Source organism: Anabrus simplex, chromosome 1 (assembly GCF_040414725.1).
Source record: "Anabrus simplex isolate iqAnaSimp1 chromosome 1, ASM4041472v1, whole genome shotgun sequence".
In the NCBI taxonomy this organism is placed as follows: domain Eukaryota; kingdom Metazoa; phylum Arthropoda; class Insecta; order Orthoptera; family Tettigoniidae; genus Anabrus; species Anabrus simplex.
Window position 1 is genome coordinate 1,429,809,411 of NC_090265.1, and position 144,179 is coordinate 1,429,953,589.

Genomic DNA, 144,179 nt, shown 5'->3' on the forward strand with positions numbered 1-144,179 from the left:
CAGCCTGGCAAAAAAACGCTCCTTCGGGACTGTAATAATAATTGAATGGCTTTGTCGTCATCATCTTTGCTCCAGTTTAGTCAGTGCGGCGTGTTCTTCGGGGGCAGGGGCTGCAGGTTGATGTTGGAAAGGCCCGGCAGAATTTCCTTAACATGTGATAGCTCCAGCAGATAGCTTGAGGGGAAAGTTTCAAACGTTTTTATTTTGTAAAATAATTACAGTCTGTTTAAATATGTACCGGGGGGTACACTTTCTCCGTCCAGTTAAACTGCGCGCCTTCTATAAGGCCATATGTGTAATTGAACTTGAGGTAACGTTCTGCAAGATACTTGCGTTTGCAACTGTTAGATATCTCTACCATCGGCCAAAGTGTTCCCTCTGGCGGGATTAAGGACAGTCAATTCTTAAGGGAAAGTCGAAATTTTAAAGTTGGATAACCTTAGTATTTGAAGATTGTTTTGTTCATGTATCAAAGTTATCAACACTCCTACTGATTCCTTCTTCTATAGTTACCAACCAATCAGGAATTTTAGGAATATTTTATCCAGCCAATTAAAATTGGGTGTGTGTACAGGCATCCAGCCTATCTATAAAGAGTTCCGAAAACTTCCCCTCGAAATGCTATAAAGGCTGGGCAACTTAGGGCTGTGTCGTCATCATCTTTGCTCTAGTTTAGTGAATGCGACGTGTTCTTCGGGGGCAGGGGCCGCAGGTCGACGTTCGAAAAGCCCAGAAACTCAAGGTAATGGCAGAATTTTATTAACATGTGATAGCTCCAGCAGATACCTTGAGGGGGAGGTTTTAAACTTCTTTTATTCATGTAAAGATCTAATTTCATGGTTTAAATGTAGATTTCTGGCAAGTATGTGGACTCTGTCCAAAAAATCCCAACCGGAAAACATGTAAACTAAGCGAACAAACAGTGATTACCTTATGTTGATTCCCATTCAACTTGGTGCGGGGTGAATAAAGTTTCTAATCATCTACAATTCTTCACATTCTTTTGGAATTTAAGGTTTCTGATTTAGTCACCCCGGCGTAGAATAGGCTTAGCCTCTGTATCTTTGGGCCATAAGTCCACTTAGGGGTTTGAAATATTCTAGAAGAAGTGCAAGTGTCTCGCCTCCTAACCTTCTGTTCATGGCCAATCATGTTAAACCTTTTCTTTTTACATTAAGGCCATTTACAATGGGCACTCATTGCCCTGTTAATTTTGTAATTGTTTATAGACCAGTTTGTAACAGACTGTCGAGGGATCAATAAGCCCACATCAGGGCAAATATGTGTAAATACCGCTGGTTGAGAACAACCTACAGATTGTCAGTGCGCTATTAAAAACTTATGCCTCTAAGGGGCTGGACTGTATTAATTTTCGAGCTCAGACTCCAGGCTATGTACGTTAGTGGAGTAAACATGGTCTTATACAGTAGCGTATCTGTTTCAGAGCTATAATGCTCATTCCTTGTACGTTATCGTGTTAAAATTCCATCAAGTTTTGGTACCTGATATTCGGACTTATAGTCCACTGTTTTTGTGGTAACTGAAGAGCTCATTTAGATTTTCTTGATTGTTACTTGTTCTAAATTTTCTATCTATCAAGTTAAAAGAAAAGGAAAGAAAGAAATAAAATCTCAAAATTTAGTGCATTTACCTTATGCTCTAGTCAATTCCTTGTGCGCCCATTCACCCCAACACTTTCTAACACCTCTGTGATCCACGCTATTCCCGTATCAAAATGTAACAAGCCAGTGATATGGTGGTGGTGATTATTGTTTTAAGATGTAGTACAACTAGGCAGCCATCGTCTATTAACACTAATCACAGGGAAAAATGCATGTGATCCGACACTTCGATAAATGAAGGTATCAGCGTGAAAATGAAAGACTCCCTAGGCCTCGCGAACCTAATCCCGTCAGGGTAGAAAATAACAAGACCATTGGAGGTCGGATAGAATAGATGAAAGTGAGGAGCAAGGCACAAATAAGTGGAAGCAATGCCAGGATTCAGTTAAGGGGCCCATGGTTGCCAACCAACACTCCCAAGTTAAGAGCACCTGGGGCCCCTTTTAGTCGCCTTTTACGACAGATAGGTGATACTGCGGGTGTTATTTTACCGCCCCAGTCCACAGGGGGTAAACCAGTGAGACAGACGCATATAAAATGTAGAAATAGCAACTTATTGTCCTGCATAACTTGATATTTTTGTTATGTACTTGAATGGGGGAGAGCCTCCGTGGCTCAGACGGCAGTGCGTCGGCCTCTCACCGCTGGATACCGTGGTTCAAATCCCGGTCACTCCATGTGAGATTTGTGCTGGACAATGCGGAGGCGGGACAGGTTTTTCTCCGGGTACTCCGATTTTCCCTGTCATCATTCATTCCAGCAACACTCTCCATTCTCATTTCATAGCATCTATCAGTCATTAATATATCACTTTGGGAGTGGCGACCCCATCGTACTAACAGCCTATAATATGCTTCATTCATGACATTCCTGACCCTGTCAATGACTGGAAAACAGGTTGTAGGTTTTCATTTTTTTCACTTAAATGGGGGCGCTTTCAATTTTAATAATAATAATAATAATAATAATAATAATAATAATAATAATAAATTGTACTCTTTGTGAGGTCTGTGGTTCTTGATAAATTCTGATCTTAAACTGAGCCTAATAAGCAAAGGCAGTCGAAGTGTCCCGTATTTTCATGCTTGTAACCTAGTCACCCTAGGGTACAGGCACAGTACTTGAAATGAGGAGATAGAGGCTGTTAGGAATAAACTCGATGAACGATAGGTTAAGTAGGAAAATAATGGCCTGGATCTTTCTAGGGTAAGAGAAATTGAGGGACATGATGCTTAGGCTCACTTTTTACTGAGTTAGTAATAGGATGTGTGGAACAAAATGGCGAGTACATTCTGTTATGTTTCAAGATATTGACCTGATATTTGCAAAATTATTGAGAATCTTGTAATAGTTTAAAACGAGATGTTTTCTTTTCATTTATCGCTCAATCACGCCTACGCTACTGGACCAAATGAGCTGAAATGTAATATGGTTATACCTCAAGTATTCAGTTCAAATACAAAATACAAATTTTTTAAATAGGAAACATCGATATTTACAGAATATGCGCTTGAAACTAAAATACTCGGCGAATTATCATCAAATACAGCCCGCCACGTGTACCTAAAATCGCATAAAACAGGATATACATTTTCTGTAACTAACGGTTCTGCAGAAAATTCGGCTTTTGTGTTAAAATACGTATTCCAGAGTATTAGCCCACTGGCTATAGGATAGGTCCTGCTAATTCAGATTGGACACCAGAGTGTGCGGAGGTAGTTGATTAAAAATTACATGGTAACGAATTGTACAAACATAACTCTGTGACAGTGCCCACTACCGTCTCGACAACCATGGCTACGTTCACCTAGTAATAAATATAGTGAATTTTGATAAGATGATTTGATGGTCCATTACACGCTATTTCATGACCTACACACAAAGTAATCGACTGAAAATATCTCATTTCCCGAAAGCACGACAGAAAGTTGTTTGAAGGGTTTGAAGTTTACCTGTCAATAAAAGGGTGCACCTACATTCTTTAACCTTTTCACTCCCAAGTTTCTTTCAGCCTTATGCATGCCCCATACCAGAGTTTTCTGGACGTTTCGACAGTGGTTGTAATAGGCCATAAATACTTTGTATTTACACAGCTACTGAAAAGTCATGGAACGACAATATTAGCAATAGTTTTCTCCTAACACTTTTCCCAAAACTTGAAAGAGCGTGGTAAATATCGACAGCTTGATTCACTGCAACTTATCTCCACTATATTCATAAAAAATCAGAGTCATCACCATTGCCTAAAATTTCTAAAATAATATTTCGTAATGCTTTCTTTACACTCCCGTGCACCCATCTCAGAAGACAGCTGTGAAAGAAAAACACAAGGCACATAATTATCGTCAAAAAAACGGTAAGGCGATTTATGAATCGTCCATCGTCTGAACAAAGCATGTCAGCAGCGTTGGACTGAACTCGGAAGTGAACAAGATCGCATTGCTTTAAATCCGAATGAACTCGTGTTTGGGGCAGCGGGAGAAATGTTGACATCCGAGTTAACTCGGGCATGGGATGGAAACAAGAATTGGTTTTAATAAAAGCATTATCTACAAATTTCCCTATGTGCTGATTTTCACTTACCAAACTCAACAGAACTTTAGAAAGTTTATGGAAAAGTGTTACTAATTGGACAAGTGTATGCTAAAGAGAGGACAAATATATTAAAATTTGCATTACGTCACATCGACATAGATAGGTCTAATTGCGACGGTGGAATAGAAAAGGGCTAGGAGTGAGAAGAAAGCATCCGTGAACTTAATTAGCGTACAGTCCCAAAATTTGCCATGTGTGAAAGTGGGAAACCATGGAAGAGCATCTTCAGGGCTGCCGACAGTGCGGCTCGAACCCACTATCTCCCGGATGCAAGCTCACAGCTGCGCGCCCCTAATCGCATGGCCAACTCACCCGGTAAAGATAAGTATTTTTAGATGAAACTTTCTAGGCCCGTAATTGTAGACATGATAATAAGCTTTTGGGCTTTTGCCGTGTTAGAAAACAGGGTGAAATGCTTTACGTTTTCCAGAGAACTTTTTTCCGCGTCTTCAGAAGAAAATCTCGTCTGTTCACAAGCAACACTTGCCTAATAATGAAGGATAAGATTGCTTTACCGCTGGTATGCCTTTGCTGGCAAGATGTAATGTCTCCTGGTATGGGCTAGAATATATTTGCTACTTTCATTGTCCTGTCTCAGTCTCATCCTTGGCTTTGACAATATGAAAGTGACTGAGGTATGAGCGCTGCTAGTAATACCATTCCATATGCAGCCAGTTCCTGTTATGAATGGTGTGAAAATATCGCTCAAAGGGTCAGTTGGTGCATGCATTTCAGTGGGCTTGGCATACTGATATATAATGGCAACTTCTGGCTCGATAAGGAAAGCAACGGGAAACTACCTCACTCCTCATTTCCCTAGTATACCTCTTCAGTGATGCCTAGGCTGTTTATGACAGCTGTTGGCGGAGCTGTGGAGAATCAAACCGGCCTTCGGGCTGAATACCCAACAAAAACATACCGTTGGTCTCTTGTAAGTGGTATCCTCGTTCGTCACTAGTTGGCTTACTGTGCACTATCCTTCCACCAACTTAGCTCCAATTGAAGAGCGGCTGTTCAAAAGGCGCTATTTCCACTTCCAAAAAATAAATCAGTATTTGTCCACATGTATTACAGTAGTTGAATATTATCGATTGCCATAAGCAATCCAGACCAGGAAGATGAAATTCCTTAAACATTGTATCAAACCCGATCATGAATAAGATCCACGTACCTTTCATTTTAAATTTCTTTTACATTTTTCACAACGTTCTTACGGTGGAAATAGCATCTTTTGAGTAGATACTCCTTAATTAAGATGATTGTTGTTCCGTCGTATGAGCGTGCGAAGTAAACAGCAAAAACATCAGACGAATCAGGGACAAAGGTGGTGGAAGAAATAAATAAAATAAAATGATAACAAAAATTAAAGTACAACGAAAGACTGCCAGGATAGAAGAATAGAATAGAGCTTAAGTCGGGAAGAAAAGTATTCAGCAGGAAAAACGGGAAAAACGAGTGTGTCAGGAGGGATGGGGGAGTTGCGCGCGGAAGGAAGGATATACACAACGAGATTGAAGGAACGGGAGTGAAACGCAGTAAGAATAACACCATAACAGGTGTATAAAGGTTATGATAGTATGACCCGTAGAACTTAGCCCACAGTGCACCATCTAGTATGAGGAGAACACGAGTTTGGAAAACACCGAAGCGAAATAACAATAGTGAAAGGGCAGGGAAGAGAACTACCTGCATAAATCCTTAATGGTTGGCAACCACTTATTTACTTGGTCAGTGTCCCTGTTGAAATTATTATGATTTTTACGTATTTCCTCAGCTTCGCGTATAATCCTAGACCTGTACTACTTAGTGTGGATGGGAGCTCGAACATCTTGGAGACACGACATCATGACCCGTTGATAGGGCGTGCTGGCTGGCTGAGACGGATATTTCAAAGGTGTTTTTTGATACGAGTACAAATAGACCGGGATGCTTGGCCAATGAATACCTTGTCACAAGTACAGGGAATTCCTTGCTTTTAATTAAGTTATGACAATTATTGTGACGGTGCCAAACAAGAACACAATGTAAGTTTGAGATATAACCAAATATTCTACGAAATGTAAGGTGGTGACTGTATTGTTGTTGATTTATTGTTTATAGAGGGTCAAACAAAAGGATTATCAGCTCATTTCAACTAACACCATAGAAGGAAGAGGGCTGATCTTTATAAAAATATAAAAATCTACGTAGTGAAAGAAATCATGTCCTGAACTTAACATGAGTATGTTGATGTGAATGATCTGAAATTATTCACTGGAATTTAAAAAACAAGTACCAGAATATAGGTATTAAACCAAGGTATTAAAATAATCGGAAACCAAAACTAATTTAAAATAAGTTCGTCAAAATCGTATTAAAAATTTTGTACTTGGTTTATTTTACCTTGAGTCGAAATGAAATTTGGTGACTAAACACTGACAGTCGATTAATTGCTGCCAGTACCCATATTCGGGGGATAGTGGGTTCGAACGAACCCCACTGACAGCAGCTGACGATGGTTTTCCGTGGTTTCCCATTTTCACACCGGGCAAATGCTCGGGCTATACCTTAATTAACGCCACAGCCGCTTCCTTCCCACTCATAGCTCCTTCTTGTCTCACCGTCCACCACAAGACCTGTCTGTGTCGGTGCGACGTAAAGCAACTTGAAACAACTAAGGAAGTTGTCTATTTTTATTTTTCATCTTATCCACACTGTTCAGTCTAAACCACTTTAGCTCTTAATATACACACTAACTAGCTGGAACCTAACCATGTACCACCATACACTCCTCGACGGTGCATTAACAAAATAATATCTACGTGTTGTTTCAAGTACTCGTCTTGATAGATTCGCCAGATCTGCTTAGCCAGACTTCATCATACTGTGCTCCATACAGCGATGTTTAATATCATGTCTCGACTTAATCTCCATCACTGAGGCCATCACCATAGAAACACGTCCCATAATGTTCCACCGAGAATGTTCTCGTATTTCTGGATGGTCTGGGAGTCATTGTCGCTTCAATTAAGGATGTGATATTTCACTGTACACTTGTCGAATATCATATTATCAGCTCTATTCAGTCATTTATACAATTTACTCATGTTGTTTTCCCTTTACGCGTCCCATTCCAACGTTCGATTACAACTGTATTCAATATAACCCGATGCTCTGTAATGACTTAGTACATGGGCAGTCTAATCACTAAGTTACTGAATATTTTGGTTATTTGCTACCACACTGTTGTACATAATAATCATGGCAACTTTCGACACTGGGTTGCTAAGATGCAAATCCTCCCGAATATGTGTTCAGTACACCTCTGCTATAGGTTAAATGCTTGACAGAATAAGCAGTGCCATTTTACAGCACATTCCCATGGATTAGGCAGGCTTCAGACCAGATCGCAGCTGTTGTGGTCAAGTTTTGACATTTACAGCATCCATAGAAAAGGGTTTCCAAAGAAAAATGAAAAAGTCTGTTGCTTTTGTTGATCTCACTGCTTCATTTGATACCCTGTGGATGGAAGGTATGGTCTATAAAATTCTCCGGGCCATACCATGCAGAAAGATAGCAAGACTTATTAACAATATGCCGAGTGATAGGAGGCTTCAGGTTATCATCGGGAACAATGTGAGAAAGGAGAGGAAGCTTAAAAATGCTTTGCCTCATGGTTCAGTCCGATCGCGACTCCTGGTCAGCTTACATATATATACCTAATCTTCCTGAAGTTACATCACGGAAATTCTGCTACGCTGACGATATAGCATTAGCTGTGCAGCACAGAGAACTAGAGAAAACTGAAGAGATGTTAATAGGAAATTTGTCCATTTTGGAAACTTAATTCAGGAACTGGAGATCATCAATAAAACGGAGGTGTCTTGTTTCCATTTAAACAATCACTTAGCAAATATAAATTGAACTTGAGTTTCTGCGGCAGGATACTTCACCACAAGTGGAACCCAAAATATCTCGGAGTAACTTTGGATCGAACACTATCCTACAAGCAACATCTGCTGAACACCGCACAGAAACTGAAAACACGCAACAATATCATTCATAAGTTTGTGGAACTACCTGGGGTTCTTCGGCAAGCATTTTACGGTCTTCAGCTTGAGGTTTGGTGTATTCAAGTGCTGAGTACTGTGCTCCAGTATGGATGAATAGTCAACACACAAGACATTGATACTCAATTGAAATCCACTATGCGCATAATAACTGGCACAATTTGATCTATGCCAACTCATTGGCTTCCACTTATATCTGGAATAATGCTAACTGATTTATGCAGATCCACCGCTCTCATCAAGGAATTCAAAAAATCTCACGGAACCCCGATCTACCTGTACATATCAACTAAAACAGATTACGTTCACGCCATCTAACTTTACGTAACGCCTTAGACATGGTTGTTAGAGGCTACAACGCGACTACAGAGTGAATAAGACGGTGGGAAGCAGCAACGGAGATGAATCTGCACAGTATGTTCTCGAATGGCAAACTTCCAAGTGGATTCCAGGTACCACGTAAAACATGGACTGCTCTGAACAGAATAAGAACAGGCGATGGCAGATGCACAGACATGTTGTTGAAATGTAACAAGTTGTCGACACCCGCGTGTGACTGCGGAGCTGCGCGACAAACCATACACCATATTGTAAGAGAGTGAGAAACGTGGGCATACACAGGCAGCAAATTTGATTTTCTGATGGCAGCTCCAGAAGCAATTCAGTGGATCACTGACCTTGGCATTCAAATGTAAGGAGTCTTTTCTTGTTCATTGTTTTCCTGTTACGTAAATATGCATATAATTTATTTCTGTATTCAACTTGATTGTATGGGCCATACGCTAAATAAATAAATAAAATAAATAAATAAATGCTCGACACAATTCATTCTCATTGAACCTGAGAACATAAACGCTGTTCTCTGTGATTTCTCTCACGAATTTAAATGCTTCATACACATAAGCGATGAATTCTTAAGCCACAGTCAGGTGACCATAAAAAAACCATGGAAATATTTTTATGAGGTGACTCATGGTCAGTGCGCTGAAGCCTCTCGGCCGGTATCCATGGTTTTATATAAGTCAGAATTAAGACACTCCTAACACGATGTACCGGACTACCAAGACGCCCATGGATAACAACGACACATGGTAAACATGCCGAGTAATATCCAAGACGAACAACCGTTAAGACAACTGATCATTAAAACAAGGGGAGAATGACTATGTAAATCATTTTATAACCTCTGACCAGCTGTCCTGTAGGCCTGCGTCAGATAACCAATGACTTGGCCGATTCACACTATGACGTAGCTTTCCACTTCAAATAACTTAAATACGATCCACATTCATACCGCGTCCTTTACTGGTCGTTCTGACCGTAAACAGGTGTGAAATGACCCTCGGGTCTATGTCAAATTTATTTTGTGGAAGATGTTTCATTTCGATATATTTTGTTTTCCATCTTAAAAATGGGAGATCCCGCACTCATTCTCGATCGAACACCGGTTACCTGTCATCAATACTGTTACAATATTTACACTGCTCTGCAAAACTTATGGGATAGATAGATAAAGCAACATAACTTATAAACTACTGGGTGGAAATTAATGAAAGTGCAGTAACATGTTTTCAGAGTCTCCCGAACGTGCATGGGAACCTGGCGTGAGATCAGCGCGACTATAGCAACAAATGGGTCTGGCAGTAAGCGCGGGCAGTATCCAGTATTCGGGAGATAGTAGGTTCGAAGCCCACTGTCGGCAGCCCTGAAAATGTTTTCCCGTGGTTTTCCATTTTCTCAGCAGGCAAATGCTGGGGCTGTACCTTAATTAAGGCCACGGCCGCTTCCTTCCCACTCCTGGGCCTTTCCTGTCCCATCGTCGCCCTAAGACCTATCTGTGTCGGTGCGACGTAAAGCAACTAGCAAAAAAAACAAAAAAATAAAAAATGAGGCAGTTGAAGGAACGAGACAGGGACAAGACAGTGTGAGTCAATCAGCGAGCTCTGACAGTGTACTGTAGTGGTGTTATTCATTACAGCATGGCCCGGAGACAACATTTGGATGACTGCACACGGAGGAGAATCATCGGGAAACTGGACGAAGTGTGATGAGTGTAGTCAAGGAGTTTGATGTTGCTCACAGCATTGTTTCACGTGCATGGAGAGCATTCCGAACTACAGGCACTGCTTCCCGAAGGAGAGGGAGTGGGGGTGTGTCGACCACGGTAAACTACAACAGGTGATGACCGCTACATTGTTCAACAGGCAAGAAGAGACTCACGTCAAACAGCGGGTGCAATTGCAACCACGTTTAACAGGACTGCAAGATACCCAATCTTACACTCCACAGTAGCACGGCGACTGCATGGGGGTGGTCTGCTTTCCCCATGACCATTACATTGTGCTCTGTTATCACCCGCGGTGGAACCGTTTGCGATGGTGCCATGGACCGACGAGGACTGGGATCGCGTGCTCTTCTCAGATAAGAGCAGATTAAGTCTGAGTAGGGATTCTAGACGTACCCTCATCTGACAAGAGGTGGGAGCACGTAATGCACCCGGGAACATTGTCGAAAATGATCATTCTGGTGGTCCAAGTGTTATGGTGTGGGGAGGCATAATGTTGCATCGGCGTACCGACCTCTCAATCTTTGAACGGGGTACACTCACCGGTCAACGTTATTGTGACAGTGCACTCTTCCCTCATGTGTATCTTTTCAGGGGTGCATTCGGCCCTGACTTCATTGACCGATCGAACAGAGCAGGTGGAGGGGCTCTCGGAACAGGAGGATATTCGGCGATTGCACAGGCCTGCCCGTTGCCCCGACTTAAATCCCATCGAGCACGTTTGGACACGTTGGTCAGGCGTATTACAGCACGTCCACATGCACCAACAATTGTCAACCGCGCTGGTGGAGGAATGGCATGCCGTACCACAAGCACTCCCTACCAGTCTTGTGGCCAGCATGGGAACACGTTGCAGAGCATGCGTCACTGTCCGTGGTAATCAAACATACTATTTAAGGATCATTTCCCTTTTTTCTTGACGTCCAGGAGACCATCAAGAGTCGCAGTGACTTTACGTGTAATTTTTGTCTTTGCAGAAAAGTGAGATTTCTGTTCGTCTCATGATATATTCCTTTCAGTTGCTAGGGGCTTTACGTTGCTCCGACACAGATAGGTCTTATGGCGACGATGGGATAGGAAAGGCCTAGGAGTTGGAAGGAAGCGGCCGTGGCCTTAATTAAGGTACAGCCCCAGCATTTGCCTGGTGTGAAAATGGGAAACCACGGAAAACCATCTTCAGGGCTGCCGATAGTGGGATTCGAACCTACTATCTCCCGGATGCAAGCTCACAGCCGCGCGCCTCAACGCGCACGGCCAACTCGCCTCGTCCTTTCAGTTGCCTACCGTACCATACTGTAGCAATTCTTCTTATGTATGGCTTAAGTTTCATCGAGCTACGTTACTTGGCAATGTCACAACATGCGAAATTTACTTTCATACTTAAGTTTTGCACAATATTGTATTTCGAAATATGATATAAATTCAACAATTAACACCGCGTTCTGATGCATAGGTGCAGTAAAGGCGACAGTTCCTGAGAAAGCGTAAAACTCTTGTCGTCGTTTAATTTTGACAACTCCCTGAGGTGTAACATATTCGAAATGTGCCACCAGGAATGCAATATACGTCGTATGTTCTATGTAGATTTATCCATCCTTCTAGATCAATCCTGACCGATACATCAGGCTTTTGGCTCTCTGCCCCTTGACCGATCGAGTAAAATCGCGTTTTAATTTTTGTTTATTAATTTATTTTCATTTTCGCAGTATTTTCGATTTCCAGAAAGATTTTTTCTGTTAGTGCCTTTACGTCGCATCCACACAGATATTATGGCGACGATCCAGTAAGATCATCAGAATCATAAAATTTACATCAGTTAACGCCCATTTAAGGCAGAAAACCAATCAGTTTAGTCGTTTGAAAAACCATTATGATCGGATCCATTCAATTAGCGACCAAAACATCCGTTTCTATGCCTGACAGTTTAGTGTCATGTCTTTCGAGCGTCGGGACCCAAGGTTCGATTCCAGGCCAGGTCGTGGGATTTTTTAGTGAAGGGTTAATATCTTTCTCTTGTGAATGGGTGTTCGTGCAGTCCACAACTCTCCTCCAACTAACACCCCGTACTACCGTCAGCGCCGCTGTCATTCGTCGGGAAGTTGGCTGGGCGCTCTGCTCTACTCCAAGGTTGTAATTCTTCGGAAAATAGAGTTACATTGTAATTGATGACTTCTCAAAACATACATCTCAATCATCAGAATCAACAACATGAAGCGTGGTATTTTCTTCATAGCGTTGTCGTCCAACAAATCGTCAAACCAATGTGTCGATAGCAAGGGGTAGGCGTGAAAATAATAGTTATTTTAAGGGGAAAATCAATGTTGCCAATTAAGATATTCTAAGGCTATATCTAGTCTTCTAAAGTTCCTGTTTAGCCCCATTTGATTCAAAATGTCCCTTGGGGCTTTTTTGTCCTCTTTGAAAAAATATGATGTAAAATAGAACTTCAATTTGTAATATATATATGGGCAATTTTCACAGACTTCACAATTGCTGCACCAATTACATTCGTCGTTATTGTTTAATCCACTCCTGTTTTATATGTGAGGGAAGTAGGCGTATGGGAAAAGTCAGATTTCAATAACAGTCTCATTCTTGTCTCGGACCAAAACAATACTAAGCTTATGTTATTAATTGCTGTAAAAACGAAGCAACATCAACAGTAGTTTGGTCTCTGTGTTTTCATTGGCGTGTCAGTTTAAAATTTTATAATATTACGTGAGGTAGTTTACTGAGTTTACAAGTTACTAGTATTAGCTGGGAAACCCCAGTACTCGCAAAAAGTTAGTAGTGAGTGGTTAAAAAGTGACTTCTATGGGAAATAGCTACTTCAGATGACGGTAACGACCCACAGGAGAAGTGATGCATTTAACCAGCAGAATCACGCTGCGTGACGGTGAGATGGCTGATGAGATACATTAGGATTCACAGGCCCTATATACATCACGGTAATTGGTTTATCAATTCAGTTGCTAAATTTGTCACTGAGCCAGATGGCCGTGAGGTTAGTGTCGTGTAGCCGTGCTTGCATTCAGGAGATTGTGGGTTCGAATCCCACAGTCGGCAACCTCGAACACGGGGTTCCGTGGTTTCCCATTTTCACAAGAGTCATAGTCTGGGGCAACTACCTTCCCAATCCTACCCCCTTTCCACCCTCGCGTCGTCAAAAACCATTGATTTGTTAATGTGACATTAAACCACTAGAAAGCTAAATTTGTTTTTATTTTAATTTCTCTATTTGTTCTGATTGCTATAGTTAGGATATATGAGAACTAACTGTTGTACCTGTATTTTACGGATTAGGTTAACTAAAATTGCTGCAGTACTGTAATCTAACAGAGATGAGTCGTAGCAGAAGAGACAGATCACACTTCAACAATAGGAAGTACTGTACAATAGAGATCTGAAGTGTATTTATCTGTTGAATTTATCAACAGTGGCAGTATAATGTTTTATGTCTTAGGACACTGCCGGCCATTACATTATTTTCTTGCGGGTCGGCGATAATAGGCCATCCGAGGCCTACCAATTCTTTCGTTCTCCCAACCTTTGTATGATATCTTTCTCCCATCATTCTTCTTCAGTAGTGAACCATATCTTCATCTTCATGTAAAAGTTGATGGATTTCACAAAAAGAAAATAAATACTTGAATATCTCCGTTGCCATAGCTCGTATGGTAAAGACGAGAAATAAAAGATAGGAAATTATATTTCCTACGAAGGTAGTTATGCAAAGATTTTCGATACAGCTAATAATAACGAAGGAATTTTAACATTTCCCTGTTTTGTCCCTTAATATTTTTATGCTACAGTATTGTTATCAATTTATTTATTTATTTATTTATTTATTTTCCACAAATTGTTGATAAAATTCAGTGATGGCAAATGGAGAAAGGGCATAGCCCCACATACACGAAGATGCCTCATCCCCACCGTACATTAATGAAACAACACATTGCCTAGTGCACAACTTGGCTATCTCTGAAATAAAATACTGAGTCTTGAGAAATTCTGCTAAGCCTTTTACCCCCGTGGTGAAACTGACTAACTAACTAACTAACTAACTAACTAACTAACTAACTAACTAACTAACTAACTAACTAACTAACTAACTAACTAACTAACTAACTAACTAACTAACTAACTAACTAACTAACTAACTAACTAACTAACTAACTAACTAACTAGCTAACTCACTCACTCACTCACTCACTCACTAACTAACTAACTAACTAACTAACTAACTAACTAACTAACTAACTAACTAAGGGAACAAAAATTGAAATGAACCTGCTTTCGACTTTTGTATTCCTAATCCAAGATAAAGAAAATATGAAGTATGCGGAAAAAATCTTTTTTTTTTTTAATGGAGATGGGATAATGTCAACTTTTGCATGTAATTTATAGTGTAAAATATTTTCTGTGACAATATAACGAGAACTCCAGATTGTATCGATACATTCATAAGCAATCTACTTGCGAGATAATTTATCTACAGAGAATCTGGAGCTCGATTTGTGTTTATTTTCAATACCGTATTTAGCGAACAACTGCTATAAATTAAATAATTAATAAAATTGTAAAACTATAAAAGAAATCACAAACATAGGTATTTACAACCTATACAAGATTCTTAGAACGTAAATATTAATTTTTATTTTTGCATTTGACTCTTTAGTAGGCCTACATAGTCTGTATAACGGCTATCGGCTTCATGAGAATAACACAGCTACGTAAATTTAATACCCGAGACAAATGAAGCGTGATATTAGAGTAAAGAAGCTATAAAGATGTTTGAGTGCGCTATTTTAATGAATTCATATAAAAACTAGTGTACGTAGATGCAATAATACAAAGTGCCAATACGAAATCGGTAATTTATTAGGCAGTACCATAGGGCTGATAAAACAGGCGTGAGGGAGTTTTAAAAAGTAACTACGATCGCTGGAAAATGGTAAATAAAAATGTAAACAGACTCTGGGATGGGCTTAAAGCAATTGTTGAAGAATGTTAAGACCCACTGTATTATAACAGAGAAGTAAAGCGACTAAGAAGGAGGTGCAGGTTGGAACGAAATAGAGTTAGAAATGGTTATGGCAGTAAGGACAAATTGAAGAATGTTACTAGGAAATTGAATCTAGCAAAGAAGTCAGCTAAGGATAACATGATGGCAAGCATAATTGGTGGTCATACAAATTTTAGTGAAAAATGGAACGGTATGTATAGGTACTTTAAGGCAGAAACAGGTTCAAAGAAGGACATTCCAGGAATCATTAATGAACAAGGGGAGTGTGTGTGCAAGGATCTTCAAAAGGCAGAAGTATTCAGTCAGCAGTATGAAAAGATTGTTGGTTACAAAGATAATGTCCAGATAGGGGATGTGAGTAATACTAAAGAAGTATTAAAATTTACCTATGATAATAATGACATCTACAGTAATATACAAAAGTTAAAAACTAGAAAAGCAGCTGGAATTGATAAAATTTCTGGGGATATACTAAAGGGATATAGTACCATATCTGAAATACTTATTTGATTATTGTTTGGTTGAAGGCGCTATGCCAAATGAATGGAGACTTGCTATAGTAGCCCCTGTGTATAAATGAAAGGGTGATAGACATAAAGCTGAAAATTACAGGCCAGTCAGTTTGACATGCATTGCATGTAAGCTTTGGGAAAGCATTCTTTCTGATTATATTAGACATGTTTGCGAAATTAATAACTGGTTTGACAGAAGGCAGTTTGGGTTTAGGAAAGGTTATTCCACTGAAGCTCAGATTCTAGGATTTCAACAAGATGTTGCAGATATCCTGAATTCAAGAGGCAAAGTGGACTGTATTGTGATTGACCTATCTAAGGCATTTGATAGGGTAGATTATGGAAGACTACTGGAAAAAGTGATTGCTATTGCACTAGAAAAAAGAGTGATTGAATGGGTGGCTATATTTCTAGAAAATAGAACTCAGAGAATTAGAGTAGGCAAAGCTTTATCTGACCCTGTAATAATTAAGAGGGAAATTCCTCAAGGCAGTATTATTGGACCATTACGTTTTCTTATTTATATCAATGATATGCGTAAAGAAGTGAAATCAGAGATAAGGCTGTTTGCAGGTGATGTTATTTTGTACAGAGTAATAAATAAGTTACAAGATTGTGAGCGGCTGCAGGGTGACCTCGATAGTGTTGTGAGATAGACGGTGGGCAATGGTATGATGATAAACGCGGTTGAAAGTCATGTTGTGTTTCACAAATAGGAAAAGTCCTCTCAGTTTTAATTACTGTGTTGATGGGGTAAGTTCCTTTTGGGGACCATTGTAAGTACCTAGGTGTTAATATAAGAAAAGACCTTCATTGGGGTACTCACATAAATATGATTGTTAATAAAGGGTACAGATCTCTGCACATGGTTATGAGGGTATTTAGGGGCTGTTGTAAGGATGTAAAGGAGAGGGCATATACGTCTCTTATAAGACCCCAACTAGAGTATGGTTCCAGTGTATGGGACCCTCACCAGTATTACTTGATTCAAGAACTGGACAAAATCCAAAGAAAAGCAGCTCGATTTGTTCTGGATGATTTCCGACAAAAGAGTGGAGTTACAAAAATGTAGCAAAGTTTGGGCTGGGTATACTTTGGAGAATGGAGACGAGCTGCTCGATTAAGTGGTATGTTCTGAGCTGTCAGTGGAGAGATGGCGTGGGAGGACATCAGTAGACGAATAAGTTTGAGTGGTGTCTTTAAAAATGGGAAAGATCACAATATGAAGAAAAAGTTGGAATTCAAGAGGACAAATTGGGGCAAATATTCGTTTATAGGAAGGGGAGTTAGGGATTGGAATAACCAAGGGAGATGTTCAATAAATTTCCGATTTCTTTGCGATCATTTAAGGTAAGGCTAGGAAAACAACAGATAGGGAATCTGCCACCTGGGCGACTGCCCTAAATGAAGATCAGTAGTGACTGATTGATTTTGTCGCCAAATACAGCTGTTGATTTGTTGAAACTTTTTTTCACTGGAGTCATAAGCTAAATAGTCATTGTAAATTTTGACCTCCTCCCTGCAATTTCTGGCTCCTGTTAGGAAATAACCAGCTCTTTTCTTTTATATGCAATTGAAAACACTAGGAGAAATAATGCCGGCCCCTCGTAACAATACACGATAAAGGAAGGAGAAGTGTTCTGAACTTTCAAACAATGATCTGGTATAGAAAGGGAAGGAATATGAAAGATCGGACATAAAAGTAACTCCATAAACTTTACGAAACGAATGCCATGGGGAACGAAAGAGAATAAGTGTTGACTATTTAAAATCGGGTATGAAAATGGTAAAATATAAAAAATTGTGAGCCAATAGACGACACTTAGGCGTTGCGTAATGGTACGTCCCATTTGAAAAGATCCTTTTCTTTACGACTTGCTTTACGAGGGAAGAAATCTAGCTATTTGCTTTACGTCGCACCGACACAGATAGGTCTTATGGTGACGATAGGATAGGAAAGGCCTAGGAGTGGGAAGAAATCTAGCAATTTGCTTTACGTCGCACCGACACAGATAGGTCTTATGGTGACGATAGGATAGGAAAGGTCTAGGAGTGGGAAGGAATCGGTCGTGGCCTTAATTAAGGTACCGCTCCAGCATTTGCCTGGTGTGAAAATGGGAAGCGACGGGAAACCATCTTGAGGGCTGCCGACTGTGGGGCTCGAACCCACTATCTTCCGGATGCAAGCTTACAGCTGTTCGAACAGATCAGCTGATTATCTCTTTGAAACGTATTCCTCCTAGATTAACCACTCCATCCTGCGGCAGAAAAAAGGAATATCAATCAGTTAATTAATATTTCCCATTCACGCGACCATCAGTTTCCCCTGATTTTGATATACAGTACGACCGCTATGGCCATGCAGCCAAGCTGTCATACTAATCTTTAACAGTCAACTATACCAACAGAAGTGAAATATCTGACGTGCAAGTTTTCCTGAAACTGAGACACTGTCGTGACATGAAGACACTAAATGTTCCATAATTGAAACAAGGTCTTGCTAGTGCGGATTCTAATCGCCAATCCTGCCAGGATGATGGACAGGCGGCTGGGAAACTTGCAGGTGTTTCCCGGGGAGGGAATATTAATACGGAGCGCTGGTACGGTCATGCAACAGCGTGGCAGTCAACTTTGCCACGCAGGGGTTAATATCTGATGGCCATCATTCTTTTGGTTTATTCAACGATGCACATTAAAGGTACTTTGTAGAACATATCCTGCTCTGTGCTCAGCGTGTATCAGACACGTGTTATGAATGTAACTTCTGGGCATTGAAATGAAATGCATTGTACAGTGTGAAACTCATGAAGTTCCTCATGGATATGACGGTAACACCATCAAGGGCGCAAATAACTTTCAATTCATGTACGTTCTAACAGAGCACATCTCTAGTACATGTAGAGGAATCGACTGGCATTCACCAGAGAGTTAAAGAGGTACCGGTATAGAGAGTATGACACTAACAAGGTAATCTTGTTAAATACAGGCCAGGTAGTCTGGCATTCACGTACGAGCTACCACAGAGAACACATTCGTATTGCAGGCAAAGCAAACATACTAGTACTGATGGAAATGTTAATATATTAAAAATACGGACAATATGCCATCAGCTGGGTATCCTTAACAAAGAAGAGGACTTTATTCCGGCAAGGTTTTTGATTTATTATTATGCAAATAGGAGACGCACTGTGTTTAAATCCAAAACGCGTTGGACAATCAAGAGAATTAAAATTAAAAGGGTCAATTGGTGCAAATTTTAAATATGATAAATACTAGACGTCCACCTCTGTGGTGTAGTGGTTAGTGTGATTAGCTGCCACCCCCGGAGGCCCGGGTTCGATTCCCAGCTCTGCCACGAATTTTGAAAAGTGGTAAGAGGGCTGGAACGGGGTCCACTCAGCATCCGGAGGTCAACTGATTAGAGGTGGGTTCGATTCTCACCTCAGCCATCTGGAAGTGGTTTTCCGTGGTTTCCTACTTCTCCTCCAGGCAAATGCCGGGATGGTACCTAACTTAAGGCCACGGCCGCTTCCTTCCTTATCTATCCCTTCCAACCTTCCCATCCCCAAGCAAGGCCCCTTTCCAGCATAGCAGGTGAGGCCGCCTAGGGGAGACACTGGTCCTCCTCCCCAGTTGTATTCCAGACCCAGAGTCTGAATCTTCAGGATACTGCCCTTGAGGCGGTAGAGATGGGATCCCTTGCTGATTCCGAGGGAAAAACGAACCCTGGAGGGTAACCAGATAAAGAAGAAGAAGAAGAAGAAGAAGAAGAAGAAGAAGAAGAAGAAGAAGAATAAGACTCTTCGTGTCACGATAGTGTCTCCGTTTCAGGTAAACCTGCACGTCAGATCTTTCTCTTCTGTTGGTATAGTTGACGGTCAAAGATTATTATGACAGCCTGGCTGCAAGATTATAGTGGTCATATATCAAGAGCAGAGGAAAGAGATGCATTAGGCTCTGTTCGGTTTCTTGGTTGAATGATCAGCGTAGTAGCCTCCGATTTTTAGGGCCCATTGTTCGATTCCCGGTTGGGTTCGGGATTTTAGTAGCGTCTGGTTATTCCTCTCGCACGGGATTGGAGTCCTTGGTCTTGTGTTGGTATTAATACACACCTCTTCATATACGCACAACACATCACAGTACTAACCACGGCACAAACATGCAACAGTGAATACATCCTTCAACATAAGTTTGGAGGCCGGAAAGGCTTCTGGCCGTAAAATTTAATTTAAAATATACGTTCCTGCTGCGCACCAAACTACAGATCTGTCTGGACACAGAACTGAAATTCCTGAGAGTTACAATTGGGAGTAAAATGATAGAAAGTTTGGAACTAGGACAAGGGAAGAATGACTAAATTAAGAGCTAGTGGCAGGTACCATAAGTAAAAGAGACTTGGACGGCTGGGAGATTTTATCAGGGCAGATGAACAATGAAGACCAGGAAAAGGTATTTGAAGCATGACCGAAAGGACAAAGAAGAACTGGATAACCCATGTTAAACTTGAACCTATATGTGTTTTAACTCGGCCAGCAAACAGGATAAACTCCAAATGAAGGGAACACAACCAGCGTTGCCAACTTATATTTTCAAGATCCGCTAAATACTACTTGAAATCCGCTAAAATTCCGCTAAGAAATCCGATATCAAAATAATAATAATAATAATAATAATAATAATAATAATAATAATAATAATAATAATAATAATAATAATAATAATCTGAGGAAAATTTTCGGCCCCCGAAAAACAGAAGGTGGAAGACTGAGGTCACGCAAAGTGACAGAAGAGCTTTCCAACATTGCAGCAGATATCCGCAAAAGACGTCTGAAATTTTATGGACACATTCGCAGACTGCCGGCAAGTAGACTAACATACAAGATTCTCACCTACATAGAACATCTAAAAAATATTCCATGGGTGCTGGAAGTGAAGAAGGATCTGGAAAAAGCCCAGATGAACTCAAATTACACCGCGGACAGAAACCTCTATAGAAAAAAATGTAATGGATGGAAAGTGCAACCAGAGAACGAAGTGAAAAAGAAGACTGGAGCAAAGTGGACAGAAGAACGAAAAAGCATCCACGGAGAAAGGATGAGAGCTGTTTGGCAACTCAGAAAACAGAATCGTTAGAGCTTTGCGTGATCCATTGGGTCCATACGCACATAATAATAATAATAATAATAATAATAATAATAATAATAATAATAATAATAATAATAATAATAATAATAATAATAATAGTAGTAGTGAATATATCTACTCACCTGATCTGTGAGTTCCACTGGGATTAACCTCCTGCCTGCGAGCCGGCGAGCTAAAATTTGTAGGCGTTTTACTGGCGGGTGCAAACTAGGTGAATCTCCTACCTCAAGGGCCACGCACTGAACAGGCCAGTTCATTAAACGGTCTTCCTTCATAGCATAAATATAAATGCTACTCTCTCACAGTTTTATTATCTGTCATTAGTCGTCAACTAAGAGATAGGTACCATTTCCCCACGCGTTACGAATGTATGATACCATGATCTCATAACATCAAATCCAAATAACTTGTTTTCCTCATGTGAGTGCTAGCTCTTGACAAGAAATACGGAATAGCTCAGAGACAGACTGGAGTACAATTTTTTTTAAAGTTAAATAGATAAAACGCTAAATTCCGCTATAATAAATCTACAATTCCGCCAAAAAATCCGCTGTCCGCTAAATGGTATATTTCTCCGCCGACAGTCTTCTAATTCCGCCAAATTTAGCGGAAAATCCTCTAAGTTGGCAACAATGAACATAACAGGCATTGGTCTGAACGTCATTATTATAAATGTGCTGAAGAAAGAGTTCGGTCAGCCGGTCACTATTTCACCGGAAATGCCAAAAATATATGTGATTTTCTCCCGTAATGCCGATGAGAGAAACGAGCCCTTACTGGACAACTTAGACTATAATCATAGGAAGTACAGAAGTGTGCAAAATAATGTTGTAAGCATTAATTGCACTAAAAGCACCTAATGCGTGTTACAAGAAGATTTATGTTGATTATGACAGATTGGCCAAGAAAGTACTACAATATTAACATGATGATATAGTAAAATAGCTCAGAGATTTAAATACTCTTACGAAAGAAACATGAAATACAGTTACAATTAAAGGTACAAATCATTGCCTAACTACCGAGCTCGATAACTGCAGCCGCTTAATTAAGTGCGGCCAGTATCCAGTATTCGGGAGATAGTGGGTTCGAACCCCACTGTCGGCAGCCCTGAAGATGGTTTTCTGTGGTTTCCTATTTTCACAACAGGCAAATACTAAGGCTGTACCTCGATTAAGGCCACGGCCGATTCCTTCCCACTCCTAGACCTCTCCTGTCCCATCGTCACCATAAGACATATCTGTGTCGGTGCGACGTAAAGCAACTTGCATTGCTTAATTGGTTAACGTGTCATAATTAAGCAGCTAAAACTAAAGTATTATTTTCTTATTTCGTTCAAAATAATTTTAGATTAACATATAGACTAGTTAGCCGGACCTTAGGTAAACGATTTGAGACATATTATTTCAGACATTTGATTGAAATGGCGTATGGCCTTTAGTGCCGGGAGTGTCCGAGGGCAAGTTCGGCTCGCCAGATGCAGGCCTTTTTATTTGACTCTCGTAGGCGACCTGCGCGTCGTGATGAGGTTGAAATGATGAAGACGACACATACACCCAGCCCCCGCGTCAGCGAAATTAACCAATTATGGTTAAAATTCCCGACCATGCCGGGAATCGAACCCGGGACCCCGGTGGCCAAAGGCCAGCACGCTAACCATCTAGCCATGGAGCCGGGCAGACATTTGATTGATTTGATTTGAGACTTAATATTTATATAGAACATGTGATAAAGAAAATGTAAGTGAAATTTGGACAAGGAATCGCCGTTCAAGGAGAGTAAATGAAAACTTTGAGATTTGCGGATGATACAGTTACTTTATCTGAATCGAGAGAGGAGCTTCAGAAACTGCTGATTAGCATGGTAACATTTTATTAGAAAAAAATAAAATATGAAAACATTTATCTAAAATAAAAGTGATATAATCGAGTCGAATAAAGTCATGTGTATTAGAAAATGTCAGATTAGGAAATTTCATTTAAAATAGATGGATTTTGATACTAACATATTAGAATAACCAATGACGGTAAAAGTAAGGCGGTCATGAAATGAGTAGGTCAATTAAGTAAAGCCGCTTTATAAAAATAGCTACTCTATGTAGACAGGTAACGTGGATCTGTGTATGAGAACTATTATTATTGCTATCAAAATGGAATAGTCGTATCAGCACACAAATACAGTATTCAATTCATAACTAGCTTTCGGACACTAAGGCCCATCATCAGTGACATGTAATAAATGTTGATCCACATAGATGTGTCGTCGATATAAAATAGAGGCCAGGTAAAGTAAACAGTATAAGGGCTGGCTGGACATGCCGTTAAGGTTGTTACGCTAGTACTGTTTTCAACATAATGGCTTTGATATTTTATAATGATTATGAGAACCATGTCTTTGAGAACTTTTGTATGAAAGAGAGACATCGGCAATAACTGGAAGAGAAGAAACAGAATAGAAGAATTTGAACTGTGATGTTACAGAAGTTGAAGTGAGATGAATACAACGTTTTACTAATGAAGAGATACTGAATCTCTTCTTCTGTAGACAACATATCACATTACCAACCACCAAAGAAACACGCAATAGTGAATACATCGCTCAATATAAATTTGGCAGCTGCCACTGTGGATCAGGGGTAGAGTGTCGGCCTCCGCATCCCAAACCCGGCAGTGGTAGTCGGATTTTAGAAGGGCAGAAAAAAGTCCATTGGACATTCCATGTCATACGATGGTGGCATATAAGTGATCTCTGGTGACACATGTGGTGTTGACCTGACAAAATTCATTAAAGCCCAGTCATAGACGCCTTAGAGAGTTTCGGTTTACTCGGTCTGCCATCTAGTAGGCCTAGAATAAAACGTAACGTCGAAATTGACGAGCAGACAGACAGATGGCGTCAAATCGAAATATCTGCACACGGTAGCTGAGGCCATACGGTTGTTATTTTTTTTTTTTGCTAGGGGCTTTACGTCGCACCGACACAGATAGGTCTTATAGCGACGATGGGATAGGAAAGGCCTAGGAATGGGAAGGAAGCGGCCGTGGCCTTAATTAAGGTACAGCCCCAGCATTTGCCTGGTGTGAAAATGGGAAACCACGGAAAACCATTTACAGGGCTGCCGATAGTGGGATTCGAACCTACTATCTCCCGGATGCAAGCTCACAGCCGCGCGCCTCTACACGCACGGCCAACTTGCCCGGTCCGGTTGTTATTATCACTATTATTATTATTATTATTATTAAATATTCATCATCATCATCATCTGTTTACCCTCCAGGTTCGGCTTTTTCCCTCGGACTGAGCGAGGGATCCCACCTCTACCGCCTCAAGGGCAGTGTCCTGGAGCTTCAGACTCTTGGTCGGGGATACAACTGGGGAGTATGACCAGTACCTCGCCCAGGCGGCCTCACCTGCTATAGTGAACAGGGGCCTAGTAGGGGGATGGGAAGATTGGAAGGGATAGGCAAGGATGAGGGAAGGAAGCGGCCGTGGCCTTAAGATAGGTACCATCCCGGCATTTGCCTGGAGGTGAAGTGGGAAACCACGGAAAACCACTTCGAGGATGGCTGAGGTGGGAATCGAACCCGCCTCTACTCAGTTCACCTCCCGAGGCTGAGTGGACCCCGTTCCAGCCCTCGTACCACTTTTCAAATTTCGTGGCAGAGCCGGGAATCGAACCCGAACCTCCGGGGGTGGCAGCTAATCACGCTAACCACTACACCACAGAGGCGGCATTATTAAATATTAATTATTATTATTAATATACGTTGCTGTTGTTCACCACACTACAGATCACACTGGACACAGAACAAATTCCTGAGATACAAATGGGAGAAAAGAGACAGAAAGTTTGTAATAATGTTATTTGCTTCACGTCCCACTAACTACTTTTATGGTTTTCCGAGACGCCGAGGTGCCGTAACTTAGTCCCATAGGATTTCCTTTACGTGTCAGTAAATCTACTGACACGAGGCTGACGTATTTGAGCACATTAAAATACCACCGGCCTGAGCAAGAATCGAACCTGCCAAGTTGGGGTTAGAAGGCCAGCGCCTCAACCGTCTGAGCCACTCAGCACGGCGACAGAAGGTATGGAACTAGGATAAGAGAAAATGACTAAATTAAGAGCCAGTGACAGATACCATAAAATAAAAGATAGTATCGGATGGTTTGAAGTTTTACGTGACTGATGACATCGTGATCATAGGTCCGGTATCTCCAGTTTAACGTCGAATACGAACCACAGGGATGCGAAATTTCATCTCAGAAATGCACATACAGGTACTATGACTGGGAATCGAACCACTTCCACCTAGTTGGAAGGAAAATGATCTGGTGAAACTTGATGAGAAGAAGAGCTAGATTGACGGGGAAAATTCCGGGACACCTACGACTTTTAAAGTTGGTTTCTAGGGACATGTAGGGCGTAAGAATGGCATGAATATTGCAAAGAGATTAGAGTAGATATGGGATGCAGTAGTTATCGTATGTAAGACAAGAGGTTAGCATAGGGTAGGATAGCATGGAGAATAGCATCAAACTAGTCTGTTGTCTAATGATCCAAACAACACAACCTAACAACACAAGTAATTTCGTTGAAATGGCGTATGGCTTTTAGTGCCGGGAGTGTCCGAGGACAAGTTCGGCTCGCCAGATCCAGATCTTCGGATTTGACGACGGTAGGCGACCTGCGCATCGTGATGAGGATGAAATAATAACGAAGACGATACATTCACTCAGTCCTCGTGCCAGCTACATTAACCAATTATGGTGAAAATTCCTGACCCTGCCGGGAATCGAACCCGGAACCCCTGTGACCAAAGGCCAGCACGCTAACCATTTAGCCATGGAGCCGGTCAGTAATTTCGTTAATCAGGCTTGATAACTTCCGATGACTTTGGTGAGATACTAGTGATAATGCTACTCGGCTATCACGACTTACGATGTCTCAAAAACTTTAAGGAAGAGCAGTAACAAGATTAATGTTAATAATTAACCTGTGTTGATATCTGTTCATATTGTTGATCACTTATGAAATATGCACATTCAAGTCTCCATGCAGAGTAGTTATTCATGCGAAGCACATCATGAAAGAATCATTATAATTCGACGTTGATAGTGATAATGATGAGGATGATGGCAATAATGAAGCCATTCTCATGTAGCTAGTGCGTATCTGTCTGGCCTTGTCTCATACCAATGTTTAAACTAGTGTAACATGAACCATTTAATTGTCATATTCACAGCAATCCGGAAGACATAATTGTAGGTCGCGACAGGTGCTGCATTTGATCGACTTAATTTGATAAATATTTGTACCATAAGAAGGTAATTATAAATATTTTTAAGAAATTTATCCGTATTTTACAAGACTAAAGATAAGAATTTCTGTAGTATTCAATACAAAAAGAACAAAAGGAGAGTGTCGCCTCTAGCACAAGCATGGCATTCTGAGCACTTACCTCTCTTAATAACATGCTTTAGTAATCGGGGGGTGTAATTATAAAGTTTTGATTCACCTGGCGATAATTCCAAAACATGAAGGGAGTCCAGACAAGTAAGAACTCTGAAAGGTTAGACATTGAAACATCTGTAGCATGCCGCCTGAAGTCTACGTCAGCTTGTTTTTATATTTTAGTTGTAAATTTCTTTAATCTTCTCCACTAACACCCAGGCCTCAGGCGTTCTTCGGGACTGGCCACGTTGAGCGGTTCTTAGTCAGCACGAGTCAACGGGCTGCCTGTCCAACTGCAGTCTACACCTAAGACCGGCGACATTCCACCTTTGGTATTAGTAGATGAGTTATTATTTACTGAACCCCTTAAGGCCTTTAGAAGGACACCTACCCTTTTTACCTATCAGCAAAACGGCATGAGACATACCTCTTTGGTAGTCTATAGGTTCTTCGTCACTTGCTTAGGTAATAGGCGGGTTTCAGTAATTTAAACTAATACCTACAAGGAGTTAACTCAGTTTAAAAGGGATGTCTGTTTATTGATCATTGGAGATGAAATCTGTAACTTGTGACATTTCACAACATCTAATCACCGAACTCAATCCTAAAGAAATAATAACAAAAATGATGAGAGACGCTGGCTTTGGAGACCTTAACTAAACTGCCCGAAGGGCATCCTTACTAGAAACCACCGTCTTAATTTAAGAATAAAGTAAAGAAAGTCTGGAGATTCCAAAGATCTTCTTCCATGTGGGACTGCATATACCACCATAATAATTCGTGATGATCCAGCCCCGTAACACGAGCTCTGGACTCTTGGTATAATTAAGGCTGTCCAATCGTTATGTGCCACACAGTGGTTCTGCGGTATGGACTCTTAATTGAATCGATGATCGATGTGATCTGCGACTATTTCATGGAGCGAAATCTAACGTTGTGATTAACGTTTAAGTCATTGTGGTTCCACTGAATTTAATAAATAAAGTAATCTCATGATTCTTCTTCTTTTTGCTTCCGAATTTGGCCAACTGCGGACCACGTGAAACTTAATGCTTTCTGGCCAGTCTTCTTCTTTTCTCTTCCCAGAACCTCTTCATTCGTTCACTCCTTATTTTTCTCTGCTCCTCAGACATTACAAATTTCTGCCTGTTCTTCCGCTGCTCTTCATGGAATTTGTAGTCACCTACTCGAGTTCTGAACTTCTTTCTATTGAGGAAGAATTTCTTCAGTTTCCTTCTTAACCTCCTCCATCCATTTCGTTGTCCTCCTCAATCCAATTATATATTTAAATATTCTTTTAGTCAGGCGGTTGTGATTCATTCTGACGAGATGTCCGTAAAAGTTAGTCTTCATTTTCGTATTGTGTCCGTGATCCTTTCGGAATACTTGTAGAGATCCTCATATTTCCTTTTCCTCCATGTCCCATCCGTCTTTTTCTGAGGATAATGGATTTTCCTCAGAATTTTTTTTCCTTCTCGATTTCTTTCAGTTCCCCTTTTTTTATTTAAAATAAGGCATTCTGAACCATACAGCCCCTCTTGTTTTACACCAACGTCGTACTGTTTAATTTTGGCTTTGTAGGATATTGTACATGTTCTATGTCAGTCTGTATGCCAGTTCCAATTTTCTACCTCTTTCCTTGTTTGCCTCCTTGTCTTGTCCATTGGGTTGGATCAGTTCTCCCAAATACTTAAACTTTTCTACTCTTCGAATCTTTCCGCACTTTACTACCATGATTTTCTCTCCTTGATGTCGGTACTCCATGTACTTCGTCTTTTCGTAGGAGACTTTGAGATCTGTTTTCTTTGCAATGTCATGAAGAAGCTCCAGCATCCTTTGGGCATCCTGTCTGTTTAGAGCAAAGAGAGCAAGATCATCAGCAAAAGCCAGACATTTAATTTCCAAGTTTTGTCCCTTGCGCCCGAGATGAATTTCCTGTATGCCTACTAATTGAAGAGAGTTTTCCCAGGTTTTTATGACTTTTTCCAATACAATGTTAAACAGGATGGGTGATAATCCATCTCCTTGTCTGACTCCTGTCTTTATTTGGAATGGATCAGAGATTTCTCCAGCGAATTTACTTTTTGAGATGGTGTCTGTCAGGGTTCGTTTTTTCATTTTCCTGTTGATTCCAAACTCTTCTAGGACATTAAATACTGTCTGTCTATCAACTGAGTCATGTGTTTTTTGGAAATTGACGGAGATTACCACTGTGTTATGGCCCCTCAATGCTCTAGACCTCAGAAAACCCTTGAGGTTGAATATCTGTTCTGTACACGACCTCCCTTTCCTTAAAACCAGCTTGGTATTCTCCAATGATGGAGTCTTAGTTCTTCGACTCTGTTCAGTAGCACTTTGGAGAATATTTTGTACGCGACTGAAAGTAAAGAGATGCCTGTGTAGTTATTAATATCCATTCGGCTACCTTTCTTGTGGAGTGGGTTGATAAGGGCACATTTCCAATCGTTAGGAAACCTTTCAGTTTTCCAAATCTCTTTTATGAGGTGATGTATTCTTTCTGCAGCCACTTCTTCTCCGATCATCCTCATTTCTGCCACAATGCCATCTTCACCTGGTGCTTTGTTGTTTTTAAGCTCTCTGATTATACATTTTATCTCATATAGACTTGCTGGTTTGGAATTTGGATTCTCATTGGACAGTTTCAGGGCAGGCTATCTTTCATGCGGCTCTTCACAGTTGAGCAGCGTTTGGAAGTACTCAGCCATGAGCTGGCATTTTCTTTATCACTTGCTTTTATGCTACCGGCTGTTCGCCTGAAGCACAGATTCGGTGGTTGGTATCACTTTAGATATTCTTTGAAGGTTTTGTAGAACTCCCTGGAATTGTTCTTTTTAAATTCCTCTTCTAGCTTCTCTATCCTATTCCTGTCATATTTTCTCCTCTCTGTTTTTATGAACCTAGTTGTTCTCTCCCTTGCTTCCTTGAAGTCTTCCAAGTTCTCGCTGTTGCCGTTCGAATGCGATCTCTCCCAGGCCTTTAGTCTGCTTCCTAATGCATAGTAACATTTTTCGTTCCTTCATCTATGCTTCGGTTTCCTCGAAGGATTCCTTAAACCTTCAACAGCTTTGTTCATGGAATCTCTGATTTCATCCCAGTTGGTCATCCTTAGTTTGGAGAGGTTCTGCTGGTATTCCAATATATTCTGCTCCAGAGTCTCTATATTGATCCTGGGCTTCCTCTGCTGTCTCGTTTTAGATCTATACGGCTGGAATCTTTCTTTTATCTCAGAGAGATAGTGGTCCGAATCAATGTTTCTTGACATTTTGGATTTCTTTCTGGTTTCTTGCTGTTATTGCGACATGGTCAATCCGAAATTCACCCAACATTGTATTAGGAGAGACCCAAGTTGTCTTCCTTTTTGGGAGAGCTTTGAAATGTGGACATGAGTTTCAGGTTGAATTGTCTGCAGTAGTCAATCTTTCGCCATTTATGTTCGTTCTTCTGTGTGCTGGGTAATCTCCCACGACTTTTCTCTGTTTCTTCTCTTTGCCTATCTGAAAGTTGAAGTCCCTGACCAAAAACTTTACATGATGTTGTGGAATTTTTGAAATTATATCTTCAAGAGTTCCCAAAATTCATCCACCTTTCCTGACGTTTGCTGTTATCTTCATTTATAGGGACATGTGCGTTGATGATTGTGTAAGCTTTATTGCCAGATCTAAAGGAGAGAAGTGAGAACCTCTCTGTTGGTGACGTGAAGTTTATGACGGACTCAGTAATGCTCACCTGGTGAACAGACGCTGCTGTTGGATAGTGTACTCATACTATTCCCTGAGTACTGGGCTGCCTCTTCCGCAATCTCCACCGTTCCGAAGTCCATCTTCTCCGCTGTAGATTCCGTTGAGGTCTTCGCTCGTAACCCTGAGCTGGGACCAATACCAGATATTACACACCGGGTGAGTGTGCTCTAGCCGGGCTGAGTGGCTCAGACGGTTGAGGCGCTGGCCTTCTGACCCCAACTTGGCAGGTTCGATCCTGGCTCAGTCCGGTGGTATTTGAAGGTGCTCAAATACGTCAGCCTCGTGTCGGTAGATTTACTGCCACGTAAAAGAACTCTTGCGGGACTAAATTCCGGCACCTTGGCGTCTCCAAAAACCGTAAAAGAGTAGTTAGTGGGACTTAAAACAAATAACATTATTATAGTGTGCTCTGGGACTCACATAGGCAGGGGCGCCAAGCCCTGGGCAGGGCTGCCTCCGAAGGGGGTCTCTACCTGCTAACTATCAATAAAACAACCCATGTCAAATCTCTTATAACGTCTACGCTTATCCCTTGTACTAATTTCGGCACCTCCTTCCAGCATGATTTCAGGCCGATGAGACTAAGTGTCGTAATGCACCTCTTGAGCTCCACGAGCGGGACCTCATACCACATGAACGTACACTATGCGTTGGAAACCAACATCACATCATCCATCGCGAACTCTGTGGACTGACAAGCTATTGTGACGTTAAAATAAAATAATCGTAAAACCTTGGACACTCAACAACACGAAGCAACATCACTATAGATTCTCAAATTTTGACACCCACGAAAATAGTTATTTATAACATAACACAACATCGTATCATTTCAGTCGCACCTATAATATATCTCAAGTTCTCTACCAAACGATTCTCTTCTTAAGTAGGTAATGAAATCTAACACCAAACATTTATTATAAGTGACAAAATCTCAGTTACAATCCCTTTCTGACAAATAAACTGGCTCGCTCGCCGAAAACTCAGATGGATTACTACCTAGAAAGGGGGCTCTCCTCGTTATTCTTATAAATGTATCAAATGAAATCTTGTCTGGTTGACAACTTCCGCGAAATACAATTCTTAAGCAACACAGAATATGCGAACAGATTTAATTTAAAACGTCACTTGAAATGTCGCTATCCACAATGGTCCTACGATTTCACGTGGGATCCTAACTATGGAACGACCCTATTCCCATATCATTAAATTACACAAAATAAATCCTCGGGTTCCCTATAATGAAACTCCCGGCACAAATCTCTTCAACACTACAGGATTTCAACAACCTGAGCCTCATTTCCTCCTAACTCTGCAAGACTTGAATCACTTGCTAACTCAAAATATCTACACGACAATAATATGAAATATCTCTCTTACGCGATCCACTATATTGTCACATAAAACAATCCGTGACAAATTAACCATCTCCCCACGCATATGTGAATTTGACAACACAATATTTCAAAACCGAAACTCAGAACTTCAATTACCAAATTTATACGGTTATTTTCCTCTCATCAATTCAACACATATTTTAAAAGACCTTTGGAATAACACTTCCCTTCCACAAGTCACACGCCAGTTTCGCATCGTACATCCCTTGACAAATTTTACAACTCCGAACACATGACGGTTTGCTTTCCGCAACAGCTGACATTCCATCATTACTACGCAATCGCTCTAAATGGTAAACCACGGATTACACTTACAGGAATTACATGTTTACGCTGAACAAAAATCTCTGATAAATTAATATCGTAACTTGGGCAAGCAACAAATAAACGTACGGAAATGAAACTCTGCTCTAGACATTACATTCGTTTTACAGCCATCAAATCTACAACTGTACAATATTTCACGCGCTAGTTTCGCGGCTCTACCGATTATCCAAGAAACATAAAATGGCCTTTGATCTTATTCCTCTAATATTTTCACGAAATAAAAAGATGACCAAAGTGCGCCACAGATACACAAATAATATGGTGACATAATGAAATAAATGTTTACCTTTTATCTGAAAATAACGGCATAAAAATATAAATGCCATTCACAGGTTTTCTTCCTTGCGAAACGAACACTTTCATCAATCACCGATCTGCACACGCAATAAAGTAAGACAATGAAATTATCCAATTAAACTGCAGTATTTCGACATTATAATGATTTTCTGTTGCCTGGACTTAAATCTAAATGGCGGTTCCACATTTTAGAATACCGTTGCTTTGCCTTCCAATCTATCTCCACTTGGAGATGACGTTGTATAGCCTTTGGCCAAAACTATCTTTCCTTTTGGAGACTTATTCTTCCCAACAAGTTTACAATGTTATTCTGAACGACATGCAGTCGCCTCAAAGTCTGTTGGCATATATAGCTGTAGAGAAGGTGCGCAGTTTAAATAGCCGGAGAAGGTGCACCCCTGTTACTACTACTACTACTACTACTACTACTACTACTACTACTACTACTACTACTAATACTAATAATAATTATAATAATAATAATCAGGTTATTCACTGAATGGCCCTTCAAAAATTATACACTCCGAGAGACACTGGGTGACATAATATTACCAAGCTTCTTTCAAAGCAGCTGCATAGCCGTGGTGGAAAAGGCGTTGCTGTGTTCACCCGGATCAATCAATCAATCAATCAATCAATCAATACTGATCTGCATTTAGGGCAGTCGCCCAGGTGGCAGATTCCCTATCTGTTGTTTTCCTAGCCTTTTCCTAAATGATTTCAAAGAAATTGGAAATTTATTGAACGTCTCCCTTGGTAAGTTATTCCATTCCCTAACTCCCCTTCCTATAAATGAATATTTGCCCCAGTTTGTCCTCTTGGATTCCAACTTTATCTTCATATTGTGATCTTTCCTACTTTTATAAACGCCACTCAAACTTATTCGTCTACTAGTGTCATTCCACGCCATCTCTCCGCTGACAGCTCGGAACATACCACTTAGTCGAGCAACTCTTCTTCTTTCTCTCAGTTCTTCCCAATCCAAACTTTGCAACATTTTTGTAACGCTACTCTTTTGTCTGAAATCACCCAGAACAAATCGAGCTGCTTTTCTTTGGATTTTTTCCAGTTCTTGAATCAGGTAATTAAGGTGAGAGTCCCATACACCGGAACCATACTCTAGTTGGGGTCTTACCAGAGACTTATATGCCCTCTCCTTTACATCCTTACTGCAACCCCTAAACACCCTCATAACCATGTGCAGAGATCTGTACCCTTTATTTACAATCCCATTTATGTGTTTATCGGATTGCGTGGGTTCGATTTCTCGTCAGAAAGCCGAAACATTTAGAAATGAGTTTTCTACTTGTGGTGAGACATACGGCCCTGAAGTTCATTTAGTCTGCACCAAAAACTGAATACCGTACCAGGTATTCGTTCCGAAGTATTTATTTCCCCGTGCAGTTCTGTATGTGGCTTTACTAGGAATTATTTAATAGGCACTTGTAGATAGCAAAACAAGTTTGTAGTGGAGTTCTTCCGTGAAGAATAGGTCACTTGTTAGCTCGTAACACAGTCTGGACAGAATATCTATAAATTTTGAGAGGCAAAGAGGTTTTCTCAGGTAGATTGTTTACGCATTTCTGAATTCTTTTCGATTACGTCTCATATTGGTACTCTAACGCAGTGAAAATATTACACTGCAATGATACCAATAAACGACTCAATGGATAAATTGTTAGCGTGCTGGCATTTGGTCTTTTCAGTGTTGATTCAATTTCAATCAATCAATCAATCAATCAATCAATCAATCAATCAATCAATCAATCAATCAATCAATCAATCAATCAATCAATCAATCAATCAATCAATCAATCAATCAATCAATCAATCAATCAATCAATCAATCAATCAATCAATCACTACTGTTCTGTATTTAGGGCAGTCGCCCAGGTGGCAGATTCCGAAGGGGCCCAAGCGGTTCCGGGTTTGATTCACGGTCGGGTCGTGGACTTTAGTCTTTCTTAGTTAATTCCGATGACTTGGGGAGTTGGGTGTATGGTAGGTGTGTGCGCCGTATTCAGCATCAGAATACGTCATGGGTAGGGCCCCATACTCGCGGACGTGCAGGTCTCCGATAAGGCATCATCTCGAAAGAACTGCATCCGACCTCCCCGAAGGCCAGAATTCAAGAAAAGAAATAAAAAATCCCATGCCCCCATAAGTAAAATTAATACTTCTGTTGCAACGAAGATCATTGTGATGACTAATAAGACAAAGTACCTTGCGGGCAGTAGCATTACTTTCTCAGGGTTACCAACTGTCTAATGATGACTAATTCAATATTTACACAGTGATGCAAGAATAATTATCAGGACCTGTTCATTGTATGTCCTGGATAATGTTCTCCAGTTGGAAGTAATTACTCGTAATTCCTTTTCTTTCTCTGGCCACAAGTATTACGACAAAGTAAGCAATAGTAATGACAGAAATAATAATGCCACTCCGATTATGAATGTGGGACTTACAAAAGAAGGTAAATTACTTAATAGCCCACACTTAAATATAAAATGCATTACCTTAATGGATCAAAAATGGCTTGGAATAATTGTAAAAGTTGTCGCAGTATGTATATAACTAAAACAATTTTAGTACGGAAACATTAAGAAGGTCGTTTTGAGAACATTCGTGTAACTTCTATGTACCAAATACAATTTGGCTTCCTATTCAGAGGGTTGACAATTTATCTTGGAGAATTAATGGAAGAATATAATGAAAGTTTCCCTGTTTCCTAGCACGTAGCTTATTTATTAAGAATCGACAGACATGTACAATATAACTTGTGCATGTTAATACAAGTTCTGCTCGTGTAATTTTCCTAATGGCCGGAATCATATAGAAATATTAGTATATTGTTACATGAACTCTGCTTAACGTAATTATGAAGCAATATTACTCTTGTTGTTTATGTTCGAGCTGCTCACCGTTTTAATTTACATAATATGGTTCGAAGTTATAACGTGGAAGTTAATATAGCATTCGTAAACGAGGTTCGAATAATAGCACTGGTATTAGGAATCTAGAATGGAATTGCAGTATTAAATGAAATGGAACCTTGGCGTAATTGTATATATCTATTGATTCGATAAAAAAATTATATAATAATGATTATTAGGCGTTAAAATAGCTTCCCCTATGGATCATGGAGTGTTGGCTTCCGCATCCGAAGCTCATGAGTTCATTGCTTGCCATTTTGTCCAATTTTAGCACTTCGTATCACACGATGTCCGGCTCTATGACTGAGTGAGGTCATTGGTCTTCAGTACCAGGTGCCTTGGTTCGATCAACGGTTGAGTTATTTTTATCCTAAACAATTAATTCCCTTGGCTCAGGGACTGGGTATTTGTGTCCTGTCACTTGCCATGTGGCAGAGTGCGTAGAACGTCTCGAAATTGACAAGTAGGTAGAGTGCAATCGGTATCCGAGGACACACGGTTATTATTATTATTATTATTATTATTATTATTATTATTATTATTATTATTATTATTATTATTATTATTATTATTGCAGCAATCCAGGAGTACGCATTATCGATACCAATCTTACCGTTAAGTTTGACACTCACGTCAATCAACCCAAGTTAATATAGAGAAGAATATCTATGAACCTACTGTTAAATATTTCAAAGAAAAGTGTCATCTTACAGATCTATAAGTCACTAGTTTGATGAATGAAGCGAGAGGCACCATCTCGAAACATTTCTTAGACTTCTGTAAGCAGTTCCACCTTCATCACTACCGTTGCAAATAGCTCACTAAGGCTCAATCTCCATTTCTCTGAACCACGTGTATGCACATTAAAAATGATAACTGTTTAACATTTTCTTCAATTAATCCATTTCAAAAATAAATTTCACACCTAACCAAAATTGGTGTGGTACTCTTAGTCTTTGTGGCAGCCTGCAAGTACTGCACGAAGAATTTAAAATACAAATATTATTGATACGTAATACCCAAATAAGGAATGTGTTTGAACTTATTTAGTACAATGTATCTTCTTTTCTTCCAAACACCTCTTCCTTCATTCATTCTTTCACTTAGTTCCTTTCTGAGTTCTTCTTTCCATCCTGTATACTTTCTTTATGTTTTTCTATACATTTTTGTTTGCTGACTAGGCTTTTAAACTTTATTCTCTCTTAAAGATTGATAATACTATTTTCTTGTAGATCTTCGTTTATTTATTGTGTATTTTCAGGGTTAGAAGTTTCTTTGTAAACCTATTTTTATCCATTTTACCTAAAAATAGGTGTATGCAGTACCTTAATTGCCTTTTTCCAATTATATCTGTGATATTTTCTGTGATTTCATAAATTTCCTATGGTTTCTTTTCCATCAAAATTCCATTCTCTCACTTTGATCACAGAATTTTTCTAATAATTCTCCTGCTCTTCGATGGATTTTATCAAATTTGTGATCTTCCACCAGTTATTAGAGTTTCAAATGCGTAAAATGCCTATGATTTGACAACTACGTTGTTGAGTCGTAATTACGCACTTCTCATATAGATATGTTGTTATATCTGTCACAGGTGGTTTTGTAATCTCTTTGCAATTTTGCTAACCAAAAACAATTCCCCGGTACGTCAACATCAAGAAAGACCTCGAAGAAATGGGCTTACGACCAGATGAAGTGCACAAACGAGACCTTTTCAGAACAAGCATCGTGACTTTCTGGACATTCCGGGATGAGAAACGGACAACTGGTGCAAAATGGTGGGATAAACATCGTGCTCGACAAAACGATCTAATAAAAACCTAGTGAATCAAGCGAAAATTTAATAAACACCGGAAAGTGCCTAGTTGGCCGATTAGCAAATAATAAATAAATAAATAAATAAATAAATAAATAAATAAATAAATAAATAAATAAATAAATAAATAAATAAATAAATAAATAAATAAATAAATAAATAAATAAATAATCCTATGAACTTGGGTACCATGTGCAGGAATTTTGATTTGACGCCATTTAGGCTGCGTGTATGTCAATTTCGACCAAATGGAAAAGAAACCAGAACTCTGTTAGAGGACCTATTGCTCAGTTTGAATTAATTTTGTCGGGTAAACGCCATGTGTGTCACCACTGATATTCTACATACCGTCATCGTACGGCTCGGAATACCGAATATACTTCTTTCCGCCCTTAGAAAGTCCCACTCGGTCTGTCGGGTTTGAACTCATCCAGAGGCCAATACACTGTGCCTCTGAACAATAGATGGAGCTAGCCATAATACTAATAATAATAATAATAATAATAATAATAATAATAATAATAATAATAATAATAATAATAATAATAATAATAATAATATGGGTTTACGTCCCACTAACTACTCTTACAGTTTTCGGAGACGTCGAAGTGCCGGAATTTGTCCTGCAGAAGATCTTTTACGTAAATCTGCCGACATAAATCTCGTGTATTTAAGTACCTTCAAATACCGCTGGCCTGAACCAGAACCGAACCCTCGAACTTGGATCAAAAGTCCAATGCTTGTACCATCTGAGCTACCCAGTACGGCGTATGTATGTATGTATGTATGTATGTATGTATGTATGTATGTATGTATGTATGTATGTAATGCACTACAATTGGTTTGAGAGATTGGAGAGGAGTAGGGAACTAGGTTAAAAATTTCGCTCTCGTCGATTCTGTAAATGGATTTCTGTGATTTACCCCCACTTCAAATCTATATAAATATGCCAGGATGGAACCCAAGACGAGCGCTTCCTTCGCCGTGCTAATTTCAAATATGAACATCAGTATGGAGAGGACTGGTTTTAAAATCAAGGTGTTCCAAGTCCATTACGACAATAATGGCACTAATCCTGTGCGTGGCCATACGCGTGTTGTTAATTCCACCAACACATCTGCATGCCAAACTACACAATAGAGTCCCCCATCCACAAGGGCTGCTCTGTTCGCGTGTGTTGCTATGATACTTTTCTTATGTTAATGAACAAAAATTAGTCCTCATTCCTCTCAATCAACTCTGCACTAGGAACACGCTCGCTCCTATTAGTGTTTCAATGTTATTAAAAGCAATCCTGTACCGCACCCTGCATGGTCGCAAGGTAGTAGCTATGAAACCTAACAAGCTAACGATGAAGGACATGACCAATCAAATGACAGCTATTTCCGGACTATTTTCTGTAAATTACTCCCGAAACACATAACCAGAATTCAGTTCATATTCGTTAAGGTCACCGAACTCTTCATAAAACTTACATTCATTTCTAAAATTGTAATGGTGTATAAGCATTTCCTACGCTTAATATGTAGTAAGTCCAACCGCTGGATGTTCACCTCGACATGTTCAGCAACAGCAGAAGCCTACCGGCATGATCACTGATCTAAAACACGTACCAGTACAGGACTGTCTGTTAGGTCAGGAACCCGGGGGTTGACCGTATCCTCAAATAGTACCACCAAAGGTAATGCAGTTGCGAAACGAAACCGGAGAAACTGATAGTGACGCTAGCAATATGAGGCTTGTAGTAAATTGACGTTGCTCTTTTCATTGTCCGAAAAAGTATTATTGCACCACGACCGACCTTTTGAGAAGCATATTTCCTAGCATCCGGACGCTCTAAACTGCTCTGAATGTCTTTACTCAGCCCAATTCACACACGAGCAGCTTCTATATTGTCGGCATAAAATGACACTAGAGGAGCTCTATTTTGCAATAGTATTTGCCAAGAGACAGATGCAGAAAGAAAAATAGGAAACTCAGCATCTATTGACAAAGTGTATACGAGTAGAGAGCCACAATATTAGATAATGTTGGCAATCGACTGCCGTTGTGATAAGAGACACTTATGCCAGCTTATCTTCTTCTACACACGTTCTACTCCATAAGTGAAGTAGTCCATTATTACTTACAAACATACATACATTGTCATTATAGACTGTTATGCCTTTCAGCGTTCAGTCTGCAAGCCTCTGAGAATTTACTAAACGTCGCCACAATCCTCGATTTGCAACTAGTGTTGTGGCCTCATTTAGTTCTATACCTCTTATCTTTAAATCGTTATAAACCGAGTCTAACCATCGTCGTCTTGGTCTCCCTCTACTTCTCTTAACCTCCATAACAGAGTCCATTATTCTGCTAGGTAACCTATCCTCCTCCATTCGCCTCACATGACCCCACCATCGAAGCCGGTTTATGCGTACAGCTTCATCCATCGAGTTCATTCCTAAATTAGCCTTTATCTCCTCATTCCGAGTTCCCTCCTGCCATTGTTCCCACCTGTTTGCACCAGCAATCATTCTTGCTACTTTCATGTCTGTTACTTTTAACTTATGAATAAGATATCCTCAGTCCACCCAGCTTTCGCTCCCGTAAAGCAAAGTTGGTCTGAAAACAGACCGATGTAAAGATAGTTTCGCCTGGGAGCTGACTTCCTTCTTACAGAATACTGCTGATCGCAACTGCGAGCTCACTGCATTAGCTTTACTACACCTTAATTCAATCTCACGTAATATATTACCTTCCTGGAAAAACACACAACCTAAATACTTGAAATTATCGACCTGTTCTAGCTTTGTATCACCAATCTGACATTCAATTCTGTTGAATTTCTTACCTACTGACATCAATTTAGTCTTCGAGAGGCTAATTTTCATACCATACTCATTGCACCTATTTTCAAGTTCCAAGATGTTAGACTGCAGGCTTTCGGCACAGTCTGCCATTAAGACCAAGTCGTTAGCATAGGCCAAACTGCTTACTGCATTTCCACCTAACTGAATCCCTCCCTGCCATTTTATACCTTTCAGCATATGATCCATGTAAACTACAAACAGCAAAGGTGAATGATTACAGCCTTGTCTAACTTCTGTAAGTACCCTGAACCAAGAACTCATTCTACCATCAATTCTCACTGAAGCCCAATTGTCAACATAAATGCCTTTGATTGATTTTAATAATCTACCTTTAATTCCATAGTCCCCCAGTATAGCGAACATCTTCTCCCTCGGTACCCTGTCATATGCTTTCACTAGATGTACGAAACATAAACACAACTGCCTATTCCTCTCGTAGCATTTTTCAATTACCTGGCGCATACTGAAAATTTGATCCTGACAGCCTCTCTGTGGTCTGAAACCACACTGGTTTTCATCCAACTTCCTCTCAACGACTGATCGCACACTCCCTTCCAAGATGCCAGTGAATACTTTGCCTGGTATACTAATCAATAAGATACCTCGATAGTTGTTACAATCCTTCCTGTTCTCTTGCTCATAGATAGGTGCAATTACTGCTTTTGTCCAATCTGAAGGTACCTTACCAACACTCCACGCTAATTTTACTACTCTATGAAGCCATTTCATCCCTGCCTTCCCACTATACTTCACCATTTCAGGTCTAATTTCATCTATTCCTGCTGCCTTATGACAATGGAGTTTATTTACTATCCTTTCCACTTCCTCAAGCATAATTTCACCAACATCATTTTCCTCCTCCCCATGAGCTTGGCTGTTTGCAACACCACCATGATGATTTCCTTTTACATTGAGAAGATGTTCAAAATATCTCCTCCACCTCTCCAGTGATTCCCTGGGTTCTATTATGAGTTCACCTGAATTACTCAAAACACTGTTCATTTCCTTTTTCCCTCCCTTCCTAAGATTCTTTATTACTGTCCAGAAAGGTTTCCCTGCTGCTTGACCTAGCCTTTCCAGGTTATTACCAAAATCTTCCCATGACTTCTTTTTGGATTCAACAACTATTTGTTTCGCTCTGTTTCTTTCATCTACGTACCAATCCCTGTCTGCCTTGGCCCTTGTTTGGAGCCATTTCTGATAAGCCTTCTTTTTACGTTTACAGGCTGCTCTCACTTCATCATTCCACCAAGATGTTCGCCTTTTCCCATCTTTACACACAGTTGTTCCTAGGCATTCCCTTGCTGTTTCTACTACAGCATCCCTGTATGCCACCCATTCACTTTCTATGTACTGAACCTGCTTACTGTCTACTGTTCGAAACTTCTCACTAATCATATCCATGTACTTCTGTCTAATTTCCTCGTCCTGGAAATTTTCTACCCTCATTTGTTTGCAGACAGATTTCACTTTCTCTACCCTAGGCCTAGAGATACTTAGTTCACTACAGATCAGATAGTGGTCTGTATCATCGAAAAATCCCCGAAAAACTCGTACATTTCTAAAAGATTTCCTGAATTCAAAGTCTGTTAAGATATAGTCTATTATGGATCTGGTACCCCTAGCCTCCTATGTGTAGCGGTGAATGGCCTTATGCTTGAAGAATGTGTTCGTAACAGCTAAACCCGTACTAGCACAGAAGTCCAGCAAACGCTTCCCATTCCCATTAGCTTCCATATCTTCCCCACATTTACCAATCACCCTTTCGTATCCTTCAGTTCTATTCCCAACTCTCGCATTGAAATCGCCCATTAGCACTATTCTATCCTTGCTGTTGACCCTGACCACGATGTCACTCAATGCTTCATAGAACTTGTCAACTTCATTCTCACCTGCACCCTCACATGGTGAATACACGGAGACAATTCTTGTCCTAATTCCTCCCACTGACAAATCTACCCACATCATTCGCTCATTTACGTGCCTAACCGAAACTATGTTGCGTGCAATGGTATTCCTGATAAAGAGCCCTACCCCAGACTCTGCCCTTCCCTTTCTAACACCCGTCAAGTACACTTTATAATCTCCTATCTCTTCCTCCTTATCTCCCCTTACCCGAATATCACTTTCTCCTAGCACATCCAGATGCATCCTCTTTATTTATAAACACAAAATATACAAAAATCACAAATACAGTCAGTGGATTTCCAGACGGGTTTCAATTTCATATTACGAACAGGTAATGAGGGAACTGACATCTGAAACGCTCAATTATTAATAGGAAAAACACCCGAAAGGGAATATACAATATACAATATGATTACATCAAATTTATCATTATTCTTTGCTAATTTGCGTGATGCTTTTGGTGCTTTTTAAACACAACGCAATATGGTATTTTCGCAGCTTTTTATGCAGAGTGAACATATGCAATTCTCGTTTGGTAGATGGAATTTCTTATTGCAACATAACTTGTGGTGGTAACCATGAATGGCTAGTCTTGTGACTGTGTGTTTTTGTTCTTCATTAGCGTTTGTCCATGATCTGTCTTGCAATGCATCGTTACTGTAAAATTACAAGTCGATGTCCATTCGTTCCCTTTGTCTAACATCTAGCAGTGCCTGGTAAGCGTCAGTAGATGGCAGGTTGAGCTTATATCTGATGTCCTCTATGAAGAAGGTCTCTCTTGCTAATTCATAGGCAATATGAAAGTGACACGAAAGGCTGTAAGATTAGAATCATTATGCTCTACAGTATGGTTGATAAAAGAGGCATGAGGGAGTTAAAAACGAAGTGAATATGATCTGTGGGATATGGTAAGTAAAAATGTAAATGGACTATGGGATGGGTTTAAAGAAATTGATGAGGAGTGCGGAAACGGGTATATACATTCAAAGGTGGAAAGGAATGGATAACACCACTATACTATAACATAGAAATAAATAATTTATAAAGGAGTAACATGTCATAAAGAAATTGTTAGGAATGTTTTGAGGAAGTAAGGTGAGACTGAAGGAACATACTAGGGAAGTTAATTTAGTGAAAGAGTCAGCAAAGTATGACACGATGGCAGCCATAATTGGCAGGCATGAGTTTAATGAAAAATAGAAGTGTATGTATAGTTACTTTAAAGCAGAAACAGGTTCGAGAAAGGGCATACCAGGATTCGTTAATTAGTACAAGAGGTAAAGAACAAGAGGATGTACATGTGATGATTTACATAAGGTAGAAGTATCTAATCAGCAGTATGTAAATATAACTAGGCGTAAGGATCATGTCCAGGTAGAGACTGATACTTGCGAAGTACTGAAATTTACCAGTGATAATAAACACATAGCATTTTCAGAAAGATACAAACGTTTAAAGCTAAAAATACAGCTGTAATTGATAATATTTCTGGGAATATACTAAAGCAATGGGTTGAGATAGGTACGGTAGTATCATGCTACGCTCGGTTACTGTTTGCATGAATGGAGAGAGCTCATAGTAGCTCCAATGTCCAAAGAAAAGGGAGATCAACGTAAATCGAATCATTACAGACCAGTCAGCTTGATATGTGTTTGCATGTAAGCTCCGAGAAAGCATTTCTAGACACGTTTGCGAAATTACTAACTGATTTGATAGAAGGCAGTTCATGTTTAGGAAAGGTTATTCCAGTAAGGCTCAACTTCCAGGATTCAAGAAAAATAAAACAGATCCTGATTCTGGAGTTCAAATGGACTGTGTCACTTATGGCTAATGACTTATCGAAGGCTTCTGAGAGGGCAGATTATGGGGACCTACTGACGAAACAGATGACTATTGGACTAGACAAGAGTGCTTGAAGGAGTGGTTACATTTCTAGAAAATGAAGCATGATCTGATCCTGTAGTGAATAAGTGGGATGTTCCACAATGATATGAGTAAAGAACTAGAATCACAGGTATGATATTATACTGTATAGAGTTGTACAGGAATGTGAGCGACTGCAAAAAAGTCCTCGAAAATGTTGTGAGTTGGACAGCATGGTAGCAGATAAGAATTACAACATAAAACTGGAAAGAGAAGTAGGCCGCATTGGATATGTGTATCCTGCCAGTTCATCTGCACGGCTCACAGACACCGTCCATAACCCAAACAGACATAGACTATCTGACAGAGAAAAGTTCTAGGGATCACCTTGAAGGACAGAATAAGAAGCATGGAAATGAGAAAAAGGACGTGTATTCAGGACGAAATGATTGTAGCAAATTGTGTAAAATAGAGGTGGGCCGGACACACAGTTTGAAGGGTCTTCTATGGATGAGCGCACAGACTCACCGCCTGGGACACACAGTTCGAGCAAAGGAACGTAAAAACACAGAAGGTGAGGTGGCCAGACGTGTTGAAAAAGTTATTGTAATTTCCCAGATTTCTCACTCGGGATTGTTCAGCACTTAAAAGAGGCCTTTACTCTATATGGGATATTCTAGGCTCATTCTAATTCTAACTTTCTGTAGGAACACTTTTAGAATATTCTAACGTGACAGCGGGCAGGACATAAACACAGTAGGTGGCGTTACATTTTTTGAGTAAGATTTATTTCCTGCTAATTCTTACATATTAAGCACAGATAAAAGCGCACCATTTTTCACTCTCTCTACTTTCAGTAACTTAGTCGCACTGGTTTTTCACTCTACCGCTTAGAAATTAACACAATCACGCCAGATACACAGTAAACATTGTACTCTTCCACTATTGTCTCTTATACTCTAAGGCAGTTCCACAGTTATACCCATTCTACACGATCACAGTCACTTAGTTCACAGCCTTCGCACAAAATTCTCACAATTCTATACGGCCCAACAGTCTTCGTTCACTGTCCCCTGTCGATCCCACGTTGAACTCTCCCACGCTGCACCAGAAACACAACGTTCACTTCAGAGCCGCTTGACACGACAGACTCAACTTCTCGACGACAGGCAGAACAGAACGATATGACAGAATGCTCGCTACACTGCATTGCTTTACTGATTCTCAACTCTGACTGAGGACTCAGAATTGTAAATTACAGCAGTACGCTCACACACAGCACTCCACCCACTGCTCCATAGCAGTACACTCGCACCCAGCACTCCATCTAATGCATCACAGCAAACCACTCACACACAGCACTCTCTTCTTAAAACTTTAGCACGCACCACTTCGCCCTACGTGGCTATCAACACAAGCAGCATCACCTCCAACATGCTATTAATTATAAGAGAAAGAGACAGCAGAGAGGTTTGGAAAGAAGTGGCACCAAGGATGTATCTTGCCTGTCCCCATTTCAAACATGCCGCCAGACATATTAGGTATCGGTTTACGTGGTACTGGAGGTTGGCAGTAAGGGCCAGTAGAAAAACCCATAGGTAGAAATAGAAAGAAGCCTACGAGTGAAACCTGGCATATTCTACATAGCACATACAAAGGGTATGGTCTGGAAAAGTCCGGGTAATATTAGTTAGGAACAGGTATCATGCACAAGTCAGTAATCCGTTCCTAGTGATTCCAATTATTATGGGGGTCAGCTCTTCAATGCACTTTTGTGGTTAGCGCGGGCCTTGTCGGTTACCACGCGAAGTCGTGAGTCGTCCTAGGATCTTCGACGCAACCTGGTTTCCATGGGGTCCCTGGCACCTGGTCTCTGATCTCGGAGAATTTGGTCACGTCCGACTAGGCAGGGACTTATCGGAGGGAGCCGGCACATGGCGACGTACCTCCTTCATCTCAGCCGGTGCCATGGCCCTATAGACTCTGCAACTGCGATGAGAGGCCGGGTGTCCCCACTCGAAGTTGGCGTACACCGACGCCTCTCTAGGTGCCGTGCAAGCTGTGTGGTGCTGGTGACTAGAGCAGCGATTGCAACGCACCGCGAGCCCACAGCTAGCCTGACACATGGCCCCACTTCATATAGCGGAGACACTGCAAGAGCTTTAGAGGGAGGGCGTTGAGATCTCACCTGATGGCCGGTTCCTGATGGAGTCCCCTCCTGGTTGGTCCCTCGTACGACTGCCTCCCTGAATGCAGTCTTGGTTTGCAGCAAGTTGACCCTCTCTAGATGGAGCAGCATCTTATTATTCCTAGGTATGGTCCTTTTTCGGCAGGCGAGGAGGCCTCGTCCTGATAGTGCCCCTCAACTCGGCCTAGGAGCTGTGAGGGTACGGGGAACCCCGGTACGGAACCGGCTTCCTTTCCTAGCTGGCGGCGGCGTCGGTAGATGGTGTTTTTCCTGTCCTGTAGGTTACACATAGATGTCTGGATTGTGAAGGAGGTGCTTGCCGGGCGAGAACCCTGGGTGGCAGCCACAGAATGCCAAAGGGCGTCCGCCACCATCTCCATGCTACCATCCTTAGCCATGGGCACCGTTTATGGACCCTTCCTGGGTGGCCCGTCCAAGTGGAAGTCGTTTTTGATTGGCGGCCTTCGGCGTCTGCGTCCCCTTCGGCAAGCAGGGCAGTACGACATTGGTTGCGCTGTCGCGACGCTCGGGAGAGTCACCTTCTCGTTCGGTTCTCGTAGCCGTGGGCTCCATGATAGCCGAGGGGCATTTGTTCGTCACCACCTACTTAAGCCTCTGCCTACTGGTGGTCTGCGTAGTGGGGGTTGTCATCGTCTTCTCTTCCCACAGCGTCTGATTTTGCCTCCTGTAGCCATATTCCTCTGGTCTGGCTCCCATGCCAGGCAGGTAGAGAACCTGAAAATAACGGGAAAGGTTCCTCTTTTAGCACGTGACCCACCGTTGGTCCATGAATGAACACCCGGAGCAGGACCTCTTCCACAAATGTCACCGGCTCCTCGGCACCGTACGCTACAAACTCACAGAGGTATTTCCAGATAACGCACGCCTCCACAACCCTATCGCGGCCCTCTCGATGGTATACCATCAGGACCGGTAAGGCCAGGCCAGCGTGCTCGGTCTTTTCGGCCATCATTCTGGTGAAGTGGTCCAGGACCGCTTCTTAGAATTCGGGTGTGAGCTCATCCATGGCTGTAGCTGCTTCTGTAAAACCCCACAAGAGATTTAGCACTTACAAGTGCTTATACAATGTTTTTGGTGAGTACCTAAGGGGACTCACTGTATACAGCATTGCGGACCTGTTTGTACTGAACAGTACTACCCTGGTGAAGAGAGGGATTAAGTGGAAGCACGTATGTCCACCCGCTATCACAGTCAGCTTGCTCCTCATCTCTCTGACTGTCTACAAGCCCCTAGTGGTTCCAGTACATTCCGGAAGCTGGATACGCCCTGAACACTCTGGTTGAATGATCACCGTATTAGTCTTGAGTTCCGAGGGCTCTGGGTTCAATTTCCAGCCGGGCTGAGGATTTTAACTATGATTAATTCCTCAGGCTCAGGAACTGGGTATGTAAGTACAATGCACCATACTGCTAACCACCACAAAAACACGCAATAGAGGATACAACCTTCCACATAGTACTGGCTTCAAGACAAGAGTCCGGCCATTAAAATGGGCGAAATTCATATCACTTGCGGACCCAAATAGAACGAGAAAAGTATCTGGAAATAGATGATTCAAGGAATTGCAGTGTTTGTGCTGTAAACACCACTTAGCTACAAAGAATGAACATGCAAATTTGATTTTTTTCAAAGTACAGTATTTACAGATATTTTTTTATTTTTTATTTTTTTGCTAATTGCTTTACGTCGCACTGACACAGATAGGTCTTATGGCGACGATGGGACAGGAAAGGGCTAGGAGTGGGAAGGAAGCGGCCGTGGCCTTAATTAAGGTGCAGTCCCAGCATTCGCCTGGTGTGAAAATGGGAAACCACGGAAAACCATCTTTAGGGCTGCCGATAGTGCGGTTCGAACCTACTATCTCCCAAATACCGGATACTGGCCGCACTTAAGCGACTGCAGCTATCGAGCTCGGTATTTACAGATAATTACCAGTAATTTAAACATAGCTCGCCTGGTGGCCAAGGTCGCTACAAGTCTATGTGGTCCGATACCGTGGTGAGCCGATTCAAATCCCGTTGGTCGAAAACATTTTTACTATCAGAATGGGTAGAAGAGATGGTGGTATACAATTTATAAACACTAGATTGCGTGCGAACATTCTTAATTCGATTTCAAGCCTCTATACAATGTTCATATGGAGTGAGGGCATATAACGCTGTTGATGGTGATTCGTCCGTCGGATGGGGACGTTTAGCGTTCAGCAGACCCCTTGGTGCTATTCGACAGTAGTAGGCAATGCTGTCCCCAGGTTTCACCCACTCCCTTCCTACTATCATACAGTATATTGCGTCACTTGATTTCATCTCATTAACTCATCCGATGAAGTTGACGTCAGGAAGGGCACCTGGTCATAAAATCTCGCTAGGAAGATTCACCTCACTTCATAACCGATCGCATATATAAATGGGACAAGAGTTGGACGTTCATATTAGGATTTTAAAAGTTTGAACATCATAATAATAAATTGTATATTGTACCCGTTTGTATACCTGACTAACTCTTGCCGGAGTAGACACGCAACTTCTCCCTAAGGTGGTGGAAATTCTAAACGGATTGTGGATACATTTCACGTAAGGTCGACGGTCGACGAATGTTCGTCTGAACTCTTCCTTATTGATAGCGATCAGATATTAAATGTAACGCTGAGAGTATACCTAGTCCTTGAAAGGCATTTGAGGAAACTACTAAAATGAAAACCAATAATATCTGGAGAGATCCTTGAATTAATTATTATTAATAAATGGAAGAAAATTAAACAAAAATTAATTAACTTAAGGGCAAAACAATGAGATATAGAACATTAAATTAATAAAGATTTTCTTCATTCAAGATTGCGTAAAGTCGAGTCAGTTCTTCCACTTAGATATTTTAAATGTATCTAACGACTTGACGTTACATTAAGTAATGCGTCGGAAAAGCATACGGTAATAAATCATGTTTTCCAAATTAACAACAAAGGTTAATTCATTGCAAATCATTAAATTTGCTTTTATACAGTAACATGGCAATTTACATAATTATACGTCTATTGATTTTTTTACAAGCTACTTTACGTCGCACAGACACAGACAGGTCTTATAGAGAGGATAGGATAAGATAGGAAATGGCTAGGAGTGGGAAGGAAGCGGCCCTGGCCTTACTTAAGGTACAGCCCCATCATTTGCCTGGTGTGAAAATAGGAACCTACGAAAATCCATCTTCAGGGCTGCCGACAGTGGGGTTCGAAACCACCATCTCCCGGATGCAAGTCCAGAGCTGCGCGTCCCTAACCGCACGGCCAACTCGCCCGGTAAGTCAATTGAGTTATATGATATTTTTACTTACCAACCACAGTGTCCGATTCCATGGCTGAATGGTCAGCATAGAGGTCTTCTATTCAGAGGTATCAGAGTTCGATCTCCGACAGTGTAAATCCTGTAAAAAAAACAAAAATACAAACGTATAAGCCTAATCGACAACTAGTAGGCGAGATCATAGGCACCAGTAGGCATATATTTTCTAATCCACGCCAACAAGAAAGCGAACCTAAGTTCTTGTTAGCTTGAGAGCATTTAAATCTCGCCAGTGTGGTATAAAGATTTAGAAGTAAGATAAAGCATGTTATTATTATTTTCAAAGTAGCTAAATTAATTTGTAACGCTTAAAGATTATGATTCTGCATCGCTATTGTAAAGCAGAGTACCGGTGAAATAAAGGGGGTAAGAAGTGTAAGGTAATATGTGTATGGGAGGTGTAAAGGATGTATATCATATCTTGTAACGTGTGGACAGGAGGAGGGTAGGGGAGCTGAAACAGCCTTAACACACCGTTCATTAAAAGGCTCGGGGAGAACACAAAGAGAGCGCGCTGCCCACGCCTCGTGGCTAACCTTGGCTGCGAACCCCCATCGCTCCTCCTGCTACCCAATTAAGAAATGACAAATGGGTGCGGCATATTATTATATCAGTCTGCGCAGGGCAGGGGCATCAGCCACCAAAACACACAGGAAGTTATATCATTTCAGCTACGGAAGAAGTGACTGCTCAAAGAAAAGGACTCAGCAATAATTCACGTTGATCTCGATGGCCATAATACGAATAAGATACTGCACCAATCAAATGGAACAAACCATTTCAGAAGAAAGGATTCTCTTTTTATACTCTGGCTGTAAGATCTGCGCACAGATCATGAAACAAACAGTAAAACAGAGTAATAGATGACTCAAGCATGTTTCAAGAAGATCCTTGCTTTGCCAAGCCGACTACTGCCCAATACAATCCACATATACTGGAGTACCACGGGATCAGCACGTCGACATACTTAGCTTCCGTTGCCACTGTCTCTTACAGTTCCAATGTTCGCCTCACACCCCTTTAGAAATCGTTATTCTTTTCTTAAATCCTTGACAGATCTGAGAATCGACCTGGATAGTTACTGTGCAAAACCTGAAGCACAACAGTGATCTCTTTACGATTTTTTTACAAATTCTAAGGCAGAGTAATACATTTAATCGTAAATGATTAGAAAAGCAAAGGAAGACTTACAGTTGCAATAAGTTCTTTTTTCATCTCATATCTGGTCTAGTGCTGCGTCCTCAAACTTAATAGATCTTGATCATGTCCAGTCTTCCCTCTATGTGAAAAGTTCAGATCTCATATACCTCAGAGTCATAATTCGAGCAACCAACGTTTATTAACACAATTAAAACTCCGACTTTTTGTTAGTGTAATAATAATGTCTCGGAAGGAAACTACTGATGATGATGCTTGTTGTTTAAAGGGGCCTAACATCGAAGGTCATCGGCCCGGAAGGAAACTAAGACGGGGGGATCGCCTCTTTCCACTCCTGCTCAATATTGTATTCTGAAGAAAGTCATCAAAGGATTCATAAAGAGTTGGCAACAAATAATATCCAAAGTGGAGTAAGAGTAGGCTGAAAAAACACTGGTATCACATTTGTTTGCCTGGTCTTTTCTGGTGATGTAGTATTCCTTGCAGAAAACCTCCTAACAGCAATGAAAAAAATAGAAGCACTACAAGACGTAGCTGCTAAAACTGGCCCTGGGATCTCATTTGAAAAGACAGTGTGCATGTACTCAGCTAAAACGCAACCTATCTGCAAGGCTGAAAGGGTGTACGGATGTATCTGGAGGACAGTGAAATTTCACTAGCTGGGTGAGATCCTTACTTCCAATGACAATGAAAATGATTCGCTAGCCTAAAGGACAAGGAGGATGAAAATGATCTTTAAACTGTGCCATGGTACTTACAGGTCCAGATCTATCTCCTTCCGGACAAAACTGAAGTACTACTGCACAGCAGTCTGGCCAGAATACCACTACGCTGCAGGGATACTGTCCAAATTTGACGTTCTCACTATTGAGAAAAAGGAAAGAAAGTTTCATAGGAAAATTCTGGGACCCAAGGAAGTGTCGGTGGATTTTACATTCCACCTGATACCCAATTGTAAACTGTATGATAGAATAGAGAAGATTACCGCCACAATCAGAAATAAGTCGCTGACATTTTACGAACACCTAAAGAGGATGAACCCGGACAGGTGGGCGTATAGAACACACATTCTTCAGGAAAAACGGAAAACTCCGAGCTGGCTTAAAGAACTGCACGAAGATCTAAAGCAAGTAGGCATAAACGCCAAATAAATTCAAGACAGAACCATCTTCAGGAAGAAAGTTGTGGACTGACGGAAGATGCAGAGAGACATCCTGCTAAACAGCGCGTCATCTCCGTGGGAGTGCGGCAGAAGAGAAGCCTGAGATTTTAGAACCTCTAGCTACAGTGTAAAGAAATAGGTGTAGCCTCTCAAAAATGTAGGTAGCTTGAGTAGCCGTAGCCTATAGGTGGCTGTATAGCTGTAATAATAATAATAATAAGAAGAAGAAGAAGAATGATTTTTGCATATCACTAACTACTTTTGCGGTTTTCGGAGACGTCGAGAACCCAGAATTTTGTCTCGCAGGAGTGCTTTTTCGTGCCAGAAAATCTACTGACATTAGACCGGCATATTTGAACACCTTTAAGTCGAGGACGAACCCGACAACTAGGGGTCACAAGACGCTCTAGCGTCTGAGCACTCAGCCCGTCTAGTGGATTTGAAACAATCCAGTCCCGAAGACTAATGTAGAGCTCAGCAATACTTTATGATGAGAATAAAGTACGAACGTATAGTTTGTAAACAAATCATAATGAAACCTTATTTACTAACGAGCATTCGTTAATATATCTAGATACCGATACCTAAAGACATAAGTGAAGGTGAACATGAGCAGTCGTTTTGAATGTCATAAAACAGCTCAACAATGAATAATATCACAAGAGAATGGAGTGTTTCATAAAAACACATTTCGAATATTACTTAGAAATCAAAACAAACAAGACCAGCGAACAGAGGAAGGTCTCGAAAATCTCTGCGCACTTGAACCGATTAATTTCTTAAGAAGTAAAAAAGGAATCCTGTTCTAAGCGTATCTTGAAATGCATAGGATACGTGAATAAATCTACCCCAAATTTCTACTTGGTTCCGATACATGGAAACCTTCGATACTCACAAACAGATTAGTTCTGTGACAATGACGTCTTCTAAACGTCCTTGTCCAGGACGGAAAATTTTCCCTTTCACCCCTAAAATTTATGGGTTCATTTCTTTGGACCAGTATTTCACAAAATAGTATGTCCCATGACCATGTGCCTGGATGATATCATGGGAGACTACAATACAGCATTTTCCTCACATACAAAGTCATCCGCAGCTCACGTATTGATAATTTGTTGCGAATACCTCCCAAAATTAGTAACAACTGAGGGGCAATACGTTCTCTTTCAAGAGTATTGGGGTGAAGCTGACATTCCAGCATTGCACGCGTGGAAAATTTTCTGCCTCCGGAAGCTGAATGTTAGGTATCATACAAATGAAATGATTGATGGAATCTCCCTGAGGAAGATGTTCTGCGATGAAAAACATTTTGATTCAGGCAGACTAACGTACAATTTGACTTTCTTCCATACCTTCACTACATAGGGTATGTGAGTCCGGCTCCATAGCTAAATGGTTAGCGTGCTGGCCTTTGACCACCGGGTCACGGGTTCGATCCCCGGCAGGGTCGGGAATTTTAACCATAATTGGTTAATTTCGCTGGCACGGGGGCTGGGTGTATGTGTCGTCTTCATCATTTCCTCCTCATCACGACGCGCAGGTCGCCTACGGGAGTCAAATATAAAGACCTGCATCTGCCGAGCCGAACTTGTCCTCGGACACTCCCGGCACTAAAAGCCATACGTCATTTCATTTCATAGGGTACGTGAAAAATAACAGTTTACGTTGTAGACCTCAATCAAAACAATTAAAATCCTAGTGAAACATGGAGAGATGGAAAATTATACATGAAAAAGAGATCCAGGTAACTACCTGATACAGTTATTGGAATTATGAGAAAAGGATGTGGTCGATGGTTTTTAGAAACAACACTAAATGACTCAGAATGGAAAGTACAGAATCATATTTATTCTTATTCTCATACAACACACCTGTTTAATTTTGAAACATTTACGGAATAACTGAACAATGTGTATAACGAAACACTCACTAGTACAATTTTGATGGACTGCCTGTTTTGAAATCACACTTCTGAGTAATAACTCTATTGTCTATTTCATTCATTTTTTCCATCATTTTCTTATTCCATAACAAAGACGTTTACTATGTTATAAATATGCAAACATATTTTTGACATAAATCTTTATATATAAAATAACGTGCCTGACTGACGGATTCATCATTGCCGAGCCAAAACTACTGGTCATATGGAAATGAAATTTTAGGGATACATTCATATTATAGTGTAGGTTTTCACTAAGGGAGAATTTTTGAGTGTAAAGGGGGTCAGTTGCTTTAATGAGCATACCTATATCCCCAAAACTTAAAAGTTTACAGACGTAAAAAGTTGTATTTAGAATCTCCTTTAAAAATAAAGAAACATGTAGGCCCTATCTCTTTGTTTTCGAAAATCCCATTAAGGAGGGTGAAAAAAATCAGAAAAATATGTTGAATATTTTTATGAGGATACTTATGTCTGAAAAACGGAATATTTTACAGACATGAAAATTGGTATTTGGAATCTCCTTTAAAAATAAAGTTACGCGTACATTTGCTTTTTTGGAAAATCCAGTTCCTGCGGGCTGAACAGGAGTGAAAATGGGGGTGAATTTTTAAAAGACCATATCTACAGTATATATTAGAAACGTAAATTGTTACAAATGTGAAAAATGGTATTTGGAATTTCCTGTATAAGGAAAGAAACATAGTTAATTTGTTTTCGGAAAATCCACTTAAGGGGAACTGAAAAAGGGGCGAATTTTTAAAATGAGGATACTTACAGAACATCTCATTAACATAACTGGTCACATAGCTGAACATTAGTCTTTAACCTTTCTAATTTTCGGAAAAATCACTTAAGAGGGGGTAAAAAAGACTGAAAAAATGGGTTGAATTCTTTTTATCAGAATAGTGATATCTCAAAAACTGAAGATGTTATGAGGTCAAAATTCGCATTTTGAATCTACTTGAAAATAAGGAAAATTTTTAAGAGGACAATGAATTTAACGGTTTGTCAGCGGGGGGGGGGGCGAGTTGAATTTCTTTTTATTAGAACATTCAATCTCAAGAACTGAAGATTTTACAGACAAGAACATTTGTATTTGGAATCTTCTTTCAAAGTAAAGAAACACGTATTCTTTTGATTTTCGGAAAATCCACATAAATTAGGGGAGAGGGGGTGTTAAAACGGACTGAAAATAGGGTTGAATTATTTATATTAGGATACAGATATCGCAGAAAGTTGGTATTTGGAGTCTTCTTTAAAAATACTTATTTTTTGTTTTCGGAAAATTCACTTGGGTGGGAGTGGGTGAAAGAATTGAAAAAGTAGTTGAATTCTTTTTGTGAGGATACTTAAATCTCAAACCTGAAGATGTTACAATCGTGATAATTGTGATCTGTAAGCTCATTTTCAAATAAAGAAACACTTATTTTTTTATTTTCGGAAAATTAACATTAGGGGGGAGGGTGAAAGAAAGTAAAAAAATTCATTTTTTATGGTTATACTTATATCTGAATAACTGAAGGATACAGGCGTAAAAATTGGTATTTGGAATCTCTTTAAAAAATAAACAAGCACGTATTTTTTGGGGGAAATCAACTTTACGGGGGGGGGGGGATGGAAAAGGAGTTGAATTATTTTTATGAGGATACTTATATCTCAAAAACTGAAGATGTTACAGACGTGAAATTTGGTATTTAAGATCTCGTTTTAAAACAAAGAAACACAATTTTTGTTTTTGAAAATCGGCCTAACAGGGTGGAAGTGAAAATTAGTAAATAAGGAGTTAAATTCCGTTTATGAGGATACTTATATCTTAAAAACTGAAGATGTTACAGATGTGAAATTTGGTATTTAATATCTCCTTTAAAATTAAAGAAACACACATTTTGTTGTTGTTGAAAAATCAACCTAACAGGGTGGGGTGAAAATTAGTAAAGAAGGAGTTAATTCCCTATATGAGGGTTATTTACATCTCAAGAACTAAAGATGTTACAGACGTTAAAGTTGGTATTTGGAATCTCTTTTAAAAATAAAAATAAAGTCTTCCTTTGTTTTCGAAAAATCCATTTAATGGGGTGAAATAATTGAAAAATTAATTAATTAATTAATTAATTAATGTGTATGAAGATACTTATCTATAAAAGCTAAAGATGTTAAGACGTGAAAATTGGTATTTGGAATCTCCTTTAAAAATAAACACGCATTTTCTGTTTTAAGAAATTCGACCTAACGGGTGGGGGTGAAAATAAATAAGGAGTTGGATTCTTTTATGAGGATGCTTACTGTAAATCTCAAAAGCTGAAGATGTTACAGAAGTGGAAATAAGTATTTGGAATCTTCTATAAAATTAAAGAAACATGTCATTTTTCCGACTTGTGATATGACTGTTTCTCGCACGTACAGTTCTATGTCTCATGGTCACAGACCCAAAAGGCAATACTGCAAACGTTGTTTACAAAGAATTTCTGGGGTAAATGAAACTCAATGTATCGGTGAGTTTTTACACTTTAGGGATTTTCAGATAATGTCTTACTACAGTACCGAGGAATGATTACTTTTATCAAATTACTAAATCCTCGCAAGCGAAGCCGCGGGTAACTGCTAGTAATTAAACACTTCAGAATCGTCAAAAGCTGTTTAAAAAATCAGAGTAACCTATAGTTGCAATAAGCGAGGGATAAGTGACATTTATAATTGCAATTTTTTTCACACAAAAGTATCTCATACTTGGCCAATTGATTTTGATGTATCCACAAAGACGCACACAAAATGCTGTCAGTTGTGTACAAAGTTTCATTCGCAAATTATTTACACAAATTCCACATACATGCACTAATAAACTGCCATATTGAAACAAAACACTTCTACGAAGAAGCAGAACTAGACTGGAGACTGCAGCATTTGCATGTCAACCAAATACGAACGTAACAAAGTCACACACTTGACTTCAAACACTTGGCTAACAGGACTTCCACACAAGTCTCATTAAAACAACACAACTCTACTCTGAAGACTGCCTCTTTATATACGTCGCCTGGTCAGGCTTCTAGAAGCATATGATACAATATGTCTTCTCGTAATTTCGAGAGCCTCCAATAGGCTATTTGCAATGTAAGGAATTTTCTACACAATTATAGTCGCACAATGCGTTGTTCTGGAATTATTACAGTGTGTTTCACAATATTGCAGTGGATTGTTCATCATATATACAGGTAATAATAAATTATATACTATTAATTACGTGTTTTTACATTAAATAAACACATTAATATATTTATACAGCAGATGTTTCATGGCACAACCTCACAAATAATACGATCATGATTATACCACATAAAGTTCGGACATAACTACGTAAACAATAATATAATAGATGTAAACAACTTCACAAGTCATAATAATAATCATCATAATAATAATTATGATAATAAATCGATAGTTCCATTATTTACCCATGGGTTAGAAAATATTGTTTCCAAGTTATATTGGTCCATTACACTTGCGTCAATCTGATAATCCTTGGCCTCATCCCGTACACTGAAAATTGGTGGCTGTCTGGGGTGAAATTTTCTGATTCTGGACATGTTCAAGCCACACCAGTTGCATTGGGACCTGGAATAGACTAAGGCTTATTCAGGATCTCATTCACTGTCCCGAGTTGGTAGAAGCTCCCTTCATTCTTCACCACAGTTGTTAACGGAACCATCCGGTCCCTTTTCGAAGTTAGGAATAGGATCTCGAACAGCAGTTTATACATAGGAGGGAGAATGTTTTTCCGGACTTTATCTTCATTTTCTTTGCCTGATGTTTAAGATTTTATTTTAAATCTTTCCTTACTTAAACAAATACCCCTATACTGATTTACTTGAACAATCTATTGAACAATATTTTGAACAATACTGTGAAAAGTACTGGGGTGGTCCGCTTTGAGGTGAGACGAGCTACTATGTCATTCAACAATGGCAGAGTTTTAATTTAAACACGAACGCTCGTGCAGTATATTATTATTTTATATATTTTGAATTTATCATTCTCTAAAATGCCTAGGAAATGTGGGAAACAATTTATATTTCATATTTTTCCTTTCGATTTTTGGTATTCTATCCAATTCCTGGTCATTAAACGGAAAATGGTTTTCAAACATTGCCGATAACATACTAACGTTATACACCAACCACCGTACAAGCGATACATGCATGTGGACTGATTGCATAAAGATGAGTGGTACTAGCATCGGGCATATATCCGTAATCACCATATATGAGTCGCTGAAGAAGTGGAAGAACTGAATTTTTAGAAGAACAAAGAAATACATGGTTTTGTATTGAGAATTCATTTTGAAAACCAAAGGCTGAGAAATTAACGAACTTGTTCAAGGCCACACATTATTTTACAATTATCATATGTTGTTCTTTTAATGTCCCTTAAATTGCTACACAATTATAACACACGCCGAAGTGTCGGAATGTCTCACAGGAGTTCTTCAACACCCCTGAAGCTAACGAAATTGCAGCTGTGTCATTTAAGCACCCTCAGATACTACAGAACTCATCTGAGACTGAAGCAACTACCTTTTAAACAGAAAGAAACTGCTGACTTCAAAACCGAGGACGTCAGCGATTATTATTATTATTATTATTATTATTATTATTATTATTATTATTATTATTATTATTATTATTATTATTATTATTATTATTTGATGATTCAGATGACGAAATACAATGATGGTACGAGTAGTACGAACGGATGGTCAAACAAAGACACGACCTGTTGGAACATAAAAGGTGTAACGCCTATTATTTTGGGAGACTGTGCTACTTCCGAACAGGAAACGAAAGGTAAGCGAGGGGCACTAATTATCACTTTACTGGTTGGTCGTAACTCTACCGTGATTGCACATTTAATAACAAGAAATTTGGCTTAGTGCACGCTAGTTATCCATTCATCAAAACACCCCACATTTAGGACAAAAGTCTAGAGTGTGTTGAATTAATTCCGTTACCCTATCGCTTCAGTGTGATTAACTCTGCTGTAGACCGGCTATTAATGCTTAAATCAGGCAGCTATATACGGTTATTAGGAATTTCAGTTGATAAGAGCAGAAAGAGTGATTTTATTAGTTGTAATGAATAATGATATATTGAGATCAGTGTCTTGTTTCAATAGATTAATACGTATGGAACTGCTTTCTTAACAAATTATACATGTAAAAACCGTAATTTTATAAACAGTGTGGGATGAGCGAGCCCGATTATAGTATTGTAATCGAGTGTTGCAATGATGTATGAAGATCCATATCTTTTTCAGCACCTCGATGGCCACATAAATCGATAAACCATTCTTTTTATTTTTTATTTTAAGGGTTTTTTGCTAGTTGTTTTACGTTGCACCGACACAGATAGGTATTACGGCGACGATGGGACAGGAAAGGACTAGGAGTGGGAAAGAAGCGGCCTTGGCATTAATTAAGGTACAGCCCCAGCATTTGCCTGGTGTGAAAATGGGAAACCACGGAAAACCATTTTCAGGGCTGCCGACAGTGGGGCTCGAACTTACTATCTCCCGAATACTGGATACTGGCCCCACTTAAGCGACTGCAGCTATCGAGCTCGGTATTTTTTTTTTTTTACGGTTTGACTGGCCTGATTTCGTTATGCAGAAACCAGTGCACAGTGCGCGGGTTACGGTTTGGTGCACCATTTGCTATCACGGAATATTTGGACCCTTACTTTGTCGAGCACGCTGCACGAAATTAAATAAATAAGTAAATAATTAAATTAAAAAATTGGTGGTAGGCTGACACTATTGTAACGGCCCCAGTATTTTGAGGACTTCGTAGGCTTGCTAGAAATAAAAGACAAATATGTGGATAGTAAATTGTATTCAATATAACGTGGCACCTTTGGAATGTAGGTAATAAGTCGGTGAAGTACAGGTCTGCGATATGAGACAGCTAACCTCCATCTGAGCTCAATCAATCACTACTGATCTGCATTTAGGGCCCAGGTGGCAGATTCCCTATCTGTTGTTTTCCTAGCCTTTTCTTAAATGATGGTAAAAAAATTGGAAATTTATTGAACATTTCCGTTGGTAAGTTATTCCAATCCCTAACTCCCCTTCCTATAAACGAATATTTGCCCCAATTTGTCCTCTTGAATTCCAACTTTATCTTCATATTGTGATCTTTCCTACTTTTAAAGACACCACTCAAACTTATTCGTCTACTGATGTCCTCCCACGCCATCTCTACACTGACACCTCGGAACATACCACTTTGTCGAGCAGCTCGTCTCCTTTCACCCAAGTCTTCCCAGCCCAAACCTTGCAACATCTTTGTAACGTTACTCTTTTGTCGGAAATCGTCAAGAACAAATCGAGCTGCTTTTTTTTGGATTTTTTCCAGTTCCTGAATCAAGTAATCCTGGTGAGGGTCCCATACACGGGAACCATACTCCAGTTGGGGTCTCACCAGAGACAAATATGCTCTCTCCTTCACATCCTTACTACAACCCCTAAATACCCTCATAACCATGTGCAGAGATCTGTACCCTTTATTTACAATCATATTTACGTGATTACCCCAATGAAGATCTTTCCTTATATTAATACCCAGGTATTTACAATGACCCCCAAAGGGAATTTTCAACCCATCAAGGCAGTAATTGAAACTGAGAGGACTGTGGCTATTTGTGAAACTCGCAACCTTAATTTGTAACCCCGTTTATCATCATACCATTTCCTACGGTCCATCTCACAACATTATCGAGGTCATTTTGCAGTTGCTCACAATCTTGTAACTTATTTATTACTCTGTACAAAATAACATCATCTGCGAAAAGCCTTATCTCTGATTCCACTTCTTTACACATGTCATTGATATATATAAGAAAACATAAAGGTCTCATAATACTTCTTTGAGGAATTCCCCTCTTAATTATTACAGGGACAGATAAAGCTTCACCTACTCTAATTCTCTGAGTTCTATTTTCTAGAAACAGAGCCATCCATTCAGTCACACTTTGTCAAGTCCAATTGCACTCATTTTTGCCAGTAGTTTCCCATGATATACCCTATCAAATGCCTTAGACAGATCAATCGCGATACAGTCCAGTTGACCTCCTGAATCCAGGACTCGCGGGTCAACACAGCGCCATGTTATAACAGAGTATGCGCGTGACGTCACATATTTACTATAAATGTTGCCTTAATTTGAAGGGCTGTTTCATGAAAACTACGTTTCAGTTCTTATTTATTTATTTATTTATTTATATATTTATTTTATTATTTATTTTATTTATTTATTTATTTATTTATTTATTTATTTATTTATTTATTTATTTATTTATTTATTTATTTATTTATTTATTTATTTATTTATTTATTTATTTATTTAGTTTGCGACAGGTAGCCTCCTCTTTTTGTCTGTCAGTTGAGAAATTAAACATAATCGTAAGTTACATACTCTCGGCGACATACGCGTTATACTCAAACATTAAAAGCGTCTAAAGTTTTTCCATGTATCCACTGTCGAGGAAAGTAAGTTTACGTTAAAGAGAAAATGCACCAGGTAGTTTTCAGAGACCTCATTACTCTTCCATTCGTGCGAGATTTGAACCCGTTTCGACGCGTCAGAAACTTTCCCTCCTACTACAAGATGGAACTACAGCTTCTACAACTACACGCTGGAGATCGCCTAATGTCTCGTGGAACTCCATTCGAGAACCCCTCCTGCTCCCTGGAGCTCATGGCGCCATCCGGCGCATGTTGGAGAATCAGTTTCTAAAAGAGATGACCCACCTAGAAATATTCCCAACTTATGCTAGAAAATAACGTCATTGTTTGTGTCCGTACAGCAACGTCAGTTCAAAAAATGTTCAATAATCTTCAGAAACGTTATGAACAATGTGTAGTACGTGATGGTACACATTTCGAACACGTACTGTACCATCACAATTAAGTAATGTTTTGGTGTTTATTGTTCTGCCGCATACGGTATACAAGAACCATCAGTGACGGGTACAATAGATAGCTTAGACATACACAGACACATTCCTTATACCTTTCAGCATTCAGTCTGCAAGCATCTGTAAATCAACCAAAGGCCTCTATAATCTCATATTTACAACTAGCTCTACTGCCACGTATAGCTCCGCACCCCTTATCATTAATAACTACGAAGGGCGTACTATATTGTTTTACACTTTATTTTTTGTACGTCCGGGTATGGTTCACATTTTACTTTTGAAGGTGGTGGCATGTAACTAGTGTCTTGTTCCACCATGTGGTAACAGCACACGCACAGGGTCCAAGGAATGCACTTGTCATAGCCATTTCGTAACAACACTGTCAACGTAGGAGCAGACAACATGGAAAGCAACCATCAGGGACGGCGCTATACCACTTGGTTCCTACGGAAAGAAGGCGTGACCACCGCAGAAATTCATCGGCACTTGGTGGCAGTCTGTGGAGAACATGCGCCGTCACGGAAAACAGTTTACAACTGGGCGGAAGGTTGGAAAACAGGCCGCACATTGGTGGAAAGGGAACCAGTTCTGGAAGAAATGTGACAGTGTCAACGCCAGCCAACATAACCCAGGTCGAACAGGCCATCCAAGGAAGCAAATGCATCACATTTACGGAAATAGAGGCAGCCACGGGAATTAGCCGAAACACCCTGCAGCGGATCGTGTACGGCCACTTACAGTTGGGGAAGATGTCATCCACGTGGGCGCCTAGACTCTTGTCTGCAGACGAAAATCAGAGGCGTGTGCAGAGAACTTTTGCAACGCCATGATCAAGATCCAGCCGACTTCATGGCTACGCTTGTGACTGGTGATGAGATGGCTCCGTTACCATGAGCCACGAACGAAATTACAATCGATGCAGTGGAAGCATAGGGGCAGTCCACCGCCAAAGAAATGTCGAACGGTGCCATCACCTATTTGGGAACATGAAGAAACCTCTGCGTGGTCGCCGTTTTGTGGATTTTGCATAGCTGCACACAGCTGTCAAGGAATGGGTACGCAGCACTCCGAAAGAATGGTTTCGCTAGTTGCTTTACGTCGCACCGACACAGATAGGTCTTATGACAACGGTGGGACGGGAAAGGGCTGGGAGTGGGAAGGAAGCGGCCGTGGCCTTAATTAAGGTACAGCCCCAGCATTTGCCTGGTGTGTAAATGGGGAAACCACGGAAAAGCATCTTCAGGGCTGCCGACAGTGGGGTTCGAACCCACTATCTCCCGGATGCAAGTTGGGGAGTCCGGTGCCTTGGGGTCTTTCTGAGACTTGTTCTCACACAAAACTGTCGCTCCGGTGACATCAATCATTACGATGGAATGCGAAAGCACATGAAGAAACCCACGTAAGTGGCAAATACAGCGCATCAATGCGTTCTCAAGGAGGATGCAAGCTCACTGCTGCGCGCTCCTAACCGCACGGCCACCTCGCATGGTCACATTGTTTATATTGCGTTCAATCCTCTTTAGTGTTAGAAACGCTAATCCTTGACGCCAGAGGTAAACTAACGTAAATTCAAAAAATGACGATTTTGAGGTTTTGATCGTATGTAGGCTACTTGTTTTGGTTGTGTCTTCTTATACACTATTGTATGAAGGAATGAAGATATGCTATGCATGGGCCTCCCTATCCGGGGGCAAGGTGGGGACTTCCCCCCCCCCTTCCCCTCTATCTCTCAGAGAAAGGAAAAATGTAATATAGTCAGGTTTTTTTTTCAAGAAAATGATTTTAAAATCGTTATTACGTAGAAGTGGTATGGGATACCGTGTGTGGTACTCTACCGTGGAATACAAGTCGGCATTCATCTTCCAAAATATTAAAAAAATACTACTTAACCTAGGTCTGGCCCCCTCCCTTTACAAACTATCCTATGGGCGCCCATGAAGCTATGTAATACTATCGTATGTGCAAGGAGAACCCAGCGATGAACAATTGTAAGTGATCATACATCAGTTCAACATTATACCGCCCGCCGACATCCTTATTGTATAGGCTCTTACGATAGATTACCATGGTCAGAGCTGTCGATTTTACGTGACTTAAATGTAGTAAAATATGTGCCCCAGCAGTTTCTTTCTGCTCTCCTGTAAGGTTAGTGAAATGTCACTTACGACATTTTAGTTCTGACGTCCATAATTAACACCTAACTTATCTTAATACTTTCCAACCAATCAACCACCTGCATACCTGTATTTCGGTTGCATTACTGCAACAAGAAACATTGATATTTGTTTTCTGTAAGGAAGAGGCATGTACTTTCAAAACTAAAATATTTAATTAATGATACTCATTTGAATACATCTTGATCATGAGTATCATGACACAGCAGACGCGTGGGGCAAGCAAGTATAGCACCAGAAGGTGGTACTCATTTCTTAATACTGTCAGAGTAACAGACAATATCGTTTCAAATAAAAGGCAATTGTGAGTTTTTTCTGACTGTTTGGACAACGAGTAACAGTAAAGGCTTCGCTCGCCCATGTGCTGCAATAAAATGATGGAACTGTGAGCCACATAAAGTACAAGCAAGCCAGCGAGACCCCGACACCACCTACGCATGTTCAATGGACATCCTACGCACAGCAGAGAAGTGATTCTATCTTCTGTTCTCCTTCTGAGGCTTCCATCCATTAATTTAAAACCATATGGCGCCTAGAGACCAAGGGCAACAAAAAGTGATGTACTTCTCTAGGTTCCCACAAATGATGTGTTTCTGAATACAGTCAATGCATTCATGTTACTAAATTGCCGTTATTCTTCATGGAAGGTAAAGATAAAGCTGATAAAATTATAGTTTGCTTATTTCTGCAACGTATTTATAATCACGTTTTTAGGAAGATGAATTAGGGACTGAAATAATATGCAAAGAGAGACGTTTGTTAAATTTCCAAATTCTTTGATATCATTTCAGAAACGACTACGTGAATAAACGGTAGGGACTTTGCCATGTGGACGACAGCCCTAAATGCAGATCAGTGGTGACTGATTGACTGACGGTCTCTTCATTCCTGAAAACAAATGAAAACATCTATTGAAATCACGCTTTCATTGTTTGGTGGTGTAATGTTGGTGTGGTGGTGGTGGTTGTTAAGGAGATTTGGCCGAGCAGAGAGGGAAAGAAGCGTGAGGGATAAATGACTCGTCAAGACAACAAACATTACTGAAGTTTATATTCTTTCTTTTCGTTTGAAGGAAAATATTGAGAGAAAACCAACAAAAATGAAATAGAATTTACAGTAGGTAAAAAATTGAGAAGCCCGAGAACTTAGAGTCGAAACTAGACCAATATGTGCTATAAATTTTATAAATCTTTGGTATTAATTGGTGATGCAACAGCCTTTACAAGAGAAGTTCCCCAGCAGAAGAAATATAGAACAGTACATGTTCATAATGGAAAGAACATGGTTACCCCAAGGAAAAATCAAACCCTCAACGGGTCTCGAACCCTGAACAAGAATTTACGTTTTACACCTTACAACGCCCTCATAGACCTCGAACTCACAGGACATTAATTCATTTACAAAAATGGCTTTCATAGGGGAGCCACAAACGAAAATCGGATTGAAAGATCCAGAAAATACAGGAGTCGAAGCCTAAGAAGGAAGAAATCAAAGGTTAATGGAAAGTCCGAGAACAACATAAAAATTGAGACTGAACCCACTCAAGCACTCCGAGTACACAACTTATGATAAAACCCAGTAGGCCCGATGACATAAAGGATAGGCCATGCTACATGGTGACTGAGGAAAGAACTTTAAGTCCGAAACTAGCGTGGAAAATTTTGAAATAGAAAACTTAGTCTCCATGAAACAATGTGAATAAGGGAAAGGAGTGTACACACTCGAGCGCTGATCGACCAACTGTTACATGCTTAGAGGAACGCTGAAATCCTTCCTTCGTCACACGTAGATAGTGTTCACGTAGTTAGATGAGAGTTCTGCTTTACCTTATGCCAGCATCTTTACGCCAGTCCCAGACTCTCGATTCGGCTCTCGAAGGAGGAGACCTCCTCGAAGCACTCTTAAAGTCCCGTTGAAGATTGTCACTTTAGGTATAAACCCACAGCTATATATAAGGATCTGGCTGACTGTTCTTGAACAATGATGTTATAAACTGCTTCATTGGTGGAACCGTACATCATTAGAAAGAAATCTGATTGGTTGATCAAAATTTCAGATAGTAGTGACAACTCAAAAGAATTCAAACACCACTGAAGGCTATCAGGTTATCAAACCTTAAAATATGAACATTCTTAGTCAAGTTAATTACACTTCAGTACAGTAGGTGACTCTAGTAGAGACATCTAGTTAAGATACATTGAAATTCGTTGATACGATAAAGTTCAAACTGTTTCTGTTAGATTTCACCATTCTCACTTGGTATAGCGGGGGTTCAAATTCAGGGAGAGAGGTTTAACTGTTGTCACTGTAGTGATTACTTTTTAAGAGGTAGTACAGGTAGGTAACCATCCTTACTTTAAATGATTCCAGAGTTATGTATATTACTAAGCCGATATAGCGACTTAGGGATGCCACAACTCCCGCTGCTGCTTAATAATAATATTTCGTTGGAATCATCGGCCAGTTATCTGTTTTGAAATAGTTCTCCATGCCCCCTTCCCCCCAACCGACCCCGCCCATCTCATGATAGTCTTTTAATTTGTTAGCTGCATCTACTCTAAGCTGTTTGTCATATCGGTGCCATATCCTCCTACTACTAGACTATTCCCTCCAAAACCAACTCAACAAGGCCTCAGGTAAAATCAGTCCCATTCCTCGTCTCATAAATTTCCTCCAATTTCTCTCCTGTTACAACTATGTTCACTCTCTTGTCATTCGTGATCCAATATGCCCATCTAATCTTCCATAGGCCTCTTCTCTTGTAAATGCACATATCAATTTCTTCTATTCACTTTCTATCTGCACCACATATTGCACTCATAAGGCGCATCAAAAGGGTACAATATGTCAATGTTTATCTTCTGTAAAATGGTGTCCTTCACATTAAAGTTCACAGAAATATTTCTAATATACATATCTAACCTTGTACTCAATTTGGGTTATCTTAATAAGAACATTTCCTGTTGACTATTCAACAACAGCCTATAAGGCCTTCTTGCTTTGGCATTAATGGACTGTACTACTAATCATGGACAGCCGTTTACTCCCATTAAGGATTTACTAATATGATATTTTCCGCATCACATGGCTGGTACTTCTTCATCCTTGCGGTATTACAGTGTTGCAGTAGAGTCAACATGTCTGGGCCGTCGACACCGTAACATTCGGTCGAAGGTATCATTCTCAAGTGAGATCGGAATTCCACATGTCAGCGTCTGCTCGATCCATCAGTCTAGTCATTGGCCGCCCCTAGGGTACCATGTTACTACCAGTCTGTGGATATCCTTGTCACCACTGGGGAATTTTGCCTTTTTATGTGTCCAAACTATTAAAACAAGGTAGAAATGAGCTGTGTCAGTGTCAAGGCTGCTAGGTTTTAGGTACAATATATACAGCGTGATGTGTGTTGTCGAAATAAAATAGCTAGTCAGTACGGGTTTCAAATGTTATTGTTGACATATATTGTTTTCATTCTAAACACATTTTTTTATCTTCCAGGCCATGAGTTCCAAATTAACTTCCATCTCTAGGGCAGCAGAAGTGCTATGCTGGGTCTCCGATAAGGCGGAACTCAGCTCACGACACTCGGCCGTCTTAAATTTAAGACTCTCCCGATGAGACTTTTGGTATCCTATATTGGTGATTTTGTACTTTTTGGAATTCTGACAAGCCGTTCTATCCTCCTGAGAGCATTCTCGATAATTCTGAAACTATGTATTGGCGACATTTTACGACTTTTTTGTACTTCTTCACAACACTCTTTCCACATCAATTTTTTACTCGTGCAGAATGAAACGGCACCTCACACGATGTGCTACCGAGTCAGAGTCCAGACCTACAGCAATTGTTGGCTACGTGGCAGTATGGTCTTAATAACTCAAGATGACAGCACTATCGTCATACTAAGATCAGACTCTCGTTGCTAGATGGTCGTTCCTCTTTAAATAATGAGGTATTGAACATTGTGTTGCCTAGAAATTATTTCGATTTAAAAATTTCCATGTTCTTGAAACGCTCACCGATCAAAGTACGGTTCCCGAACTATAGACATAAGCCCGAGATAGAGCGAACTGCAATACATGCAAGAAGGGTCACTACAACTCCACTCTCACCAACCCGTCGGTGGGCTCATCGAGCCGAGTAACACATCTTAGGGTAGGGTACCATTCCTGCGACGAGACACTGTAGGTTAGTGATGGGTCATTCGATTCATTTTACTGAATCGATTCATTTGATTCCGTTCACGTTACTGAATCGATACAGTGATCCGATTCACGGCACATTCGAGTCACCGCTCCTACTGCATCTGTGTAGTATGTACTGGTGAAACAGCAGCAACAGCATTCAGTGCTCGCTGCTGCCATCTGGTCTTCTAACTATGAACTCCTTTCTTAGATAAAAATGCTAGTCACTCTAATACATCGAAGGTCTCCGGCGCCGCAGAATGGGAAAGGTCTGGGATCAGGAAGGTAGCAGCCATGGCCTTAATTAAGGTACAGTCCCAGCATTTCCTGTTGTGAGGATGGGGAAACTACGGAAAACCGTAACGGCTGCCGACGGTGGGATTCGAACCCACCATCCTCCGAATGCAAGCGCATAGCTAAGCGATTCTAACCGCACGTCCAACTCGCTCAGTCATTTTGAAAATATGTATTTTTCTATCAGCAGAAGATTTCTTTAAATCGTCATATTTTGTATAGACTACCCGAGATGTACAGTAGTCCACTAGTTTTCTGATTCAACATACTGTTGGTTAAGTTATTGCGTTAGTCGGTTCACTTACTGTCCACATACGATTGAAGTCTTGTGCAACGATGTGGTATATGAACTGAGAGAATACTGAGCCGTTCTTCCCAATATAAAACAGGTACTTTTGAGTGGTCATGAGCATGACTCATAGTCATAGGGCAGGCTAGACTCGAGTTTAATTAATTTTCAAATGTCAACTAAGTTATAATACTAAGATTCATTAAACTAATAAATAGTACAACCTAATAGTCTACCTACTTTAGAATTATGTTTTGACTACCTTTTTAACACTGCAGATAAATCCATCTATTATTTAAACCTCCCTGTAAGAAGTGGACAGTGAATGAAAGTGGGTGTTATTTTCAAATGAGCTGAGCTCGAATCCATTATAGTATACGATTCTTCCAGTGTACCATGGCTCTGTATGTATTGCTTCAGAGGAAGTTCGCCTCCCCGCCAATGTTCAGTGTACCGATAATGAACCGTGCGTGTGTTGTGTCTCACTGATCCGTGACTGCGTACGATTCTTTCAGTGTGCTATGGCTCACTGTATGTCTCGCTGCAGCGGAAGCTCGGCTCTCCGCCAGTGTCCGTGTGTATCTTGTGTCTCACTGAGCCGTGCTTGCGCACGATTCTTTCGGTGTGCCATGATTCACTGTCTCGCTGCAGGGTAAGCTCGGCTCCCCGCCAACGTCCAGTGTCCCGCTAGTAAGCCGTGAGTGTGCCACTCAGCACTGTCAGCTGGGAGTAAGCTGAATCGTGTGCCGCGAGCTCGCCGTTCCTGTGAATCGATTCACTCGGACACTTGAATGAATCCATACACTGCTTCGAATCATGCATTCAGTATCCAACACTACTGTAGGTCAGTATGCCTGAAGAGCAAGAAGATCCTGTCAGGGCCACTTAACACATTGCTGAGCGGATGCTTGAGCTTGTCACCTACCCTGTGGACCGGACATTTTTCTACTAAGCATACTAGGGTGCACTTGATTATAAAAATGTACATAAATATTAAACCAGTCAAGATTTTATCATTAAAGTTGGTGTGAGTACTCGGCAATGCCCCTATTAGTACTTCAACATATCTAAGATAAGCAAGCAAATGCGTGTTAATTCAACAACACATCATTAATGTTTACATCGTTGTCGTCGTTAGAGTAACTTGAATAAATAAGCACGTTAGGTAAATTACGGCGTGTAGAGGCTTGAATATTACTTCCACTATCACTCTCACATTCAGTTTCCACTAATTCATTATCACTATATCCATTTGAAAGATCATCGGCATATAATTCTTATCATCGTCAGCTAACACCGTATTCCGCGGGCGCTCCATCTTGTCATTGACTGAAGCGGCAGAAAGAAAGTCGACGTTTCGAAACTAAATCAAAGAATAAAAGAAGCCGTGAATAAAAGAAAAGTGGCAGATATACATCTACGATTTATTCTACTTAATGTGCAATTCCGAAATAGTTCAATATATGGTCAAGAAATATCACAAGAAGACCAAAAACAATGTCGTGAATAAAACCGAGATTTCCCGGGGCCCGTCACCTACAGCTAGGGATGGGCATGAGCGCAGCTCGAGCGGCTCGAGCTGATGACGTCACTGCTCGATCTAGGTCGAGCAGTACTCGAGCAGGAGTATGGCCTGCCATCTATGAGTGATTACCTTGTACTAAATCAGATGAGTGGCAATCTTCTTTGCTCTTTTAATACTAATGAAATGAAACCAGTGTGTGTACAGGAACACAACTGAACAAACTATATCCTCACCCGGCAATTTCAGAAATAGCTTGTTACATTTGGTACCATGAAAATAATATTTATAATGATAACGCCTTAATTATTAACGGAATACATTGAATCCCTTACACAGCATAGGAGTATATGGATTATATGGTTGTTATCCTAGAGTAATATTATCGCCTGAGAAATGATACGGCGTAATATGTAAGTAAGTCCGCCTTTGTGGTGTAGTGGTTAGCGTGATTAGCCGCCACCCCTGGAGGTCCGGGTTCGATTCCCGGCTCTGCCACGCAATTTGAAAAGTGGTACGAGGGCTGGAACGGGGTCCACTCAGCCTCTGAAGGTCAATTGAGTAGAGGTGGGTTCGATTCCCACCTCAGCCATCCTCGAAGTGGTTTTCCGTGGTTTCCCATTTTCACACCAGGCAAATGCTGGGGCTGTAGCTTAATTAAGGCTACGGCCGCTTCCTTTCCACTCGTAACACCTTTCCTATCCCATCGTCGCCATAACACCTACTGTATCTGTGTCGGTGCGACGTAAAACCAATAGCAAAAAACCCATTTATATTATATCGGACGCAGGACTTCAGGCCTGTTCACATTTTTTTATTATGTAGGAGAAATAGTAAATATAGTATTATAATAAAACTGAACAGAATATTTTATTAAAATGAAACATACAATGTTCAGAAGAACCAAAAATGGAAGTAGCGACCAAGTAACGAAAGGAAAACCACACAAATACTATCCCTATACAGAGCTCATCGCCATGTCGAGCAGTCACTTCCATTTGATTAAAAAAAAATAATGCTGGGCATATATAGTTTATTAACTGATGCGTCCACTATGACTTACGGTACGTATGTATTTCTGTAGAATGGACGCTATCGCTAATGACTCTACTTCTACTCTACGCGTAGTGCCGGAAGGTGAATATCAACGTGAATGAGTGCAGACGGAATTGTGGCTCGAGCCCTAACACACACTCCTGCTTAGCGCACGTGCAAGCCTACGTCACGAGCGAATTCCGTGTTGTTCGATCTGGCTCGACCACGCTCGACACACCAGTTCGTGACGTCAGCACTCGAGCCTGCTCTAGCAGGCGATCGAGTGGCCTATCCCTACCTACAGCTGACGAGCGTACTACGAGATTTCTCGGGGCCCGTCACCCATGTGTTGTAACTTGACCGCAGATCTGGCAGGATGGTTTGCACTGGTAGCCATGCGTAATACGTTGCGTGGCAGCGGAGGACCTTATAATGGACACCGTTGGCATGATGATGGTGGTGATTATAATTTTAAAAGGAAGTACAACTTGGCAACCATCCTCCTTTAACATTAATCAGAAGGAAAAGGTGGAACGGAGCCGACCCTTCGAAAAATGAAGGCCAAATAAAGGCAAGGGCACGAATGGCATGAAAATTAAAGACGCCCTAGGTCTCGAACACTCTAATACCGTCGGTGTCGGAAAAGAACGAGAGTTGGCCAAGAGAGGTCGTATAGGAGAGTTGAAAGTGAGGAGCCTGGCGCAAGTAAGTGAAAGAAATGCTAGGTCTCAGGTAAGGGCCCCGTGGTCACCAGCCCAAGTTAAGAGCTTCTGGGGCCCCTTTTAATCGCCTTTTACGCGGATACCGTAGATGTTATTCTACTGCTCCCCTAGCAGGCGGGGAACGTTGACGTACACAGAACCAAAGAGATGGTTTACTGTGACGTAGTGTCAAGCACATTGACAACCGACGAGAAGGTTCTTCAAGTCGATACCACAAAGGAATCTAGTTCCGCATCACTTGACTAAGATTCCTGTATTTTTACTTGTATTTCCTCCCCAGGTCTGTGTACGTACCATTCAGCGGCTGAAAATTCACATCATCATCATCATCATCATCATCATCATCATCATATTGCAAGGTTTCAAATTCCCTTCCTTGAGAGGTGATTTCCTTTACACATTTCTCTTTGATTCCCTGTATCATATAAACCATATATAAACATTAAAAACGAAGAGAGGACGGAAGGACTAACTACACCCTGTCACACTCCTTTCTTGATAATTACGCCTCACTCCTCGATACTTATCACATAGCTTGATTCGCGCGGACTTTTACTTTTTTTTATGTAATTGAATCCAACAATCTTCAGAATCTCAAAGAGCTTCGACCAGTAGTTCAATTTATTAAACACCTTCCCCAAAACTACAAATGTGCAATATGTGGGTCTTCTTTATTAAGTCTTCCAAGATGAGACTTGGGTTCGAATTTGCCTCAGATATCATAGCTTTCTTCGAAAGCCAAGCTGCCACGGCAAATCTGCTGGTGACCCATTTACTGAGAATTCTCCTGATTTATAAAAATGATGTTACAGGACTTCACAGTAATCATGAAACTGTAACGCAATTCTTAAGACTACTCAACAAGAAGGGAAATCACGGTCACAATATCGGTGTGAACAGGTTCTGCAATGAGGTTGCAAAAATATTGACATAAGTCACTCGATTTAATAATATGAAAATAAATATTATTATAGCTTCCTCCTACTATTCTTACTCCCTATACATCAGGGGTCGCCACTAACCTTAATTCAGGGACCCGAAAATTTAGGTGACAAAATTGAGAGCATGTTCAGAAAATGGTTTATAAAATGAAGACACGTTGTTCAGTGTACCGATAATGAACCTAGTGTGTGTTGTGTCTCACTGATCCGGGACTGCGTACGAATCTTTCAGTGTGCTATGGCTCACTGTATGTTTCGCTGCAGCAGAAGCTCGGCTCTCCGCCAGTGTTCGTGTATATCTTGTGTCTCACTGAGCCGTGCTTGCGCACGATTCTTTCGGTGTGCCATGATTCACTGTCTCGCTGCAGGGGAAGCTCGGCTCCCCGCCAACGTTCAGTGTCCCGCTAGTAAGCCGTGAGTGCGCCACTCAGTACTGTCCGCTGTCCATTTTATAACAAACTAGCGAATGTACCCGTGCTTCGCTACGGTATTCTACATTGTATTCGAATATCGAAGTAAATAGTGTGCATGCAGTAAATAAGATTGTTTTAAAATTGCATGTCTCTTAGCGTTATCCGAGAAAGAGCATGGGGAGGTCCCCGTACGTTGTTTCCAATGTAAAGTGTTTGTTATGGATTTGTGATATAACGGCAGGCTCACTTGCCTACTGCCATTCACAATCGAGTTGGGAAGTTTACATTATAATTGCAGGCCCCATTGCCTACTATGCGGACAGAATCGATTTGGCGAGTTTTCGTTAAAATGACAGCCCCCATTTCCTACTTCCAGACAGATTACAGTTTTTATTATAATGGCAGGCAATTACCCTACTATCACTCGAAATTGAGTTGTGCAGTTATCATTATAATGTCAGGCCCATTTTCCTACTTCCAGCCAGCTTACTGCCAGTCACACCAAGTTGGTGAGTTTCCATCAAAATAGCAGGCCACTATGCCTAATGCCAGTCACATTTTAGATGAGGACATTTCTTTATAATGGCGGGCACCCTTGCCTACTGCCAAACACAATCGGGTAGGGGAGTTTTAAACAAAACTGCATGCTCACTTGCCTTCTGCAAGTCAAATCGAGAAGTGAACTATTCATTACAATTGTAGACCTTCCTTACTAATGACAGTTACACAGGAGTTGGAGAAGGAACCCTTTCATACTGCCAGTCAAAGTCGGTGTGGGGAGTACTGATTACAATAGCAGACCCACCCTTTCTCGATCGCTACAAATCGACATCAGTGAAGATATATAGATCGACATACGAAAGTACATGCGTGTTTACAATATTGAAGACCTTCATTTACAGATTAACTGCTACTAAACGTACGTCATATCGACAAAGGATTATACCATAAGACACGCCGGATTTAGTGGCCTAAATGGCTGGTCCTATGATATGTCATCTATTCTTGGGTCAGATTGAGTTAGAAACGTGGAACAGGGTAACGTTCTTGTAAGATTATCTCACATTACATTACTTTTCGGATAATTATGTGACAGCTACATACATAGCATTTGGCTCATATATGGCTACTGGATGGACCAATTTTCGTGAAGAGTTTGATGATTCTGTATTTCATATAAGTAATCGAAGGTATGAATTATGCATGTGAAAATTCCAAATTGACTTAACATCCATTAATAGAGAAAAATCAAACGTAAAATTGATACAGATACGGCAAAAAGTCATAAGACCAAGGATGTAGATCATTCCAAATTGAACGGAGATTGTGCAATCTGTTATGTGATAGGAATTTCCGAAGGTCTGCACCATCATTAAAATTGCCTGCATATTTCGATATTCTTCGGGGATAAAAAGTGAAAAATTTAATGATCTTGGATGTTTTCCGTTCGTTACAGGCTAAAACGTATAATTTTGTCAAATTTCAATTATCTTCTTTTTCTTCTGGCAGATTATGCCGCAATCTGGATTTTGGGCGAGGCGGGTAAAAATTAGGACTTTCAGGAAACTAAACCAAAAATTATGCAGATGGTCATTATTACCCATTAAACGGAAAGCTGTACGAAAATTTCGCCAAAATAGTCAGTGTAGAGGCACACAGTCGTTACGATTTGATTTATATAGATAAGGAATCTGCTCCATGTAAAACACCTTTTTGGTTATGTCCGCTGGACTTAACCTGCAAAACTGACCATTCATGATATCTCCCTTATTAATACTCCTGACGAAAAAATGCACATGAAAAAAAGGTTTAGAGGTGGAATTCCATCACGTTTGGTCGATTTCCAGTCAGGTTGGTCTTGTTCTGTATATATTGTGGAAGAGTAAAATCACCATTTCGGTTCCCTATAAACCGCCAGTCCATTCCGGAACTTGAAATGTTATTTACGTTTAAAACCTACCTTTGGACAGGTGGATGCTAAATATGAATTTTGGTTCGAATGTCTTCAGTAGTTTTCAGGTTGTAAGGAATACGCTTTACACGCACCCGCTCGTGAGTTAAGTCCGATGGGACTTGTACAAAAAAACGGTCCGTTAATGATATCTCCCTTATTAATCCTCGTATCGAAATGATGCACATGAGAAAAAAGGTTTAGAAATTAATTTCTACCAAGGCAGGTAGGTTTAAATTAACGTTGGTTGTGTATATTTTGTGGAAGTGCAAAATCACTGTTTCGGTTTCGTATAAACCCCCAGTCAGTTCAGGGATTTAGAAACAATATCTGCCCTAAAACCTATCAAGGACAGGTGTTTTCTAAATATGAGTATTGGTGGAAATACATCCAGTAGTTTGTAGCACTCGCGTACATACGGCGTAATTAAGGAAGAAAATAATGCAGTTAAGAAAGTTGAAAGTAATAGAAAATGGATTATAACTGAGGACAGCCGGATAACGACAAATATGTAAATGCCAAGTGAATGTATTGGAAAATCAAATGCCCCTCAATAAATTATGCTAGTGTGAGTTATGGATATAATAAAGCGGTAACAGAGAAGAAATTTAGGTCCAGTGATTCCTAGGTAAACAAATAATAAGAAGATGACTAATGGTGTTATTACTTAATCTATTCGAAGGCGGTTATAACATCCAACGATATTCCGCCAATATCCCGCAGATAGGCCGATTGACGCCTCTCTTGCCTTCTACCCAAGGAACAACCACGAATTTAAAAGCATGATGAGGAAAATGGCAATATGTTACTTCCCTGCTGGCATGCAGTCAGAAACGTTGCCATGGTAACCTGTAGGTTCGTTGTCGGTCTGTCGGTCACTCAATGCAGAGCATGGTACCAGCAGAAAATTGTAAATTTCTCCGTCATGTAAAGAGTAAGGTAAATTATGAACATAACGAAAGTTGTTTATAATGAAGAGACGTTTCACGTACGGTAAACGAAGTTTACAGAAAATCAATAGTATAAGAGAAAATGGAGGAAAACCATTCTGGTTTTCCTATAAATCCCCGTCTATTCAAAGATTTTAAAATGATATGCATATCGAAACCTTCCCCGGGAGGAGTATACTCTAAATATGAAGTTTAGTTGAGATCTATCGAGCCGTTTCGACGTGATGGTGGAAAAACCATTCTGGTTTTCCTATAAACCCCCCGTCTATTCAAAGATTTTAAAATGATATGCATATCGAAATCTTCCCCGGGATTAGTATACTCTAAATATGAAATTTGGTTGAGATATATCCAGCCGTTTCGACGTGATGGTGGAAAAACCATTCTGGTTTTCCTATAAACCCCCCGTGTATTCAAATATTTTAAAATGATATGCATATCGAAACCTTCCCCGGGAGGAATATACTCTAAATATGAAGTTTGGTTGAGATCTATCCAGCCGTTTCGACGTGATGGTGGAAAAACCATTCTGGTTTTCCTATAAACCCCCCGTGTGTTCAAAGATTTTAAAATGATATGCATATCGAAACCTTCCCCGGGAGGAGTATACTCTAAATATGAATTTTAGTTGAGATCTATCGAGCCGTTTCGACGTGATGGTGGAAGAACCATTCTGGTTTTCCTATAAACCCCCATCTATTCAAAGATTTTAAAATGATATGCATATCGAAACCTTCCGCTGGATGAGTATACTCTAAATATGAAATTTGGTTGAGATCTATCCAGCCGTTTCGACGTGATGGTGGAAAGACCATTCTGGTTTTCCTATAAACCCCCCGTGTATTCAAAGATTTTAAAATGATATGCATATCGAAACCTTCCCCGGGAGGAGTATACTCTAAATCTGAAGTTTGGTTTAGATCTATCCAGCCGTTTCGACGTGATGGTGGAAAAACCATTCTGGTTTTCCTATAAACCCCCGTGTATTCAAAGATTTTAAAATGATATGCATATCGAAACCTTCCCCGGGAGGAGTATACTCTAAATATGAAGTTTGGTTGAGATCTATCCAGCCGTTTCGACGTGATGGTGGAAAAACCATTCATGTTTTCCTATAAACCCCCCGTGTATTCAAAGATTTTACAATGATATGCATATCGAAACCTTCCCCCCGGGATGAGTATACTCTAAATATGAAGTTTGGTTGAGATCTATCCAGCCGTTTCGACGTGATGGTGGAACAAACAGACAGACAAACAGACACGAACAATTTTATTTATATAGAAGATGAAGGAACATTTATTTTTTGCACTACACGAAACATTATTGCTCAAGTACACATCAGGGAATGAGACTTTACTTTAGAGAAGTGCTTTCTCGAGTGTTCATTTTTGCTGTTCGTTTTTCCAAATCTGGCAGATAATTGGTAAGCGCACTTAGGACAAGTTCACTTACAGTAAATGTTCATCAGTTAGTTCAGATCGATATTTAGATATAATAAATTTAAGCGTTATGTACAGTGATTCACACACATAACTAGTCCCAATGATTGAGATAGGTCTCTTAGCACACTCTTTCGTTAGTGGGTATTTTCTTCTGGAACAATCTTCCAAAATTATATGGTAGAAACGCCACTTCGTTTGATTCCTTTTCGTCCTTCGTCCTCTTGAAGTTCTGGTAGCTTCAACTCTACAGCAGCTGTATCCTTTGTTATTAGTGTTGAATCAGGACAGCCATCGCCCACTGCATCAACAACAAAAGGATTTCCCAGGAATGAAAATGAAGGTTTTAGTGATCTCAAATAATTAAATCTGCCATTGCTTTCTCCAGCAAGGCTTTACTCATGTAATCTTCAGTTTCCACCTGAACATCAGGAAGACTTTCAGTAATTTTCTTCAAACATTTGAAGTGAGCAAATGTTTAAGTCTGAAGGTTTTTCCCAAAGAGCTTTAACTTGCTATTAAAGCACGTCTGGGCCAAATCAGAAATAAGTTTTCTCTTACTTGTAAAGATATGTTTAGCGTTTTTAAATGCTGGACCACATCTGTAAATAAAAGTCAAATCTAACAACCAATGGTGCTCATTAAGTTCAGGGAAAGAGTTTCCTTTTCTTCCATAAACTGTTTGATTGAATCAAGTAGTTCAAAAGATCTGCCAAGAACATTGTTTACTGATAGCCACCTTACTAAGCAGTACCAAGATACATCATCAGAAAGCTCATCATTGTTCATATCTTCTATCGTCAGTGTGTTTTTTCACTTGAGCGAATACAGTTCACAATTTTTGAACTACCTGTATAACATGCGGGTACTTAAAATATTTTGCTGCTAAATGTTCTCTGTGAATAATACGATGTACAGTTGGGAATCAGAAAATGATCTGTCAGCATTTAAATGCCCAACAAGCCCTTGTTTCGTGTCAGTCATACTTGGTGCACCATCGGTAGCAATGCTGACAATATTACCGATAGGCACTGAGTTTTTCTGTAAAACACCATCCAGGGCTTCTTTAATGTCACAACCACGAGTAGTATCCTTCAAAGTAACCATGTCTAAAATTTCTTTCAACACCTCCAAGTCCTTTGACACATACCTCACAAATATGGATAGTTGTAGTTTATCTTTGATATCAGTAGACTCGTCCAGAGCCAGACTTACTGCTGAGCACTCACTTAGATTTGTTTGTAAATTATTTAATATCCGCACTAATAACAGAAACTCGCCTTTCTATTGTGTGGCTAGCAGCGGGAATTTCGTTCATCAGTTTCTCCAGTTTCTTATTTTCGGGATCTAAAACAGAAATAACTTGTGCCATGTTCTTCTTAATAAACTTCCCCTGTGTGTAATGCTTTTTTCTTTTGCAATATTAAAAGCCAAGATGAAGCCTGCTCCGGTTGTCAAATCTGCTTCCTTGGTAAAAATTGACATAACCCTACTCTGACCATGAAATTTTTTCTTTAGTGATTTCGGTTTGATTTTCCTAAACTGGGGGATAACAGGAAAATCTTTATCCAAACCGCTGTGGTTAGTGTGAAGATGGCGTTTTAGATTAATGTTACAAATTTATTTGATACAAAAGGCACGTTGGCTTACCGTTTCTTTCTACAAAAACGAATTCTTCATTCTAGTCGGTATTAGAAGCTGTATCCTCCTCTTCATATTTACGCTTCTTAGACAGCATCATAACTGTTTGGACACCAGGCCACAACTGTACTCAAACAGCACACAACAACTGCACACAGAAAAGCATTGGCACTCGCTACTGCCTACACGTGAATGCAACTGGAGTCACCTCACGACATTGACGCACTGACATACTCTCGCACTCAAAGCACTGTCAACGGAAGGCCCCGGAACTATATTCCCCTCCCATCTCTCACCACTGACCTACAGCGCTGGGAGTGGGCATTTCGGACGTATTCTGAGTCATGACCTTCATCGTGCTCAGCTCCCTAACCCATTACAGGAGAGATCCTCTCACTGTGACTACTTGTAAGTAGAGTAGCATTTTGCTTCACAGAATCTTCCGAGCTCGGAACATTTTAAGGAAGCCTCGGACTTATGGGAGTGACGGAGTTCCACTTCCACTTCACCGGCGTGCGTCTCCTTAGAAACAACTTGGCGAATGGAATTGAATTCGAAGGGGAACTATCAATATTAATGGGGCTTATGGAAGAAAGACAATAGAACTGGCTTTGTCAGCAAAGACATGTGGATGTGTTAGGAGTTTATAGTATTCGGATAAGGACAGGTGCAGGCTACTTGACGGGTGTTAAAAGAGAGAAAGGCAGAGTGTGGGGTAGGACTGTTCACCAGGAATACTATTTCATGACCCAGAGTTTCTGTTAGGCACATAAATAAGAGAATGATGAGGGTAGATTTCGCAACTGGAGGAATTATTCCGAGAAATTTCTCGGTGTATTGACCATGTGAGGGTGCTGATGAAGCTCTGAGTGACCTCGTAATCAGGATCAACAGCAAGGACAGGATAGTGCTACAGGCTGATTTCAACGCCAGAGTTGGAAATAGGAATGAAGGATATGAGAAGGTGATGAATATGGGGAAGATATGAAATTAATAGAAATGGGAAGCGTTTACTGGAATTTTGTGCTAGTATGCGGTTAGCTGTTACGGATACATTCTTCAAGCAAAAGAGTACTCACCGCTACACATGTGAAGTTAGGACATCAGATCCGTAATAGATTATATGATAACTGACTTTCAATGCAGGAATAGAGGAATTTGCAGCCCAATAAGGGTAGAAAATCTTCAGGACGAGGAAATTAAAGAAAAGTACGTGGATATGATTAGTCAAAAGTTCTAAACAATGAAGAGTAAGAATGTTCAAGATATAGTAAGAGAATGGGTGGCATACAGGGATGCTGTAATAGAAACAGCAAGGGAATCGCTACGAACAAATGTGCTTTACAAAGAAAGCGAACATCTTGGCGGAATCATGAAGTGAGAGCAGCGTAAAAACGTAAAACGTAAAAAGAAGGCGTATCTGAAATGGTTTCAAACAAGGGCTGATGCAGACAGGTAATTGTACGTAGATGAAAAAAACAGAGCGTAACGAATAATTGTTGAATGCAAGAAGCAGTCTTGGGGAGATTTCGGTAATAACCGGGAAAGGCTTGGTCATGCAGCAGGGAAACCTTTCTGGACAGTAATAAATAATCTTAGAAACGGAGGGGAAAGGAAATAGGTAGTGTTTTGGGTAAATCAGGTGAACTCATAACAAAACTCAGGGAATTACTGGGCAGATGGACGAAATAATTTGAAAATATTCTCAACGTAAAAAGAAATCTTCCTGGTGACGTTCGAACAACCGACCTCATGGGGAGGAGGACAATGATGTTGATGAAATTACGCTTGAGGGAATGGAAAGTATGGTAAACACACTCCATTTTCATAAAGCAGCAATAGATGAAATTAGATCTGAAGTAGTGAAATAATTATAGTGGGAAGGCAGTGGTGAAATGGCTTTAAAGTGTAATAAGATTAGCATGAAATGGTAGTAAAGTATTTTTTCATTGAATGAAAGAAGTAATTGCACCTGTCTATAAGCAAGGGTACAGGAAGGATTGCAACAATTATCGAGGTATTACATAGATCGGTATACCAGGCAAGGTGTTTAGTGGTAACTTGGAAGGGAGGGTGTGGTCAGTAGTTTAGAGTACTGTAATTTGGATGAATTCAGACAGACCGCAGTGTGTCTATCAGGATCAAATTTTCAGTATGTGCCAGGTAAGTGAAAGAAGCTGGAACAGGTAGAACATTTCATATACGGCTATTCTGGATCAAACCCAGGCTTCTAGTATATTAAGTGAGGTTGAATCATGGCGCAGGATAGTTAATACAGCAAGATAGCATTTTGAGTCTTCATTATTCTGTTCGTAAGCAAGACGTCAGGTTCCGAACTAAACGATCTTTACACCCTTCTGTTTTGAGACCAACTTTGAAATATAGGTAGATTTAGGATACTGTATTTTATTCGTAAGTTAGAAAAAACAGACATGAAAGTAGTGAGAAGTATTGCTGGTACAAACAGGTGGGAATAATCACAGGAGGGTGATGATACTAAGGAATGAACCTATGGATGAGCAGGTGCGCATACATCGGCTTCGGTGATGGGGTCATGTGAGGTGAATGGAACAGGTTATGTTACGTAGGAGAATAATAGACTGGACCTTCGAGGGTAAGAGAAGTAAGCGGAAACCAAAGCTGACGATTGTTAAACTCCGTTCCGAATAATGTAATCACAAGAGTTGTAGAACTAAACGACGGGTACATTCTGCTATGATTTGTTACAAGATATTGAATTGAAAAAGTACAATATTTGCGATTCTTTTTAAAATTGCGCGTTAGTTTAGATTGGTAAAAGAAACCTCTTCATTTCTCGCTCAATCACGCTTGATCTACTAGACTAAATGAGATAAAATTTGGTACAATTTGGTTCAAATACAAGTCGATTTTAATTTCTAACCTATTCTAAATGACCGCCATTAATATGCTGGTATTTATTATGATTTATCAGGTAAAAAGCAATTTAAATGACAAGGAATTAGTCTTTTATCACAAAGAAAAGCTCAGGGTGTGGACGTAAAATACAATGCTGTATAAAACTGACCATATGCATTTTATTTGTAAATCTAATGGTTCTTTAGGAAACTCGGTATGTATGTGTTAAAGCACGCATTCCAGAGCACTCGCCCGCCAAATCCTGTTAGGCTAGATATTTGGCCGCTTCTTGGTCGGTCCTGCAAATTCGGACTGTACACCAGAGTGTGCGAAGGTTGCTGCTAAAATATTATACGGTACACGTCAATGACGGGTACGTATAATATAATATAATATAATATAATATAATATAATATAATATAATATAATATAATATAATATAATCTCCCTGAAAAGATAGCCAACATGACAGGTTTGAGAATCTCTGCCGAGGAAACAAAAATTTTGACGAATATAAAAAGTGCCCCGAAGTCTTTAGTAATGGATATTGGTCAAATAGAAAAGGTAAATAAATTCAAATATTTGGGTGAGACAATTCAAGAAAATGGTTTAGAAAAATCTGCTATAGAGGAGAGGATACAAAAGATGGAAAGAGCTTACGGTATAACTAAGAATACTTACAACAAAAAGTGCTTATCAACAAAACTTAAAATAAAGCACTACAAAACAGCAGTGATACCAGAATGCCTGTGTGCCTGTGTGAACTACAAGCTTGATAAATTAGAAATATCAGAAAGAAAAATTACTCTATTACAATGATTATTTGGAGACATTTTAACGTAAAATGTATGGCATTTACCGGTATCGCATCCATACTAGACCCTAATGGTCGTATATCTCATAAAACCTTTGGACTCAAAGTACCTCTAACACCAGAGTCAATTTCAAGTATCAAACAGGATCGTCGGAAGTCAGGTAATCATCAGAAACAGATATTTTGTTTTGGATGAAGCTCCCACGCTTAAAATATACGGATTGAATATTATGGATCAACTCTTACGAAGAGCTGGAAGTCCGAATCTCCCTTTTGGTAGCAAAGTGATGGTATTAGGAGGAGAATTCCGTCTTCCTGCACAGCCACGAGGAAACAGAAATGAGTTATTAGGTATTTCGTTTAAAACATGTTGTCTATAGCCACGATTCCAAATGTTTGTACTCGAAGAAATCATGCGTGTTGATTCGGAGCAACACCAGTTTCCCGAATATCTTCTAAAGCTAGGTGCCGGAGAATTACCGCTGAATACAATGGAAGAAATTGAATTACAGCAGCATATCATTTCGAGTAACAATCCTATTGACGAAGTTTTCGGAAACTGCTTTCCCACTGGGAATGCGAAAGAATGAAAGAGCAATACTCGCGCCGCTCAACAAATACGTCAATAGAATCATCAATTATATCACTGCTGTTCCCGGAGAGTACAAAATCTACCATAGGTACGACGCAGTAAAAGATCAACCCGAAGGAGCATTTGAATTTATAACTGAATTTCTTCATTCGGTGCACATTTCAGACTTGCCATCATGGTGTTGTTTGAGTCATCAGTCCACAGACTGGTTTGATGCAGCTCGCCATGCCGCCCTATCCTGTGCTAACCTTTTCATTTGTACGGAACTATTGCATTGTACATCTGCTCTAATCTGCTCGTCATATTCATACCTTGGTCTACCCCTACCGTTCTTACCACCTACACTTCCTTCAAAAACCAACTGAACAAGTCCTGGGTGTCTTAAGATGTGTCCTATCATTCTATTTCTTCTTCTCGTCAAATTTCGCCAAATCGATCTGCTCTCGCCAATTCGATTCAGTATCTCTTCATTCGTGATTCGATCTATCCATCTCACCATCAGCATTCTTCTGTAACACCACATTTCAAAAGCTTCTATTCTCTTTCTTTCTGAGCTGGTTATCGTCCATGTTTCACTTCCATACAATGCCACGCTCCACACGAAAGTCTTCAAAAAACATCTTTCTAATTCCGATATCAATGTTTGAAGTGAGATAATTTCTTTTCTTAAGAAAGCTCTTCCTTGCTTGTGCTAGTCTGCATTTTATGTCCTCCTTACTTCTGCCATCGGTAGTTATTTTACTACCCAAGTAACAATATTCATCTACTTCCTTTAAGACTTCATTTCTTAATCTAATATTCCCTACATCACCTGCCTTCGTTCGACTGCACTCCACTACTTTTGTTTTGGACTTATTTATTTTCATCTTGTACTCCTTACCCACGACTTCGTCCATACCATTCCGCAACTTCTCGAGATCTTCTGCAGTCTCAGATAAAATAACAAAATCATCGGCAAATCTCAAGATTTTGATTTCCTCTCCTTGGACTGTGATTCTCTTTACAAATTTCTCTTGCCATCATACGAAGTGAAATTTAAAAAATGCAATAATAATGTTATTACGTAGTTTGAATGTATCAGAAAGTTTATGTAATTGAACTAGAGTAATACTGTAACAATCTCACCCTTGAATCCACAAAAGGTCATCTAGGATGTACCATGCAACGGCATCAATTTCCAGTAAGACCTTAATTTGCTCTTACGGTTCGCAAAGTGCAGGGCCAAACTTCCTAGTTTGCTGATGTGGACCTAAAAGCTTCACGGTTTGCTGTACGTGGCATTTTCTAGATTCAAGAGACCAAGGACATTAAGAGCATTACTACCAGATGAGAATTCACGTCATTCTCGCAATATAGTGTGGAAAGGCGTGGTATATTCATATGTTTAACGTTTATTAACATATCTTTATAATTAAGGTCGTACTCCTTTACGCAAACTAATAAGTAGATCCCATATTTTTGTTAGAAATTTATAATAAATAAGCGCTTTAAAACTTTATTTTTTCATGATCCTTTATCATTCTTCATAAAATATAAATAAACGTTCACAGTGATTCCGAGCATAGTTCGGTCAGCCAGGTACGTTTCCTTAAGACTGGCCACGTCTCCCAGCCAGATATGAATATATAGTCCATCAGAAAAATTTTCGCTGTGTTCATTTCTCGTTGTGGGTAAAAGAAAATGAACTTTAAATACAGAATACTGTAGAAGTACATAAATATGTTGTGCAAACATGAGCATTGGAAAATGAACACAACGAAAGTTGTTCCGATTGACTGCATATCCATACGTGGCTGAAAGGCATGACCAGACTTAAGGAAAATAATGGATAGGAAGAGCATTGTCAGATACGCGGTATTGTTTCTGGGACGATACGACCTATCATAGGATGACCTAATGCCCCGTTCTTAACTGGATAATTCATCCTTATAATGCCTGTCCCGTTGGTTCGACATAAACCTAACCGGTCATGTAAATGTCCCCTTTTCCTTCTGCATTGACTGGAGATAAAAGTAACATACAGAATCCTAAATTGAAATGGTGCTGTACTCTGTTCGCAGTTTTCCTTAACTATTAAGTGTATTCTTTCGTTGATTAGTATTTCATCAAATCTGATGTATTTAGAAGGCTATGCAGAAAGAAGACTTAGCCTTTTCATAGTTAAATTAAACCTTTCTTTAAGAAATTTTCTTTAGCAATACGGCGTTCAAAATATATGGAAAAATACATAAAATTGAATGTAACTCAGCTGAAATATACGTAGATTTTCTGCCAACTATATATTATTGGTTTGATAAACGAACAAGAATATCGTTCCAGTTTACATGTCTCTTTACTTAGTGAATAAAATATTGCTTAATTCTTTGTAAAATTACATATACAGTATTACATGCATGTAAGGTTATTCATTATATTTTCTGTGTGCACTAGAATTACGATGAAACATGTCACTGACCTTATGATATCATTTCGAAGAAATGTTCGAGAAAAGTGTCTTGTTTTTCTCGTCACCCTAACCTATAATAGAAAACTGCCCCTCATAACGTCACCTGCTGTCTTCTCAGAATCTCATCCCTGGCGTGACTGCTGCACTCGGACTATGATCTTTTGTTGTTTACTATGAGCTAAAACTTTACAAACATCCATTACGCTGCTTGAATCCTAGAGCGCACTTGAAATAATCTAGTTTCTTGCTAGATAATATCCTCCTACTGGGCGCGTGGGTTTGATGCATTCTACAGTGAGTCGACCCTTTCTGCTGAAAGGACACAGAATGTTCATTAACGATTCTTTTCTAGATGTTAGTGTAGCTGGTCTGCATCCCTCCCGCTGGTATAAACACTGCAAATGAACTTTGAAAAGAAAACCGAGCTTATTGCAGTAATTGGACAATTTACTGCAGACAGAGGAAATAAACACATAAAAATACACTGCACGTGCAGTTATAAAGTATAGTAGAACATTCGGGCAATGAATTACCATGTACCCCTCAGCCAAGGCATTGGATTGTTGCTGCTTCATGCCCTGAGTATTCTTACCTATCATTCATTAGAATATCTTTGTATTTCGTTACTTCTGTAATTCCTTTCTACCTTATTCTATAAGTGTGTTCATGTTTAAATGATCAAAATAAAAGGAGAGAGGAAAGAAAGAAGATGAAACAAGAACAGAATTACTTACATTTCCTTCAGAGCCATTGCTATAATCAGTCCTTGGATAACACTTTCCTTACTTTGGCGTCCAATTTTCGCAAAATACAGCATTGCTTCAGATGTGATTTTGGAGTCTCCGGTCGCCTCCTCAGGATGGTTTTGTACAACCATGACTTTTTGCCCATACCAGACTATAAGTTTACAGAACCATAGCATTGCTAACACAGACAACCCTCCAGCACAGGTGCGTCTAATTCAACGAGTACATGTGTTCCAGTCTTAGTTTCACGGCTGGCACTATATCAAATAATGTATTCCAGCATTTCTTGCTTTAAATGAAACATAACAAAATAGATTAATTATTTATATTTACTAGTTTCTTTACTGTACATACACACACACAGATATATGTCTACCCGTTACACCCCCTTCTTATTACGGGGTAGGGGATGAAGTGAGATGGAATTCTGTGGTGTGTTTCGTTTACGGCCGGATGCCTTTTCAGACGCCAACCTGAGTTGAGGAGCTAACGAAGATGAACTGTATGATGATGAATGCAATTGGGTTAGAGGATTGAAGGAATCAGATGAGGCCAATAAATAGGAACTGTCTGGAAGTGAAAATGAGAAACCACAGAAAACCGTTCTCAGGATAGCCAACGGTAGATTTCGAACTCACTTGTTGAAATTGTTAGGATTTCTACGTATATTCACAGCTTCCAAAGCCTTATCTCTGATTCCAGTTCTTAAAGTGCCGCAGCTCCACTCGGTATAGTACACACATAAATAATGAGAATAAAACACAATCTTCATATTTGTGCCGATGTGTGTCTTATTCGTTTTCAGATCAAAGTTATCTGAACAATTCAAGATATTCAGATTCCTTCACTACATCTATTTGCAACAAGACTCGATATGAAAAGGACAAGAAAAACTGTTTTACAATGAAAAAAATATAACTTAGTAGAAAATGTAGACACGCCAAAAAGACACATTTCGGAGTGTAACCAAACAGTGCGCGAGACTGTCTGAAGATGTGAGTGGGAATGTGACAGTGGTGGCGATTGGAAATTAGAATTGAGGGCGGGGGGAAGCCCAAAAGTGTATAAACAACAATAAGTACCCAGGATAAAGCAGGTGGGACGGAGTAGATATCAAACTTGAAAAAATAACTGGTTATAATCGTTAGCGAATTTCGACCTAACTGCGGTAATAATCATTTTTGAGACTATGATTCAGAAGTATACAAATACAACTTTCACCAAAGGAACAATTAAACACTTGTCACCATTGATGCTTTCACGGCCCGTAATTGTAGACATGATATTGCACCTGTCCCAGGCCCAACAGAGTGCTGAGTATAAGATCTAACTTCACAAATATATCATCGGATGGAAATCTTATGGATGAAGAACTTCGGAAAATCGAACTCGGGCATCGAAGTCCCATCCTCCCTACTTTCAACCAGCACAGCGGCTGCGCTCGAAAGCATACGGGTCAGCGGTCCTTTCGATAAAATAAAGTGGGCATTTAATCTAAATATACTGAGAGTAGGGTACTATAGTAAGAGGAATACGCTAATCTACCAAATGATAAGAATGTATTTTTCCAAATTCAAAAGCACATTCTTAATCACTGAGGGAATCATTTGTGAAAATTCTACACACACAATAAATTTCATATAATTGCTTGCGTAGCAATTTTTAAATATATTACACTGAACATTATATCTTTATTAGTTCGTTGATCACTCCTGAATCTCATTCTGGCATTCCCAAACCAAATCATTAAACACTGCATATATACACACTTTCACTATAAATTGACAGGGATCTGTCCCTTTTACCTTACTATTGATATCGTGTGGATATCCACTCTATTATAAAATAACATAAATTATATGGAAAGATGGCATTCTCGTGAGGAAAAAAATACATCATCCTTGTTGTTCAGAACACTTGACACGTGCATTCCCTCTCTTCCACCTAATTATCTTGTTATGAAAATCACGTCGTCGCTTCTCGCTAATAATGTCTACATTATTACATTAAATATTATCACACTATCGAATATAATCGTTCCCCCCGGGGTAATGACTTATTCTAATATTTACAATGCGGACGCACGACGTTGGTTATCCTGTAATTCCACAGAAATCGGCATACACTTATACAATACACAAATAATAACACATATGATGGAGCATTATCACTGTAAATACACACACTTTAATGCCCTCCAAAAATCTGTGGCCCCTTTCAGGTCTCCTGGTGTCGATCCAAGGACGTCGATGCCAGTCGGGTATCGAACCACGCCATCTTGACTTAGAGGTGCTATCTGAAAATCTTATTTAATCATTTGATCATAATCTTTAAAAAATTAGAGTCCTTCTGTTGTAAAGACTAACCTTCAAAATGTTGGTCCATCGTAGAACGCTGAAGATTTCATGGACTGCTCGGCCAGCAAAGTGCTGAACAGGGCAAAAGCTACCCGAGAACTCATGACTACTATCAAATGCAGAAAGATATCTCGTTTCGGCCACGTACGAAGGAATTAAAGCTACCAGATCTTACAGCAGTTATTGGAAGGCAACAGAAGGAGAACATAGTGAATAAAAAACATCAAAGTGTGGATGGCAATTTCTGGCATTGAGGAGCTATTCCGACTAGCAACAGATTGCACCTTCAAATACAACCGAACTTGAGCTTAGAAGATACCATACAGCTGTTAACTGATGGCCAATAACCTTCTACCGTATGAGCTACCCTGCCCGGCAGTACTGTCATAACAAGTATGACTGCCACGAGTACAGTACTGGGTGAGACGTGCTTGATTGTATGACTATACAAAACGTATAACTTTGATCGCAGCTTCTTGCATTCCACATTTTCAATGTAATAAGTAACTTCTATCTCAAAAACAATTGAGCAGATAATATTAAAACTTTCATGAATTTCTTGAAACAATTACGAAGAGCCACCGGACTAAAACTGCAATGGAAATTTCTACCGTCGTGTGAATTAGACTGACTTATGTAACTTTCTTCCCTCCAAAAATGCTTGTATGTAAAAGGAAGTGACACATATTATTTAAATCATAAGAATCACTTAACTCGGGTGCAGTGAACTTACAACGGATATCAAAAATGTTCTGATAATTTAAAAGTTGTAGCTGCTGATTTCCAGCAATTTTAACATTGACAAGATTGGACATTCAAACTTCTCAAATGCAAATGATCTCAACTGGGATCGAAATCGTTATCGTAGAAACAAAAAGATGAGATCGACCTATTTTCTTCCTTCAGTCTTACGGTATAATGTTAGGGGATTGACGCAGTGATTGTGAAGAAATGATCTATTTATGTTTCTGAAGCATTTACCTGCAAAATGCTCACTACCTTGATATGGTGTAACAAGCTGACAAAAGTGCGGCTTAAAATTGATCTTCTATTTATTTTCCTGAGGTGTTTATCAGGTAGGAGTTCACTATTTTGTTACCTCATTTTTTACAGTCTTAGATTTTCTTCGAAGTAAAGTATTAGTTCAATTGCACAGCGACCGACAAGCTGGCTACTGAACATACTATTGTTTCCTTCCACGTGTGTACAGCTCTGAAATTAACTATGCTCCTAATACATCCTAGATTTAAGCATTGAAGACCTGTCTGTACGTTTTAAAAAGTTCAAATGAATTGCCCTTGGTAACATGCCAGAGCTCACAAATCAAACTTCAATATACACCCCTCCTCGCCTCTCTTTGGACCTCACAGTCCACCTACACTCATATCAGACGTCATGGCGATTACTCAATTTATAATTTACGATAACATCAACTTCGTGTAAAGTTACCTATTAAGAAAAAATAAATATCAACACGAACAATTGACCAGCAGCGGGGGTCATCATTAAAGTTTACATGCGTCCAGATCGAAAGGTTCATGGGCGAACTGAGGCAGAACGCAATCAATTATATCGAGTAGACAGCGCGGCTTGGGTGTGATAAACGGGCCACACCACACAGCTGTTAACTGATGGCCAATTATCTTCTCCAGATACGCCTAAACAACGAAACTCCACTTGGGGTAATAAAACGGTAATGAATTTGACTGTGCCGTACGTACTATGGAGGTATAAAACACTCTTGGTTTAAGTTAAAGATCTTAGTTTTATTTTAATAAACCACATCTCCCATTATAAAATGGAATAAATCACGATGACTGTCGAAGCTAATATTGTTACTGGGTATCAATGATACATTAAGTGAATGGAATGGAGACAAGCGCTGGAAATCGATTTATTACGCCCTAACGTAATCTATTCTGAGTTCTACAGATATATTTTGCATTTCTGCGACTCCAAGAAGTCAATTGCTTTTTAGAAAAGACTAATTTTGAGCCTAAAGTAGTAAGATATACAATAGGTGCATGCTTTCGCTAACAGCTAAGGCTTACAATCTGCGACTCTAACACAGGCAAATGATTTTGAATTACAAACTACACAAAGAACACTGGAGAGAAGAATGCTGGTTGTTAGTCTCAGGGACAAGATCAGGTCAGAAGAAGAATATACATGACAGACGTCTTGAATACACGGTTATTTAGTTGAAACATGGACAGAGCTGGCAACACTGACAGGGCAGTCAAGAGGTGGCAGCACTGCATGGTTTGGGGTTTGTCGTATTGAACTATTTTCAAATGTACAGACAGGTCTTCAATTTTCTATTTTCAGTCTAGGATTTATTAAGAGCATGGTTGATTTTAAAGCTTTACACGCATACAGGGAAACAACAATACCTAATCGAAAATTAATAAATTGATAAATAAAGATGTGAGTAATGCAGAGACTCCAGAAATTTGAATAAAGTTTATATAATTAATCATACCTGGTTTACCTAGAACATTTTTTTAAAATATCAAATTGATTTTTTAAACATGTTTTCGGGGAAATTTGTTCTAATTAAAGAAATTTTGAAGTTTTCTTGATTAGTCATACTAATTAACTCAGTTTGTTTGCAATTTTCTTTACGTCGCACCGACACAGACTGGTCGTATGGCGACGATGGGATATGAAAGAGCTTGGAATGGGAATGAAGCGACCGTGGCCTTATTAAGTTACAGCCCCAGTGGTCACCTGGATTAAAAATTGGAAACCACGGAAAACCATCTTCAGGGCTGTCGACAGTGGGGTTCGAACATATTATCTTCCGAATGTAATGATGCAACCACGCGGCCACTTGGTCGGTAATTAAGTCATAAAATTTCAGACAATTACAGACAATTTAAACCCTCTATGCACACGAACGTCATATGAGGTCGCTAGTACCTGTTTTATTAAGTGTTCCCTTGGGCACTTCCCTATCCCACTGAAATTATTCAATCTTAAGCACTTAGTGTCAGATGAATTGGTCGCAAGTGTCACAATTCTGTACATCACGGCATATATTTATGCAAAATAGTAGAACATGATAAACCGTACCTACATGTGAAGAACCTTTAGCACTGTGGAGTGTGTTGTTATCAAAAAAATGCAAGCAACCGGCTACTGTTCATTGTACAGGACGATGATGTAGCCTATAGTTAGTATGTGATGATTAGAGCCCGAATTTTTAGGTTCTGATTGGTTAGACTGCAAACTTATTTAAGCCAATAAGAAGTGTACCCTGCGTGTACAAAAGTTATGCTATGAGGTTTGCATAGACATTAGGAGTACGGCCTATAGAATTCCTAGAATTTGTTACTCTTGCTACAGTATCGAAGAGCGGATTGTGCGACACTTCCTATTACCCAAATCAGTTTGCATTCTAACCTATTACCACCTAAAAATCCGAAGTCTAGTGATGATTAAGGGACATGTCAAACCACGAACACATACTGAAATTGCTGTCCTCGTACTAACGAAATGTAGCCGGGCATAGAGCTTACCGGCCCCATTTAGCACCAACGTAAGTTACTTTCGCTGTTATCTTAGATTTACAAAATTCGTACAATATCGTAATCTCGGATGGCGCTCACTTCTCTATTCTCACACCAGGCAAATGCTGGGGCTGAACCGTAATTAAGGCCCCGGTCACTTCCTTTCCTCTCATAGACCTTTCCTATCTCATCATCGCCATAAAATCTGTATTCACCACACAATTTATCATCTCGGTTTACCAAAACCCAGTTATCGTTTCAATCTAAATTTTAAATTTTTCATATTGCATGAAAAAATGACTACCTGCTTCCACCATTCAATCAATCAATCAATCAATCAATCAATCAATCAATCAATCAATCAATCAATCAATCAATCAATCAATCAATCAATCAATCAATCAATCAATCAATCAATCAATCAATCAATCAATCAATCAATCAATCAATCAATCAATCCATCCATCCATCCATCCATCCATCCATCCATCCATCCATCCATCCATCCATCCATCCATCCATCCATCCATCCATCCATCCATCCATCCATCAATCAATCATCTGTATTTAGGGTTGTCACCCATTTGATAGATTTTATATCGGTTGTTCACCTAGTCTATTTTTAAATTACATCAAAAGATATAAATATATCAAACACCTCCCTTGATAATTATTCCAAACCCTAATTCCTCTTTCCATAAACGAGTATTTTTCTTCTGGAAATCCAACTTTATCTTCATATATTATTATGATTTTGCCTAATTTTAAAAACTCCGCTCAAGCTTATTCGTTTATTAATGCCATTGCAAGCCATCTCCTCACTGACAGATACTTAGTCGAGCTGTTTGTATCCATACTCTTGAGTCTTCCCAACACCGAATTTGTAATATCTTCGTAACACTACTCCTTTGTCGGAAATCATCCAGAACAAGCCGTGATGCTTTCCTTAGGATCTTATCTAGTTCTCGAATCAAGTAATTTCGGTGTGGGTGCCATACACTGGAACCATACTCTAACTGGGGTCATTTCAGTGACCGACACGCCCGCCTCTTCACATCCTTACTATAAACTCTAAATATTGTCATAATGATAGGAAGAGATCTGTAACCTTTATTTTCAATTCAAAAATACTCGTAAGCATAGGTTCGGTGTTTGCAAACAGTTTATTATAAATTATGTCCACTATTGACCAGAAACAAAGAAAGATGCCTAACATTACGTTCCAAGGGATAAAGTCGAAGCATTAGATGTTTTCAAATCAATATCATTGTTCCTTAAAACATGTAGAGCGTTATTTCCTCCAGCCACGACCATTCATTGCGACTCGTGGTCATATTCCTCGTCGCTGTGATTGATTGTTTTTTAGTTAATTAAATATTCTAATCACCTACGAGCTGCTATATTAGATTTCCTATTTTTACCGATCAACCTTTCTCTGGAAAATTTTTTGAAACGGAGATAATGCCTATTAATCGAGATAATTTTGTTGGTGAATAAAAATATAACTACAATATCGTTTTTCTAAGCTATAAACCAAGACAAAATCTAAATACGGGCCTTAGTTTACAGGTAACTTCCTCTCCTCTGGCTTCTAAAGAGGTGAGTTTGATCTTCTTAAGCCTATCTTCTATAGCATTCTGTGGCTTAGTAGTAGAGTATCCGCCTCCGTGTTCAAACTCGGCAGAGGTACTGAAATTTTTGAAGGGCAGGGCGGAAGAATGTACATTCGGCACTCCGTATCATACGAAGTTTGGCATTTAATATTTCTGATGATAAATTTGATGGTTACTCGACAAAATCAACTAAACCTATGCCATATGAGTCGATCAGAGATATCTGGTAGTGTAAAGTGGAACTTCAATATTGGTATTCAGGCAGTCTAAATATCATCAGATCAAAATGCTTTCTAGCTGAGGCAATGTGACTATTAGAGTACATAATGAACAAACTATAATTTTGGTGAACAAATCTTATGTTACTGTTGATATCGTGATGATAGGCATAGGACCTCCAGTTTTATGTTGAATCTGAACGACAGAGGTATGGGTTTTCATTTCAAACTTCCCACATCTCGGTAGTTCCATTTACATCTCATGATATACCTATATTGTTTTCCTTTACGTCGCATGTCGATGATGGGATAGGACAGACCTAGGACTGTATAGGACCCGATCGTGGCATTAATAAAGGCATATCCCCAGTATTTGCCTAGTGTGAAAATGGGAAACCGTCTTCAGGACTGCCGAAAGTGGGGTTCGAACCTACAGGATAATCTCTCGAATGCAAGCTCATGGCTACTTGATGCGAACCATCTAACCAACTCACTCCGTGAGATAATGATAATGAATTTTTCCGTGCCATTTTGCGATTGATTTTGCTGTACTAACTGACATATTGTCCACCATTTTAAACGCAGCGCGAGAACAGTGAACTTAAAGCAGTGGGTGTCTACCTAAGAGCAAAATTACATGGTACTTGATGTAGGGAATTCTGGACAAGAAAATAGTTAAATAGGTCACATTACCATGTTTACCCTGTGTTATAAAGATGCACACTCCGTTATTGGATCACTACCCGGCTAGAAAATCGTAAGTGGACACCAATTTATAACGTAACGACGTCAGTTGCTTCGAATTATTTCATACATAATGATTTAATCCATAAAATATCTTTAACCGTCGGATCATTTTGCTTTCAAAGTAAAGTGATCTGAATTAATCATTTGATTCCAGTTTTCACGTGAACATATTGTTCAGTGCGGTGCGGCTCTCTCGATTACGCTGAATAAGTGAGCTATCGTGCGAGTAAATAATTCATACCTTACGATATGACGGTGGAGAAAATTGCTACTGCTTGCGTTTGTGTGTGTGAGTCAAGCGGAATTGGCAAGTAGCATGCCTTTGTTCAGCTTATTGGTAACTAGAGGAAGTGATATATCCTTTATCACGGACTAGTAACGATTGGAGATGAATGTGAGCTTTATCTCGCTTAGCACTCTCGCCGTAGTCCAAGGGTTACCTTGGTACATGTACGGGCAAACCACGAGCCACTCAATAAGCAACACGTAGTCCGACTCGCTGGCTGAATGGTCAGAGTACTGGCCTTCGGTTCAGAGGGTCCCGGTTTCGATTCCCGCCCGGGCCGGTGATTTTAACCTTCATCGCTTAATTCCAATGGCCTGGGGGCTGGGTGTTTCTGCTCTCCCCAACATCCCTGTAACTCACAATTATTATTATTATTATTATTATAAGTTGATCAAATATCATATCATGGTCAATTATTAGTACATTCTTTTTATTTTGATACAAAAATATTATATTGACAGAATCTTCTTTAAAGTACTTCCTTTTGCAAGCCCTAGCTTCGGCCACATTACTTTTCTCTGTTCATACACCACACATAACACTATCCTCTACCACAATAACACGCAGTTACCTACACATGGCATATGCCGCCCACTCTCATCGGAGGGTCTGCCTTACAAGGTCTGCACTCGGCTAGAAACAGACACACGAAATTAATTTAATTAGTTACTTAGCAACCCGTATTTCGTAAGGAAAGTGCATATGGAGACACAGACAAAGAGAGCAGTGGTGGTTGCCGATTCTTCGACTAATTCTGATTACAGTTTATGCACTTTAGACTTTACATGTTTATTTTTAATGACTTTTTTAAAAAAATTTGCTATTATTTCACTAATATCTGCGTTTATTTCTGCTCAAGCTACTTTCAGCTGCGCCAGCAGATGTTCGTCACTCAAATGGAATTCGTATTTTGGCACAGTTCATTTTAAAAACAGTTAGTTGCTCATACCTGATCTAGAAAACAAAGAATAACGGCCTAAAAGATTCGTCGAACTGACCATGCGTCACCTCGTAATCTGCAGGCCTTCAGGTGGTCGCTTGGTAGGTATGAATATTCTGGGATGTGATTAAACGTATTATAATCATCAATGAAACGAAACAATTCCGTTGTTTAATTAATTAATGAGACTATGAAGTGAATAAATTGTGTTGTGTGATGTGTCCACTTAGTAAAATTTGAAAAAATTTTGAAAATCAACAACAATAGATACAGTAAGTAAATTATTGGTTAAATGTTACAATGCTGTAAGTAGCCGCCGCTTACTGCATTCCTGCATACTGCACACATGAGTGTGTACACGCTGTTTAGTATGAACGTCCCAGATGCTCATCCCTGGTACAGATATGTTAACGCGAGCTGATTCAGAATAATATATGCCTGCTTTGGTCAACATAGGACAAATCCAAGATCACGTGAAGACGTTACCGGAACGATATCTTGGGTCACCAGTATTGTATAAAAGGCCTAGGCGCTTCAAGTGATCTCGATGGCTGGCCTAATCACCAGACAAATCATGGCACACATTTTTGGAGAAGTTTTCGCAACAAAAGCTTCTTCTGTTTGACTCGCTCTGAACATACCTTGACAAAACTCATCAAGATGTCATTCACCTAGTGAGTTGGCTGTATGTTTGTGCCTCCATATGCACGTTCTTTCCGAACTACGGGCTGCTTATTGAGTGGCTCGTGGTTTGCTCATATATGTACCAAGGTAACCCCTGGACCACGTAGAGAGACATGCGTGTATGTTTAATGCTACGCGAGATAAGGCTCGCATTCATCTCCAATCGGTACTAATCAATGATAAAGAATATATCTCATCCTCTACTTACCAATAAGCTGAACAAAGGATACAATATATTGAATCACACGTAATTCAGCTGCAATCCAGGCTATAGTGCTGTGGAGTTAGTTAGTTAGTTACTTTGTTTGTTTGTTTTTCAGTTGCTCATACAAATAAGTAGAAGTGAAAATTTTTCTTCCATATAATCGTCTTCAAGTGATATTAATTCGAGCTCCAAATCCAGTCTTAAGTGTGTAAGCTGGACGTGCCTAGGATTCACGAAAAGACCAAACTCATTTTCAATTGTCCTCTTTAACGAAAAATGGTTGTTTCATTCATAATAATATCCGCACCTAGGCGCTGATTTCGCTGGCTATGATTGTGCCATAACGACCGAAACTGCTCCACTTCCCGCCACTGGTTGTTATTCAGGTTTATTATACGAAATAACACTGACCCTGAGCAGTGCCACGTCTTGTAGTTTGAACCACTTGTGATTCGAGAATCAGTAAGTGCAGGATTGAGAACCATTAAGTGCCCAGGCATACCTTAGGAGCTCACGAGTGAGTTCGTGAAAGTTGTGATTGTACAGTAGTTTAGTGACCCTTGCCGCGATTTGTGGGTTTGTGTGGAAGGAGACTCTGGAGTGACAGTGAAGTCATGATATTCAGCTGCAATCCAGGAATATCTAATGAAGTGTACGAAGACAAAAGAATAGAACAATTACGTATTACACATAATAGCAATGTAACTGAATCCCTCGTCAAGGGTGTAGAGTGAACAATTGTTAAGAATCACGTGATCTTCAGTCGGCTTCAGTACCACCATGAACTAGCAAAAATGTCGTACATCGAGTGAAGATAACGTGTAGAACGTGAAGAGATGATTCTAATATTAATTGGGATGGCATTTTGTTGTTGCTAGTGCTTTAACATCATGCTAACACGTTGAAGATTGTCGGAGGCGCAAGGGCGGGAAAGGGCTATGACTGGGAAGAAAATGGCCGTGGTCTTAATTAAAGTACTGACTGGCGTGAAAATGGGAACCCACGCATCAGGGCTGCCAACAGTGAGATTCGAATCCACCATCTCCCGAATGCAAGCTCAAAGCTACGCGATCCTAATCGCACGAACAAACTCGCTCGGTGGATGATACCGTTATGAGTTTTATCAAGGTGTGTTCAGAGCGAGTCAACCAGAAGAAGCTCTGTTGCGTATAGGAAGAAAACCTCTCCAAAAATTCTGCCACGGTCTGTTTCGTTATTAGGCCTGTCATCAAGACCACTTGAAGCAGATTTTGTAACTTGATCATGTGGAGCGCTTAGGCCTTGTATACAGTACTGGTGACCGAACATACCGCACCGGTAACGTCTTCACGTGACCTTGGATGTGGCATATGTTGACCATAACAGACATATATTATTCTGAATCAGCTCGCGTTAACCAGTGGTGAGCATCTGGGACGCTCATATTTAACAGCATGTGCACTCGTGAGGATTAGATAGAGCGGATGAGTGCGTAGTATGCAGGAATGCAGTCAACGGCAGCTAGTTATTGCATTGTGATTGTGCCGGGGCTACACCTTCTCCAGCCAGTTAAACTGCGCGCCTTCTCTCAGGCCATCTACTGTATGTTAACACACTTGAACTGTTGTATTACAAGTTACTTTGGTCTTCAACTGTTAGATATCTCTACCATAGGTTTAATTGCTCCTTCTAGCGGGTTAAACTATAGTTATTTCATGAAGCAGTTTGTACTTCTGATGTTTGTTAACCTGGTTCTTATGATTGTTTTTACTTATGTACCGAAGTTGTCAACACTTCAGCCGGTTCCTTCTTCAATAGTAATCAACCTATCAGAAATTTTTCAATATTTTCTCTAGGATAAAATTTGGGGTGTGTACAGGAATCCAGCCTATCAGTAAAGAGTTCTGGAAGCTTCCCCTCAAAAGTGCTATAAAAGCTGGGAGCTTTAGGGCCGTATGGTCTGAATTGCTCTAGTTATTGTGAGTGTGGAGTGTCCATAAGGCGGCGTTCGGAAGGCCCAGCAACTCAAGGTAATGCTCAATTTTCATTAACATGTGATAGCTCCTGCGGATAGCTTGAGGGGAAGGTTTCAACCTCTTTTATTTATTTATTTATTTATTTATTTATTTATTTATTTATTTATTTATTTATTTATTTATTTATTTATTTATTTATTTATATTTTAAAGTTCTAAATTTGGTGGTTTAAATGTAGAATTTTCGGCAAGTTTGAGGACTCTATTCTATTCCCTACTGGAAAATATGTAATGTAACAAAGAGTGATTACCCTCTTTTCGATCCCATTCAGCTTGGGATGGAGTGACTACAGTTTACAAAATCTCTAAATTTCACGTACCTTTGTCGACTTCTTCCTTAGTCACCCCGCTGTAGAATAGGCTTAGCCTCTGTGTTATTGGGCCATAAGCCCACGTAAGGTTTTATCTATTTCTATATGGAGGGCAAGTGTTCCCCCTCCTACCCCTTTCTTTTATGCCCAGTCATATTCATACTTTTTTCTTTTTTTCACTAAGCCTTCTTAGGACGGGCAACTGTGCCCCTGTAAATGTACTGGTGTGTGTAGAATTGTTTCTGGTGTGAAGTTCCCTTGATGAACAGAAAGTTATAAACTGTTGAGGAATAGATAAGCACTCCTCGGGGCTACTTGGTGTAAACACTTTACTTGAGGACAACCGATGGATTGTCGGGTGTAACTTAGTATGCAATAAGAAATGGATGTCTCTGCGAAGCTGGACTATAGTACCTTTTGGATCTCAGACTCCTATGTCGTATAAATGATCAGAGCAAAACGTGCCCTTTGTAAGAAACTGTTCCTATCTATGTAAATCAACGAAGCTATTAACAATTGTAAATTATGTACCTGATTTTCGGCCTTTAAGTCATTGTTATTGCTAGAGTTGAAAAACTCATTAATATTGTTATTATTCACTCGGATTTTCTATTTATCAATTGTAAATTAGAGGAAATAAAGGGAAGTAATAACATTTCAAGATTTCTTGTATTAAGTTATGCTCTAGTTAATCCTTGTCCACCCCTTCAAACCAGGCGCTTCCTAATCCTCTGTGAGCCCCGTATCAGTAACATTTAACCAATAATTTTCTCATGGAATCATTATGTAATTTAATTATCTATTTTGTTACATGATTTTCTAAATTCTTTTATATATTACTAACTGGACACATCATAACATAATATATTTACTTCACAGTCTCACTGATTAAATAAAAAATTGAATTGTTTCGTTTGTAATGATTATAACACCTTTGTCGAACTCCTTGTCTGAATGGTCAGTTTTGAAGCCTTCGCTTCATAGAATCCCGGCTTCGATTCCCGGCCGACTTGGGGAATTTAATCGCTTGTGATTGTGTCTTCTACCTCGGGGACTGGTTGTTTGTGCACGTTCCAACACTCACCTCTTCATACACAGACAACATACCACACTACAAAGCACTACAGAAACACGTAATCGTGATTAAATCCCTCCATATAGGTTTGGAGATAGACTGTGGGCCTAAAACAGGGTCAAATCCACATGCGCACACGCACGACCCCACAGTATGGGAAAAGCGGTAGAAGAAGAAGAATGATTATAATATATTTAATCACATACTAGAATGAACTACACCAAATAGTAGTAAATTCGGACGTATTACAATACAAAGAACGTGCAATATTAAAAGTCGAATTTCATGTTATATCTTGGGCATAAAGATGGGTTTTTACATGGCTGAAGAGATCACTACTAGAACGACTACGAACAGTGCTGGGACATTTCATCTTTCAAATCTCCTTGATGTAGAATCTGGTCGTTATTGTTTCTCTTATTCGCCCATTATTTTCTACGATCTCTTTTATTGGACTCGTGCCTTCGTCACTGCTCTGCAGAATGTTGTGGGATCTCATGGACATTACAGCAATATCAAACAACAGCATAAGTATTTCTGTGAGTTCGTATCATTAGTTGATAGACAGGTTTGATGCAGCTCACCATACACTCTATCCTGTATTGGCCTTTTCATTTCTACATACAGTATGTTTTTTGTTACGAGTTGTTTTACGTCGCACCACACAGATAGGTCTCATTGCGACGATGGGGAAGGAAAGGGCTAGGAGTGGGAAGGAAGCGGCCGTGGCCTTAATGAAGGTACAGCCCCAGCATTTGCCTGGTGTGAAAACTACAAACCATCTTCAGGGCTGCCGACAGTGGGGTTCGAAGCCACTATCTCCTGAATACTGGTTACTGGCCACCATTAAGCGACTGCAGCTATCGAGCTCGGTACATATGTTTACCCTTGAAAGGTCTCTGCTATTCTTATCCCCTAACACTTCCCTGCGAAAGTGCTGGGTATTTCAAGATGTGCCCTATCGATCTGTCTCTCCTTCCGGTCAAATTTCCACAAATAAGTATCTCTATCATCTACCAGTAAAGGCTGCAGTCATAGGTGTCGCTCTTAAGTCAGGCTTTTCAACTTGGTGTAGGTCTTTCAGTTCATCCTCAGGAACAGGTTTTCGAAGTAAGACACTCTGGGACGACCTCTTCCTCTTTTCCTCCTTCAGAAATGTTGCAGAATGAGAAAAATACATTTTTCTTTATGGAATTAAGTGTTACTAGTCACAAGTTTTATTACATTAATTAACTGCACATTTCAGAGACTTTTTACAGCATCAGGTGATAAAATGATATAACTGTTGCTCTACTTAATACAGACTTGTTTTCAAAGAATAGGTGTGTATGACCCCAGAAATATAGTTGCTGTTTTAAATATTAATTTTCATTTTTATCATTGAGATGTTTTGTATCTGTTAATTGATATCTATAAACCTATATAATTTCTAAAATGTTCAGTTTATCCCTTTTGGACGTGTGTACGTGTAAAATGCTATGGACATTCTTTATATTTGATATTTCATGACCTGTACAGTATAACGTAGATGTGCAATAACTGCTGATTTTTCATACTTATGTAACCGAAATAACGCCAGGTGTTCTTGAAATCTGATGTCAAATAATTTTCCGGCCTGTCCAAGTAAAACCAATAACAGTTTTATATGTGATTTTGTATAAACCAATCTGTTTGAATTTATCTGGTGTATTGACTGAGTGGGGTGGAATCTGACCCAGGTCTTTTATGGTTGAGAAGTTGATGAGTCTATTTTGCTTCTTAAGGGCTCTGGCTACTTGATATGATGCTTTTGTATTGAATGGTATGATACAATACTGCATTTTACTGTTTTCGATTTCAGTGGCAAGATTCCGTCTTTCTCCTAAGGACTTCGGTAGGCCTATTGCTTTTCATTTCAGTCATACGTGTCCTTTGCATTCCCATCCACATCCACACTTCAAGTTTTATAGCGTCAAAAAGTACAAACTGAGATTTTTCTCGATAGGGAAACTTATGATTTTCTGATTTCTAGACAGATCTTTCGCAGACCGGCCGCTGTGCAACGACGTCACAGTTGGAAAAGTAGCACTACATGAGATCGTCATGCACACTACCCTTTGTCACTGAGTGGGTTTGCTACGTGGTACTGGTCGTGTAACCGTGAATCGGAATTTTAATCCTACCGTCAGCAGCCCTGGAAATGACTTTGCATTATCTCCCATTTACACACGAGGCTAATGCATGTGTTGGTGCGATACTAAATTGCTGGCAACAAATAAACATTTATAGTTAGAATTCGTCAACCTGCTACCTATGAATGAACTTATTTATTTAAGTTAATTATACAACTCGTCTAAATTTCTGAAATCATTGTCTTAAGGGTGAAAACGGTAGATATGAAAAACATGTCCTTCCAGGCCCAATTGGGAAAATATAAAATAAATAAATTGGGGATAAATAGAAGGACACCACTTTATTCAGTTCCGATACTGCCATTATGACCTTCTATAGTAGTATACTTAACAGGTGTAATTTTTTCACGTTATTCTCAGTTCTTTGTGTTATTTCTATCTTAATGGCTTCGTATATGAACAATATAATTACCCTTTGCAGAATGATGTTCACAGTTGAGAGTATATTGTCCATCTTCTTCATCAACAGATTCCAGGCCACACTTTGTAGCAGTAGGACTGAATCAATCTGCCTTGGTAGATCACAGATAATGTCCGACTCATGTATATAGGATCGATCTCGGCTAAGTTAGTGGATTTTTAAAGACTGGTTAAATATCTTAGCATTCCATGTCATTGTCGTTCACATGTTTTAATATCTCTGGTAGTTCACTCAGTGCCATCTGACAGAATTAAATTTACTAAGCTATAGGAATACCGCTTTCGTTACTAACAGCAGCACAATGGGAATGTCTAAATTGATAGGCAAACTACCCAGATGGCACCACCAGAATGTCTGCAGCTCGGTAGCTGAGGTCATACGTTTTTTTATTGTTATAGACTCGTAAATCAGCCGTTTAGTTACCTTCATCCAAATTCTGAGAAGACTGCTTTCTTAAAACACAGTATCAAGATAAACGGCTGCACGTTCATAAGAGTAATCTTGTGGTCGTGTGCAGATTCCTTCACATACAGGATGTACCTTCCATCATGAATAATACTGGATATCGCCAATGTCTATCATCATTCCAGTTCAGGAAAGATCACAAAAATACTGGCCTAGAAATGGCTCAAACACCGAAAATGAATTTTCGGAGCTAGTAAATATTCCAAACCTCCGAATACATGGTGATGCATTTGTTTTACGTGTGATCTTATTGTTTTAAGTATCATAAAAGCTTTTACATCACACTTATATGTTTCTTTAACTGGGAACGCACATTTTATTGAACAAATTCGGTCTTCTCAATCTATTTTTGATATATTTCTAAGATGTGACTGGCGGAAAATATATCGGGGTAAGTTGCCACAACACAGTGAAACTATCTTTTCGCATTTTGGGCAGAGTAGCCTAACCAGAACAGAAAAAAGAGATTTACAAACCTGAAATCCCCTATTACTAATCCAAATACCATCTTCAAGAGATGAAATGATATGCCTAATATTCCCCGACACTTCGCCGACACACGGAAGCGTTTCCCAGCTTCCCGTGGAGGACATTCCCGAAATAGTTATGATAGCTCTCCGAGGTTCCATTAGGCCCGTTAGGCAGCACATATTCATTATATAACGCCGTTACCGACAAAACATTACCTTATTTAAATTTCTTTTTCGTACACATTTTTTGTGTTTATTCCTCAGTAACGTCTCCATTTATCAGATGTGATCTGTATTACCTTGGCATACATAGCAGCCTATTAACACAGGAGGTTGAGTTTTTAATAAAAGCCTGAATACATACAATAAAAATTAAGATACAATCAGAAATTCGTGTTAAGGCATTCTTCTCGAGTAAATTACTCTAAAGTATTTTCTTCCAGAATTTTTTCAAAAACTACCTCTAATCTCATCCTGATATCCACCCAATCGTCAAAAATCTTGGCATTCCATGTCATTGTTTCTCACGTATTTAAAGATCTCTGGTTGTGCACTTAAAGTCCATCTGACAGAATGAAATTTACATGTGAAATCCAAAAGTATTCATAATTTGTAGTTTTTTTTTTAATAGTTGCCTGTCTGTGTCTGTTAGGTCATCACCCCAGGGGCTGGTTGGATCCTCAAATAGCACCACCAAAGGTTATGAGGTTATAAGGAAACCCCAAAAACCAATGGCAGCACCAAAATGAGGCGTACTAGGCAAGATGAGGAGTGAGGTAGTTTGCCATTGCTTTCCTCACTGGGTCAGAATACTATTGCAGCACGACTGACCCTATGAGCAGCACCTTTCATAACACTCAGATGCACTAGTCATGCTCTGAATGTCATTACTCAGCACTACCCATACCCCAGCAGCTTCCATATTGTCACAGCCATGGATGTTGACTGGGACTTCGGTGGAAGCTACACTTTACTCTGGCCTGTGCCAAGAGATGGATGCAAAAGTACTGTATCCATCAAGAAACAACAGCAGGCAGAATAGTTGCCTATCATCAGAAATACTTCGTTAAAATGATTATGCAATATCATGTATAAATAAAATGTTTAAAGTATACGGATATCACTGAAGCCAGAAATAATAAGAAATTTATACATTTGACTTTTCTAACTGTTAAAAATAAGTTTCAGAATAATAAACCAGAGGCTGTTTCACCTGAGATATTTTGTAAATGGAGAACATTTTAAAAGAAATAACATGATTCCGCACAGAATGTTAATGTTTTCTTGGTTAAAGTCATATTTCTTAACCCCAAGAATGTTGCTAAAAATAGGACTAAGTTTACAGAAAATACAGATTTCAATATGGTTTCCCCTTAAAACGCCATAAAGGGTTTACATACTGTTAATATTCAATGACATCAGAAAGGCAAACTCTGAAAACACGCCCCCAAAATGTTGGAAAATTAGAAGTACACTGATATTCATAGATGATAATGTATTTGTCCTCCCATGTGTAAATTGGATATGTAGATATACCTATTCTTCATACTTTCAATACAATGCTTGAACTCAGGCCCGTTATTTACACGGATCTCCACTGGTCTCCAAGGGATGGGGAGTGGGGGATGTAGGAGGTGCTCAGCCCAATTACCACAAGCGTGCTCCGTGATGACCTCTTGACCCGCCAGCGTGGCTCGCTCAATAACTACAACTTGTCAGGCATCTCATATGTTAACAGGTCATCTTACTGGACATCACGAGTGATTCTTCTCAAATTGGCTGTCGGAGAAATCCCAGAAAAAGCAAATTGATACGCTTTGTTTTGCCTGTTCTGATTTTACCAGTTTGAACGTTTCAGGACTGTTAGCAGTGTTGCGAAAGTAACTTGAGAGCTATTATTTCATGCAGGAAGTACTGGATGTTCTAAGCATACAGAAAAGAGAAAGATCTGGTGAGCTTGCTATAAAATGCTCGAGTGACAAATTTCTCAGGCGTTCATTTTTTACAATCCAAATATACGGAGACACAGAGAATTGTACATCATATGAGAAACACTTTGCTACTAATGTTTCTTGATAATCGGTATTTCTTGAATGCGTAAAGAACATTTTATGCTAGATCTTCGGAAAGTTTTGGGCAGTTTGGAATATTCAGCTTGTTGGCTAATCTACCACTTACTGATAAAAGCCGCACCAATTGTATAGCTGTATGCATAGCTATCTACGTACTGCAACACTCGAGATGCACTTGCTGACATGTCCCTTGTTCGTACTGCCCTCTGTTATAAATCTGTTCACTTCCTCGACAATCCCTTGTGCCTTCCGACGTATACTATTATCTTCTTCTATGTCCTTAAATGTAACAAATGTAACAATATGCCTGGATGAAATGATACATTCAACCGTAAGATTGTCGATAAAAGTAATCGAAGCTTTGAAACTGCCCATGCCAATCACTTTAGTACCTTCTAGTGCCCATATTTGCAGGTGCCAAAAGTGAACTGTAGAACCATAAGCAATTGATATATCAAATTAGGATACTGATCTTTAAAATTTTTAACATTGTGGCAGTCTGTTTTCTTTGAAGTGAACCCCATCTCGCCATTCGCTTGTAACATAAGTTGAAATTAAGTTGAAATTTTATTTACATCTGGTATACTTCCAGCACTTATAGTTTGCTGTAAGAGTTGAAGTCATGATTGCAATACTCTTCATAAATTTTTTCCAGTATGCCGCCATTAGCATCTTCTAGGACACTTGGTATCGACATTTTGTGTGCACAAAGTTCGTACTCATTTCGACTTAACCGTTCATAATGCTCTGAAGATGAAAGTCTTGCATTGCTTGAACATCCACCTTCAGGTGCAGGCACTTCCTCTCCTTCAAAATCACTATATGCTATCTATCCAACGTAACGTCATGCATTTCTATGTCATTCTCTTCTTATTGTTCGGCGTTATTATGCTGTATAACATATTAGCGAACGCCAAATCCTCAACTCCAATTACGTTTCAATATTCAGCACATCGCAACTTTATCTCTAACATCTTAGCAAAATTCACGGGATCAATGGTAATGTACACAGTTTATACTGTAACCCGCAACCGAACACTCCAAGAGACTCTCTCGTACTGAATAGAATAGTTAGAGATCACTGTTATTGTGATGAGTTGTTTTTTTCTTTTTGCTAGTTGCTTTACGTCGCACCGACACAGATAGGTCTTATGGCGACGATGGGACAGGAAAGGGCTAGGAGTGGGAAGGAAGCGGCCATGGTCTTAATTAAGGTACAGCCCCAGCATTTGCCTGGTGTGAAAAAGGGAAACCACGGAAAACCATTTTCAGGGCTGCCGACAGTGGGGTTCGAATCTACTATCTCCGAATACTGGATACTGGCCGCACTTAAGCGACTGCAGCTATCGAGCTCGGTATTGTGATGAGTGACCTATAGGTATATTCTAAGCATGTGTCCGTGCAGTTCAAAACATTCGAGGGAAAGGGAGTCTTTTGTTGCCCCTGTTTTGGATAAAATAAAACATGTATTAACATTTAAAATTGTAAGTGGTGACTATGTAAATTCCATTGTGAGAGTCCAGTAATAATAATAATAGTAATAATAACAATAATAACATATAATAATAATAATAATAATAATAATAATAATAATAATAATAATAATAATAATAATAATAATAATAATAATATGTTTTTTTTTGCTAGGGGCTTTACGTCGCACCGACACAGAAAGGTCTTATAGCGACGATGGGATAGGAAAGCCTAGGAGTTGGAAGGAAGTGGCCGTGGCCTTAATTAAGGTACAGCCCCAGCATTTGCCTGGTGTGAAAATGGGAAACCACGGAAAACCATTTTCAGGGCTGCCGATAGTGGGATTCGAACCTACTATCTCCCGGATGCAAGCTCACAGCCGCGCGCAATAATAATATGGCCTTAGTTACTGTGTCCATTCATTTTGATATGCCTGCTGGAGGGTCTACAACGCCTGATGAACAAAACAGTTCCAGATGTTGATACACTTAGATTCAAAATCAACACCGAAAATGCAAAGGTCATGGCTCATGAGTCATGGTTCTATTTTAACATATTCGGTAAATAAGTTGAATAGGTACCGAAATTCAAGTACCTTGACAGTTGGGTCACTGAAGATCTGGACCCAGACTTATAAATCCATGTGAGGATGGAAATAGATCAGCGAACTATTTTTAAAAAAATATGAGAATCTTAATCTGTGACAAATGCCTCAGCCTGGAGGTAAAGTACACATGTGTAAAGTGTTATGTGCATTCACTACTTCCATACGGCCCTGAGATATGGAAACTGAAGACTGACACTACAAGCAGATGAGGGTCTCAGAACTAGGCCTAAGCTGCAGATTTCATGGACAGATCATCTCCAATGCAGTGGTACTGAAGCACATGCGACAGCTAGTTAGGATGATTAAGGAGACAGTCTATTAAGACATAACTTCAGGAATAGCAATTACCACCTCCAAAAACTGAAATGCAAGGCAAATTGATGCTGACATGGCGGGGATCGAGGAAGACTCAAGGGACTGAGATTGGTCAGGAATGGATTCAGAGACATTGGCGAAAACAACACGAGATCAAAATCACTTCACCGGGATAGTAGTCAACCTTCGTTAAACCAGAAGACACCCAAAGATCACGTTCCACTTTATTCTACGAGATGGCAGTGACATGGATCTCTATTGAGTGATCAGTGGACGAGTGTTAATGAATTTTGTCGGACGAACATAAAATGTGACACCAGAGACTTTCACATACTGACATCGTACGACCTGCAGTACCGAATGGTCTTTTTACCATTCTTCAAAAACACGACTTCCTCTGCTGGAAACCGTAGTAGGACACTCTACCACTGATCGACAGAGGCCGCCGTTACCAAGGAAAATGGAATTATCTCTCTTAAGCCACCGTGACTAAATTCAGGCTTCCTTCGTCCTGAAGGATCCCACTGATAATTAACAGAAGTTGGTACTCATTGCACTTTGATTGTTTTACTGACTGGCTTTTCGTTCTCAATTATGTATGGCATTGATTTATGCTGTCTCTCTTTTTTTATCGTATGTCGATTAATTAATGAACACGGCTCATAGCTAACCGACTGATTGACTTAACCTAAACATTTAATTACTATGCGATTTGATTGATGACTGCTTGGTTGTTCAATGAACTATGCAATAACACGAGTGAATAAGTAAAGCAACAGAGATGGGTTGGTACAAGGCAAAACTGAATTACGGAATAAACACTTCCTTTACTACTACCACCACTACTACTACTACTACTACTACTACTACTAATAATAATAATAATAATAATAATAATACATACATACATACATACATACATACATACATACATACATACATACATACATTATCATTATAGACTGTTATGCCTTTCAGCGTTCAGGCTGCAAGCCTCTGAGAATTTACTAAACGTCGCCACAATCCTCGATTTGCAACTAATGTTGTGGCCTCACTTATTTCTATACCTCTTATATTTAAATCGTTAGAAACCGAGTCTAACCATCGTCGTCTTGGTCTCCCTCTACTTCTCTTACCCTCCATAACAGAGTCCATTATTCTCCTAGGTAACCTATCCTCCTCCATTCGCCTCACATGACCCCACCACCGAAGCCGGTTTATGCGTACAGCTTCATCCATCGAGTTAATTTCTAAATTAGCCTTTATCTCCTCATTCCGAGTACCCTCCTGCCATTATTCCCACCTGTTTGTACCAGCAATCATTCTCGCTACTTTCATGTCTGTTACTTCTAACTTATAAATAAGATATCCTGAGTCCACCAAGCTTTCGCTCCCGTAAAGCAAAGTTGGTCTGAAAACAGACCGATGTAAAGATAGTTTCGTCTGGGAGCTGACTTCCTTCTTACAGAATACTGCTGATCGCAACTGCGAGCTCACTGCATTAGCTTTACTACACCTTGATTCAATCTCACTTACTATATTACCATCCTGGGAGAACTCACAACCTAAATACTTGAAATTATCGACCTGTTCTAGCTTTGTATCACTAATCTGACATTCAATTCTGTTGAATTTCTTACCTACTGACATCAATTTAGTCTTCGAGAGGCTAATTTTCATACCATACTCATTGCATCTATTTTCAAGTTCCAAGATATTAGACTGCAGGCTTTCGGCACAATCTGCCATTAAGACCAAGTCGTCAGCATAGGCCAAACTGCTTACTACATTTCCACATAACTGAATCCCTCCCTGCCATTTTATACCTTTCAGCAGATGATCCATGTAAACTACAAATAGCAAAGGTGAAAGATTACAGCCTTGTCTAACTCCTGTAAATACCCTGAACCAAGAACTCATTCTACCATCAATTCTCACTGAAGCCCAATTGTCAACATAAATGCTTTTGATTGATTTTAATAATCGGCCTTTAATTCCATAGTCCTCCAGTATGGCGAACATCTTTTCCCTCGGTACCCTGTCATATGCTTTCTCTAGATCTACGAAACATAAACACAACTGCATATTCCTCTCGTAGAATTTTTCAATTACCTAGCGCATACTGAAAATCTGATCCTGACAGCCTCTCTGTGGTCTGAAACCACACTTTTTTTCATCCAACTTCCTCTCAACGACTGATCGCACTCTCCCTTCCAGGATGCCAGTGAATACTTTGCCTGGTATACTAATCAATGACATACCTCGATAGTTGTTGCAATCCTTCCTGTTCCCTTGCTTATAGATAGGTGCAATTACTGCTTTTGTCCAATCTGAAGGTACCTTACCAACACTCCACGCTAATTTTACTACTCTATGAAGCCATTTCATCCCTGCCTTCCCACTGTACTTCACCATTTCAGGTCTAATTTCATCTATTCTTGCAGCCTTATGACAATGGAGTTTATTTACTATCCTTTCCACTTCCTCAAGCATAATTCCACCAACATCATTTTCCTCCTCCCCATGAGCTTGGCTGTTTGCAACACCACCATGATGTTTTCCTTTTACATTGAGAAGATGTTCAAAATATTCCCTCCACCTCTCCAGTGATTCCCTGGGATCTATTATGAGTTCACCTGAATTACTCAAAACACTGCTCATTTCCTTTTTCCCTCCCTTCCTAAGACTCTTTATTACTGTCCAGAAAGGTTTCCCTGCTGCTTGACCTAGCCTTTCCAGGTTATTACCTAAATCTTCCCATGACTTCCTTTGGATTCAACAACTATTTGTTTCGCTCTGTTTCTTTCATCTACGTACCAATCCCTGTCTGCCTCGGCCCTTGTTTGGAGCCATTTCTGATAAGCCTTCTTTTTACGTTTACAGGCTGCTCTCGCTTCATCATTCCACCAAGATGTTCGCCTTTTCCCATCTTTACACACAGTTGTTCCTAGGCATTCCCTTGCTGTTTCTATTACAGCATCCCTGAATGCCACCCATTCACTTTCTATATCCTGAACCTGCTTACAGTCTACTGTTCGAAACTTCTCACTAATCATATCCATGTACTTCTGTCTAATTTCCTCGTCTTGGAGATTTTCTACCCTTATTCGTTTGCAGACAGATTTCACTTTCTCTACCCTAGGCCTAGAGATACTTAGTTCACTACAGATCAGATAGTGGTCTGTATCATCGAAAAAACCGCGAAAAACTCGTACATTCCTAACAGATTTCCTGAATTCAAAGTCTGTTAAGATATAGTCTATTATGGATCTGGTACCCCTAGCCTCCCATGTGTAGCGGTGAATAGCCTTATGCTTGAAGAATGTATTCGTAACAGCTAAACCCATACTAGCACAGAAGTCCAGCAAACGCTTCCCATTCCCATTAGCTTCCATATCTTCCCCACATTTACCAATCACCCTTTCACATCCTTCAGTTCTATTCCCAACTCTCGCATTGAAATCGCCCATTAGCACTATTCTATCCTTGCTGTTGACCCTGACCACGATGTCACTCAATGCTTCATAAAACTTGTCCACTTCATCCTCATCTGCACCCTCACATGGTGAATACACGGACACAATTCCTGTCCTAATTCCTCCCATTGACAAATCTACCCACATTATTCGCTCATTTACGTGCCTAACAGAAACTATGTTGCGTGCAATGGTATTCCTGATAAAGAGCCCTAGCCCAGACTCTGCCCTTCCCTTTCTAACACCCGTCAAGTACACTTTATAATCTCCTATCTCTTCCTCATTATCTCCCCTTACCCGAATATCACTTACTCCTAGCACATCCAGATTCATCCACTTTGCCGACTCAGCCAGTTCTACCTTCTTTCTTCCATAAGCCCCATTAATATTGATAGCTCCCCATCGAATTCCATTTCGTTCGCCAAGTTGTTTCCAAGGAGTCCCTCGCCTGTCAAATGGGAGTGGGACTCCATTACTCCCATAGGTCCGAGGCTTGCTTAAAGTGTTCTGAGCTCGGTAAATTCATGAAGCAGGATGCTGCCCTACTTGCACATAGTCCAAGTGAGGATCTCTCCTCTAACGGGTTATGGACCACCTGTGAATTATATAGTCCTAGGCGCCTGAGCACAAGGAGGGCCACGACTCAGAATATGTCCGAGATGCCCACTCCCATTCCATAGCAACTAGTATCCCGACTCTCAGGACCACTTACTAGGCCACTCAGCCGTTGTCCATGGTTCACGAACTAGGACGTGACTACAGTAACCCACAAAATAATAATAAAGTGTTTACTAGTACTTTAATGCAGAAAGTATTCCGTGACACTGATTATTGCTATAAGAGAGAGTGCAACTAGGCTACCATCCTCTCTTACTACAAATGAAAAAACCGGGCGAGTTGGCCATGCGGTTAGGGGCCCGCGGATGTGAGCTTGCATCCGGGAGATGGTGGGTTCGAATATCACTGTCGGCAGCCCTGAATATGGTTTTCGGTGGTTTCCCATTTTCACACCAGGCAAATGCTGGGGCTACGGCCGCTTCCTTCAATCTCCTAGGCCTTTCCTATCCCATCGTCGCCATAAGACCTATCTGTGTCGGTGAGATGTAAAGCCACTAGCAAAAAAAGTACAAATGATAAAGAAACATGGAGGGAGGTACGACCCCTCGAAGTTTGAAGGTATCGGCAAAAGAGAGGGAAGAGCCATGAAAGGCGTGAACATGAAATATTCTGCAGGCTTCCCAAGACTAACACCATCGGTTTTTTTGATATAAAATGGGGTTGTGGACCTGCACCAGAAAGATAGAAACACACGATCCCAGAATTACCCGCACGTACCGCCGCATTGCCATGGTTCGTTCAGTCATCATCAGTGGGGAGCTAGAATGGCACCCCACAATATGACACCTTTCGTTGAGACGGTACGCCACTCTAGAATGAAGCGTGGGTCACAGCGCTGGGCAGGACATCCCCAGACTCGAAGTCGGCGATCGTTTTTCATCTAGATAGAACCGTGATTCGTCGCTGGGCGCCACTCGTCGCCAGTCCTCAAGCTGCAATGTTGTCCATTCCTGCTCGGGGATGCTCAGAGAGGCAGCGACGATATATCGTGCTCTGCTAGCCGCCTAGATGGACACAGTCGTATCCCCAGCTGCCGTGACATGTCTCTGGATGGTGCTCAGCGATGCCCGAACTTCTCGCACCATGAAACTACCCTCCCTGCTGATGGTTCGCTGGGGTCGACCAGGACTTTCTGAACGTGTGTGTGTGTGTCCTCATGTTCGCATTGCGTTCAACATTGGCGCACACTGTAGTCAGAACAATCCAAGTGGTGACCAGTGAGTCAAAACGTACTTACATACACACTCGTATCTAGATAGACTGATCATTTCCGGTATGGAACCAAACCGAAGTCGGCATTTTTTCCCATATTTGTTGCAAATGAACACTCAATCGTGAAGGAATGTCCTGCGTCCCACCTGGTCCCACCAAAGTTTCAATGGGTGAAAAATCAGGTAGCAAGGAAATGCTAAAATATCACAAACACTCTTGAGGAACTGAAGACGAGTGCGCGCGAGTATTAACTTGTATCCTCGGCTCTTAGCGACGAAATAATATATATGGGCTGCAGAATTTCTTCAACGTACCGGCGTGAACTTAGTGAACCTTGTATCACTGTCAGTAACAAACGATGATCATATACGATAGCCACCCACACCATTACGCAAGGAGTCATTGCTACTGCAAAGTGAGACAGAGAGTGTTGTCCATGAATATAGAATCAATTCTCCTGGCCTCTACTCACCTTCGAAGTCATGAGAACCTTGAAAATATCGGAAGCCGTTTTTGGTGAAATGTTGAGAGCTAAAAATACCAATTCAATCACGGGCTATAATCCTGGGAATCCGTTTCTAAATTCACCGTGAAAAGCAGAGCTGCTAAGTAAGAAAGCGTACTCATCAGTGGTGGTCATCTGCTACCAAAGAAACGCGTGATTCATCACTAGAGTTATCAATGCGCAGCTTTTCAAGTTGCTCTCCCCTGATATCACTGCAAAAGAAGGTGAGGTATGAACCTCTGTGGTGTTAAGTATTTTGATATGAACAGAATTATTGAATTTGGATCATTTTCACAATATATTTCGTCATGACTGGTTCAATTGAATCAATCTACCCTTTATCTAGTCTCTAGCTCTATATTATTTTCTTTATATCTTAATCCGTTTACCCCCCAGATTTGGTTTTTCGCTCGGACTCTGCGAAGAATCCCAACTCTTCCTCCTCATGGGCAGTGTCCTGGAGCGTGAGATCTTAGATCGGGGATACAAAAGGGGAGGAGGACCAGTATATTGCCCAGGCGGCCTGACCTGCTATGCTGAACAGGGGCCTTGGGCGGGGATAGGAAGATTGGAAGGAATGGGCAAGAAATGGGGAAGAAAGCGGCCGTGGCCTTAAGTTACATACCATCCCGGCCTTTGCCTGGAGGAGAAGTGGGAAACCACGGAAAACCACTTCAAGTATAGCTGAGGGAGGAATCTAACTCTCCTCTACTCAGGTGACCTCCGATCTTGAGTGGACCACGTTCCAGTCCTCGTACAACTTTTCGAATTTCGTGGCAGAGCCGGGAATCGAACCCACGCCTCCCGGGGTGGCAGTTAATCACACTAACCATTACACCACAGAGGCGGAAACTCTGTATTACACATGCCAATATTTTTGACTTGTCCAGCCTATGTTAACTTTGCATAATCGCCTTGACTTTTATGATTTTGAAGCTTGTAGTATAGTAAAATCAATTTCCGATACCGAATTCTGCATCACTGTGCTTAAACTGAAGTCATCTTCTGTTCAGTTAGTCGGTCAATGCAAATATTGAAATCCAACGAATACATACTTAGCCGCCAGCCATTGCGACAAACTCATTCTTAAGAATGGCACGAGACATCTAATGTAGTTAAGTCTTCATTCTAATAACATCGCCGCAACCAGCTACACTTAAATTTGTCGATGGCGACGAACCATTTTCTCAACTACACTGTACGGTTAAGGGCAGAAGAAGTGAAGATCTGTAGTGCTGAACGTCTCGGAAGTTTCCAGAAGAGATATGTTCTAGTGAAGCTTTAATTTCTCTCTGAATGATGGACAAGGAAGTCATTGCCTGCCTGGCAATCAAACAGTCCCTTTTCCTGATGGTCTAGCGTGATTGTCAACAACTAATCCGCTGCGTACGGGGGTTCCAACATGTCCGTTGTTTCCTAACTGTAACAATTATAATAATGATAATGGCGTATGACCTCCGGAAAAGCCTGGTTCAGGTCATTCAAGTTGGGGCTTTGTAGGTGACCTGCGCGTCTGTGAGGATGGGGCCTTATTCTAATATTGACGAAGGCACAAAGAGCCACCCCCCAAGCCGTAGGAATTAACAAATGAAAGTTAAAATCCATAACCTGGCCGAAAATCGGACCTGGAACCACTCTGAGCAAAGGGCAGCATGCTAACCATTTAGCCATCGAGCCGGACTTCCTAACTTTGAAAATCAAACAACTCAAATGACAGGCAATTAGACTCACCACCCACACCCCGCTATATGACCTACCTGGAAATTCATCAGCTGAAATACCTCGTGGATCTTCTTGGCATACCTGTCACTCAGAAACTATGAGTGGTTCATATCATGTATATCATATCGCATGCACCTTTCTTAAGGACTGTCCACATTGGCCACATGCATAGTAAAAAAAGGCGCCCTCCTATGACGTATGTGAATATATCATCGCCAGATATTAGAATAATTTGCGTATCTTCAATAGATACAACGTTTTTTCAATTTACATGGTTACCTAATATCTTTTACTGAACACCGAATTTTTTCGGTAGTGAAAATCTCTTGCCACTCTTCCACCTGCTTGTACTACCAATCATTCTCGCTGCCTTCGCGTCTATTTACATCAGCAGTTCGTGAATGTCTCGAGTTCATCCAGTGTTCACCCATGTACAATTAAGAAAATATCCTAATAACTGCAAGCGCTGTGATATTGTCCAGTGACCATTGGCTTCAATGACTAGTACTTTCGTCACCTGTGCCAGTTAGTGCTAGTTAGATATAATCATGGTAACCAAATAATGGTTATAGGGTAAGGCAGGGAAATTTGTAAGTAAGAATTTAACGTCATTCCAGAATATGCAGTTCGGTATAGCAAAGATAGATAGTTGATCAAATACTTGAAAAAGTACAGGAAACAGGTATTGCATTGTGTTTTATGTACGCCTACTATGTTTCCTCTTCTAATGTTACTTCAAAGCTTTCCACGTGAAAGGATATCAGTTGTTGTACTGGCAGCGAGATCGAAAGAGAACAGTATTTCCCCAAAAGTGGCCACGTAAGGAAGATGAAAAGACTCCGGTACAAGTAAGGGAAAAAAGCCTCATATTGGGCCGTAGTTAGTTATCCTCGTCATATCAGTATGAGACCCTAGAATGATGAAGTAATCTTAAATGAACAGGCGTTACGAACAACCCTCGAATTCAAAACGGAATGGAATATTTCGGCCTTTGTAGGCGTGTCAATGTTAACAACTATCCCCAAATTCGCATGCATATACTGCTCACTCTGATAAATGAAGCTGTTTTTATGACTGATGTTGAATGAGACATGTTATGAGCCTGAATGTTCAAAGATCTTTAAATACGTTGGCGGCCCATGAGGAGAATGATGGATGAGCGAAGAGACCCTTCACCAACTATGAAGTAGCTACCAGGTTAGTTCCGGTGCTGTTGGACGGCGGGATACGTCAGGTCGAGCTTGAGGCAGTGAGAAGTACAGGCACTTTTGTTTGTAAGCTTCTTTGTTTGTTAATTCGGTTAAGAATTACTAGGGTCACTGAGTCGTGCCATATAATAAGCCTTACAAAACATCCCTATGTCGATCCCTTATCTTAAGGATACAGCGTTAATGAACGTAATTAAGGATCTCTCTCGTCTCTGCAGGAAACTCTACCCATTAATTAAAGAGCAGAAAATTGTTCTTAGTAATTATTGTATCTCCGTGTTGTTGTTTTCTTAGAGACCGATATAAATACGTGTTTGTATTTTTAATAGGTCCGTCGTGTGAAGAGATCCTCGTGACTTTTGAACTCCCACTCCTTAAAGCGCATTCCAGCCTGATGAGTATTATATTAGGAAAACGTGCAAGAAATTAACAGAGAGAAAGAAGGGGGAAAAAGATCCGCTGATAAGCGTTAATTCTTATTCTTTAGCATAAAGAGCCATGGGCGTCTTAGTTTGCTGATCAAAAGATAACTAAAGTGAGGAACACACTTCGGCTTTGTTAGACGAGATCTTCCTTCTCTCTGTCTTTCTTCTCCACTTTCTGAGTGTCTCCTGGCAGACCATGACTCATTACGGTATTCTTCGTGGTACGTATGGTAATCTCCTATAGGTTACACCCTCGGCATCACTGGTGGGTCAAAATTGGGGGCAGAGGATCAATAATAACTCATTCTGACTTACTACAGCGAAACTTTGGCATGGTGGAATCACACGGCACGGATACCAATACATTGCGACGAATTTCTATTGTATGCAAGAAAATAGGAAATCAAGGAAAACTATCTGCATGGCTGCCGATGGTGAGGTTTTAACCACCATCTCCCGAATGAAAGCTATCAGTACTAGACCCAAACCGAGCAGTAAACTCGCTCGGATCACAGGCTCAATTCTTATAAAAAATTCTGGCAAGTTAATGTGAGTGGAACGGAAATTAGTGACATATTTATTCAAACTTACCTTCAAGCCAAGACTTTGGATTTCAAGCAATAGCCTCACTTTGATTCATTCTTAACGCATGCTAATGAATGTTTGGCCTAGAATGGATGCTTTAAACAAATTGACACACCGTATTTGCCATCAATCTACGTAATAAGATGGGAGAAATAATCGATCCTACTATTCGTTTCGAGACCTCAGGTTTACAACGAGACAAAGGTGACAAAGAGAAGATACTATTGAGCCAACTAAACCCTGCTTTTTAGATAAACATGAACTTAACAAAATTAAAGTGGTCTGTGTTTTTGATCGAGGGGAACAATTTCTAAAGTTTTCTTAAAATGGCGTATCACAAATTGGAAAACGGTGTTCTTGAAATGATTGTAAATAGCATCATTTCATATTTTGGTATAAAAACCAAAGGCAGGCATTTATAAAAGTTGAGGTACATGCTCCCCCTTGCGCATCGTCAATGAACTGTCCTACAGACGAGGGTTGCAGCAGAGTTACTAGCCGCTAGCGTCTTGGAAAGGTGTGGCAATTCAATTGACTATCCCACAGCTACACTGGGGCGAAACACTGGTAATTTCACGATTGAAAAGATGTAAAGAGCTTGGATATGTTTAATATTTCCAATCAATGAAATCAAATTCTTCTTTCCTTCTGGGCCGGGCTGAGTGGCTCAGACGGTTAAGGCGGTGGCCTTCTAACCCCAACTTGGCAGGTTCGATCCTGGCTCAGTCCGGTGGTATTTGAAGGTGCTCAAATACGACAGCCCCGTGTCGGTAGATTTACTGGCACGTAAAATAACTCCTACGGGACTAAATTCCGGCACCTCGGCGTCTCCGAGGACCTTAAAAAGTAGTTAGTGGGACGTAAAGCAAATAACATTATTATTATTATTATTATTATTATTATTATTATTATTATTATTATTATTATTATTATTATTATTATTATTATTATTATTATTACTTTCCTTCTGGGAACTCATTCAGTGTTCTGTAGCTATTCTTCGAAATCATGTGTATGGATTACGCCACGACAGATAGGCTACAACAGATATTATTAGCTAAAGAATGTAAAAAGTCAAAACTAACATTATTCTCTGCCCTTATGCAAATCCACTTTTGAACAGAATGAATAAATAAAATATAAATTCAATTTACATTTATATTTCATTTCATTTTTTCACATTTCATTTATATATATTTGTTTTTTTAAATAATTATTTACTATATTATTGCCAAGTTTGTAATCCCTCATTTATTCTAGTATTCTTAATATAATTGTTTCTGAGAGAAAATGTAAAAACGCTATTGGGGAGGGGGGCAGCATGAGAATTACAGAATATATAAAGCTTACCACTGATCCACGCAAGTTTGTAGTTTCACGTGACCATTGATTTCGTGATTAGAGTGACGACAACTCCAAATTCACGTGGAGTCTGATTCACAGTATGACTTTTGTTTTTAAAAATTCCCCATGCACTAGCTGGGAGTCGAATTGAGGCTGCCTTGTTGAGAAGCCAATGACGGCACTCGACTGTCGCGTCTAAATTAAACTAAAATTATAAAAACACTTGCTGAATGATTCAAATAATGTGTCTTCTTTTCCTTCACCGGACCGATGACCTTCGATGGTAGGCCCCTTTAGAGAACAAGCATCATCATCATCATCATCATCATCATCTTTCTCCACCTCATTTCTTCCTCACACCCCTCGAGGGTACGATCCGTGTCGCACATTTGGACTTATCCTAGTTTTATGGCGTATACTCCTCACGACGCCAACCATGTGAGGAGGGATTCGTTCAACTTCCTAGATTTTACGTACATACATATAGAGGCTGGCAATGTGGTGCGCTGTGTGTAACCGAAGATGTAGGCATTGAATCAAACGCAAAAACTGGGCCAGAACAATTAAATAAACTTAGCTTATATCTCCGTCTCAGTAGGGTGGAGCTATTCCAAAGGATAGGGAGAGAAATAAGATACTAAAAATTATATGCTCTTGGAAAAACACGGATATGAGTCAGATCATTTACACTGGAGTCTTGCGTTAAGAGGATTACATAACGTATTTCCATTATCAAACAGTCATATTCAGATCCAAGGTTATTACTGCAGTTGATATATGAAATTAATTGTAATTAATTATTTCATAATAATTTGGGTCTGCATAGGTTATTTATATGCATGTCGAATATTCATCCCGAAGGCTTGTTGGATCTCTAACATCTCCACCATCAACTAGCTGTCATAGATAGTCTAGGTTTTACTGAAGAGGAATACAAGTATGTGAGGTAGTTTCCCGCTGCTTTCATCGTCGAGCCAGATGATGTTATTGTCCATCAGACTCCCAAGCCAATTGAAGTACATACACAAACGGACGCTTTACACCATTCATTACAGAGACTGGCTACATAAGGAATGTTATTGCTGGCTTCACTCAGGCATCAGTCAAAGCCAAATATGAGACTGAGTCATATGACAGCAACAAACTTGCTCTAGCCCATACTAGAAAATTTGTTGCGTTGGAAGTCAGTATCGACTCAGTTAATATAACTCTTTAAGTTTTTCCGTCTGTCGGAGCAATAATTATAACACTTAGAAAACTATAACGTATAGAAACCTATGGCACGCAGAAATATGAAATGTTTTACATAGGCGTATTATTAGATGAATATATATGTAAGGACCTCCTTTCATTAATTACTTATATTACTTAATTATTTAATATTTACCCAATATTCATTTAATTCACTTAAAATTTCAGAGAATATGAGGATTTTGCTATACTGGCAATAAAATGAACCGTATTTTCTTTCATTCCTCAATCTTATATTTTATATATAGTACGTAAGATACACAATAATAAATAGTAATACATATATCAGTCAAGGTGCCATTTTAAGTCCATGGCACAGGAAGCCATTTTCGTTCAGTCAGTGATATCCGAAAGTGTTTGTCTGTGTGTATGTGTGTGATGCTCAGTCAAATCTATGGCATGCAGCGATTTGACATTTTTAACATATGTGGGTACAGCATTTCACGGATCACACATGGCTGTGTCAAAGAGAAATTCTTGCTCCAAAAAAGATAGTTGTCAACGTAAACAAGCAATTTTTACAAGAATTAACTGGTGTTCTACAAATTTATAAGTCTATCGACACGACATGTAATACAGATGAGGCTGTCTACTACACAACAGAGTTTTTGACAAACTTGGATTCCAAGAGCCTATCCTCATTTTTCCGTATTGAAAGTCTATTTAAAGGAGAAACAATAAAACTTTTGTATCCACCTATTCAATACATTAAAAGCAATTATAAAATTAGGATCTCATCCTTATTTTATTGCTTAGATATTAAAAGATAGGACATGTTTCGTTCATAATTTGAACATCTTCAGCCATAAATATTCTTACAAGGTTAAATGATAACATTGTTTTAGAACTTACACTTATGGTTTGCCTTTGACAAACTTATCCTTAACGAGTTTTGAAAAACCTCTTAAATATTAAAACATTTGTATATTACGTCGTCTTATCGAAAATAATAATTAAGTTTCAACCTTTAAAACCTTATTCTAATATTTAAAATACAACGTCAATTCATTTACAATCAGTTGAAATTGCTTAATGTTTTCAAATTATTCATTGTATACACATCGAAACATTTTGTTACAACTGGCGTAAGTTTTTAGATATTATACTGTATGAAATTGAAATCTTAATACACTTAAAACAGCTGAGGTTCGGCTTCAATATTATACTATTCGTCCATAAAAGTGACAAAAGTGATGTGCACTGTTGATGATAGGTTATTAAATATTTAACTTCAAAATTTGTCGAATTCACAAACTGCTTGTAGTCTTGACCAGTGTATAATAGGGCAAACGTCCAGACGAGAACAAGGACTTTGTCAATTGGTGATGAAATTACCATTTACCTAATTTGCAGACAGAACTATATTGTTTCCATAGTTACAAGTACCTGACTGTAGTTATTAAACGATTAGAAGAACAAGGTCTGGAAAAGAAAAAACAATGGGATATTTTTACTTCCGTGAGGGAGCAGTTAGATGGCTTTGCCAAAGACAAACTTGAATCTAATCTTCAGAAGAATCCAGACACTGAAGAATTCGCCACATCTGTAGAGTTGCCATTCCGAGTGAATACAAGGTTTGCCCCACTGGTTTCTGTGAATTTTGGAAGAAGCTTTGGCATCTACAAAGACATTCTATCTTCTAATAGAAACAGACTTACTTTTAAAAATGTAAAGATGCTTAGTATCTTGAAGTACAACAGCTTCATGTTTTTTCCCTTCCTTTGATGAGTGGTAACTTGATGTACTTGTTTGTAATTCAATAAACTAGAATAGAGAAATAAGAATAGTTGAATTACTTGAATAAACCAGCACCTATTTGTCCCTTTTGTTTTACCTTATTTGAGAACCTTTTCCCTCCCTTCTTTCATCTGAAAATTGCCACTAAAAATCCTAACCCTGATAACGATCAAAGAAGTATGAATGGAAGAAATTAAATAATTACATACAGATTAAGGCCTAACACAACATTATTACAATGAACATTACAAACATCAATTTAGGCTACATTCCTAGTAACAGGAATACATGCATATATTAGAAAACTGCGTCGTAGGGTAACGTTTAGTTTTATTTGCTTCCGTCCTCGGAGCCCAGGCTCCATTCCAGGTACTATCGAAATTTTAAAAATTTCATGAGGACTGGCATGTGGTCGAAATGGTACATGCAGCTCACATACATTGCGATTGTGCCTGAGAAAAGGGCCGCACCACCTCGGAATGAGACACGGTTTTTACTATTATAATAGAGTGATTTACATTTACAATTCGCTTTACGTTGCACCGACACAAATAGGTCGTATGGCGACGAAAGGAAAGGGCTAGGAATGGGAAGGAAGCGACCGTGGCCGTAATTAAAGTAGAGTCCCAGCTTTTTCCAGGCGCGAAAATGGGAAACCATGGAAAACCAGGGCTACCGACAGTGAGGTTCGGGTTCGAACCCACTATCTCCCGAATGCAAACTGATAGCTACGTGACCCAAGCCCCGCAGCCACTTGCTCTGTGATATACAGTACATTTTATATAATAATTATTGAATAGGCTTAAGTTATGAAAATTTTACACTATTATTATTATTATTATTATTATTATTATTATTATTATTATTATTATTATTATTATTATTAAGGAAAACCGTTTCCAAAGGTTCAAGAATTTGAGAGGTCAATTATAGGAATGCACTAAAGTATTAAAATTATTAAAATAAATTGCCGTTACAATATATAGACAAACACAGTTTTATATACAAGCATTGAAGGCAGGCCTCTTTTCTTCGGGGTCTTCCTGACACACGAGAAAGATTACGAGGGATTAGGAATAGCCAAAAGAGAATATTTAAATTTTAATATTATAAATAAGTACTCCGCCTATTGAATACAATTTATAATTTATTATATTAGTACATGTTTCGTTCCCTAAGGGAATAATAATAAATAAATTATAATAAATTAACATTAATAACTTATATCAGAATACAAAATAGGAAAATAGGATTAGGAATAGGGTATAAATGTGGCTTTCCATTTTAGCAGCTTCCTTCCATCTGATCTCTTTACTTCAAACTGACATTCCTCAAAATGAAGCTGCAGGAAAAGATTATAATCAAGATATGGTCAGTGATAATAGTTTGAAAGACATTCAACATTCAATATTCAAGTGTTATGGTATAGGCCTACTTTCTCATATTCACGCTGTCTATTGTTGTAGGAAGTACAAATAAATAATTTACAGAAGCAAATATGATAAACTTGATGAATATTTATTTTTAACCAGCAACAGATAGAGAAACCTCACAGAGCTGCGAATGTTCTGTGGGCTGCCACGCATCATGTCGGCAATTCTGTACCATTTTGCTATCCTATTCTTATATTTTGGGAATCTAAATAACCTAGTCCCTTTGCATGAGCGACTTTTACACTTTGGAGTGACACAATAACCCATGACAACTTAGTCTCACTGCACTGGATAACACGCTATGGAGAACTTTGGTCCCAAAGTGGTCGCTGCCGCAAAGAATTCTGGGAGCGTGACCAGACCTGTGTATATAGACTTTGGCCACACTAAATCTCTCTTCCTTACGGCACAGCAGGCGGTCCGGCCCGTTGCTATACGTGGTGACTGTTAATCCTTGCTTTCACTTGCCCAAGTCCAGTCACCTCATACAGCAGCTGTGTAGACCGCTGGATTTGAACACAGGACTACGAACTACACAACACACGATGACTATTCCTTAGCTCAACTCCAGGGACAGTCTAGTAATTCACACAGCCACACAGCAGGACGATATTCACGACAGTGAACTTAACACAGGTCCATTTACCCTCGCACTCACAATAGCGGCTTTCCTCACTGACTCACGGTGGGCCGCAGTCCGCAGAAATACACAAACACACAGTACTCTTAGGCAGTACACAGTCCTCCGTTGCGTGATCTCCAGCCCACCTACTCACTGGATTCTCTGACACCACAACAACAGCTCCTGGTTCAGACACTAGCGACAGCCATCTCCTCTGTCGCCTTCAGCCCAGCCACCGAACCCTAACATACTGAGTCTCACACTTACTCCACCACGGAGTCCAACACTGACTCCGAGTCCAGCACCAGCACTGACTGTAGCTCCACCACGGAGCCCAACTCTGACTGTCTGTCCGCGGCTGGCCTCCCTTTTTATAGCTCGTCAGATGTGAGGCAGATTTTTCGGGAGGTGGCTAGAGGTAGAACATTCTCGTTGAATCTCCAAGAAACGTATAGGTAAACCGAGCGGACGATAAAAATACACGGCGAGGCAAGTCCCACCCTACAAGCCGGCTGGGAGATCCTCGGTCGTCTGATACACTAGCCCCTTCCTGGAAGTACCGAAAGGGGCTACCACGTAACACTATGTATAGATGATCTAAATCGGAGATTCTAACATTTCCTTTTGTAATATTATAGAAGGCTGTAGACCAGAGGTGCCCACGCTGGGCATTCCGTCCCGCGGGTGCCCAGCACTGTAAGCGGGCAGGCGATGAGCGTATGCTATTCAACCACTGTGACGTTGTGGCTACGTCACAGGCCGTGAAGGTTGGGAGAAGTTCTCCCAGTCACTAACGATCACTGCGGCGATATCCGAGTTTGAAATGGAGGCAGAAAATAATGAAGAAAGAGAGGGCAGAAATCCACGTCATTTACAATTTACGTTGTAAAAATAAGTTATGTTCATTGCACTTTATGTATTTTGACCAGATACAATAAAGAGTTAGGCCTACAACCTCAAATATTTTTATAATGTACGTAATGAATTACAATTTTTACTATTACCCTTTAAGAGGTGCTTTAGAAAGAGGTCTAATACGTAAGTTGGATAAGCTGTGGCTTGTGGTTGTTCGGGTTTAAATTATCTGATAAACTCACCAACAATCCAATCATGCTTGCCGGTAAAAAAAATTAGTGAGATTATTTATTTGAAAACATACTATATTTACATTGTTGTACTTTAATCTTGGATAGTACATATCTATTTCCTCACTCGTGATGCAACTCCCTCTCGACATTTAGAGGCAAGCGGACGCCAGTGGGGTAGAATTTTCGAGAGGTGGCTAGAGGATGTTGAGCTGTTAAATGTTAAATACCGCTATTTTTAGAAATTCAGTGAAAAGGGAAAGTCACACAACACTACAACACTGTGCAAAATCATTGTTGCGTTATATAGTTATATTAATTTTTGCTTAATGAATAAAAGGAATTTTACATTTTAAAAATGGAAATACTGTCAATCGTAGCTTGTACGTTTAAAACCTGTACCTTTGTAGATTGTAACATAAAAGTTATAACGTGTCAGTTTTCTTTGAATGAATAAAAGAAAAGAAACTAAAACGGACTGTTTATATCGAGCGCGGTATAAATCAAACCAGGATATCTTCGTAATCACATTGAACGTAAGTGCTCTCTCGCTTCCTTGCAAAGTGTGTTCGCTCTGTAGCTTCACTATGACGTATGCTTCTTACGTAAGCTGCCCGCATTTACGTCACGCCAGCCCTACCGCACTGGGCAAGCCTCAACGGGCGCCCAGCTGAGCACCTCTGCTGTAGACAATATCACAAGCTTCTTACGTGAAACGCCATTTTCACCACCACCACCACCACCACCACCACCACCAAGCGGATTTAACACAATGAGCTACAGTGGTAAATCTTAATACGTAGGTCGAGTCATGGTAACTATATTTTTCCTCGCGAACAGGAGACAACGCGGAAAATCTAAGATATGCATTTGCAAACGTACGGTATGTACTTGCGTATGCTGCCACTAGATGGTGTATGTAACAAACGGTGTGGGTCTAAGCATGCCCCCAAGTTCAGTGTGTGAGTCAGAGCGTCACAAAATGGAAGTCAACAAGCAGGTAATAATAATAATATTATTTGTTTTACGTCCCACTAACTACTCTTTTACGGTTTTCGGAGACGCGGAGGTGCCGGAATTTAGTCCCGCAGGAGTTCTTTTACGTGCCAGTAAATCTACCGACACAAGGCTGACGTATTTGAGCACCTTCAAATACCACCGGACTGAGCCAGGATCGAACCTGCCAAGTTGGGGTCAGAAGGCCAGCGCCTCAACCGTCTGAGCCACTCAGCCCGTCAACAAGCAGGAGCAACGATCGTCATCCAGTGCGTGACGGGCACACTATCAATGCAGTTTATTACAATTTCTTTTTGATGTATCACTTGCGCCGGGCAGTGCGAACCAAACGTCCAGATCTTTTGGACAACGCCATAATCCTACACGATAACGCGACATCTCACACAGCAGCTATCGTTCAGCGTCGCTTACAGCGGTGGGGATGGGAGGTTATTCCACACCCGCCCTATTCGCCTGATCTGAGCCCATGTGACTATGATCTAATCCCCGAAGTCAAGAAGACATTACCTGGACAACGGTTTGCTAAAAAAGAGGACATCGTAACAGCATTTCGGAGGTGTCACACGTTAGCGATACACATGCAGCTAATGGTATTCAGCGCCTGCCCCACCGCTGGCAACGCACAGTGGAAGCCTTGGGTGATTATTTTGAAGGTCTGTAACCAGTGGAGACCTGTCCTTTGTACGCAGTCTTGTGTATTTGCTGTCTATACCATAATAAAACAATGTTTAGCAATGGCCTGTGTTTTGTCACTTTCCTACGAGAATCTCCTGAAGTCAGAATTCGTCTTCAGGCACTATGTATAAGTACATGCCCTATTTTCCAAATGCTTATCTTATATTATCTGTGTTGTCTCCTGTTCGCGAGAGAAAAAAATAGTTGCCATGACTTATGACTCGACCCTCGTTTGTGTGGATGAAGTCCAATATTTCAATAATCCTAGGCTCAGTGAGGAAAAGAACGGGAAACTATCTCACTTCTCATTTTCCTAGTACGCCTCTTCAGTGATGCCTTGGCCATCTATGACAGCTAATCTTGCACCTGTTGAGGATCCAACCAGCCTTCGGGCTGAGGACTGAACATACATACATACATACATACATACATACATACATACATACATACATACATACATACATACATACATACATACATACATACATACATACATACATACATACATACATACAGATATACAAGCTTCAATCATAAGGTTTAGGTGGTTTAGTCCGTTAAGAAGAATGTCACCTTGGCTTGAAACTTGTCAGAAATACTGAAATAACATCAGAAGACTTAAGGTATTGTACACAGCAAGTAAAAAGAATGTGTACGCTAGTGTTGTTGAAAATACATACCTTGTATCCCTATGGCAGAAGAGCTGAAAACTTCACATTCAATCTGTTTGTCCATTCCTTTGTTTTGAGAGCGGAAAAACGATGGCTTTCAAGTAGGCAGCTGTGAATGCAAGCGATTTAAAGTGCATTCCCAGCATTATTGATATAGTTTCATTGTTTATTGCACAACTCACCTCATATTTCCTGTCCATGGTTTCTTTGTTTCTGGAATAGCATTGTATTGTTACCATTTCTTGCCCTTTGCATGTCCTTATAGGCAGACAATAGTACTCCGCTATCTAATTAAGTAATAAGTTCTAAATGCTGCACAATAAACTACCCGATACTCAGTGTATTTTTTGCTGGGATCCACTTTCAAAGATTTAAGACCATTTTCGGAACCGCCAGGATTCCTGACTATGCGGTTTAGGAAGACATGCAAGCCAGTCGTATGCTCTACATAACAAACAGGTATGTACGCAAAGAAAACACCAATTTATGAATCGTATCAACATACTGTAAGAATTAAACGCTCATCTATAAATTGCTGCCGTTGGTTCTTAGAACAGACTAAGAATATTGTGGCCTGCGACCTTTTCTACTCTGTGAGTGTGAAGTCCATGTGATATCCTGTTTAACTGTTGTGTCTGTTCTAGTCTACGTCGGTACTTTACCCAAATGTTCTTTCTTCGTGCGCGTGATTTTCAGTAGAACTTTGATGGGAATAATAATAATAATAATAATAATAATAATAATAATAATAATAATAATAATAATAATAATAATAATAATAATAATAATAATAATAATAATTCAGTTTCTGAGTTTCTGTCGATACCCTATACTTTCACTCTTGAAGTAACATAGTAAAATACACATTTCTAAATTCTATATTATCTAAATATGCATCTTTATATTAGGCCTAATACTTCAACACCTGTATAACTGTAAATTAAAATACAGCATATTTTGGTAGGACCTAAGTAGTCTAATTCCCGGAGGCCCCGAGTTCGATTCCCGGCCAGGTCAGGGATCTGAGGGCTGGTTCAAGATCCACTCAGCCTACGTGATTACAAATGAGGCGCTATCCGACGGTGAGATAGCGACCCCGGTCAAGAAAGCCAAGAATAACGGCCGAGAGGATTTGTCATGCTGAACACACGACACCTCATAAACTGCAGGCCTTCTGGCTGAGCAGCGGTCGCTTGATAAGCCAAGGCCCTTCGGGGCTGTTGCGCCATCAGATTTTTATGTAGTCTAATTACAGTAGTAGTTGGTTACGCATCTTTCCACAAACCAGATATTAAATAGTCATTCCACACGAATTAAACAAAATCATATGAATGATAGCCTCCGTGGCTCAGGCGGTAGCTCGTCGGTTCAAATCCCTGTCACTCCATGTGAAATTTGTGCTGGGCAAAGCGGACGCGGGACAGGTTTTTCTCCGGGTACTCCGGTTTTCCCTGTAATCTTTCATTACAGAACCACTCTCCACTATCATTTCATTTGTCAGTCATTAATCATTGCCCCAGATGAATGCGACAGGCTTCGGCAGCCGGCACAATTTCTATCCTCGCCGCTAGATGGGGGTTTCATTCATTCCATCCCTGACCCGGTCACTGACTGGAAAACAGGTTGTAGGTTTTCATTTTCATATGAATGATAAAACCTAATAGTGTAATAAATTTTTGTTCAAAACTGCATAAATATTTCACAGCTAACTGTTGCAACTTTGGAAACTTTGTACTTATTTTTCAATCATCGTAAATTGCTGAAGGTGGAATAACAGATCTTCAGGTATGTCGCGATCTTATCTTTAAAAGTGTTAGCTCACCATGAATTTGTTGTGTCATTTTCTTGCATAGTGTTAACATACATACAAGCACCATATAACAGAAAATTTTGCAGGCTCCGAAGAATGAGTCATCTGATTTAAAAAAAAAAAAAAAAATCTTTTCTGTACAATTGTTAGCAACCTATAATTTTGCCAAACATTTGAATACACAGCTTATTAATAGTCTTACCCTTCAATTATAGAAACAAGACCCTCCTGCTGAATAGCAAGTTGCAGCAGTATGTCTGTAGCACCAGTAAGAGCACTCGAACTGCGAAAACCTCGTTCTTTTAAGCGGGGGTCCAACAACATTACGGTAGAACATATTTCGATATCTTCAATATTAATTGCATCCAGCAATGACTGTCACAATTCATGATCTACTGTGTAATGACTTTTGAAGGTAAGATTTGACACTGTTAACAATAGGGATTGTTTCGGAAACAATGTTGCTTGTTCAGAAATGTTTAATATATTGATCATATATACGTTCCCATAGCGATACTGAAAGATTTGCTGGAAGTTAGTTAAACACGGCGAAAGGGGAAATTTTTCCAAGATCATTACAACCACTAAAGTACATTACGACTGTTGCCATGAATCACAGCCCTATTTTATCCATTAAACTCGAAGTTTTTAATGAATTCTTCCAAAATGTTGCAATGTTTTCACCTGTGTGTCTCAGTCATATGGTATCACTTGAGTTCACATGTGATGAAATTTGTAGTCCTGGTATGCAAATGGAACGGTGATACTTGGGCAATCGTCGGTTGCTGCTGATCTCCACAAATCTGTTGTAAAAGCTATGCTATCTCTTCGGAGCTCACAATTTACTTTTGTATCTACTTCTTGATAGAGGTCTGGGAGTTTGTCATTTGATATGTCCTTTCGAACAGGCATAGTATCTAGATTCAACGGCGTGAATTATTTGCTTTAATAACTTCTTCAGTGCTAAATGGCTGATTGTCTTTCCATATCACGTAAGCTATTTTAGTATACTGCCTACGATGGATTATCTTTCGGTTTGAATTAGGATTTACAGTCCAAAAGATATATGAGGGCATGCTGGCTTGTATTTGAGTACTGTGAATGGTTTTGAGGACAATGACTTCGAAATGAAATGAACGGGCACAAGCTCTTCCACTGCCAATCCTTCACTTGTTACACTTTCACTGTGTACAATTGATTTGTTGGAATTTTCATGTTCAGTGAAAATAATTTATGAACTGAGGGGACAATCTTCTTCAGGTTACTAGTGTTGTGTAATTTTCCTCCTCACGAGAACGAACCTCTTTTTATAAATGCGGCAAGTGGCACTCAGATTATCGAAAAGTGGTAGATTACGAAACGCGCCGGCTTCTTCCAGAAATATCAAGTGACGTGAAGTTTACTCGAAAAAATAATCAAATTCAGGTTTATACAATAAGTCGCTACCTTTCTTGTGATCTGACAGTTTAAATAGACGACAGGATTTGTTTAGAGGATGTCTCTGCTATCGGTTACAATCAGAATAAGGTTATTTTTTACGTGAAGCGTGGGTTATTCATAGCCATCCAAACTGAAAATATATAATAGTAAAAATTAGTGCAATATCACGTTTGAAGACATCTTCCTCAAGCCAAAATGTAGCATGTTTTATTATCCTGTTACATGGCTTTTAAAGAAATTTATACTTTATACATGCTGGCACCAGAACAGTTATGCAGAAATTTGAAGGAAGGTCTCTTATAGGATCAGTAGAGTTATAAACAAGCCCAATTTTTCGCTATACCTGTGACTTGTTATTTTGTAACCTATGAGTTGAGACATGCTTCTTTGAAATCTTCTACTTCTGGCAAGTTGACAATATCAATTCAACATATTAGTATTCTATTAGCATAGTATTGAACAAGTATCGAGCTCTTCTGTACCATTATGGTTCAATATGGATACCCCTTCCATATCGAGGGTATCGAGGGTACCGAGGAATCGACGGTATCGAGCATCCATCTCTAATAATAATAATAATAATAATAATGAAAGTTTTTACGTCTCACTATCTTTGCTTTCAGCGATATTCGGAGACGCCAAGGTTCCAGGATTTTGTCCCTCAGGAGTTTTCTTTTGTGCTGAAAAATATATTGACACGAAGCTTTGACTTTAGCACCTTCAAATGAGAGCACACGCCAAATTCACTCTACCCACTGAGCCGCTCGGACTTGCCCTTGCCTTCAAAATCATTTGCATTTTTCGTTTCCGTGGTTTAATATACACTGTCTTAATATTTATTTATTCAATTTTTCTACCCCTCGGACAAACTCAGACAGGTTTACAGTACTTGGTGTAAAAACGTGAAATCACTGAAATCCATAATCAGGGTTGCCGATGGAAGGACTCGAACCAATTATCGATTATTATTATTATGATTATTATTATTATTATTATTATTATTATTGTCCTACTCTTCGGCTGAATGGTGAGTGTTGAAGCCATCGGTTCAGAAGGTCCCGGGTTCGATTCCCGGTTGGATGGGAGATTTTAATTCGCGCGCTTAATTCCTCTGACTCGGGGACTGGAGATTTGTGTTTGTCCCAACACACTCCTCTCATCGTCACACAATACATAACTATCAATCACCACAGCAACACACAATAGTGAGTACATCCCGCCATATGGGTTGGTGTCAGGAAGGGCATTTGGCGGTAGAACAGGGTCAAATCCACACGTGCGAGAAAGACCGAACATGCGACCCCAGCAGGTTGTGGGAAAATCAGTCGAAGAAGAACGTTATTATTATGATTATGATTATTATTATTATTATTATTATTATTATTATTATTATTATTATTATTATTATTATTATTATTATTGCCAACTCCGTAGTGTATGAATAGTGTGCTTTCTTCTTGGGCGGAATAACCTGATTCGATTCCCGGCAATTTCAGTGATTTTCATTCTGGACTGAGGGCTGGAACGATGTTCACTCAGACTCGTGGAAAATAAAACAGTGAAATTGTTTGATCCGAGAGGTCTCACTTTCGGCGATGAAATGCTGCTGAGGAGATCGTCACCCTCGCGACGGAGGGTATCCATTATCTGCAGACCGTCTGGTACGGTAAAAGTCATCTTGGTAGGCCAAGGGTCTAAATGGCATTCATGCAATATGGACTTGTTTTGTACATGCTTCATATTCATTACGTCTTCATTCTAGAATTTAACGCGTTTCAGTTTAGTCCACAAGCCTCTATGAAATACTCGTAAATAAATGCAAATGCCCTGCGGCGTTATATAATTTCACACCTCTCATCATTAAATCATTAAAAATTGAGTCTAACCATTGTTAATAATTTGATCTCCGTCTGCTTTCTTACCCTCCTCCATTTCCCTCACATGATCCCACCACCTAAGCTGGTTTATACGTAGGCCTATAGTTTCATCCATAGAGTTTATTTCTTTATCTCCACGTTTCGATTATCCACTTGCCAATGTTCCCACCTGTTTGTACCAAAAATAATTATTATACTTACATTATTATTATTATTATTATTATTATTATTATTATTATTATTATTATTATTATTATTATTATTATTATTATTATTGAAAGACTTCACATTGATTAACCGCTAGGAACTGTTGACTGCTGCATCCCAACTCCCTCATTCGAAGCAAGAACATGAATATCAGAAGGATGTAGGATGTATTTCTCGGAACAGGTATGTTAGGTTTACGACAGCATAGCGCTGAACAGAGTCATAACCTTAACAGGAGAATCGGTGAAAGCTTTATCATTAATCCGCGTTTCAATCACAAATGAAACTTTTGACGAAACGAAAATTAAAGCGCAGATTCTTGTAATTGGTATTCTGAATTCTTCACGGGGCTTTACGGAGTAAGTTCAAAATGTGGGAACAAACTAACGATCTTTCATTCTCGTGGTAAATTACAGTTGGTGGTTCTACCTCTTTATTGAAGCCTGCACAAAAAACACATCTCACAAAGGCAGCAATAAGAAATTAAATTAATTTAATTATTAGTCTGGTGAGATGTAGACACATCGTAAGGCCACACATTCTAAAATTAGAGTAACAACTTGTTTTATTATTCGCCTATTTAATAACTCTTAATCATATCTTTGAGTCCTGAAAAAGTTTCCGTAATTGTACACTCACGGTGTTTTCATACCGTAATATGTGATAGCAATCTTGAATTTAATACATCTACTCCGATGCCGACTTTTAAATCCGCTTCCTTCTTTTAATGCGCAATACTTAACATCTTGTAATGATTGCTCAGACTGATAATTATAATTGTTGACGGCTTCCATATTTATTACGTTTAATTAGTACATTGTTGACGTAACACCGTCTATAACTCGTATAGTTACTCCAAGTTATAGTTGTGTTTCTTTCAAGGAATTCGCTGTAATCGTGTGTTCAGTGCTCTTTTATATCTATTTCTCACTTACTTTCTTTGGGTGGGGGTGAGATGGAGGTGGGGGGGCGTAATCACCACAGTGTCTTAGCTAAATGCACTCCCGTTGACCACCAACGTTCGAATCTCGTTGTATTACGGATTACAGTCATGCGACAGTACGGAGGTCATTCGGTCTCAAAATCCAAAATAAGCCAGCGTGGTTCAAGAAATAACTCAGGAAAACGAGGGAGGCGTCTCTTCTTTTCATTAACTTACTTTCCATCACTTCTTCTTCTTTTTCTTCTCCCTCTTAGTTTCAACGTTTTTCACTTCAGGAAAGGAAATCATCATATCAAGTTGTCTCCATTCCTTGCTTCTTATGAAGGCTTTTCGATTTTTTTAATATAAATTTAGTGCCTGGATAGTAATGTTTTTTTATAACTGGATTTGAGATGGTATTTGAATTACCCATGATAAGAAAGTTATGGAATGCTGAATGAGTGTCGGAGAAAGATATACTAAGAATGTCAAAGATTAACTTCCTTGACAGAAAACACACAGCATTTTAATCTTTTCGATTGGAAATATTAAAATTATTGAAGGTCTTTAGGCCTTTACAATCGTGAAATACATAAGGAACTTGAATGATTCTAAGACTGATCATCGAAATTCCTCCAAGCTTAATTTCGAACATTCTGCTGTCGTGAGAGTTGATACACACGCATATTATATTATATTATATTATATTATATTATATTATATTATATTATATTATATTACTAGCTGTAGTACCCGGCGTTGACCGGTCGGTTTTTGAATTTTTACTTTTAAGATCAGTGAAGTGAATTTTTATAGAATTCCTTTTTGGGATATTGATTTTTACCATCTATTATGTCGTTCTAGAGTTATTTATATGTGTTTGATTTAAAGTTTTAGATTGAAAATGAAAACCTACAACCTGTTTTCCAGTCATTGACCGGGTCAGTGATGTAATGAATGAATCATATATAGGCTATTATTACGAATGGGTCGCCACTCCCAAAGTGATGTATAATAACGACTGATAGATGGTATGCAATGAGAAGGGAGAGTGTTGCTGGAATGAAAGATGACAGGGAAAACCGGAGTATCCGGAGAAAAACCTGTCTTGCCTCACTCCCCCTTCGCCCCTATGCAAAAGGTGGCTGAAATTGGACTTCAAAATTCGGAGTTTTATTATTCATCTCAGCGACCCCGAAAACTATGGATTCAACATTATTTTCGATTATATTTATATCTCCCCCTTCCCTCGACCCCCACCTCTAAGGGATAAAAAAGCTCGGAGTGTCACTACTCATCTCAGCGTCCCCCAAAACTATGGATTCGACACTATTTTCGATTATTTTTACATCTCACTCCCCCCTCACCCCCCACCCCAAATGGGGCTGAAATTGGACTTTAAAAAATCCAGAGCGTCACTGTTCACCACAGCGACCACGAAAGCTATTGATTCAACACTAGTTTTGATTACTTTTATATCTATGGATTCAACAATATTTTCGAATATTTTTCTATTTCTCTCCCCCCCTCGGGCCCAACCCAAAGGAGGCTGAGTTCGGACTTAAACAAATCCGGAGTGTCACTATTCATCTCAACGACCGTGAAAGCTATGGATTCAATACTATTTTCGATTATTTTTACATACCCCTCCCCTCGATCCTCGCCCGTAAGGGATAAAATATCCGTAGTGTCATGAAAGTACAGTATATCTCGATCACGGCATGTTGGATTGTTATTTCCAAATAACAGGCATAAGATTTTTTTTTTTTTTTTGCTTTACGTCGCACCAACACAGATACGTCTTATGGCGACGTTGGAATAGGAAAAACCTAGGAATTGGAAGGAAGCGGCCGTGGCCTTGATTAAGGTACATCCCCGGCCTTTGCCTGGTGTGAAAATGGGAAACCACGGAAAGCCATCTTCAGGGCTGCCGACAGAGCTGTTTCGAACTCACTATCTCCCAATTACTGGATACTGGCCGCACTTAAGCGACTAAAGCTATCGAGCTCGGTAGGCATAAGAATGAGCGATAATCTGTCCATCATGTTGATCCAATCATGGTGCGGCTTTGCAGTTTAATAAAACGACTCATAATAATAATAATATAACTACCTATCCGATTTCGTTCGAACCACTTTATAAATCCTCTCAGAAGTAATAAGGACAACTTGTGAAATTTTCAGTGAAATCGATCTAGTAGTTTTTGAGTCTATTAATCTCAAATATACGAACATCCAATTGTATATTATATAATATTATCTATATATTACAAAAATTGATGAAAAATAAAGTCAGTCAGTACGGCCATTCTATCCGGTCGATTTCCTTCATTTTTTTAAACTGAAAGGTATTCATGCACAGATTTTTCATCAGGCACTATAAATCACTTAACTTTCGCCTGCCTCAAATTATTTGATTTTTCAATTTTTTGTCTCTTTGAAGCTATCATATCTTTGGCTCTAATTAAGGTACGGAGTTCGTTTTTACCTAAGAACACTCAGTGGATCAAGATATTTCATTTCAGCTCTTAACTATTCAAATTGGTTGATTCTGAGGAAAGTTATGAGTGCACATTCAATTTGACGTCCCATTTCTTCAACTTTTTTTCTCATTGAAGCAATTAAATCGTTCTAATAGAGGTACGCAGTTCGGTTTGGTCTAAAATCACTCAGTGGATCAAGCGCGTTCTTTTGAGGTAATAACTACTTAAATTGCTATATTCAGAGAAAAGTTATGAGTACATTTGTCTCCATGACGAAGATCTTTCAAGGACTTTTCAACAATTCAGCGCGTAGTGTTGCTCCAAGGAACGTTTAATTCAATTTCTTTGTGCGATGTATTTTCAAGTACTTTGTTGACATAATATTACATTCTATTACCGCAGCAGATCATGTGCTTTATTTCATTAAGTCGGAACTTTGCAAATACATCCGTGAGGAGGGTAACGAACAAGACCCTACTTTGCACATAGCGGGCGGAGCCAGCGGGAAACTGCTAATCTATACATTTAAAAAAATATGAAAACTAAAGTCAGTCAGGCCGGCCATTCTATCCGGTCAATTTCCTTCATTTTTTAAACTGAAAGGTATTCATGCACAGATTTGTCATCAGGTACTATAAATCACTTGACTTCCGCCTTCCTCAAATTATTTGATTTTCTCAATTTTTTGTCTCTTTGAAGCAATCATATATGTGGTTCTAATTGAGGTATGGAGTTCGTTTTGGCCTAAGAACACTCAGTGGATCAAGCTCTTTTATATCAGCTCTTAACTATTCAAATAGGTTGATTATGAGGAAAGTTATGAGTGCACATTCAATTTGACGTCTCATTTCTTCAACATTTCTCATTGAAGCAATCATACCTTTCGTTCTAATTGAGGCACGCCGTTCGGTTTGGTTTAAAAACGCTCAGTGGATCAAGCGCTTTCTTTTGAGGTAGTAACTACTTAAACTGGTAGACTCTCAGAGAAGTTATGAGTACATTTGTCTTCACGACGAAGATCTTCGAAGGACTTTTTAACAGTTCGGCGCGTAGTGTTGTTCCAAGGAATGTTTAATTCAATTTCTTTACGTGATGTATTTTCAAGTGTTTTGTTGACATAATATTACATTCTATTACCACAGCAGATCATGTGCTTTATTTCATTAACTCGAAACTATGCAAATACATCCGTGGGGATGATAACGAACAACACCATACTTTGTACATTGCGGGCGGAGCCAGCGGGAAACTGCTAGTATTATATTATATTATATTATATTATATTATATTATATTATATTATATTATATTATATTATATTATATTATATTATATTATATTATATTATATTATATTAACATGATCTTCGCCACGTCCACTGTCCTTCTACCCTCCTCATGGTTAGCATAGCGAGAGACCTCCGGAATCCAACTAGTGGCGGTGGCGGGAGGAGGGGTTGGGGTGGAGTTTGGGGTGGGAGTAATATTCAGGTGAAACTCAATAGATTTTGTATCTATTACTCACATTACATTCTTTTGGTTGGGGGTGCATGCTTCCACGCCGACAAGCGAGGTTCGCTACCGACCTTCAATATTGCACACAGGTGAACTTCGTGTGAAATTCTCGCTTCATCATGCATTGTAAGGAAAAGGCCTTATCAAGGTTAACCTCATCTGAAAACGAAAAGCATTCTTCAAGGATAAACCCTGTAGTAATAAATATACGTGTAGACGGCAATTGTTTACTTCGGACGTTGACTACTGTATTTTTATCAACACGCAGATTTCAAAGGGAAATTTAAAAGATAAAACCATTTCAAATACCCTAGAAAATTATATGTGATAATTTGATATAAATATTTATCTATAGAGAATCTGAAGTTTGAGTTTATTTTGGCTGTTTAGTGAATAATTTTTATTTTCCTTTCGTAATCCATTTTCCCTCCAGGGTTGATTCTCCCTCGGACTCAATGAGAGATCCGACCTCTACCGCCTCAAGAGCAGTGTCCTGGAGAATGAGACTGGGTCGGGGGTACAGCTGGGGAGGACGACCAGTACCTCGCCCAGGTGGCCTTATCTGCCATCCTGAACAGGAGCCTTGCGCGGGGATAGGAAGATCGGAAAGGATAGACAAGGAAGAGGGAAAGAAGTGACCGTTTCTGAGTTTAGCATTTAGAACTGGACGACGATTTTTCATTTTTAGAAACTGGGTTTGGTGATGTCAGTCTATGTACAGAGAACAGTACTTTTAAAATAACCCTCGTAATAAGTAGCATGTCGCCAAATATCAACACAGTATAATGCTGAAAATGGCTCTATCTACCTTACCTACATTTAAACAACACTGACATAACACATTTTACTGAATGTTTCTGAAGATAATAACTTCACTTGTTAACATTTATGTTGATTAATTAGTGGCTGGTTAACGTAACACCCGACGTACGACACGTACCAGATCTTTTTATTGATCCATTACACTTAGTATATTCAATGAGCATTCGTCAGTCGGCTTGACTTAACGTGAATAGTACATAAAGCCTCATTACCCGGTAAACTCTGCGGGAGCGGCATAAGAGACTCTAACAGACAGTGTAATGAGCTATGTATTTGACGTACTAACTAAAATTATTCGCAATTCTCCGAGAGTAAACAGCTCATTGTGCCATTCAGTCGTACTCTGGCATTCGAGCATTAATTTCACAGAGAAGCGCATCAAGGATTCAGTCCGGTACCTGATTATCTCCTATTCATTCCCATTATTGAGCTTCATACTTTCTATCCACTCGTGCACTTAAGAATGATTGGCTCATCTACGTTCACTGCATCTAGATCATGGTTTCCCGTAACTTAGCTTAGAAACGGTTGCTTTCAGGGCTTCTCAAATATTTTCTATTACTAAAGGTAAATTATTTGTGCTTAAAAATAATGCATATATTCACGGGTGAATGAAATATTTCTATTAGGCCAACTGATATGTATACAAATTTTTCAAACCTAGCTATCGTACCTGTCTGCGACATATCGGCCATAGACTATTGGGAGAGTTGTGGTTTTTAGCTTTTGCGATAAATGCAAAATATGTTGAAAATTTGTCAGTGTATATACCTTCATTTTATATGACCCCTACGAGTGGTTTTTAGCGATTTCGCATTAGCGACAAAATGCGAAATTATACTATTTATATATAAGAAATAGATGCAAAATTTTCGGCTTTATGCGAAATAAACACATATATATATTTTGAAACGTTGCATTTTTCTTAAACATTTTTACGGCACATTTAATCTTTCAATGTGTGGAATATCTTTCAACAGCCAAAGAGCAGTGCAAGGAGCAACCAATCAAACAGCTTTATACACTTTCAAGCACACGCGTTCATTCGCTTAGTGTTTACGCTTGATCATAGTCGGTTATTCTTGACATTGGTGTTGAGTAGTAGTTCTGTTTTAAATTACGGTAGTTATGGGTAGAAGCGAAGTGACGATCAGCCTGCCGAGAGCTACAAATCGGAACATTTTTATGTAAGCGATACGGATATATTGATATGCCGACTTTGCAATCAAATACTTGAATGGAAGAAGAAAGATGTTTGGATAAACACTGTAGAGCAGAAACCATGTACTACTAAAGGAGCGATTATATTTCCAACCAGCATGTGAAAAGCATAGCATCAAGCGGCAAAGCACAATAGCAGAAATGGACAGAAAGGCAAAAAGAGAAAAAAAGCGAGAAACAAACGTTTAATGAGGACACTGAAAAGATGTTCCTGCGGACTAATATCCCCATCCACACGCTGGACCATCCTGCTTTCCGAGACTACCTTGAAGAGTAAGTGCCGGTTTCAGATATACTTTTGGGCGTTATTTATGTTTGTGTTTAAAATACATGTACACCATCTTGAGCGGTATAGCCTAACTTACTGTGAAATATTCATAAAATAGCCTATATCCCACGCCCCCACCCCGCCGAAAAATAAAAAGGCTGATGATTTAACAGACGATCATTATACTAAGCCTCGTTTTTCTCTCATGCTTCAGTATTAGTATAATTCCTGAAAGTAGACCACCGTGAGTATAGTATTTCAGAAACTTTTAAAGCTTGACTCGAAGGCTAAATTATATCTACGAGAACGTAAGTAGAATAATTGTGTTTAATTTCATAGCCAAACTAACCTAACCCTAACCTCATGGCACTAGAGCCCTGAATGGCCTTGGCCTACCAAGCGACTGCTGCTCAGCCTGAAGGCCTGTAGATTACCAGGTGTCGTGTGGTCAGCACGACGAATCCTCTCGGCCATTATTCTTGGCTTTTTAGACCTGGGCCCCTATCTCACCGTCAAATAGCTCCTCATGTCTAATCACGTAGGCTGAGCGGACCTCGAACCAGCCCCGCAAATCCAGGTAAAAATTCCTGACCTGGCCGGGAATCAAACCCGGGGCCTCCGGGTAAGAGGCAAGCACGCTACCCCTACACCAGGGGGCTGACAATTTCATAACCACTTACATATAATTGCAACATACAATGACAGATACTCCAGTGTTCATTGTATTCCCAGAGATCTAGTCCATCGGGCGAGAATGCCGTGCGGTTAGGGGCGGCACAGCAGTGAGCTTGCATCCGGGAGTTAGTGGGTTCGAACTTCATTGTCGGCATCCCTGAAGATGTCTTTTCCGTCGTTTGTTATTTCCACACCAGGCAAATACTGGGGCTGTACCTTAATTAAGCCCATGGCCGCTTCCTTCCCACTCCTACGCCTTTCCTATTCCACTGTTGCCATAAGACCTATCTGTATCGGTGTGAGGTAAATTAACGTAAATTAAATTGTAGAGACATCGAAAAAGGGGTCCTCTCTACCACAATGTCCATACGTCAAGGTTCACATACGAATGAGGACAGAGTTTAACACAGTAAAAAATCCGACAATGAAATAGTGCAGCACACATTAAGGTCCAACATGCGTTTTAAACGTTTCAACGTCCTGTATACATTAAGGACCAACAGGTAAAAATGTCCATCAGCATAGAAGAAAAGGAAATTATTTCTTTAATATCCTTGCTATCGTAACAGTCAAAGATAAGTTTTTTTGCTAGTTGTTTTACGTCGCACCGACACAGGTCTTACGGCGACGATGGGACAGGAAAGGGCTAGGAGTGGAAAGGAAGTGGCCGTGGCCTTAATTAAGGTACAGCCCCAGCATTTGCCTGGTGTAAAAATGAGAAACCACGGAAAACCATTTTCAGGGCTGCCGACAGTGGGATTCGAACCTACTATCTTCCGAATACAAAGATCAGTTTTACTAGAGAATATCCGACAGGTAGCCGCTCTAGTAGATGATCGTACCTACCGAGATCGATAGCTACAGTCGCTTAAGTGCGGCCAGGATCCAGGATTCGGGAGATAGTAGGTTCGAACCCCACTGTCGGCAGCCCTGAAGTTGGTTTTCCGTGGTTTCCCATTTTCACACCAGGAAAATGCTGGGGCTCTACCTTAATGAAGGCCACGGCCGCTTCCTTCCCACTCCTAGACCTTTCCTCTCCCATCGTCGCCATAAGACCTATCTGTGTCGGTGCGACGTAAAACAAATAGCAAAAAAAAAAAAAAAAAAAAAAGGATCGTTCCGACTGGCCTTCTAATTAGTTCACATAGAATAATAATTATGACGATAAACTTCAGTTTTTCGATGTTTTATTGGTATGTTTTTAGTAAACATGGTTATGTGTTGTATTTCTCGTCTTCTATTACATCGACGTTTTTAGCATATTACACAATCATTCCGTGGAATACAAGTGATATCTGATAGCAAGTGTTTTAGTAGCGAGTGTGACATAGCCTGCATGCTAGATTCAGGTGTTTTAATCTTCCTCAAGAATTCCAGAGTTTCCTTAGGTATAGACTCTCTGGCGGCTATCATCAGACCAACCACTTCCCATTTTTCTATTCTGAATCTGCTTTAATCATAGTTGGCTTCGTTCTCATTACTGAGGTTTCTTAGCTTGTGTTTCTTGTCCTCAAATCTCACGGTTGAGTCTATCACCATAGCCGCTCCTTAAGCTCCGATAAGCAATATGATGTCATCTTTTGAAGTGCTGATCCGTTTTCGGAGAGGCATCCGAGTTCTTCATAGAGTTTGAGGTGATGTTGTCTACGTATATCGTTGCTATGCAGTTTGAATAAGTCAAAAGTGGTCTCTAAATTTATTTTAAGTCTCACATTACATTAAATTGTAGTACAATAAATATACCTGTTAATACACAGAGAAAACATGTATCATCATTCTGACAGTCAAACTTATTGTCAGACTTAAATATTTGCTAAAAGTTTGGAAATTTATTGAACATCTCCCTCGGTAAATTATTCTAATCCCTAACTCCCCTACCTATAAACGAATATTTGCCAAAACTTGAATTCCAACTTTACCTTCATATTGTGATCTTTCCTACTTTTAGACATACCACTCATTCGTATTTGTCTACTAATGTCATTCCATGCCGTATCTGCACTGACAGCTCGGAACAGACCACTTAGTCGAACAGTTCGTCTCCCTTCTCCCAAGACTTCCCAGCCCAAACTTTGCAACGTTTTCCTAACGCTACTATTTTGTCGGAAAGTAACCACAACAAATCGAGCGGCTTTTCTTTGGATGTTTCTTTCAGTTCTCGAATCAAGTAATCCTGGTAAGGGTCCCACACACTGGAACCATACTCTAGATGGTGTCTTACCAGAGACTTACATGCCCTCTCCGTTACAACCGTACTACAACCTTAAATACCCTCATAGGCCTAACCATGTGCAGATATGTGTACCCTTTATTTACAATACCGTTTGTGTGATTGCTCCAAAGAAGATATTTCCTTATATTAACACCTAAGTACTTACAGTAATCCCCCTAAGGAACGTTCACCCCATCAACGCAGTAATTAAAACGGAGAGCATTTATATTTCCTTTAGAATTTTGCCTTACAACTCGAAAGACTAAAGGAATATACCGGTATAATACAATATACTCTGAGGGAGACTGTGTAAATCAGTGGTAGATTGTCGAACTCCTGATCCCCAGATAGCGGATTCAAACCCGACAGAAGCAGTCGGAATTTCGAAGGGCCGAAACAAGTCCATTCGACACTCTATGTCGTATGATGTTGGCATGTAAAATACCTCTGGTGACAGATTTGGTGTGCACCCGACAAAATTAATCAAAATTCAGCCATAGACGCCCAAGACAGATTCCTTTTATTCTGCCACCTGGCAGGCTTAGAATAAAACGGAATGTCGAAATTGACAAAGAAACAGCCAGATGGCATCAAAATAAAATGCTTCCACTAGGTAGCTGATTATTATTATTATTATTATTATTATTATTATTATTATTATTATTATTATTATTATTATTATTATTGTTACCGTGTTTTGGTGGTAGTTATGCATGAAAGAAGGTGCTGGGTGGTGAATAGGTCTCAAGCTAC